Here is a 144,179-nt window from a genome sequence, read left to right as displayed (position 1 = left end):
CTGAACAGAAATCCTATAACTAAATATACAGAAGCAGCCATGTCGAGACTGATAAGAGAGGCAGAGGGAAAGAACAGGCAGGCCCCATACCCACAGTGTGTCAGTTAAGAAAGGGATATCTTGGCTGCAGAGGTGCTCCCCTGAGAAGCAAGAGACCCAGCATGCACAAGGCTCCCCAGCACAAGGTTCCAGTGCTGAGAAGAGACATGCCCATAACTTCTGGCTGTGGAAACCACTGAGGATAGTGCCTCACTGTGACAGAGGGCTGCTTGAGCCCCAGGCATTTCTCTTAAAGGGTGCATGCATGGATTTACTGGCTGATGGACTCATTCACTCTGAGCTCCAGGGCTGGGACAGCAGCTCGAAAAATGCCAGGGACATACAGGGAGGAACTGAATTGTCTGGATTTAGGACAGGGGCTGGAGAGGCAGCTCTCTCTGACATTTTGTTCCTTTGTTGAGCCCTCCCTCCTGCAAGCACAAGTAGGCACCAACATCAAATCTCCATCAACCTGGCTAACACGGTTTGACCTGCCCTGGTGTTTCCCAGCTCCACTGCCCCACCCAACTTGCAGGCCAACCCAAGCCATTTCCAGTGGCTTTTCCTTAATAACAACCTGTCTCAGCTTGTGTTATGGACTTTACTAAAATCTCTCAAAGGTTCACAAACCCCAACCAAGCTGCATCTGCCCTTGGCGTGTCTCATACCTCTTGCTAAGTGGCCCCCAATCCTGTACTATGGCCCTGGGCAGAGCACAGGTAGTGGCTGACCTTGGCCTGCACCAGAGCCCCTCCGAAGAGGCCCCAAAAACAACACATGCAGTAGCCGACTTCAGAGCACACTGCAGCACCACACAATCACTTCCACAAATGACACATCCAAAGGGCAGGCTTGGAAGACACCAAAGCCCCACTAAAGTGAATCCTGCTCCATGGAGTCAGCCCCTACACAACAGCTCTTCCACTGTAGTCACAGCTGTTCCTCATAGCCAGTCAGCCTTGGGGTCAGTTCCTCCCATTGACATACCAACAGCAATCAAGGATCAACTACAACAGGGCACACACAAACGATACGAGGGAAACACTTGGAGCACCCAGCTCAGGTGACCAGGGATACTACGTCACTGGTTCCCACAGGAGCATACTACATAAGGCCACTCTACCAAGACTGGGAGATGTAGCATATCTACCTAATACATAGAAACAAATAGAGAGGCAGCCGAAATGAAAAACAAAACATGTCCCAAATGAAAGAACAGAACAAAACTTCAGAAGAAGAACTAAACAAAATAGAGACAAGCTACCAGATGCAAAGTTCAAAACACTGGTTATAAGAATGCTCAATGAACTTAGGGGAAGAGTAGATGAACTCTGAGAAGTTTCATAAAGAGATAGGAAATATAAAAATAGAGATAGAAAACAAAAAGAACCAGTAATAAATGAAAATAAAATGAACACATTAGAGGGAATCAATAGTAGATTAGATGCTGCAAAGGATCCAATCAGAGGTTTGGAAGACAAGGTAGTGGAAAACACCTAATCCAAACAGCCAAAAGAAAAAAGAATGAAAACATTGAGGATAGTTTATGGGCCTCTGGGACAACATCAAGTGTACCAACATTCACATCATAGGGGTACCGGAAGGAGAAGAATGCAAGAGATGGTATTGAAAACCTATTTCATCAAATAATGACTGAAAACTTCCCTAACCTGGTAAAGGAAATAGACACACAAGTTCTGGAAGTACAGAGAGTCTCAAACAAGATGAACCCAAAGAGGCCCACACCAAGGCACATCATAATTAATTCCAAATGTTAAAGACAAAGAGAGAATCTTAACAACAGCAACAGCAAGACAAAAGAGGTTACCGACAAGGGAGCAAGGGAGCTCCCATAAGACTGTCAGAAACTTCATATTGGCATGAAATATTCAAAGTGATGAAAAGCAAGTGCCTACAAGCAAGTTTACTCCACCCAGCAAGGCTGTTACTTGGAATTGAAGGACAGCTAAAGAGCTTCCAGACAAGAAAAAGCTAAAGGAGTTCATCACCACCAAACAAGTATTACAAGAAATATTAAAGGGACTTCTTAAGAAAAAAGAAAAAATATGTAAAAAATATGAATAATAAAATGGAAATAAATACATATCTATCAACAATTACTTTAAATGTAAATGAATTAAATGCTCCAATCAAAAGACGTAGGGTGGCTGAATGGATAAGAAAAAAAGACGCATGCATAGCTGTCTACAAGAGACCCATTTCAGATTGAAAGACACATGCAGGTTACAAGTAAAGGGGTGGAGAAAGATATTTCATGCAAATGGAAATGAAAAAAGAGCTGGGGTAGCAATACTTATATCAGACAAAATAGACTGTAAAACAAAGGCTATAACCAGAGACAAAGAAGGACACTACGTAATGATAAAGGGATCAATTTATAATGACAAAGGGATCAAGGGTTATAAGAGGATATAACCCTTGTAAACATTTGTGTACCCAACATAGGAGCACCTAAATATATAAGGCAAATATTGACAGACATAAAGGGAGAGATTGGCAGTAATACAGTAATTGTAGAGTACTTTAACACCCCATTGACAACAATGGATAGACATTCCAGACAGAAATTTAACAAGGAAACAGTGGCCTTAAATGATGTTAGACAAGATGGGTTTAACTGATAATTTTAGAGCATTTCACCCAAAAGCAGCAGTATATACATTTCTTTTTTCTTTTTTTTTTTTAGGATTATTATTATTAGAATATATATACATTTCTTTTCAAGCATGTACAGAACATTTTCCAGGACAGACCACGTTAGGACACAAAACAAATCTCAATAAATTTAAGATTGAAATTATACCAAGCATCTTCTCTGTCCACAGTGGTATGAAACTAGAAGTCAATTACAAGAAGAAAACTGAAAAACACACAAACACAGGAAGGCTAAATAGCATTTTACTAAACAATGAATGGATTGACAATGAGGTCAAAGAAGAATCCAAAAGATCCTTTGAGACAAATGAAAATGAAAACAGAATGACCCAAAATCTATGAGACACAGCCAAAGCAATTTTAAGATGAAAATTCATAGCAATATATGCCTACTTCAAGAAACATCACTCAAGAAAAATCACAAATAAATAATCTAACCTTACACCTAATGGAACTAGAAAAAAAAAACAAAGTTCATGTGAGTAGAAGGAAGGAAATAATGAAGACCAGAGTGAAGTAAATGAACTAGAGTATAAAATGACAATACAAAAGATCAATGAAACCAAGAACTCATTCTTTGAAAGATAAACAACATTCATAAACCTTTAATCAGAATCATCAAGAAACAGAGACGTGTGGAAATTAGCCAAAGACTTGAAACAACCTGGGGAACATTTATTCAAGAATAAGTGTGGGCAGTGGACCTGCTGGCCATGATAGAAAGACACAGGGACAGTGGAGAATGTTTGCTGCCAATAATGTCCTGTGATACTGCAGCCGTGAAGTCAGTGCCCATTGGGTCGGGGCTTGCACTGTCTGGCAGAGGTGGCAGCGTTGTTTTCACCAGGACACTTCATTTATTCCTGCACAAGCATAGCTGCCCAGCCTTCCTGGAAATTCTGGAAGGTAACCAATATCTTTTTCTTTTCATTTTCTAGTATTTTCCTTCACTGTAAAGATTTATCAGTGCGATGTCTGTGCAGAGTTTTAAAATTAAATGGAAGTAAAACATTGATGAAGGAAAAAAAAAAGAATAAGTGTCGGGGTGGCTGGTTTGTTAGAGCATGGTGCTAATAATACCAAGGTTGCTGGTTCAATTCCAGCATGAGCCACTGTGCGCTGCACCCTCCTCAAAAAAAAAAAAAAAAAAAAGTAAGTGTGAATGTCAGTAAGAACAGTGAGGTTGGTGACATTTTAACTTTCCCTACAAAGCCTTCTGAGTTAACAACCTGCATTCCTGGTGTAGCATGAGAGCTACCAGAGGAAGAATATAGGTAATAGTCTTTCAAAGGTGCATTCCCAATTGATTGTCATTATTTAACCTGTCTGGTGGTTCCCTGAAAGACCTCAGTAGCAAGGCTGTTTATATTTCACCTAACTTGTAGCTCACCCAATGTGAAGCCTTCTCTAAAGGGACATTTAAAATACACACACACACACACACACACACACACACACACACACACACACACACTTACAGGCAAGTGTTTTAACTTTGTGACTGCTAGAGGCAGCAGATGAGAGTAGGGTCAAACAATAGACTCAGTAAAATACCTTAAAAGGAAAAGTTAGGGAATAGATGTCCATAGGGGCTTTGAAAGCTTTGATATATTCTAATAAATCTAGGTCATGCACATACAAAGGTCTGTGTGCCCAGGGATGTGCATGTGCTCAGGAGTGAAATGAAAAGGCCTTAGGATTTGTTCTTTGGTTGACCTTATAGCACTGCACGGCAGAAAGTAAAGGCTAAGGTGGAGTTGTAAACTGCCTGTCTTGCATTGAAAGGCATATCCTAACATACACTCAGATTCCCTTGGCAAAGACTGGAGATTTATTAGTTCCAGGTATTTAAGGAAATCTCTGTCCCATCATTAGCTAACCGCTAAGTTAACTGAGTAGAGACTTCAGTGGCTTCACATGACTAAGAACACAGACTTTACAGGATAGTCACTTAACAAATTACTACAACAAGCAGTAATGACAATTATCCTTGGGGAGGGAGAAAATCTGATTTCTAGAGTTGCACATTTGATTATGTAAAATGTCCAGTTTTCAACAACAACAAAAAATGAGAATATTTCCAAAGTCATTCTTTGAGGCCAGTATTGTCCTAACACCAAAACCAGACAAAGACATCACAAGGAAACTACAGACCAGTATCTGGTGTGATTGTAGTAGAAATTGTCAACAAAAATACTAGCAAACTGAATCGAGTATTATATAAAAAAGGATTATACACCATGAGCAACTGGAATTTATCCCAGGAATGTGAAGTTGGTTCAACATAAGGAAATAAATTAATGCAATATACCATATTAATAGAATAAAGTGGAAAAAAGTCATTCAAATTGTAAAGAAGAATACATGATGTTGCATATAGAAACTCCTAAGGAAAACACACACACACACACCAATTAGAGCTAATAAACAAACTTAGCAAGGTTGCAAGATACAAGGTAAATATACAAAAATATAGCTGTATAGCTATGCACTAGCAATGAAGAATATGACAATGAAATTAAGAAAAAAATTCCATTTATAATAGATGAAAGATGACAAAATATATAAGAATAAATTTAAAAGAAGTGCAAGATTTGTACAGTGGAATGTTCAAAACATTGTTGAAAGAAATTAAGAAGACTTAAATAAATGGGAAGACACCCTGTGTTCCTAGAATTGAAAAACATAATATTGTAAAGATGACAATCCTCTCCAAATTGATCTACAGATACAATGCAATCTGTGTCAAAATCCAACTCCCTTTTTCTTTCTTTCTTTCTTTCTTTCTTTCTTTCTTTCTTTCTTTCTTTCTTTCTTTCTTTCTTTCTTTCTCTCTCTCTCTCTCTCTCTCTCTCTCTCTCTCTCTCTTTCTTTCTTTCTTTCTTTCTTTCTTTCTTTCCTTTCCTTCCTTCCCCTTCCCCTTCCTTCCTTCCTTCCTTCCTTCCTTCCTTCCTTCCTTCCTTTTTCTTTTTTGCAAAATTTTACAAACTGATCCTAAAATTCATATGAAAATGAAAGGGGCCCAGAATAGCCAAAACAATCTTGAAAAAGAAGGACAAAGTTAGAGGACCTCTCACTTCCCAATTTAAAGACTTACTATAAAACAACAGTAATCAAGACAATGTAGTACTGGCCATCAGGATAGATATATATAGATCGATGGAATAGATTTCAGAGTCCAGAAATAAATAAATACATCTACAGTCAATTGATTTCAACAAGGGTGCCAATGCCATTTAATGGGGACAGAATAGTCTTATCAACAAATAGTACTGGGACAACTGCAAAAGAATGAAGTTGGATCTCTACCTCATACCATATACAAAATTATATATAAATTAAAAATGGATCAAAGACCTAAATGTAAGTACTAAAACTATAAAACTCTTAGAAGAAAATATAGATGCAAATCATGATGTTGGATAATACAATGATTTCTTAGATAATTACACCTAATCCATAAGCAGCTAAGGAAAAAATAAATTGGACTTCCTCAAAATTTAGAACTTTTGTGTGTCATGGAACACTGTCAAGAAAGTGTAATGACAACCCATAGAATGGAAGAAAATATTTGCAAATCATATGTCTGCTAAGGATGAATTACCCAGAATATATAAACACAAGTCAATAATAAAAAGACAACCCAATTTAAAAATGGACAAAGGATTTGAATAGACATTTCACCAAAGGAGGTATACAAAAGGCCAATAAGCACATGAAAAGATACTCAACTTCATTAATTATTAGGAAAATGGAAATCAAAACCACAGTGAGAAACCACTTCACACCCACTAGTAGTATTACAGTAAAAATAAACAAAAAAAGACAATAACAAGTGATGGCCAGGATGTCAAGAAATCAGAACTCCTCAAACATTGCTGGTGGGAATATAAAGTGAAGCAGCAGCTTTGGAAAATAGTTTGACAGTTCCTAAAAATTTAAATATAGTTACTATATGAACAGCTAGGTTTATACCCAAGATAATTGATAACATACATTCACAAAAAAACTTGTACATGAATGTTGAGAATAGCATGATTCATAATAGCCAAAAAGAAAAGCAATCCAAATGTCCATCAGCTGATAAATGGATAAATAACGTGGTATATCTATACAATGGAATATTTTTTGCCATAAAAAACGAATGAGTACTAATACATGCCACAACACGGATGCACCTTGCAAACATTGCTACGAAGCCAGAAACAAAAGACCACATAATGTATGCAATTCATATGTATACATATGCATTTATATGCAATATCCAGAGTAAGCAAATCTGTAGAGACAGAAAGTAGATTAATGGTTGCCAGGGCCTGGGGAATTAGGGAATAGTAAGTAACTGCTAATGGGCTCAGAGTTTCTTTATGGGGTGATGAAATGTTCTAGAGTAATTGATGATGTTTCCACAACCTTGTGAATACGAGTATACTAAAAACCAATGAATTATATACTTTAGAACTGGTGAATGGTAAATTTTGTGGTGTATGTATATTATATCTCAAATAAATTTTTTTAAAAATAGCTTACAAAGTAATGTTTTGTGTAAGTGGTGGATAGGCAGCCTCTAAAATGACCCAAATGATTTTCACCTACTGGCATTCACACCCTTGTCTTCCCCCTTGGTGTGGACCAGATTTAGTGACTCACTTGTAATAAACAATACAGCAGAAGAGGGGAAATGTCTCTTTTGATGTTAAGTTATAAAAAGAAACTTGTGGCTTCCATACTGGAGACTCGATCTCTCTTCCTCTCACTTGCATTCCTTGCTCTAGGGAAGCTGGCTGCCATGTTATGAGCAGTTCTAGAGAGATCCCACGTGGTGAGGAATTGATGTCTCCAGTGCAGACCTAAGGACTGACTGCCAACAGCCAAAAGAATGAGCTTCAAAGTGGATCCTTCCCCCAGTCAAGCCGTGAGATGACTATAGCTTCAGCCAACGCCTTGACTGCAGCCTTTTGCGAGAATCTGAGCCAGATATACCCAGCTAAGTTACTCCTGGATTTATGACCCACAGAAACCGTGATATCATAAATGCTTGTTGTTTTCAGCTGCTAAGTTTTGAGGTAATTTTGATATTTTCTAAAGTTAACTAATAGAGTGTGTTATATCAAACAGACAAAAAAACATAAATGATATATACCACATATTATATTATTGGTTATACTAGATGATGTGATTGTTGGTTCTTTATTTTTCTTTATTTTTCAGATTCCTGATTTTTCTATAATGTTCAGTAATGAACATATATTGTTTACATAGTTAGATGAGAAAATGAAAGGAATAGCTACTTTTAGGATGCTTAGGGGCTATTTGGTAACAAAATAAATAAATACATTTGATATAGTATTAGGTAAAATAAGCAATATAAAAATTGTATACTATTATTATTGCATAAAATTTTGTCTGCATTTGGAGAGGGCTTAGAAAGAAGAACTCAAAACAGTTAATTCTTTGGAATCTCCCTTTTGACTATCAAATTCACTATTGTCATGATGTTTAATTATTAAGTTCTACCTGGCTGGAACATTGAAAATAAAGAATCATTCGGGCAGACATTGGAGGGAGGCAGAGTGGAAGCCATGCCCTAGGAGGAGGATGGAATAGTGGTCCTGTATGGAATGCAAAGCTCGGGGGATGGAGTGGAAGGAAGTATGAACCCAGGAGAGGATGAGGAGGCCAGATAGGTAGATCCTGGTGGCTGGTTTAATGAAAGGGCAGAGAAAGATGACCAAAGTAACTGTCCCACACTTGAGAGAATACTGAAAAGGAAAATTGGGCTATTCTCTGACAGTGCCAACATTATTAATACTAGGTTATTTTGAAAGCTTTACATAGCTGTGTTCTATTTGCCTTATTTCCCCCAAGAATAGATTAAGGATCTGGCCTTTTAGGTTGCTCACCAATGCACACAATGAAAGAGAAATGTATGAACAGTGTGATAGTGGTCGTTAATATTTGAATAATGTTTATTAATATTCAAATTATCCTTTCAGGGACACAGTTAAGATCATGCCTCTTTGAAGTTAGGTGTGAACATATGACAGGCTTTGTGTAAGGAAACATGAATAGAAAATGTTGCATGTTTCACCTCTGAGTAGAAGCCTTTAAAAGCCAGAGCATGAGTTTCCATACTCACACCCTCTTGACACAGCAACATCAGATAATGCGAGGCTGGCTCCATCAGCCCAGGTTCCTGAATGAGGACAACTTGGAGCAAGACATACCATTAAAAAACACACAGATTCTGCGGTGGTGAATACAGAAATCTATATGGGATATCAAATTATATAGAACTTAGTACACGTACAAATTGTATAGAACTACGTACACACCAATGAGTACAAATAAAACTGAGGAACTCTGAATATGATCAATATCAATGTCCTTGCAGTGATACATTATAGCTTTGCAAAATGTCACCATTGGGGGAAATTGAGCAAATTGTAGAATCAATCTCTCTGTATTATTTCTTAAACTACATGTGAATCTACAGTAATCTCCCTTCCCCCAAAAAAGTGACAGAGTTATTCCTTTCTCAGTTATTTTCCAATCTTTCTGATTATCTCCAGGAAAAATTCTAAATGTGATAGCAGTGTATCTTTTACATTTCTCTGACATGTACAAATACCCCTTTTAACAAAGAAAGAGCAGGCTTCATTCTCAAAACCTTCAGCATACAATATCTAGTTGCAATTCAGTAATGATCATTTTCATTATGCTTATTTTTACAGTTATTTTCTATATATGTTGAGCGATTCCTTACTCCTTATAATGGTGATACAAAATTTTCTTTTTAAAAACTTTAAAAAAATCAACTCCCTTTCCATAAACAGTAGTATTGATGGTGTGGGTTGTGTCAAAAATAATGAAGGTGGTTTACAAACAGTGAAATCTGAGGAAACACAGACCCCCCCCCCCACCACACACACACCTGAAATGTAAAAATTGTATGAAAATTTAGTGTTAATTGGTTGAAGAATCTCATTGTCTTGTAATACAAATATGAAATACGGTCTGGGTAGTAGATTACTTAATGACATTAAATATTTTTGAAGTGCAGCATACATAAAGTATTCACATCATAAATGTATAACTTGATACAAATTTTCCCCAAATGGATGTATAAATGCAATGCAATTCAAGTAAATATTTTAGCAGAAATTTTTGTGAAAATTGACAAGTTGATTCTAAAATTCATATGGAAATGCAAAGGGCCAACAATAGCCAAGGTAATCCAGGAGAGAAAGGAGAAAGTTGGAGGACTTACATGACCAGATATCAGGACCTATAATATAAGTACAGTACTTAATACAGTGTGGTTTGGGCATAAAGATAAGCAAACAGATCAATGGAACAGGAACAGGACAAAATCTAGAAATAGAACCATAAACATACAGTCATGTGATTTATGAGTATGACAAAGTTCACACTGGAGAGCAGTGGGGAAAGGACGGTCTTTTTAATAGGTGGTACAGAATCATGGCTGCTCCTCTCGCTGTGCTCACTGATCACTGACATCCTCTGTGGGGCCTGTATTTCCTCACAGAGCATATGTAAATTATCCACAGAACCCCATCGGGGCTTCTTATAACTCAGAATCATAATAAGGGAGATCTGATTCATGCTTGAACTCTTCCTACCCCTTCAGCTCCTGCTAAGGGTGTACCACTAATCCCTCTTAAGGTCTCCCCCTTCCCTGCCAGCCTTCCTGGGTGAGGAGCCAGCAAGAGGAATGTGGTCTTCAGCCTCCATAGTGGCCCCAGTGATCCTCACCTCTTGGTATTCATATACTTCTGTAGTCTCCTCTCATATTCAATCAAAGCTGACCTGTATGACTAGTAGACTTCTGTAGAGGTGATGGTGGATGACTTCTGAGACTTGGTCACGTCAGACATTATAGCTTCTGCCTTCCTCCTTTGGATTGTTTTCTCAGGGGAAAGTCAGCTGCCATGTCAAGAGGACATTCAAACAGCCCTATGGAGAGGCTTCTATAAAGAGAAGCTAATTTCTCAGTACCAGTGTACCAGCCATGTGAGTAAGCCTCTTTGGAAGCAGATTCTCGAGCCCCAGTCAAGCCTTCAGATGATTCCAGCTCCCAGCCTTTCAGTCTTTCAGACATCATGGAGTAGAGATAATTCATGCACACTGCTCTGTCTGAACTCCTGCCCACAGAAATCATGAGATAGTAAATGACTGTTGGTTTATGGCACTAAGTTTTGGGGTGTTTTGTTTTGCAACAATAGATAGTTAAGACAGTGTGTCGAGCCTGATGCCCTTATGGACCCAGTCCTTCACTCTGGGCCACTCCTGCACATTCGTGTCACCTGAGTGGGTTTGCAGGCAGTTCCCCTGCAGCCTCCTCTTGTCCTGTGTTCCTCTCCTTTTCCTGTCCAGGGAGGCAGCGGGCAGGATCAGTACATCTGCTGCTAATTGGAGGATCCACTGAGAAATGAGATGCTCATCAGTCCTGCGTGTAGCCCCCACCTTGGCTTTAAGAGTGACTTTCACAACACTAGAATCCCCTCACGTTGGTGGTGGCCTGGAAGGGGTAACAACAATACTCCACAGAGGACCTACGACCACATGGAGTCCCTCTCTTACCTCTTCTCACACTTGCGCTCATATAGGGGTAGGGAGAGGAGAAAGTGATTGCGGCAGGGCCAATCCTGCCACTCTGTACACTCCTGAGGCAGGGGTGTTATTGCCCTAATCTTAGCAGATGTCCTTAATCGTCCTTAAATGTGAGGTCCTCAATGCTCTTTGTCCTCAATTTTGATCTCTATTGTCAACAACAGGAAAAGGCCCTGTCAACATTTGGATCTAAGGCATTCATGACCTATTATAACCTGGTCTTTCTGCTTGGGATTTCTTACTGCTCCTGATTCCTTTCCTCTATCTGTTCTCTAGGAACACTGAACCATCAGCAGTTTCTGGAATGAGTTATAACATGCTCTCTCTTTTCTCCAAACCTTTGCATATAGTCATCCTGCTGGCAGTAACCTTGCTCTTCCTTTGCCCAGCAGATTCTTACTCATTCTTCAGGAATCATCTTAGCACTGCCTCCTCTGGGAAGCCCTTCTTGACTACTCATCACCCTGGTTATATCAGGTGTCTCTCCTGGACCACCCTACCTCTTTTGTTTTCTTTAGCCTTTATCAGACTGTATTTATGGCAGAAGCAGAAAGCTGCTCACCGAAGTTTGTTCTCTCTCTTCCATAGCATACAGCTGTTACTGGAAGGCAGCTGGCTAACCTAGTCCTCTTGCATTTAGGTGTGTAATATGACTAGCACTTGTCAAAGTAATGTGAGGAGGAATGACATGAGACACATTCCACACCAAGGCATTTGAGAAATGGATGTGTTATCTCCACAAAGTTCTTCTACCACCAGTTATATTTAGACAATGACAAGACCTTTGGGAATAGTGATGCCACAAGGTGGAAAGAGTCTGGTAGTCCAAATTAATATTTGGAGGAAAATCACATGCTTCCATTTTGTTTGAGAGCTAATTCATTTGGAGGTCTATTTGTTATAGCAGATAGTGTTTCCCTGCCTAATACAGTATTATAATGGTGTGTTTACTCATGTTCTTGCTAGACTAGTCTTAGAGGAAAAGTGGGAGTTCTTTATGTGAAAGGAGAGGAGACAGGAGAGCAATGAATTTGCCAGTCATTCAAGAAATATTCACTAAATATGTATTTATTATGTCTCAGGCACTGTTCCAGGCATTGGAATTACAGCAGCAAACCACATAGACAAGGTCCCTGTTCTCATGAAGCTGAAATTCTAGGGTGAGAAACAATTAGCAAGTAAACAATCAATTACAGAGGATCACTTCTGAGAGAGGTGATATGGAAAAAATGTTACAATGTAACAAAGTTATAGGATAAAGAGTAACTGGGAAATAGTATTAGATAGGGTGATCCAAGAGGACCTCCCTGTAGTGTCATTTGAGTTAAGAGTCAAATGGTAAGAAGTATCTAGTCATGTAAAGATCATTGGAATGGCGGGGTGGGGTGGGGGGTGGGAATATCCAAGACACAGGAACTAAAAGAGCAAAGGCAGGAACAAGTTTGATGTATTTGAGAACAAGAAGAAGACCAGTGTGGCGGGAATGGATTGATCAGGGATAGAATAAGACTAGATGGGGGTAGGATCATTAGTCACTCCAATTCCCTGCTTTGTTTTTCTTCATCATACTTATTACCATCTAATATACTATATTTTTCACTTATTTACAAGGCTTACTTTCTGTGTCTGCCACTAGAATGTAAGTTCCATGATAGCAGGGAATTTTGTTTCGTTTACTGCTCTCTCTCTAGTGCTCAGAACAGTGCCTGCCACACAATAAATTCTCAAGCCAGGTTTATTAAATGAATAAATAAATAAATGAAAGATAGACAAAGCCAGATGATGTAAGGCCTTGAAGGCCATGGTAGGACCATTCTAGACAAAGAAGACCAGAGGCACACATAGGGAGGGGCATGTGTTGCTTAGGTAAAGGCAGGCTGAACCACCACGAAATTGTCGGGATGGAATCAGAAGAGGGCTTCAGTCAACACTGTAGAAAGAATGACTTGATGCAAGTAGGGTTCCCTGGTCCCCATGTGATTGTTAATTTGCAGTGCAAAGTCTGAAACAGTCAGGTACAGTGGTCTGATGAAATGGAGCCAGGGGAGAGAATATAGAAGGAATCCATGGCCTCTGAGGGGATAGCCACCTTGTGTATCAGTCCCATGAATTCAGTTGGCAGGGGCACCAGTGGGACTCAACCGCCTCTCTTCCAGGCGAGTACAGTGATCTGTTTGCTCAGTGTTACTACTTTGCCCTTCATAAGGTCATCTGACCTCTTTATCCATCCTAAGCTGTCAGTGGATGGGAATTATCATCCTCATTCCACAGAAAACGAAACAGGCTAAGTTTTCATCAGGACTCTACCATGAACTGCCTTGTCTTAGCTTGGATCTCTAGAAAACAGAGCCTGGGATGAAGCTTATCGTGTTGCCACTTTATTGTGGCGTTCAATCTGGGCAGCAAGGGTAAAGGACAGAGGGGAGAAGGGAAAACAAATACAAGATAATGGGTTATCATCCTGGCCACAGTCTCAACAAGCACAGCTGGTTGTTGGGTCTCATACAAGGCTGCCAGATCAACATAGGACACCCAATTCAATCTGAATTCCAGATGAACACAAAGAATATTTTAGTATGAATATTTTTACTTACTAATTCTGACAACTTTAGTCCCATGAGATATCTCCAGGGAGGCCATATGGAACAGTACACTAGGGAAAGGCAAAATGACAGACTTTACCTCTCAGCTCCTCCCCAAATCCTGAGTCCCATTGGTCAAAGTTTACTCCCCACATTTCTGGACTGTATTACCTGACTCTTATGGGCAGGCAGTAGGAGAGCCAAAGCCCCTGTGAGTCCACTCAGCTAGGACCTGGGCCATGAAGCTGTTGCAGCTCCTGCTGAGACCAGCCCGTGAGTGTGGCTGTGACTTTCCATTAAGCAAGTGTTAAAGTCTGGAGGGTGGAGTGGAGATAGGTAGGGTGAGGGAAATGCGGGGGAGGGAGGGCTGGTCGATTCAACCATTGCTGGATACAAGTGCCCCAAATTTTGTCACTAAGACATGTTCCTCACCATCTCTTTGTTTTACTCTATTTTGACTTTTGATTTACTTTCTGCTCTCAAGGTAACAAGCAGTCCTCTAGCAATTGCAGACATGTCTTATTCTTTCTCCATAGAGAAAAAATTTTCTTTTTTTCAACAGATCTGCCTCCTTTCACCTCAAAAAGACATAGACTTAAGAGTTAATTGGTCCTGATTTCCCTGGAGCTGATAAAGTGCACCTTCCTGAAAGGGTCACTGTGAGCGGAAGGCTACATTGCAGCTTTGTGTGCAGAAAGGGTCTGGAAAGCAGCCCTTGTCTAGAATTGTGGGAAGAGGAAGACGATCTAGGGTGATGTGTGGTTGTCTTTTTGTGGGTGCTCCCTCAGCCACATGTACACACACACACACACAAACTGGGACCTACTGTGGCTTGTTCTTCTCTGTGGCCCTAGGGTTGTCCTAGAAGCTGAGGACTGATTACTTACTTACTTACTTATGAATGAATAAATGAATGAACCTTTGTTTCCTTTACCACATCCAGCAGAAAAGTGCCTGAAGCCACAACCTGAGATTTATCTCTGCCAGCAACTAATGTGTAACTTCAGTCGTTCCCCTACATGTGATTGAACGCTTCTTAAATCAATTTCACATATTTTTATTTGAATAACTCAGAGAGTTGGGGTTATTAATACCATTTTAGAATAAGGAAATTGAGATCCAGAGAGCTCAAGTGAGTTGCTCATACACTGGGGCCCAGGCTGGGTGCTAGGGGTCAGGGCAAGTCCCAAGAAGGGAAGGAAGAGTAGAGCAGGTATGGAGGGACTGCCAGTCAGTGACTCCTGAATTAATAGAAACTATCAAGGGAGGAACCTTTGAGCAAAACTGGCCATGTTTAAATAGGAAACCCCATACAACTTATAAATCATGCAAAGCTGTGTTAGAGAGAGTAATTCAACATTTCCCACTACTCAGAATTGTTCCATCATGTGGTGAGGCTTGTCAATGCCCAGTGGGATGCTGGGGACATCAAGGGAGATCAGAGCAGGCTGATTCTTGAAGAGCTCCCCAGTCTAGACAAGGAGCAGATGAATAAACAGACATTAAGCAAGCAGTGTCATGGGACTGTGGCAGGAGTCTACCAGGGCTATGGGTTTTACCGTGGGAACAGGAGAAGAGAGGGTGGTGGGCAGGAAAGGTGCTGCACTGTAAGTGACCTGTGAAGGGAGACACACCTCATACATAGACACACATACTTTCTCTCACTGCTTAAAATGTTCCGGGGTTTCTTATCACATGTGGTATATATTTCAAAGGCTTTAGCATGACCTATGAGACCATATATGATCTGGTTCTGCCCATTTCTCTACCTCACCTCTTTGCACTTTCTCCCTCCCTCTCTCTGCTTCAACCATACTGGCCTCTTTGCTCTTGTTGAACAGGACACTTTGTTTACACAAGGTTTTGCCCTTGCTGTTCCCTCTACTTATAACATTTTTGCTCAGGTATTCTCAACACACTGGCTCCACCTTGTCAACAGGTCTCTATCAAATGTCAACTCCTCAGAGAGCCTTTCTTACCACCTGTGTCTAATATCACCTCTCCTCCAACTTCTCTCACTGTTCTATAACACCATCTTATCATCTGCATCCCATTTATTCCTTTATGGACTTTTTAATTTAAATATTTGACAGTTAATACCAACTCATGGTTAAAACTTAAAGATTATATAACAGATGTGCACTGAAAATCTAGCTCCCACCCCTGTATGATGGCTTTGTAGTGCATCAACTAAGCTATGACTACATTTCCTTCCCTTCTTTATATGGATCTGTATTCATGTTGGTCATAAGAGAACTTTACGTGAGATTTGCAAGGCAAAAGTAAAACAGCTGTCATATGATTTACACTCTGAAAATCATGCAGGGCAGCAGACACTGGGGCAGCTTGTGCATGGTATCACTGCTTGGATCTGCTGGTCTTGTTGGCTTGGGGCAGCACCCAGACCCACATCTCCTGCAACCCTGATCAGAACTCCCCCTTTAGCTTCTGTGAATCCTGGCCAAGCTCTGTGGTGAAGGGCACCGGATTCTGATGCAGGTCACCCATGCATGGCACCGAAGTGAGAAGTGAGAGACAGACATGAGTTTCAACTGGTCCATGTGAGTTCTACTTATGCTGATGAGGTCCACATCCAGCTTTTCTTCCTGATTGATGTTGGGCTCAACACTGGACACAGAAGCAACAGCCCGAATAGACTTTCTCCAACAAGTGTAAGGTCTAACCCCTACCATTAATTCCTTATTCAGACTTCTCTGATTAAGTCTTAATTGATATACCAGATAATCACGTTTTATTTGCTGAAGTATATTCTTATTCCACCCTCACTCTTTTTTTTCAAAGAAGGGGACATATGTTATATAGTTTTCTGTATCTTGCTTTATCACTTAATAATATCTCTTGGAGATATTTCCATATCGATATGTAGAGAATTCTCTCATTCTTTTTTTATGTTAATAAATTGAGTTAATTTTAATTTTGAAAATATTTCCAAGAAGGGGTAAAGGGTGTGAGGTAGGGTCAGCCAAATCATCTGTTATTGTTGATGGCTACTTGAAACGCTTCTTCCACTCTTTCCATTGCAGAATATTCAGGGAGGTAGAGGACACTAAAATATGTCTGTGCTCTTCAGGGATCTTTTTCATTCAGATTTTCAGGACAGCAAAATGTTATTTTCATGTAGTTTAAAACGTTTTCTTGAGAAATGTCTATTCAGGTTCTCTGCCCATTTTTTAATTGGATTGTTTGTTTTTTGTTGTTGTTGAGTTGTATGACTTTCTTATACATTTTGGGTATTAGCCCCTTATCAGAGGTGTTGTTTGCAAAAATCTTCTCCCATTTGGTTGGTTTCCTCTTTATTTCGTTGATGGTTTCTCTTGCTGTGCAGAAGCTTTTTAGTTTGACATAGTCTCATTCATTTATTTTAGCTATTACATCCCTTGCCTTTGAGGTCAAATTCATAAAATCCTCTTTGAATCCAAGGTCCATAAATTTAGTACTTATGTTTTCTTCTATGCAGTTTATTGTTTCAGGTCTTATGTTTAGGTCTTTGATCCATTTTGAGTTAATTTTGGTACATGGTGACAGATAGCAGTCCAGTTTCATTCTTTCACACATGGCTTTCCAGTTCTCCCAGCACCATTTATTGAAGAGGCTGTCTTTTCTCCATTGTATGTTTTTGGCTTCTTGGTCAAAAATTTTCTGTCCTTATTTAGGTGGATTTATTTCTGGGTTTTCAATTGTATTCCATTGGTCTATGGGTCTGTTTTTCTGCCAATACCATACTGTTTTGATTATTGTTGCTCTGTAGTACAAACTGAAGTCAGGGTGTGTGATACCTCCAGAATTATTCTTCTTTCTTAGGATTGCTTTGGCTGTTTGGGGTCTTTTGTGGTTCCATATAAATCTGATGATTTTTTGTTCTATTCCTTTAAAAAATGACACTGGGATTTTGATGGGGATTGCATTAAATCTGTATATTGCTTTGGGTAATATGGCCATTTTAACTATGTTAATTCTTCCAATCCATGAGCACGGAATGTCTTTCCATTTCTTTGTGTCTTCTTCAATTTCTTTTAAAAATGTCTTATAATTTTCAGTGTATAGGTCTTTCACATCCTTGGTTAAGTTCATTCCTAGGTATTTTATTCTTTTTGTTGCAATTGCAAAAGGAATTGTTTTTTAAATTTCTTTTTCTGAGATTTCATTATTGGTATATAGGAATGCAATGGATTTTTGTACATTGATTTTGTAGCCAGCAACTTTACTGTATTCATTTATGGTTTCTAATAGCTTTCTGGTGGAGTCTTTAGGGTTTTCTATACATAGCATCATGTCATCTGGCTAATATCCAAAATATATAAGGAACTCATACAACTCAACAAAAAAAAAAAAAACAACAGTCCCATTAAAAAATGGTCAGAGGACCTGAAGAGACATTTCTCCAAAGAGGACATACAGACAGCCAATGGACATATGAAAAAGATGCTCAACATCACTAATCATCAGAGAAATACAAATAAAAACCACAATGAGATATCACCTCACACAGGTTAGAATGGTTATCATCAATAAGACAAATAATAACCAGTGTTGGAAAGGCTGTGGAGAAAAAGGAACCCTCATACACCGTTGGTGGGAATGCAAATTGGTGCAGCTGCTATGGAAGGCAGTGTGGAGGTTCCTCAAAAAATTAAGAATAGAATTACCATATGACCCAACAATCCCTCTCCTGGGTATCTACCCCCAAAATCTGAAAACATTTATCCGTAAAGTTGTATGTGCTCCATTGTTCATTGCAGCTTTATTTACAATGGCCTAGACATGGAAACAACCAAAGTGTCCTTCAATAGATGACTGGGTAAAGAAGATGTGGTATATATACACAATACTGGAATACTGTTCAGCCATAAGAAAAGATGAAATAGTGTAACAACATGGATGTGTCTTGAGATTATTATGCTAAGCGAAATAAGTCAGACAGAAAAAGTCGAGAACCATATGATTTCACTGATATGTGGGATATAAAACTGAAAGCAACAAAGGAACAAGAAAAACAAAGAAACAAAAACTCATAGACATAGACAAGAGTTTAGTGTTTACCAGAGGGTAAGGCATGAGGGGTTTGCTAGATGAGGATAAACAGGATCAAATATATGGTGATGGAAGGAGAACTGACACTGGGTGGTGAACACACAATGTGATATATAGATGATGTATTACAGAACAGTACACTTGAAACCTATGTAACTTTACTAACCATTGTCACCCCAATAAACTTTAATTTAGAAAATTTTTTGAACTGTCAGTTCCCGTAAGAAACACAATTGAATTTCTTCTTTTCCTTCAAAGTCAATCTGTTGTAAAGCCTTCCAAAACATCACTATGGTGGGATGTGAATGATCATATCCTTGTTCGTGATGAGCATTATTTTCAAAAGTTTCCAGGTCATAATCTGTATTTCCAATAATCACATACTTTAGTTCTTCAGGATGGAACAACTGAATAATCTCCTTGTCACACACTTTGTAAAATCCTCTTTGAAATTCTTTGTAAGCTGCCTTTACAGAGACGTTCAAGATATAACTGACACACTTAGAAACACTGTTTGTTAGTCTGGTCAACGATTATGCAACTTCATTAGGAATTAAGTCTCCATCATTTTTGTTCCAGTGCACATTCAAAAGGATATAAAATACTTCTCCAAAGTCATCATTTTTATCATCCAGAAGTGTTGGCAAATTCTTTCCAAAAACAGGACTGAGTTCTTTCAAGTCTTCCAATGATGGTATTTGGTCTAAAAGTTTCTTAAACAGAGCCAGGGGGAAAGTGATGTTGGCAACATTGCAATTAAACAGGGAAAGTCCACATGGAACCCCAAAGAAGAAATACCTCTTCTTCTCAAATTTAGGTTTGACAGGAAACCAATTGTAGGAAGCCTTTTTAGGACACATGAACATCCCATATTCTGGCCGGGTCATCTCTTCAAACAGTGGAAAAACTCTGCTTTGAGTCCACCAAAGTCATGTTCAATTTCTTCACTAAATGAAAGCATTAACTCACTCCTCAGATCTTCACTCTCCAATTGATTTAGCTGACTCAAATCACCCTCAATCAAGTGACTCTTTCTGACTGTTAAAGGTGAGCGGCACAGCTAAACTGAACACTCTGTGTTCCACAATTCCAACCAACTGCATACAAGCTCTTTTTTCTCCTGTAGTTTTAAAAGTGAGTCTGCATATAGTAGTTAAATTTTTGACAGAATATCAAGATAAATGGAAAATGACTGAATATAAGAGGACATTGGATGTCTACTGAAATTTCTGAGTTCATTTTCCAAGAGGACCTTCTGTATACATCACCGTAAAAATCAAGCCAGTGTGTGAGTTAATTTACTTTGAAAATATTTTCAGGTAGTTGACATTTAGTTTGGTCTGTCCTGTGCAGCCTTTTCAGTATTTCTAAGAGAGCTTAATGTGACAGTTATTCTCAGTACTTTCAGTTTGATGATGCAGTTGAGCAGTGATGGCTTTTTCTAAACATCTGAACCAGTTTGGTGAAAGCAGATTCTTGCAGAGATGCCCAGTATTCCTCCAGAACCCCTGAAGATTTATCACTCATTTTACAAACAGCCTCTGCAAACGGAACCACCAGGCTCTCCCAGTTGGTTAAAATCATGCATCATGACATTCTAGGAGAAGGAAGAAAACTTCTAAAGTATTTTGGTGTGGGGAATTAAATAGACGATTTTTGAGCAGATTATCCCTGAGACATGTGGTTATCATATTAGTAATCCAGTCCTTTTGGGTTAACTCCTTAAAGGTGTTTCTTGTTTTATTTAAGTCCAAATGAATAGACATCACTTCTACAGCTCTTTCCCTTTCAAAACTTCCAGTCAGAGAAGCAGGAGATGAAAATATCTCTGATTTCCCTTTTTGTATTTTGCCACTGCTTAGTCCCCACATCAGCAGTTCACCTCTTTACAATCCATCCAATATGGGAATTTTCCTCCTCAGGTTAACATAGGCATTTTTTTTTTCATTCAGAGCAAAATGCTTTGATCCCTTTCAGCAATCATTATTGACTCCTTTTCTGAGATACGGATTTCAATTTGAGTTCTTCATCTCAGGGCAATTTCATGGGAACTGGTATCAGCTGATTATGTGTTCTACCGTTTCCCAGTTGTTGTTTTTCCAGGACCAAAAGAAAAGACCTTTCCCAAATCAGAAACATTGGCAAGTGTGTGCCACCTTCCACATGCTATCTAGGTGACTCTGTTCCCAAAGAGCTCAGTCACCAAATAGGGTCTTAACTCAGTCTGTGTTGAATTGTGACTGAATTGCCCATATCTTCTAGCATCAAAAGTAAACACTGGCCCATTGTGGGGACAGAGCCAGGAGTGCAGTTTCCAGGATCTCGGCCACAAGTGGAAAGGTGCTGGCTCAGGTAGTAAATGGCCATCAACTGTGACTGGATGGCCATCAGCTGTGGCTAGTTGGCCGTCAGCTGTAACCAGTGAGCCATCGGCCACTAATATAACTGCCGTGGCTGCACTAGCAGCGAATGGTGGCTGGCAAGCGTGGATTGCAGTTAGCACGGCGGATTGCAGTTAGCAAGGGTTTGGTTGGTTGGTTGTTGGTTGGCAGACAAGTGGCTGGCGGATTGCGGATCATGTGGCTCCTGCTTCCTGTGTCTCCAACCCAGCCGCCAGCGAGACTACAGTGGTAGGACTCCCCTATCCGTGGCTCTGTTGGGGTTCCTTTTTGGCCTCACCATGTCCTGCGTTCTTGCGCAGGGAGCGGGAGCTGAGACCCTGCATGACACCCATCCTTTGTGAGCAGGGTGGTGTGAGAGCCACCACAAGCAAGAAATTAAAATTTCCCATTGTCCAGTGGTCCATTAAGGGAAGGAAAATCTTTATGTCTGTGTGGCCCAGGCCTAGCTGTCCAAAATCATTTCTTCCCCAAGAGTAAATGTTTCTGGATATAGATAAAGCCATGCTGTGCGCTTTTCCCACAGAAATCTGAGAAAAGGGGACTCCTGAGAGATGCTCCACAATCTGGTGTCAGGGGTGAGGCAGTTATTTTTCCAACTCTGAGCTGGTGGTGTAAATTCTGTCCCCATGCAAAAAGCTCACCTTTTGAGAGTGCCAGAGAATGATAATCTCCACATGTGATCTGAATTTTTTTTTTCTTGTAAAGTGCTTTGAAACCTTGCGTGTTCCGTGTGACAGCTGTACTCAAATGGTTTTCCATCTGTGGATTGAATCAGCAAGTGCTCTGCTCCTTGGTCCATGGAATGTAACTTCATTTTTTCCCCCTAACTTAATGCTGTTTGCTTCACTGGCAGCTGGTGCACCTGGAAGCCAGGCACGTCGTGCTTCAGCACTGCCAGGTGCCCACGTGCAGCACGGCTGGCTCTCACCTCAACTCTCCCCAACAGCACACTGCAGAGGCCCACGATGCAGAGGGCCAGGACATGGCAGGGGGCCACAGCCTCTCTCATTCTTTTTGTTTTCCCCTCTTCTTCTGCCCTCCCACACTGGTTCAAGTCGTTTCTCAGTCTAGTTGTGTGGGACACAGCTCCCTGGCCCATGCTGGTGTTATGAGCCTTGCGCTCCCCCAGCTGAGGCAGTCAGTTGCCATTCGTCGGTCAGCCACTCACACAGTTGCTCACGATGGTTGCCGGCCACTCACGCTGGCCACCAGCCACTCATGGCAGCATACGGTAGCCCAGGGCAGCACACAGCAGTTCACGCTGTCTGCTGGCCACTCACACTGGCCACCAGCCGCTCATGGCGGCACACAGCAGCCCCCGGCAGCTCATGCCAACCTCTGGCTTCTCATGGCCGAGCTCCAGGGAGAGCTGTTGTTCACAATCTTAGCTATAGAGGGCGCAGCTCACTGGTCCATGTGGGAATCAAACCCGCGGCGGTGTTAGGCGCAGGGCGCTCCAACCGCCTGAGCCACTGGGCTGTCCCCTCATTCTTTTTTTTTTATAGTTACTACATATTATTCCATTGACTGGATGTACCATACTTTATTTAACCAGTTCCACCTTGATGGAAATTTGAGTTAAATTCTCGTGTGTGTGCGCGCACGCGCATGCTTACATATGTGTTATTTACCACAAAAATAGTAAGGCTCTTGAGACCAAAGGCCTTGTTTTTCTTATATCCTCAGCACCTAACAATGCCTAGCACATAATTTAGTCTCAGTAAATAGTGTATTGAAAGCATAAAGCACTTCTACACTTTTCCCATGGGTTATATTATTCACATCCATACCCATTGCTACTCTGAAATCTCTATTTTTAGCCTAGGCTACTTTGAGGGACCCATAGCCAACTACCCCATCTCTTCCTCAGCCTCCTCCACATCTCTCTTTGGATGTCCCATGTAGGTCTATGAGTCAGCATTTCCAGAACTGAACTCCTCACTCCTAACCTCCTCAACCTGCTCCTCCTTCTAGGCTCCAACCTCTAAGCTCATCCAAATAGCATCAAGTCCCATCCATGTTCCATATATGTGACAAGCTTTCTTAAGTGAGTTGTATGCATGGATCAATAAGTCACAATCCCTGTCATTCCCTCCCCTCCCAGCCTCACATACAGCCCCAGTTTAGGCTTCCTCCCCTCCATCCTCCAGCAGGACAGCAAGTTACTAGAGGACTCTTAAAACACTTGTGATCATGTCATTCTCTTAACTAAGTCTGTGAGCTCTATCCCCACCCATCCCCAAAGCTGTTCTAAATGTCTTTTATGTAACTGTTTCCTTCCCCTTCGTTTTGTATAGGCTCTAGCTATTGCTATGTAACAAATCAACCCAAAATGTAGTGGTTCTTTAGGTTAGCCTGGTTCAGTTGGATAGTTCTCACTGGGTGTCTCTGTATGATTGCCATTAGCTTTTAGTTGAATCTGCAGTTATTTGAATTTTAACATGGCTGGACATACCAAATGGCTCAGATAAATGGCTGGCAATTCATGCTAGCTGCCTACTGGGGGATCAGCTGGGGCTGATAAGAATGCATATGCATGGTTTGGACTTCTCACAGCATGGAGGCTGGTTTCTGAGGAGGAACTTCTACTGCCTGAACATTCAAGAGTTCTGGGCAAAAGCTGTAAGGCTTCTTATGATCTAGCAGTGGAAATCACAGGTTATTACTTATGCGACATTCTATTGGTCAAACAAATCAGTAAGTCCAACCCAAATTCAAAAGGAAGGGAAGTACATCTTGAAGGAGGAGCAAAGAATTTACTGCCCTCTTTAATTTACTATAGTCCGCCTTCTGGACATAAATATTTATGTTTCTCTCTTGTGCAAAATATACTCACCTCCTCCCAAGGATGCTAAAAGTCTCATCTCAGTACATCATTGAGTCATAATGGATCTTGTCATATAAATCAGGTTTAGGGGCAGATGAGGCTCCTCAGCTATGATTCCTCAAGGACAGCTTCTTGAGTACTGTTCCTCTTGATCTGAAGATCTGTGAGCTACAGACATGTTATCTACTCTCCACAGACTCAACAAACAGAGTTGACAAACATAAGATAACCAGAGCAGACACTTCTGTTCAAAAAGGGGAAAAACAGGAGTGACATAGTTACCACCGGGTCATAGCAATTCTGAAATCCAGTTAGGCACAGTTGCCAGTTCTTTGATGAGGGTCCAGTCCTGCTTCCTGGGAATGATTCTTTGCAGCTTTGGTTCATGGGTTTCTTCTAAGTCCTCCTTTCTTTTCCATAAGAAATAGCGTACATTTACATTTAAATCGTCATCTCAGTCTGCTTCTTGGAAGACTGAGAATTCACAAGTCTATTTTTCTCTTTTTATTTTTGTGCTCTGCTTTTTCTTGTGTTCTCTAGTTGCTATTTTATCTTCAAACAGCATTTTGAATGGCTGTAGAATGGGGTAGAATTATCATAATTCTTGGCCTTTGAGACTATTTCCAATTTCCATTCCCCTGAATACTATGTAATTGGTACTCGTTGAGCACATACTGTGTTCCAGCACTGTTCTAGGAATCAGGAATAGCAATGAATGAAACAGACAAAAATCCCTGCCCTTATGGAACTGCAATTCTAGTGAGAGAGGTGGATCATAAGCAAACAACTAAGCAATATAAAGAAACTAAGGAAGGGAGATGGCAATTGGATGTTTTATATCTAGTGGTGATAGAAGGGGGAACTTCACTTGTCTCACTAGGGAGACCACCTCAGGGATGATGTAGATGCCCGATCACTGCACTGTACACCTGAAACTGAAGCTGAGCAATAATGAATGTCAACTACAATTTTACATATATATATATATATATATATATATACACACACATATATATGGTTACAAGAAGCGGAGTACAGCATTAGGAATAGAGACAGTGGAAATGTAATGGCTGCATGCGATGTCAGAGGGGTAGTAGATGGGGGCAGGGGGATTATCACTGTGTAAGGGATATAAATGATAAATGTCTAACTATTACATTGTTTTGTACACCTGAAACTAATAAAAAAAGTTAAAAAGTTGAAAGACATAAAAATAAATAAGGAAGACCATTCTTTCTCACTGAGATGACATTTAAGTCAAGACCTGAGGAAAGTGAGGGAATGGCCATACAGATACCTGAGGGAAGAACCTTTCAGATAGAAAGAAATACAACTGCAAAGTTCTGAGTTAGATGTGTGTGTTCTCTTTTCTTAAACTAGTATAGTTTGAACAGACTAATTAGAGGGGACATTAGAAGGAGATGACGTCAAAATACTATTTGGGGTCAGGTGGGGTAGGACCTTTTGCTTGTATGAAGTGTGATCAAAAGATATGGTGAATGTTTAAATTTTTAAAAAATTATTATAGTAGAGGACACATTGCCATTAATCCCCCTCAAAATACTCCCCCTCGCTTCAAACACACTTATCCAGTCGTTCTTACCACTTTCTGAAGCAGTTCTGGAAGTCCTCTTTTGTGAATGTTTAGTTCATCCTCCATCACGACAATGCTCCGTGTCACAAGTCACTTCTGGTACGGCAATTTCTGTCAAATAAAAACATTACAGTGTGTCCTCATCCACCTTATTCACCAGATCTGGCACCATGCAACTTCTGACTCCTTCCCAAAGTCAAAATGACCATGAAAGGAAAACGTTTTGAATCAATTCAGGACATCAAGGTAGCCATGACAACGCAACTAAAGACAGTCATGAAAGAGGACTTCCAGAACTGCTTCAGAAAGTGGCAAGAATGATAGGATAAGTGTGTTCAAAGTGAGAGAGAGTATTTTGAGGGGGGGGTTAATGACAATGTGTCTTTTACTGTAATGAATTTTTTTTTTAATTTAAACATTCACCATATTGTTTGATCACACCTCAGAAAGCCTTTAGTTTTTGCTCTGACCGATGGGAAGAATTTGATTAGAAGAATGACATGGTTTGACATTTTTATAGAATTACTCTGGCAGCTACCGTACATTGAGAATTGGTAGAAGATGAGGTGGGAACAGGAAACCAAGGTTGTTGGAATAATCCAGCTGAGAAATGTTGGAGGTTCAGACAAGGCGGTGGAAGAGATAGGAAGAAGTCACATTCTGATTATCTTTTGGAGGCTTGGATGAAGGGTACCAAATATAGAAAGGGGAGTTGAATTAGTTTCCTAGGACTGCTGAAACAAATCATCACAAGCTTGGTGGCTTACAACAGCAGAAATGCATTTTTTCAAATACACCTCAAATATTAAAGTCCAAAATCAAAGTGTCCCCCTGCCTTTTTTAGTGCCTCTTTCAGCTTCTGGTGGCTGTTAGCATTCTTTGGCTTGTGGTTACTCATTCCAGTCTCTGACTCCATGTTCACATGGACTTCTCTTTGTGTTTGTATTCTGTGTGTCTCTTATAAGGACACTTGTCTCTGGATTTAGGGCTCGCCTGGATAATCCAGGATGATCTCATCTCAGTAGCCTTAATTGTATCTGCAAATACCCTTTTCAGGTTACATCCACAGGTTACATCCAGGATGTGGACATATTTCTTGGGGGGTCACTATTCAACAGGAGTCAAGAATGATTACAAAGTTTTGGACTGAGCAACTGAAGGAATAAAGTTTGCATGAACTAAGATAGGAAAAGACTATGAGAAGAACATATTGTTGAAGATGAAGTTCTGAGTTGATCTTAATATGTTCACATGGGGTAGGGTGCCCCGCCCTTCTAAAAGCTCTTGTAAACAAAAGTCCAGAGATACCTCTTTCAAAAGAAATTTAAAGAGGGTTTACTCAGTAATTTGCAAACCAGGAAAAGTAGCCCTCGCTATGAACAGAGAATACATTCCAAAATGGAAGGGATAGGACAGGGTTAATAAGGTCAACAGTTGCAAGGAGCTGTTGATCAAAGAGATGGGTTGTTAGGGGAAACCAGGCCATAAACGTACATCATTTGTTTTCTGATTGGGGGTGCAACTGGACGTTCAATGATTGGCTGACTCAGCGATCAAGTAAGTGGGGTTGTGAGGTAAGGACAATGGACAGTATATGATTAAGCATTTTATCAATGTCCTAGTTTCAGCCCAGGCCGTTAAACAAAAAGGCTGTCTCTGATCACACAATCATAGTACAAGGAGTATTATTCAACAACAACGTAAGGAGTGCAATTTATTAAACAATCAGTGCAGGGGGGCTTCTGGCTCTGCAGGCCGTTCTGGAGCCAAAAAGGGCAAAGTTGTGCTCTGTAAGCAGCTCAAACTATAAAAATCCAAATATTGGGTCACGAATTATGAAATTAAAGTTCTTATAAGTCCTCATTTCCCCCTTTTTATCAGACCTCGCAGAATGTGATGGTGCTGATGAATCCAGTGATTAATCCAGTTTCTCTGTTCTTGAGTCCCATTGTTGTTGCCAGAGTGGTATGGCTCCCTGCTCTGGGTCCCTCTTGTCCCACAGAGGAGAGAAATGATTCCAAAGTTTCATGAGTTTTAGCCCTGGTGGCCAAAGTCTATAAAGCCTGGATGACTAGGAAGTAAGAAGTTAGAGTGGCAGAACATGGCTTTAAGCAAAAGCAATAGTTAAAACATAAGAGACTATATACTTATTCAGGATTATAAAAGTTAAACAAATGTGATATCCCGATTAATCATTTCTAGTCTATGTGCTACCATGATTTTAGTCTCTGCAGTTGATTTCAAACAATAAGGAAAGTTGTAGACCACAAAATTAAATGCTATAAACAAGATCAGTAAACCTATTAATAACATGACAATAATTTGTAATATCGATCAGAACCAATTTCCTATTCTGGAAGGTAACCAGCTAAATAAGTCATGTAATGGGTCATATTTCTCTTTTTTGTCCCATATACATTTATGAAAAAATATAAATGTATTTATATATAAGTGTATTTATATATATAATACATATTATATATATGTATATAATATATATAAAATGAGGGGACCAAGGAGGGCTGGGTTTGAAGTTAAACTTAGATTTAAAGTTAGTTTTGGCAGGATTGACAAGAACATGTTAGTGATAATCAGGGAGTGGAGATTTTTCCTCCCGTAATGATATTTATTTGAAAGGTAAAGTTTGAAGAGAGCAAGTCTAGGTAAACAATAGGATCAGGAACAGTATCAAAATTGGTGACGGGGGCAGCTGGATGGCTCACTTGATTAGAGCGCAAGCTCTGAACAACAGGGAACCAACAGGGTTGCCAGTTCGATTCCCACATGGGCCAGTGAGCTGCGCCCTCCACAACTAGATTGAAGACAACAAGCTGCTGCTGAGCTGCCAGAGGGGCGGCCAGATTGGCTCAGTTGATTAGAACGTGAGCTCTCAACAACAAGGTTGCCTGTTTAATTCCCCCATGGGATGGTGGGCTGCGCCTCCTGCAACTAAAGATTGAAAATGGTGACTGGACTTGGAGCTGAGTTGCGCCCTCCACAACTACATTGAAGGACAACGACATGGAGCTGATGGGCACTGGAGAAACACACTGTTCCCCAATATTCCCCAATAAAATAAAATAAATTACTTAAAAAAAATGGTGACAGGAACTACTAATATTGGTTCTCTATTGATTTAGGGATTTGGTGACATATCCAACAATCAAAGAGTTTGCCTCCTTTAACTGTACTTTGGGATAGCTTTATCAAGACATTATCTTTCTAAGCATAAATGATTATGAAAAGGGATAAGAAGAAAAGGATGCTTGATTTAGTTGTCATTGTAACAGGTGAAAGCATAAATAGTAAAGAAAGTGGGAAAAGCAGGGTAAACTTTTAACAATTAATGGACAAAGAGGAGATCAGGAAGTAAAGAGCTAATGAAGATTATTAAGAGTTTATGAATTTATACCAGGGGTAAAAAAACAGAGATTCCAGGCTACTTCCAGTAGATCTTGAGGGTCTGGGAGCTGTCAGCTAGATAAAAGAGGGTAAAAATAGTAAGGAATAGAGTAAAAGCAGAATTGTTAAAGTTGGGCATTTCTGATAAAGGATTGGGCATTAGGTATCAGTTTCTTTACTCTCAGGATTGTCTAAGACAAAGTTCTTGTCTTAGAGACAACTTTGTCAGGTGTAATCTGGTTTCGGAGATAGGTTTTGAGGTCCAATGTTTGCCTGGAGTCTGAGCCTTCTTTAAATGAGATGAATCTAAGGTCAATGCCTTATAATTTGGCAGCACAAAGATTCGTTAAAAGTACCTGATAAGGTCCTTTCCAATGAGGTTGGAGGGAGTCTTTGTGTTGATGTCTTTTCTAATAGACAAACTCTCCTGGTTATAAATGGAGAAGCTGGTCTTCATCTCCAGGAGTGCACTGTGAAAGGAATCTTGAACAAGGTTGGAGTTATTTTGCAAGGTACTAACTAACTGTTGACAATAATATAAAAGGTCTCCTTTTATAAGAGGTTGTGGATAAAGTCCTTCAGTCAAATATATAGGTCTTCCTGTTACATTTCAAAATGAGAAAATTTATGTTTACCAAGTGGAGTGGAGCAAAGATGAAAAAGAACCAAAAGGTGAGAGCTATGGGTCATGAGAGTCCAAATGCCATGCAAATCTTGGCCAGTTGAGTTTTAATTGTGAGGTTGTGCATCTACCAAACGGGAAGATTAGGGGTGGTGTGCACAATGCAAGTGTTGGTAAATAGGCCAGATTTTGCAAATGACCTAGACAATCTGTGCCATGAAATGAGCTCCTTAATCACTGAATAGTTCTGGAGGGACTCAAGTTGGTATAATCTTTTCTAGCAAGATTTTAGCTTTGGTCATAGTTGTAGCCTGATGACAAGGGAACTTATACAGCAGTTTGTATTTTCAAAAGGCTACGTTTTTTGTTTTTTGTTTTTTAACTTTATGTGGGCAGTGTTTTGGTTAGTTACCGGCTGTTTACATTTCGCAGACATGATAAGAGTCACAACTTTCAGAGACAGAGAAAAACTAAGTATTTTAACATTTATATTATATTATTACATAAACAAATATAATCAAAGGTTCAGTATTATTTATTTGACAATGTTTCCCATGTAACTTACACATACCCAATAATCCTAATTAATTTAATTTCCTCCTTTTATAAAGAGAGGAAACAAATATTTGAGGTATTTCAAGGGTCCTTCTGAAAAACTCCAAAGTTCTTAAAAAATGTTAAGAAAAAGACTATTTTTTGAATCTTCGGAAGCTCATCAAACATATCAGAAGTTCTAAAACATTTGGTCAAATAAGATAATAGGTCATTGTGGAACAATACGTAAATTATCCATATCCATGATGACAAACAATAAAGACTTTGTGGACAAATACAGAAAGTTAAATAGCTGTAAGCAAAATTTAGTTCTTTTAATATTAAGATGACTCAGTTTACTTAACTAAAGACTTGATGATAAAGCGTACAGGAAATCATTTTATTAAAACATTTCTTGTGTTTTTCTTTTGTAATCTCTTATTAAAAGCATACTAATAGCACAGGAATATCTCATTCTTTCAGCAGAGAAATAACATAATGCTTTAGCTTTGCATAAACACATCATTGATACTAAAGCTTAATTAATTTTTTAGCCGTTATAATAATAATTTAAATTTATCCAGCTTATGTATGAGGTAAAATTATCTTTCTTTCCATTCTGAAATAACCAGAACAAAATTATTTCCATTTCCCTTAATGAAAACATATCTCCATATTTTATAGCATTTTTTTAACTGAAAACATGTATCAATTTCTTTCATATTAATTAGAATTCTTAACCCATAGAAATCTTAAGTTTTGTGACAACCAAAAGTAAGCAATCAGCATTCTTTAGATTGGCAAATTTATGAATGCATTTCATAACCTCTAGAAACATATGCTTTTTGGTAAATATATTTTATAATTTTTTAGAATCATGTATTTTCTTAATAGAGTATAAGGCATTTTTTACGAATAGACCCACACATTTTTATTTTTCTGTATTAAGAAGCCCAAAGTAGGTAAACTTAGATTCCCTTAACAATTAATGTTTCAGTGTTTCATCATACTTGGAAATAGATCTAGATATTCAATCATTTTTATCTTTTAATTTATTAATTCCCAAAAAAATATATTTACATTACTCATAAAAATTTTATGAGACATTAAACAGAGCCACTTGTTATAACTATCTTCCTGTTGACAAACCCTATAACAGAGATAATATGAACTTTTTTTATAAACCTAGATAAAAATAAAATATTAGATGTTAATAAATTTAAAGACATGTCTGTTTTCATTAAACTAAACAAGTTAGTTTCAATATTAAATATAGTTTCAGATCATGTGATCCTGAAAAATATGTGGGTTAGTTTCTGTTATGCTTCTTAATCTACATAAGTGCTTAATTTCTTTAAGCCATTTAAACAGAGCTCTTATATAAACTAATTTTAATAATTTCATCAGAGGTAGATATGAGTATACATACACATATATGAGGTCTGACAATTAAGTTTGCGAACTCATCCTAGAAAAAGTGCTACACACCTCATTGCTGAGTATCACTATGGTCACCTTCGAAGTACTCCCCTTGGGAAGCTATGCACTGATGCCAGCGCCTAGTCCACCCTTCAAAGCAATTTTGGAATTCCTTTTTCTGGAATGGCCATTAGAGCTGTCATTGTATTACCCTTGATGTCCTGAATATCATCAAAATATCTTCCTTTCAATATTTCCTTTATCTTCGGGTAAAGATAGAAGTCATTAGGGGCCAGATCAGGTGAGTAGGGAGGGTGTTCCAATACAGTTATTTGTTTACTGGCTGAAAACTCCCTCACAGACAGTGCCGTGTGAGCTGGTACATTGTCGTGATGCAAGAGCCATGAATTGTTGGCAAAAAGTTCAGGTTGTCTAACTTTTACATGCAGACGTTTCAGCACTTCCAAATAGTAAACTTGGTTAACTGTCCAGTTGGTACAAATTAGTAATGAATAATGCCTCTGATATCAAAAAAGTTAGCAACATCATCGCAACAAGTTCGCAAACTTAATTGTCAGACCTCCTGTAGACAGAGACATACAGAGACCTGATAGTTCAATCTAAAAAATTTAGCCATGAGACAGGTTTATAAGGCTAAAGAGAAAAAGCCATTAATTTATAACAGTAGGAATAAGTTAAGTTTATTGATCAGGTGGCTAAGGCTTTAAGATTTTCATCTCTCTTTGATAAACAAGTTTTAAGGAGACTGTGGGCAGGGCAGGGGTCTGCTTGGGAAAGGGAACCTTTCAGCAACTTGTATTTTTAAAAAGAGCTTTCTTTTCCAATTTTTTCTGTCTTTTTTGGGGTTAGTTGAGGCAGCTCAGGGTTGTGTTTACATTTTTGGTTATCTACTTCTACTTCCTATCAGACTTTTACTTAAAATTTCTAGGTATAGAGAGTAATCATCCATCAGGGGAAGTCATGTAGATCGGGCGATAAGGAGGGATATGTGGCAACAGCTGAAGGAGCATTTGATGGGCTTTGAAGAGAAGATGGTTTAAGGAATTTTGAAAGTAAGGGAGGGACGTTGCTTACACACGCCTTATCTTCTAATTTCTGGAGGTATTAAGTTTAGAATTATTTTCTTGGAGGGAGGCAATGGTTTTCTTCTGCTTTTGAGGCCTCAAAATACCAATTAAAGAAAGCCTCTCATTTTCTTTGGCGGTTTTGAAAACCTTGGCATTTGAATTGAGATCTCAAATAAGCTAATTTGGAAATTTCAAAGGTACCCCATTTTGGCCAAAAAATGTTTAAAATTGTCCCGTGTAATTGTTGTCCAGAGATTAAACCATTTCCAGCTATCAGGACGACAAATTTTTTTTAACATAAATCTTGTAGGGTTGCTGGATGGCGGCTAGCCAGCAGAGGTCATTTTAGAACTAGAATTATTTACTATGTGAAGGCGTCCCTACCAGCATAACTTGAGAAGATTTTTATCTAATATTTTACGGGTAACTCAGACTCTTGTGACCCCTATGGGGGCACCTCGTCCCTCTATGAAAAGCCTTATAAAGGGGTCCTTCCCTTAAGAATAAAACTGTCAGAATAAAACTCTCAGATCTCAACCAAAAGCATAGGGGGATGGAGGATTTGAGAGGACTCACCCATGCATGCTTCCCCACAGTGGGGGAAGGCAACTTGAGCTCAAAGAGCTTTGAAGGCAAGCGTAATGTAGTGAGTTCCACAACAAAGGGAGATTAGGGAGCTGCTTCAAATCCCATCTTCATCACCATTCATGTAAACAAAGTCCAGAGATACCTTTTTCCAAATAAATTTAGTTTATTCAGATAATGACTTGTAAACCAGGAAACATAGCTCTTGATGTGAACCAAGAATACATTCCAAAATGGAGGGGATAGGGCAGGGTTTATAAAGGCAAAAGTTGCAAGCTGTTGATCAAAGAAATGGGTTCTAGGGGAAACAAGACCATAAACTTACATATGTTTTCTGATTGATGGGGGCAACTGGACATTCATTCAATGGTTGGCTGACTCAGTGATCAAGTAAGTGGGGTTGTGAGGTGAGAACAATAGGTAATATGTGGTTAATCATTTATCGAGTCCTCGTTTCAGCCCAGGCCTGTAGAACAAAAAGGGTGTCTTTGATCACACATTGTATGGATGAAAAATGCGGTTCTATGAAAAGTAACCTCAAGGGTGATCTGATTATAAATTCCCTGTTGGGCAGGTCATGAGGGGTAGTCATACCCCAGGCCTATATGTTCTTTATTGAAAGGTTTTAAGCCAGCCCTGTCCATTGTTCTTGTGCATCTAGGTTAACACACCTTTTAATGCCAAAAGAATACCCCTTAAAGGGGGTATTAATTCTCAAGAGAGCTTGTAATCTTGTTAACTATCCTGCAATCCAATCCTCAATATGCTTTCTGCAGTCTTCCCTACGTCCCCTCCTTAATTTCAAATGCATAAAAGAAGTTGCAAAAATGTTATTTTCCAGAGCATTTTAGATCTTGCTCCCTGGCATATGTAGTTAGGCTCAAATAAACTTTCATAAAAATTCTCTACAGGTTTGGATATTCTTACGTTGACAATAGTACAGGGAGTATTATTCATCTGATAGCTACAGCAGTACAATCAATTGATACAGGAGTACAATCAAACAATACAATCAACACAAGGGGGCTGTTGGCTCTGCAGGCCCATCTGGAGCCCAGAAGGGCAACGTTATGCCCTGCAAGCAGCTTCAGAGCTCAAGCTGTAAAAATCCAAATATTGCGCCACAAATTATGAAATTAATATTCTTATATTCTTAAATCCTCGCTTTTCTGCAAGAGAAAGTGTTCTGTTAATGTGTAATTCTCCTGTGTCTCTACCACCTTGCTAGATCATTGGTGCAGTCATTTCCAGTTTACTAGAAAGATCAAACACATTGGTATCAGACATATTTGGTTCACATCCCTGCTTTACCGCTTAGTGTGAGCTAGGTCCAAGGTTACCTGTGCTGGGTCTCAGTTCTCTATTTCCAAAATGGTTAAAATAGAGACAATCCAAAGGTGTAGTATGGGTGCACAATAGGTGCTCAGTAAATATGGATGCCCTTCCTCTCCCTCTGTAAATTTGTGAAATAACTACTGCCTTGTCTCCCTGGGAAAACCCCCTTCCTAGAGCAAACTTTGTTGATGCTGAAATGTTCGGCACACAGGCCTACTTGGTTGACTGATCAGTGTCTCCTGGAAAGTGACACTAATGGAAGGTTCAATTTATCCTCTCTTTTCTTCCCCTAGCACTCTTATTCCAGGGGAAAGGGGGATGACTGAAACATCGGTTTTGGGGTTCAACATAGCGCCGTCCTGCTCCTTGCACGAGACTCAAAGATGGCGACAACCTTCCGGGGGCAGACATATTTGTAGCACGTGATCCAGGCTCAGGCCAAAGGAGGCCGAACGTGACGCGGGGTTAAGGCGGGGCTCCTCCCCCGCACCCTTGGCGTGTAGCGACTCGTGACAGGTACTTCCGCTCGGGGTCGCGGCGGTGGCGGAAGTGGGAGCGGAGTCAGATTCTTGGCCGTAAAGCCTGAGGCGGCGGCTGCGGCGGCGTTGGAGGTTTAGAGAGCGCCGAGCAGGCCTTTCAAACCGGAACTTGGACTTCTCTGCGCCTGTCCTCCCTTGCGTCTCCTCGGCGGGAGCCCTTGTGACGCGCCCAGCCCGGAGCCCCCAGCGGAGCGGCAGCGGTAAGCAGCGGGCCCAGCCTGGCGTGTGGCCCAGCCCCATCCCCCTCCTCAGCCCCTCGGTCGCCAGGGCTTCGCGTCATCCCTTTCTTGGGTAGGCTCTGGGCCCAGCCCCGACCTCGCGGGGAATGTCCTTGTTGCTAAGGGCCCAGGAGCAGGCCCGGACCGCTCCTGGCCGGGGAGAGGTCAGAGGTTGCCGAAACCGGCCACCCGGGAAGGTGTCCTGACTTGGGTGGCCGCTGGGCACTGCGGACCCTGTGCTGCGGCGAAAAGAGCTAGCCGGTTGAGTTCGTTCGAGCGGCGAAGTGGAGGATGTCAAAGCCGACCCCCCGGTGCCGTGTCTGGCGGTGGACGCGATCCAGGCGCCACCAACCGCGCGGGCATTGGTAAAAGGCGCCCAGGGCTGAGCCACGTTCCCATCTGTTTCTTCAGTTGAACAGCCTGACCCTGTTAGTGAGAGAGGTTTCCTGACAGCAACTAAATCAAGGCAGTGAGTCAGGTCACGTGCACTGGGCTCGCTTCAAACACTTGTATACATGTGATACGCCTTAGGCTCTGGGAGACGGGGAACTTTTTATCATAAACTTGTTAATGGCAAATGCTGAAAGAAATTTTAAAATTATATTGTGGGAAAGGTGGTGGTTGACTGTAGAGCTGTGTTTGAATTCCAACCGTCTCTTACTCCATACTGATTCCAAAAAGTGGGAAAATCGAGAACAATAATAGCAAACATTTGAGCCTTATTGTATGCTGGACAGCCTGGCAAGACCTTTGCACAAGTTGTTATGTTTAATTCTCAGAACAACCTTCATAAAACTTTAGTACATAGGTGTCCAGCCAGTTGGTTCTTTCCTGTTGAAAATACTGTATTTTCTCTTTAGATTTCAATAGAACAGGCTCTTGTCTCTTCCTTAAGCAACTGATTTAGTCAAATGACTTCTCATCCATGGATCAATAAAATCTATTAGTGTGTTTATCTTTTCAGACTTGGGAGAATTTGTTCAGGTTTAAGTCCAAGAACTGGAAAGTGAGATTGTGAGTACTTCTGAAGACACTGGCCAAAGAGTAAAGCTTAATACTCGCAGCCCTATTATATTCTACTTTTTGTTTTAACTTTGCCACCCAGCTTGTTATATTTAAGTGGGTGATAAGTATGGTAGCTTTAAATAATATTTGGTTTTAGGGGAGAGTAATGATGAGCACCTTTTCATTCATTCATCAAATGTTTTTAGAGTACTGTTCTTCCCCGAAAATAAGACCTAGCCAGACCATCAGCTCTAATGGGTCTTTTGGAGCAAAAATTAATATAAGACCCGGTCTTATTTTAATATAATAATTAATATTAAATTAATATTAATACTAAAATAAGATCGGGTATAATATGTAATACCGAGTCTTATATAATATAATATATAATGCTGGGTCTTGTATTAGTTTTTTTTTTTTTTTTTTTTTTTTGCGTGTTGATTTTTTTTTTTTTTAAATTTATTGGGGTGACAATTGTTATTAAAATTACATAGATTTCAGGTGTGCAATTCTATATCACATCATGTATAAATTACATTGTGTGTTCACCACCCAGTGTATTAGTTTTTACTCCAAAAGAAGCATAAGAGCTGATGGTCCGGCTAGGTCTTATTTTCGGGGAAACACGGTATCAGGCATTGCTGGATATTGACTCAGGGAGAAAGGCATTTTTCCTGTCCTCAAGGAATTTAAAGATGGTGAGTGATCATGGTCTGGAATTGTGTGGTGGAATGGTGGTAGAACTTGAGGCTTTTGGAAAGAGGAGTTGTTTCTCATTTCTCATCCCTGCAAGTGAATCTGCAGTTATCCAGACAGTCTGGTGTTCTGGCTAACTTGAAGGCTTTGTTACTTTTAACAACGTTTATATGGTTTGTTTTTGAAGAGAGTATGGAAAATAATATTACGTTTTGAACTATCATTCTTTTGAAGAGTAACCTTCGACACTAAACTTATTTCTCTTTTTGGTCTGGTGGCATTTTTTGTTCATGCAAGAGGGAGTTCATGTCACTGCCATTTTACACTGCAAATGTTAGCTGTTGCATGCTCTTTGTGCAAAGGTACATTTGGCATGCTGGATTTTTCTTCTTCAGCTGATGAAGAAAGTTTAACGTAGTGCCTATCAGTCATAGTACCAGTATCATCCTAGGTAAAACCTTATGCCATCTATGTGCCACAACTGTTATGGCTCCCTTTCTTTAAAAGGGGATGTGAGTTTGCATTTGTGGTAGAACTGCATGAGTAAACAAACAGAAGGGTGGAGTGTAGCAGAAGGCATTCAAAAAAACAGGTTTTTTAGTATATCCTTCCAGGTACTTGTTAGCAACCACTTGGTACAAATTTTTTTTTTTTTTTTGGGTGCCAACCGGGCATAAGTCCCAGCCTCATAATCAAAGGGCATTGCTTTATAGTCAAGTGTGGCATTGAATCCAGTTCCTGACCCCACAGTCAAGTGCATTAAAAAGGTTTTGGTTATTTGATTAGCTTTTAATAAATCTCCGAAGAGATCTGCACTAATAATATTTTCACCCTTACATTAGACGTTAGCCTTCTGATGCAAAGGTGTAGCAAACCCAGACCACACATCTATGACAGTCATCTTATGTACTGTTCCTCTCTGAAATTTGACATGTTTACCATTATTCCTGGGATAAATTGTCTTCACTCTCCGTCTATATAATTCAACACATATGGCTAAGAAGGATTTGACCAGATATTGGGCTGGGAGTTACAGATGCAAAGTCTTCCATGGAAGTAAAGAGAGGAGTCCTCCTGAGTAAAGCTAAACAGTGGTTCCCCTTGGCACTAACATCATTCTCTGAAGGAGACTGAAGTGCTAGAAATTAACTGCTGCCCCCCACCCCATTTTTGTGGCTGCTGGCTTTCTGTTGACTCTGACTTCCCATGTAAAGTTGGCCATTGTATTCTCAGACATACGTTCCTATGTGTTATCAAACACTTATCTGTTAATGCTATCTAATAGATCTCTATGCTTCTCTGTCTGCAGTTTGCTGCAGCAACATTTTGCAATGTGTCTGTCTCTTCAGTTATTTTCTCTCATATCTTCTATTTTCTGCTTTTTCCTTCCCACATATGGCATTAAACTCAGACAAATAGTTTGTATTTATGTTTTAAAACTTGTTAATGGTGATTGTGGTCAGTGAATCAAAGGTAAAAGTGATGTGGGTGAAATTAGAACAGGCTTTATAGCAGCGTTTCTGACTAGTTTCAATTTTAGTAGTCCAGGCTGTGATTTCAAAAACAAATTTAAGAATAACTACTTGCAAAATGTCTGTGGGGGAGGAAGAAAGCTTGGGTGTTGGTTCCAGTGGTGACATACAGTATTGGCTTTGTTCATTTGCCTGAAGATGCAGTACTTAATGCAGGAGACCTCAAGCCTCTGCCTGGGGCTCTCTGTTCTGTTGATGTCATCACTGCTGGAGAGATCCGTCTGACTGCTTCTGTTTTCCATTTTCTGGTCACCTAGGATTGCTTGCTGTCAGGACAGAGCAAATTTGAGGAAGCATACTATTAAGGGAGGCCTGGGCACCTGAGCAGTGTTAGGAATTCTGTAACCTTGCATGGCTCTCAGATGGGCTTGCTTGTGTGACTGCTGCTGATAAAGTGAAGGAGCATCTTTAGTTTTTCCCTACCCTTTCAAGTAAAGATGGCTTTCTTTTTACTACCGGCTTTCCTGTAGTTACCCAGCTCCGTTTGGGAATCCTTTAAAAATTGTGAAGTAAATAGTTAAAACATTGGTTTCCAATCTTTGTATGCAATTTTAATTAAAACGTTTTATTTCCATTTGACAAAACTTCTAGTTTGAGTTATTTGAGACTGTATGACAAAGTGGCTATGAATTAACTTCTAAAAAACTGAGTTGTAACAACACAGTTTATGAAAAATAGTGCCTTTTACATACGGTATTAAATCTGTCTACCAACAATTCTCTGTGCAGTTACAGATCTGGGAATTCCCTGAAACAACTCTGGGTCATCTGAGCAGCCCACAGGTTAAGAGCCACTCTTAAATCCTCTGACCTGTGCCATTCAGTTGATAGTTGTTAAGGAGCATTAATGTTTTGTAGAAATCTTCCTACACAGTATTTGTCTTTAAATGCTTTTCAGTATTTGTGTAGTGCTTACAGTTTGCGTAGGATTTCATTTGGTGCTCACAACAACTGTGTCGGCTTCAGAAGCGAGCCATTTCTGTATTTCTGCCTGCGATAGCTGAGGCTGAGGCTGGATGGATGCTCAGGGGGCCCAGCTAGGAGAATGCTAATCTAAGTCTGTGGAAACATTGCTCACTACTTTTTCGGATGCATCATCCTGTCTTTTTGATTACGTGTGATCACCATAAAGGCCTCAGCATTTGACTGCTTATAAAAATGTATCTTTCTTCCACTGTCTTTTATTTAAATGACATTTTTCTCTTGATGATTATTAAATTAGTCAGTTCATAGAAAAATAGCTAGGAAAATACAGAAGTAAAAAGAGGAAAAATTAGGGGCCGGCCTGGTGGCTCAGGCGGTTAGAGCTCCATGCTCCTAACTCTGAAGGCTGCCGATTCGATTCCCACATGGGCCAGTGGGCTCTCAACCACAAGGTTGCCAGTTCAATTCCTCGAGTCCCGCAAGGGATGGTCGGCTCCGCCCCCTGCAACTAAGATTGAACACGGCACCTTGAGCTGAGCTGCTGCTGAGCTCCCCAATGGCTCAGTTGGTTGGAGCACATCCTCTCAACCACAAGGTTGCCGGTTCGACTCCCACAAGGGATGGTTGGCTGTGCCCCCTGCAACTAGCAACGGGCAACTGGACCTGGAGCTGAGCTGTGCCCTCCACAACTAAGACTGAAAGGACAACAACTTGACTTGGAAAAAAAGTCCAGGAAGTACACACTGTTCCCCAATAAAGTCCTGTACCCCTTCCCCAATAAAAAAGTCTTTAAAAAAAAAAAAAGAGGAAAAATTACATTCACTACCCAGAGGTAGACCAAGGTGTTAACTGGTTATTTTCTTCCTATGAATGTATACCTTAATACTTTCCTTTAATGAAATTGAGTAAAAATATGGTGTAAGAATTTCACTGTGGAGAGCACTGGACACTCTTGGATCCTTTGACCTGTTGGATTTCTCCTAATAAAGACTCAGTGATGAGAAGTTGGAAATATCTCCTGGGGATCATGAGACTTGCTGTATTTTTCAAATGTTTAATGGCAGTAGGTAAAGAACCTGATGCATCCAGTTCCAGAATGAGGTTTGTTTGCCCTGGTGACACTGGATAAGTAAAGTGTTGCCCTTATTTTTAAGTGATTTGTCATTATTTTATTAAACTTTGAATTTGAAGTAGAACATACATACAGAAAAGTGCACAAATAAGTGAACTTGGAGAAGTTCCATAAACTCAGCCCCCTTGGGCCTCCTTCGGGTCATTATCATCCCCTCCTCCCAGGGTAATGAGTCTCCTGATTTTTAACACTAGTTTAATTTTGCCTGATTTGGACTTTGTATAAATGGAATCATACACCACGAGGTGTGATCAATCAATATGGTGAATGCTTAATTTAAAAAAATTATTACAGTAAAAGATACATTGCCATTAATCCCCTTCAAAGTACTCCTCCTCACTTCGAACACACTCATCCCATTGTTCTTACACTTTCTGAAGCAGTTCCGGAAGTCCTCTTTCGTGAGTGTCTTTAGTTGTGCTGTCATGGCTGCCTCAGTGTCCTGAATCATTTTACTTTGGGGAAGAGCCAGAAGTTGCATGATGCCAAATCCGGTGAATAAGGTCAATGAGGACACACCGTAATGTTTTTATTTGACAGAAATTGCTGTGTACTAGAAGCAATATGTGACACGGAGCGTTGTCTTGATAGAGGATGATTTATGACACACTTTAAAACACCTTCTCTCAATCATATTTCACACCGAACAAGTTGAACCTTGTCACCCACTGTTACTAAGGTTTGATGCACCACTTCCTGTATTGAAGATCCCTGCCTTTCTGTTGGATGGCACTCGACAGCAGCCATCCAACCATATTTTTTTATTCACCATATTTTTTTATCACAACAGAAAGACTTCATGTCACACATCATTTCTAGAACTGCAATTTCTGTCAGATAAAAACATTATAGTGTGTCCTCATGCACATTATTCACCAGATCTGGCACTGTGCAACTTCTGCCTCTTCCCCAAGTCAAATTGACCATGAAAAGTAAACAATTTGAATCGACTCAGGACTTCAAGGCAGCCACGACAGCGCAACTAAAGACACAAAAGAGGACTTCCAGAAGTGCTTCAGAAAGTGACAAGAACAATGGGGTAAGTATGTTTGAAGTGAGGGATAGTATTTTGAGGGGGATTAATGGCAATATATCTTTTACTGTAATATTTTTTTTTTACATATAGCTATTTACTGTATGTTTTGATCACATCTCATATGTACTCTTCTGTGTCTGGTTTCTTTGACTCAGTATTGTTTGTGAGACTTTGTGTTGAGTGTAGTTGTAACTTGATTTTCATTGCTCAGTAGTATTCCATTATGTGGTATACCATAATGTATTTATTAACTTACTGATGGGCAATTGGGTCGCTTGTAGCTTATAGCCATTACAAATAATGCTGTATGAATAGTCTTGCGTGTCTGTTTTCTGATTGAATACCATGTTTCCCTGAAAATAATACCGGGAAAACACAGTACATATACACGTTTCTATTAGGTTAATACTGAGGAATGGAAAGACTAAGTTTTAGGATATGTATCTGTATTCTTTTACTAGGGCTGCTGTAACAAATACCACAGACTGGGTGACTAACATACCAGAAATTTATTTTCTCATAATTCTGGAGGCTAAGAAGTCCAAAATCAAGGTGTCACCAGGATTGGTTTCTTTAGAAGCCTCTCCTTGGCTTGCAAATGGCCATCTTCTTCTACCTGTGTTTTCACTTGATCTTTTTTCTCTTCGTATGTCTGTCTTCTAATGTCCTCTTATCAAGACATCAGTCATATTGATTAGGTCTCATCCTTGTAACCTCATTTGACCTTAATCACCTCCTTAAATGCCCTATCTCCACATACAGTCACATTTTGAGGTATTGGTGATTAGGACTAAAACATGAATTTCGGGGGGAGACACAATGCAGGCCATAACAGTATCTTATTATACTTTGGCAGTTACTGCCAGTTTTCTAAAGTTGTACCAGTGGACACTCTCACCAGTAGTATATGAGAGTTCCACAAATTCCACATCTTTGCTAACACTTGTTATTTTTTTTGTCTCTTAATTTTGCCGCTCTGGTAGGAGCCTGTTTCTTTATGGCGCCATTTAGTACCAGCGTAGACAGTCCTTGAGGGGGTGAGGAAGTTATTTCTGGAGCAAAATGTGCCATCGTTTGAGACTACGTCTTGTAAATGCTTCTGAAATTCATTGGGGTTAGAAAAGCAGGATGGCTTCAGTCTAGTAAGCAAATAGCCCTAAATAGTTCCCATTGTGGATTAGTTTTTGCATTTATAATGTGGACACATTGCCAGTGGTAGAATTGGCCCCAAAATATCATTTATGGGGTATAAATCTAGCCAACCTAGTAAACTAAGTGCTTTCATTCAAACTCTTCTTTGGTCTGACACTTTAGTCCTTAAAATATGTATTCCCTCACACGCATGCTAGAAGTAGTTCTCTTTTACATATTCTGACTACTTAGATATTAGTTAGTGTTTGACAGTTTTTTGGCTGAGTGATTTTGAGCTTTGTACATCTACTGTAGAGCTTAGTTTTGTTGGAATAATATTACATGACTTTGTAATAACAGAATGAGAGGGCTCCCATTCTAAACTTGAGGGTAGGGATGAATGTTGAAATATTAGTCAACTTTAAAGATATTTTCCAGTTCTAACTTTGTACAATTAGTTACTGTTTGTAGCATGTCAGTTATGCTTCTGGGCCAGTGATTAATATGTATGGCTTTCCTAAATGATAAACTATGTGTTCTGTGTTCACTTGACAGATTTTTATTGTCTGCTATTAAGAAAACACTGCTGGCAGCTGTGGGGAGTATAAAATAAAGAACACTGGAGGTTTAGAAATTGTGAGAACAAGGCAGATGAGAGTCATAAAAATAGCTTAAAGAAAATGCTAGAGGTGTTCAGTGGCTGGATTAGGTAGGTGGGTGCTGAGTGGATTTTGGATAAATTGATATGGAGGATAGACTTTAGAAAGCAATTACAGTTAGAGGGAAGGCGGCATAAGCAAGTGAATGGACGTCAGGAGATGGATAGTAAGGCAGATGGAGGGACTGCATTATCACCAATTTAGGAATGATTGTATGTATGGGGGCCCAGATTGGGTTTAGGGGAAGATAAGCACTTCAATGCCGCGTTGAAGGGTTGGTGTTTAAAAGTATCACCCTCACTGGGTAATGCTAGGATAGGGTAGATTTTGGTATCCCAATTATGGATGAGGAATGGTTTTAGCGTTTGTTATAATTCACCTAAACAAACACATTTAGAGATTGATGGGGCTAGGCCTGAGGTACAAATGTTATGCTCAAACCTTCGAAGATGTGCTTCCTCTGCAGTACCTTTAATAACAGTTAAAAGTGTAGAAGCTGGTTTGGGTGATGGGGTAGAGGAAGACAGCAGTTTGGTTTTCCTCTAGCCAGCCAGCCCATTGTGGGCTCCTCTTAGCACTTTATAGACAATGTATTTTACTAGGTAAATGCCTGAGATGATCTAGGGTTGATATCAAAAGCTGTAAGCTACTGAAAATATTAATAGTTCTGTGTAACTGTTTTACTGTAGCTCTCTGCTTTCCAGTTTCCCATACCAAAACGAAGAGGGAAAGGGACACCATCTTCATGGCCTCTTACTAAAAGACTCTTAGCTCTTGGTTTGGTACCTGCCTTTAGAAAGTTTGAAGGCAGTGGGAGTGTCATGTTTAAGAATATACTCATCTGGACTTCAGAATCCTCTTAACAAGAATTACTTTCCAAGGAAGTTGCTTCTTTGTGAAAGTTGCCTTTGTTTTTTCCCTCCCTACATGAATGTGATGCCTGGAACAAAGTATATATACATAAACAATCTCTTTCTATTTTATAGAACTCACCTGTTACCTTCTTTAAACTTCACTTCAGAGTTCAAACTAAGCAGAATTTAAGTTGTCACCATCTTTTTTTCAGATGGGAAAATGGTCTGAAAGTACATGTTCACTGTCATGGAGTCCTGGAGTAGTGGGACTCAGTATTCCCAGTTAGCAGGTTTCCCTTTTCTTTTCTCTTCTCCCTCCCTCCCTCCTTCCCTCCCTTCTTCCCTCCCTACCTCCCTCTCTCCTTCCTTCCAGTTCATGTACAATGTTACATTAGTTTCAGGTGTACAACATAATGATTAGACATTTATATAACTTACATCATCACCCCAATAAATCTAGTACCCACTTGACACTATACGTAATTATCACAATATTATTGACTATATTCCTTATCCTATACTTTACATCCCCATGACTTTTGTAACTACCAATTTGTACTTCTTTATCCCTTCACCTTTTTCACCTAGTCCCGCAACCCTCCTCCCATCTGGCAAACACCAAAATGTTCTCTGTATCTACGAGTCTGTTTCTGTTTTGTTTGTTCATTTATTTTGTTCTTTAGATTCCACATGTAAGTGAAATCATGTGGCATTTGTCTTTCTCTGTCTGACATACTCCACTTAGCACAATACCCTGTAGGTCCATCCATGCTACCATGGATGGTAAGATTTCATTATTTTTTATGATGAAATAATATTCCATTGTATATATATATGCCATCTTTTCTGTCGATGGACACCCAGGTTGCCTCCATATCCTGGCTACTGTAAATGATGTTACAATGAACATATGGATGCACATGTCTTTTCGAAATAGTGTTTCGGGTTTCTTTGGGTAAATACTCAGAAATGAGATTACTGGGTCCTTCTTTATCTCTTGTTATATCCTTTGTTTTAAAGTCTATTTTGTATAGGATAAGTATTGCTACCCCAGCTTTTTTTTTTTTTTTTTTTTTTTTTGCATGAAATATCTTTTTGCATCCCTTTACTTTCAGTCTGTATGTGTCTTTCAATCTGAAGTGAGTCTTCTGTGCAATATGTGAAAGGTTTGTTTTCTCATCCATTCAGCCACCCTATGTTTTTTGATTGGAACATTTAATCCATTCACATTTAAAGTAATTGCTGATGAATATGTAGTTATTGCCATTTTATTATTCATGTTTTTTTCTTTTTTCTTTTTAAAGAAGCCCGTTTAACATTTCTTCTAATACTGGTTTTGTGGTTATAAACTCCTTTTTCTTGTCTGGGAAACTCTTTATCTGTCCTTCGATTCTAAATGATAGCTTTGCTGGGTAGAATAATCTTGGTTGTAGGTCCTTGCTTTTCATCACATTGAATATTTTGTGCCAGTCCCTTCTGGCCTTCTGGCCTTCAAAGTTTCTGTTGAGATATCATCTGACAGTCTTATGAGAGCTCCCATGTAGGTAAATAACTGCTTTTCTCTTCCTGCTTTTAAGATCCTGTTTGTCTTTAACCTTTGGCATTTTCATTATGTGTCTTGGTGTTGGCCTCTTTGGGTTCATCTTGTGTGGAATTCTTCCTGGGCCGGTATATCTATTTCCTTTTCCAGGTTAGGGAAGTTTTCTGTCATTATTTCTTCAAATAGGTTTCAGTTCCTTGCAGTTCTCTCTTCTTCTTTTGATAGCCCTATAAAGCAAATGTTGGTACACTTGAGGTTGTCTCAGAGTCACCTTAAACTCTCCCGAATTTTTTTGGATTCTTTTTTCTTTTTCTGTTCTGATTGGGTGTTTTCTGGTACCTTCTACATCGCTGGTTGGATCCTCTCCTTCATCTAATCTACTGTTGATGCCCTGTAAAATAGTCTTCATTTCCATTGTGGTATCCTTTATTTCAGACTGGCCGTTTTTTATGTTTTCTATCCATTTTTATGTTTCCTATGTCTTTGTTGGAGTGCTTCATGAGATCATTGAGCATCCTTATAAGCAGTGTTTGGAAATCTGTCTCTGTTAGTTTGCTTGTTTCCATTTTGTTTGGTTCTTTTTCTGGAGCTTTGTTCTGTTCTATCTGGGCATGTTTCTTTGTCTCTGAATTTTGGCTGCTTCCCTGTGTTTGTTTCTATGTATTAGATAGGGCTGCTATATCTCCTGGTCTTAGTAGACGGGGAGAGTGGCCTAATGTAGTAGGTGTGCTGTGGGGTTCAGTAGCACAGTCTTCCTGATCACTTGAGCCACGCACTCCAGTTGTGTCCATAGTGTGGGTTATGTGTGCTCTCCACTTGTAGTTGAGCCGTGGTTGCTATTTGCACTTCAGTGGCAGGGATCGACCCTCATGGTCATTGGTTGTGAGGACTGGAGGTGACTACAGAGGAGGAGTTGTGGTGCTGGGGCTGACCCTATAGAGCAGGATCTGCCTCAGCAGGGCTCTGGTGCTTGCCCAATCTGCCCCTTGTATGTTTTCTCCTTGGAGGCAGCTGGATGCTGCCCCACCTCATCAGAGGCTGGCTGCTGGAAGCGCCAGCCCCAGGGCCACCTGGGAGGGGACCCGCTGCAGGTCAAGTTCAGCCAGAGCCAGTGCCCCACCCTGTGTCACCCAGCTGGAGCCACAAAGAAATCCACAGATAGCCACAGCCTGTGCCGTGCTTGGAAGTGCCTCTAGAGGCCAAGCAGTGAACCAAGGCCGGGTGCCGCTAGTGCCAGGCTTAGGGCTGGTCAGCCAGAGGTACAGGATGTGCTTAAGCCAGATGCTGCTTGTCTGGGTTTCGTGAACCTTTGAGAGATCCTAGGGAAGTCTGCAGCATGAGCCAAGGCAGGCAGTTGGTACAAAAAAGCCACTGGAAACAGCTTGGCAGTGTCCAAAATTTGGGCGGGGCGGGGTCTTGAATCACCAGGGCGTGGCCGGTGAAGGGCATTAGCTAGCTTGATGGAGACTCAGATATGGCAGTCGCCTGCCCCTGTGTACCAGAAGGAAGAGGGCTAAACAAAGAAACAATGGCCTCCGCTACCTCCTCCGTCCAGGAGAAAGCTGCCTCTCCAGGCCCCGTCCTGAAGCCAGGCAACTCAGTTCCCCACCATATGTCCATGCCACCTCTCCACCTGCTGTGCTAGCATTGGAGCTCATGGCCAGTGATTTCCGTTGGTGACTCAGTCCTTGCTTGGTCCCTGTAAGAGGAGCACCAGGATCTCTAGCCGTCCTCTGTCTCATTCAGTCACAATCTCTGCTGGTTTTAACAGCCAGAATTTATGGGGACTTCTCTCCCCGCACTGGAACTCTTGGGCTGGGGAGGAGTTGGGACCCTTCGCTTCTCTGGGGGGACCGCCACAGCTTAGATATCTCTCCCACTTTTTAATGGTAACACATGGGTGTGGGAACAGCCTGTTCAGCGTCTCTGCTCCTCCTACAATCTTGAGGTGGTGGCTTCTGTGTGTCCTTAGTTGTAGGGCTTTGGTTCAGCAAGATTTTAGGTGACTCTCAATGATGATTGTTTTGTAGTTTAGTTGTAATTTTGATGTGATCATGAGAGGAGGTGAGCACAGCATTTATCTACTGTGTAATCTTGACCGGAAATCCCCAGTTGGCAGTATTCTTGAATTAATAGTGGTAAGAAAAAGAATAGCATCTTCTGTGTAAATTTTATTGTACAGTTTTATTTATTTATTTATCAATGCATTGACTGTCGTGTTTCTTTTGGAATGTAAATTTCCAGGTAATGAATTTTCAAGCATTGTCAGTTGAATAGACTAGATTATTCTGTAGTAACAAATAACTTCAAAAGGGCCCAAAACAACATAGGTTTATTTTCTGCTTATGCAGGATGTTCAGTATGGATTTTCCAGGGGCTCTACATCATTTTACTTCAGCTGAAGAAGCAGCCATGATATGGAATATTGCTCACTCTCTTGGCAAAGTGAAAAAGGATTTTGGAGGGTCTTGTTCCTGCAGTTAAATGTTCCAATCTAAAAATTACGCATCCCTTCTGTTTACAACTCACTGGCCAGAATGAGTCACATTGCACAAGAGATCAAGAACTGTGATTCCACCATGGACTTGGAAAGCAGAGTTAAAATATTTGGGGAAATGGTACTAGTTTTACATTGGTTTGTTTTAATAGCTAATAACTATTGGGGAAAAGAATGCTTCATTTGTAAATTCTTGTTTTAGTTGGCTGACAATTTAAATGGTAAAAATATAATATGCTGCCCACCATCATTACTCATAAATAGCCATCCAATCCTAAAAAATCTGTTTGTTTTAAATGATAGGTGTGATAACCTCAGTTCATGTGCCTTGAAAGGTTCTTTGTGTGAAGTAGATGTGAAAGAAGTGATTGACTCTGAGCCCTCCCTTGCCTTCCATATTTTCAGTGTTGAAATTATACGAGGTTTGACAAGTTAGTGAACTTATTGTAACAATATTGCTAACCTTTTTTGATATCAGAGGGATTATTTATTATTAATTTGTACCAACTGGACAAACAGATAACCAAGTTTACTATTTGGAAGTACTGAAAAGGCTGTGTGAAAGAGTTAGACAACCTAAACTTCTTGCCAACAATTCATGGCTCTTGCATCACGACAATGCACCAGCTCACACAGCACTTCTGTGAGGGAGTTTTTAGCCAGTAAACAAATAACTGTATTGGGACACCCTCCCTACTCACCTGGTCTGGCCCCCAGTGACTTCTTTCTTTACCCAAAGATAAGGGAAATATTGAAAGGAAGACATTTTGATGACATTCAGGAAATCAAGGGTAATATGACAACAGCTCTGATGGCCAAAGAGTTCCAGAATTGCTTTGAAGGGTGGACTAGGCACTATCATCGATGCATAGCTTCCCAAGGGGAGTACTTCGAATGTGACCATAGTGACATTCAGCAGTGAGGTATGTAGTACTTTTCTAGGAGGAGTTCAAGTACTTAGTTGTCCCACCTCATATAAGACTTCCTGGCTTTTTCCTGATTCCTCACCTCCTACCCCTGCTCTCCTTTTTGTAAAATGCTACCAGATAGTTTTAAAGTACTCTTTAGGTCCTATTTCTTCCCTGTTTTAAAAAAAAAAAATCAACTAAATAAATTTTTAAGGTTGTACTGGCTTTATTCAGCCTTTCATGAATCAGGCAGCATCTCATATAGCAAATAGGAAGAGCTGTACAAAATGAAAGATTTTTATAGGGAGAACTAGGCAGAACAAGGAACTTAACTAGCAAAGAGTGGATTGTTTGTGGCAAGGTCACCTTCCTTTAGGGGATGATGATGTCTTTCAAGCACTGTTCCTTACTACTGCTTACCAGGTAATTCCAGATTGGCTAGTTTAAGATTCCATTTCGGGGGAAGCTGAAACTAAGGTAGGCATTAAGTCTTGGTTTGCTGACGTGGAGCTTAGTTCAAGTGACTCCATTTGGGGCCTGTTGTCTTTTTTAAATACTTGTCCACAGAACTTAAATGTTTTCCCATTGCCCTTGGTTGTGGCCCTCCACACCTGTCTTTAATTTGTCTTTCTGTCTTTGTTCTTCTTTTGATGCATATCCCATATTGCCCCTAGTTGCTTTGCTTACTTTTTCCTTACTACATTTTATTCTCAGCTTCCTTCAGCTTGGTTCCGCTATTTTCCTTCATTTCTATGTTCTATCTCTTGGCTAACTCTGGTATTGCCGGTTCCATTTTAAAGCTTTTCCTGGCCACTTCAGTAGTATTTTCTGGCCCATACTACTTTCACTGTTCACTGGATCCCTGTGATCTGCATTTTATTTATGTGTGTTGCACACATTTTATATGTGTCTTACCATAAAAGAGGGTCCTCTGGGTAGATCCTAGAATTACCTGTTTCCCTCCAAAAGTTAGCTATTTGAAAGAAAGAGCTAAAAATATATTCTCCAAGTGACTTTTGATAGATGCATATACACATACATCTGTGTGTTCCCTAGCTGAAAAAAGAAATAACTGTAAATTCCTCACATTGTTTGAAATCAGTGGGCTTCCAGTTAAGATGGTGGAGTAGGTAAACGCTGTGCTTGCCTCCTCCCAGTGACCAAATCAAAATAACAACTAAATTACAGACCACACATGAGAACTACCTGAAGAATAGCTGACTAGAACCCCTATAACTAAGGATGTAAAAAAGCCACATGGAGACAGGAGGGGTGGAGACACGAAACAGTCTGGTGCCACACCCACATGTATTGGTTAAGAATCTGGAGGAAAAAAAAAAAGTACCCTATTAAAAAAAAAAAAAGAATCTGGAGGGATATCTCAGCTGTAGACGTTTCCTCTGAGGAGTGAGGGATCCCAGCACTACACTGGGTTCCCCAGCTAGAGTCACCAGTGGCAGAAAGAGGTGTTCCCACAACATCTGGTTATTAAAATCAGCAGGAATTCTGTCAGGGTGAGACAGAGGGCTGCTGTAGACCCAGGTGTCCCCTTAAAGGGCCCACACACAGACTCACTTGCTCACAAACAATGGCTCAAAGGTCCAGTGAATGGACAGCGGCTTTAAAAGTGCCAAGAACATACAAAAAGGAGCTGAGTAGTATGGCTGCAGTGCGAGGGCTGGAGGGGTGGCTCTCTTGGGGACTGCTGGCAGGCACCATTGTGTCCTTGTTGAGCTTTATCCCACACAGCCACAGCCGGCAGTCTAAAGTGAGCAGAACAAGGAGATAAATATCAGAGCGGGAATAAATGAAATAGAGTCTTAAAAACAATACAAAAGATCAGTGAAGCCAATAGCTGGTTGTTTGAAAAGATAAACAAAACAGACAAACCTTCAACCAGACTCATCAAGAAAAAGAGAGGACCCAAATAAATAAAATCAGAATTGAAACACAAGTGACAGCTGACACCACAGAATACAAAGGATTATAAGAAAATAATATGAACAATTACATGCCAACAAATTGGAAAAGCGAGAAGAACTAGACAAATTCCTAGAAACATACAATCTTCCAAGACTGAATCAAGACGAAACAGAAAACCTGAACAGAAAGATTAAAGATTACTAATAAAATTGAATCAGTAATCAAAAAACTCCCAACAAACAAAAGTATATAATTATATATTATATTATATCCAGTCTTATAGTAAAATAAGACTGGGGCTTATATTTTGCTGGGATCGAATGGCCTCACAGGTCAATTTTACGAAACATTCAAAAAATTCAAGAGAAGTGGAGGCTTCTACACTCATCGTAGAAGGCCATCATTGCCCTGATTTCAAAACCACACAAAGAAACTACCAAAAAAAAAAAAGTACATGTATATATGTATGTGAATATATATATAAATGTGTGTGTGTGTATATATATATTACATATATATATTATATGCATGCCAATATCCCTGATGAATAGATGCAAAACTCAACAAAATACCCTGTTTCCCCCAAAATAAGACCTAGCCAGAGCAATCTTGATGAAGAACAAAGTTGGAGGTATCATGCTCTCTGATATTAAACTATACTACAAGTTTATAATAATCAAAATAGCATAAAACTGGCATAAAAACTGATATATAGGTCAGTGGAACAGAATAGAGAGCTCAGCAATAATATTTGATCACTGAATCTGACAAAGGAAGCAAGAATATACACTGGGGTATAGTCAGTTTCTTCAATAAATGGTTTTCGGAAAACGGCAGGTGCAAAAAAAAAGAGAAAGAAAAAGAAATTTGATCACTTTCTCTCACCACGTATGAGAATAAAATCAAAGTGGATTAAAGACTTACATGTACATAAGACCTGAAACCATCAAACTCCTAGAAGAAAGCATACACAGTAAACTCTGACATTGCTGTTAGTAATGTCTCTTTGGATATGTCTCCTTTAGCAAGGGAAATGAAAGAAAAAATAAATAGGACTACATCAAACTAAAAAATTTTTGTACAGCAAAGCAAACCATCAACAAAACCAAAAGACGTCCTACTGAATGGGAGAAGTTGTTTGCCAGTGATACATCTGATAAAGGGTTAATACCCCCAAAATATAAAGAATTCATACAACTTAACACCAAAAAAATAAACAATCCGATTTAAAAATGGGCAGAGGACCGAATAGACATTTCTCCAAAGAAGACATACAGATGGCTGATAGACCTGAAAAGATACTCAGTGTCACTAATCATCAGAAAAATGCAAATTAAAACCACAATGAGATATCACCTCACACCTGTTAGAATGGCTCTCATCAGAAAAAAATCAATTGTTTGCAAGGATGTGGAGAAAAGATAACCCTCATGCATTTTTGGTGGGATTGCAAATTGGTGCAGCCACTATGCAAAACAGTTCTTCAAAAAATTAAAAATAGAACTACCATATGACCCAGCAGTTCCACTCCTGGGTATTGATCTGAAGAAACCCAAAACACTATGTTCATTGCAGCATTATTTACAATAGCCAAGATATGGAAGAAACATAAGTGTATATCTATAGATGAATGGATAAAGGTGGCACATATATACAATGGGACATTACTTGGCCATTAAAAAGGAATGAAATCTTACCATTTATGACAACATGGATGGACCTATAGGATATTATGCTAAGTGAAATGAGTCAGACAAAGACAAATACCATATGGTCTCACGTGCAATCTAAGAAAAACGAACAAAGAAAGAAAGAACTGATGGTTGCCAGATGGAGGAGGTTCGGGGGTGTGAAAAAGGTGAATGAATTAAAAAGTACAAATTGGCAGTTACAAAATAGTCATGGGGATGTAAAGTGAAGCCAATAACATAATGTAGTAATAACTATGTATGGTGTCAGGTGGATACTATACTTATGGGGGGAATCACCCTGTAAGTTACATAATTGACCACTTTGCTGTGTACCTGACATTCAGTATAATATTGAATGTCAGCTGTAAGTGAAAAATAAAAATTTTAAAATACAGAAATAAACATAAAACTTTTTAAAACGGGAAAAAAAGAAATCAATATACCAGATGCTACAGGATATAGAGGCTTCCTTAATTAGGGTCACAATGTGGCTCTCAAGTGAATTACTAAAGCAGTTTCCACTTCTGAAAAATGCGAGTAGATTAGCTATCATAAAGATCCTTTCATGTTTTGACTTTATTTGGCTCTTGGTCATACTGCAGTGGCTTTTGCAATAGCCAGACTGGCAAGATGATATCATCTAAAACTTAAAGGACCCTTTTGGCCATTTTAAAAGCTCTCACCTACATGGAGCCCTGCTCATTCACTTTTTTCTGAGGGGCAAGGGTGACCTCACTGCTAGGTGGTTAGATTTTTTCCTAAAATGGACGTGTTCCTAATTTACAGAAGCAATATAGAAGTCTTAATATTGAATAGTTCTCTGTGATCCTTCTGGATAGTTTATTAACTATACTTCCAAACTTACATTTTTATGTAAGTTTGCACACTTGTGTAACTTGCTTTTTAACAATTTCCCTGTATATACTAGACATCTTTCCTTGTCAGTACATACTGTTTTTAAAGGTTTTGTAATATTTACTATAGTTTCACCATCCTCTAAATGAACAATTCAGTTATTCTAACTTTTCTCTTTAACATAATGTTTGTCTTTGTCCGCTTATCATTTCCTTATGATACAGGGGTTATACATACTTAAAATTTGGTGTTTATTGCCATATTGCCCCTTGGAAGGTTGTGTTTTTAACATTTATAGTTTGAGAATTTTATATATGTAGTTGCCAATTGTCAATTTTTTTAATGGTTACCAGTTGAACTAGTGAAAAAAATTTAAATGATGCCTCATTGTTTAACATTTCCATTTCTTTGATAAATTAAGCCGTTAAAATATATTAGCCATTTATTTTTCTTTTGTGAGTTGACATTTGTTCTCTAATGCCCAGTGAAGGTGGGGTGTTTTTTTTTTTAACCTAAACTTTTTATATAGAAAGAATATTTACCCTTTTTCTTGTTGCAGACGTTTCTGGCTTATTTCTCTTGGGTTGGTTTGTTTATGTTTTTGTAGTATAGAAACTTTTCTTTAGTCCCACCGGTGAATTTATTTTCTTTTCTGGGTTTCATTTTATACTTAGGTTTTCCCCATCCTTAGGACAATAAAAACATTTTTTTCTAGTACTTAGCACTCTTGAAATTCTTCTGCCTGATGTAATGTCAGAATCTTTTTCCAAATGCATAATTGTCTCAGCATTTCATTGTGTTGTCATCCTTTCCTCACTGACTAAAAATTTATTAATATCACACACTAATTTCCCACCTATATGTATCTTTTTAAAAACTCTTTTGTTCCATTCTTTGTTTCTGGGACAGTATTACTGTCTTATTTGCTTCTGCTTCATAATACATTTTGATAATATAGGCAGTTTTTCATCTTTCACCAACTTTGTTGAAGTTAGGCTCAAATACGAGTTTGTGTTTGATGAAATGGTGCTCTTTCTACCTCTTCTCCTGGTCCAATTTGTCCAGCAGACTCATTCATCAAGAAATTTAGACGTAGGCTTGTCTAAGGTGGCCTTTCATAGGGAAGAAGCTAAATCTCCCCCTATCCCCACTCCCCATGTATCTGGGACACATACTGTGTAATTCCTCATTCACTCAGGTTTTATTGAGTACCTACCATGTCCCAAGCTTCATTCGAGGCAGAAGTGGTACAAACAATAGAAAACCTGGTTCCTGACCACCCCACCACTACCAAGGAGCCTTGGGTTTGGTGGGGCAGTGGTACATATCTTTTAATCCTTGTATCCTGCTTTGTGTAATGGGTTGGAAAAATAATTTGAAAATAAAGTATTAGGTTTTAAATTATGTTCATGAAGCTTTTAAGCATTTCATGTTTTGCCTTTTTTGGTCTTTTCTTGCAGTATTTGAACATACATAGTTACTTCGTAATCTGCACTCTAGATGGATTTTTACAGTTAATTGTTCTTGTTTAACTTTTGACAAATTAAGTTTGTCACTCCTGGTGGAAGGTTATTAATAGCAGATTACATAGGAATGTCCTAGGCTAGGCATTCATTAAAAATGTTTCTTTATTAACTAATTGTAACAGATAAAGAGGAGGTTAATCTTCACAGATAAAGAGGAGACTGTTGGGCCAGTCTTAATTTTCAGGGCTTTTAAAGGACGGTCAGCAGTTTGAATTGGGAAAAATGATGCTCTTTAGGCAGGAAAAAAATACACGAGGTCAGCCAATTCTTCCCTTTTTTAAAAATCTTGTTATCTTGTAAAGATGTAGCTAATCATTTTTGTATGTTATATGAAATCTTGTCTACATGTGACTGACCAGCTTCCCCTGCGAAATGGCAGTCTTCTGTGGCTTGCTGTTCTGTGAGCCCGTAACTTCACCTGGAGTTGTATAGCCTCCACAATCGGTGTGAAGGGTGGAACCTGTGGCCAGGTTCCATTTGGAGAGGTGAGGCAGAACTTAAAAGATTCCGCTTGGGAATGGGTGGAGGTGCTGAGGGGGGTAACGAGGAGCTAGGAGCTCATGTTGCACAGCCCTGTAATGTACCTTCTGCTTGGACAGATGGTGTACACAGTTAATGAGTAACTTCACCTGTGTTGTTCACAGGCCAAAATCAAACAATGCATGTCAGAATCAGAGAAGTCAGTCAGTTTTTATGCTTCCGACTGCAGTGGTAGAGAACACAAGTTCTGTCCCTGGTGGTACACGGAAAATGGAAGTGTAGTCAGTCAGACATGCAGGCACCCAAAGGATGCAATGTGCTGGGTACTAGTCTAGGAAATGCCAAAGGAGTAAAGAAAGTTCCTGTCCCGGAGGAATTCTGTTTGGCTATGTGACAGACACGTGAAGAGCCAGCTACAAAAGGGGGTTGATATAGTATGAAAAAAAATTTAATAATGGCTTTCTGGACAGGTGTTTATTTTTTGTGTTTGAATAGATAATGATATACTTGACAAACCCAGTTGTACAAAAGGAAACCTTAAAAACAAGGCTTTGTACAACCTCAGTCTGTCCCACCTAGAGATAACGATGAACTCCATAAAATTGCTTGGCTTTGATCTATAAAAATAATGTTTTCATAGGACTTAACCTAATAAACACAAATGAGAGCATAACTTGTTTCGTGCCTTACTTTAAAAAAATCAAACTACATTTTAGAATGTTCGGTAATATATGTAAGTCTGCCTGGTATGTGTTTTGAATATGTATTTTGAAGTAGGGGCAGTTTTTCCCTCACTTGGGTTTGGGTTTTCTTGGCTAAAAGAGATGCATCAAGGAGAGGAGAGAGAGAAGTGGACCTATTATCTTCCATATGTGTTAATGTGGCAGAACCTGGCAGAGGCTGTCTAGATTCTTGGCAGTGATTGATTTGAGATGGTGGTAGGCTTGAAAATGAGGAGGAGGAATTGAGACTCAGTATAATAAAAAAGCTAGTGTGGTATGTAATACCACTCCAGTGATTTCAAGTATGGTGGGCTTTGCATTTTTCAGGTATGTTATTCAAGTGCCCAGGTAGGAAGTACTGTGATGTGGTGAAAGCAGTTTTGTGGTGCTTTCATTTTTACATTAGCCACATTTTATCATGATCATCTGTCCATATTTACATATTTGAAGGAAATGACAGGAAAATACAAGGGAGATTCTTCTGGTTGAAACGATTTGCAACCAGAATAGCATGAAAATGACGTGTGCAAGCCTGGTCTAAGATGATGGCTGTGGCTATAAAAGCAAGGAAGCCTGTTTGACAGGCTTTGCACAGATAGGAGGTGCGCTTGGGCTTGGGCAAGTGCAGCAGAATCTGTGAAAGAGGAAGCAGGATTAATTCCTAAAAAACAGGATTAACCAAAGATACCTCAGCAGTTCTGGCATGATGTTTGTACCAATTTCTGGTGATACAGAAGGTCCAACCCTCTTGCTGCTCACCAATGATCACATCATAGTCATGGCCACTGGACCATGTAGTTGATACAGTTTGGCTGTTTTTGGAGGAAGAACTTGTTTGGTGGGAATTGCTGACCATTAGAATAATCAATTTCCCAAACATTGTAACTCCTCACTTATCCTACGAATACAAATTAATTGCCTCAAAAGAGGTATGTTTTAGAGAGAGAAGTTTTCAGGAGTGAGATTTAAGTACTTTCTCTGCATGAAGCATTGTTTGTATCCTTCCTTATGTATGCTTCCAGAAAGATGCTTCTATCAAGACAAAGGAAGCTGAGTATTTCAGGAAACATTCAAGTTCCAAATGTGTATTTGGCACAGAGAAGTATTAACTTCAGCTGCAATTTCAGAGCACTGGGCACTTGTTCCTAAAATGACTCTTGAGATATATTCTATGTCATGCTTCTTATCACCACTTCTTAATACAACATTTCACTTAATATAACAATGCTTAAACCCAGGAGCCACTAGTTTGATGTATTGAGTCTGTGCTATTATATATTAGGTTATCTTTGTCTTCCGCCACATGTTGAATCCTTTCTGTGGTAGTCTTCTGTGGTCACAGAGATTTAAGGAAGGAGTGACCTTTCCTGATTCTTTATGAAAACTAGAAAACAAATCATACCTTATGTCCTAAGAATATAATATGCACATACTTGGTGCTTTCTGTTGAGAGAATGAGCAGCGATTCAAGGGCTTGAATGAGTTTGGTCACCAGGTATTTTGGATACAGTGCTTCTGAAGGTTATGGAGATGGCTGGATCCCCCACTTGGTATGAATCCTGGGCAGATAACGCCGAGGCAGTTTGCACACCTCCAGCATCCAATGTACCAAGTCCTTTTGCCTGGGGTTCCTTCACACACAGTGTTTACGTGTTGCACTGCTCCCGCCCGCCTCTGACTGATGTCCTGTACCACATTGCTGGCCTCGCTGGACCTCAGCATCTTCTTGTTCTCCATTTAAAATTCAGGGAGTGTGTTGACCTCCCCAGAGTCTTTGATTGTAGCCCTGCCTTGGCCCTCGACAATTTTAAAAATTACATTGGCTTTGCTCTGGTCCATTTGCCATGATGCTTATTGCTGGATGCCCTACAGTACAGATGTCTTAAAATAAAGTTCAGATACCCCTAGCCAACCCCTGCCAGCCCTGACTGTGGCCAGAGGGAGAGGCTGGGGGGGTCACACCATCAGAATGCCCAGCGTGGAGGGAATTTTTGTTGTAGGACACACCCTAGGGGCATTTGGTTTCCTCTGGGGCTCCACTGCTGCTTTTGCTGTGGCTGATGCTGTGGGTGGAGGCGTGAGAGGCCCCAGGAGCATGCTAGTGGGGCTAGGCTTGGGGGGAGGGGGTCCTCTACTCTATGTTGTGTAGGGGACTGACAGGCTTTTTGGTCTTCTGCCCTGAATCTTGGTCCTCCTCAGGCTGCTGATTTTCTGCCTTCTACAAGGTGGGAAAAGCAGGCTCATTACAGCTGTGTTTCACTGGGTCTGCAAAGACCTTAGGTGAACCTCGTGGGTTGGGGAAGGACTGCAGCTGTTGGGGGTCAGGGGTCGGGGAGGATCTGACCATGATGGTGTGGCCCTGCACCTTGGGTTTCTTAGAGCTCAAGGTCAGGTACGTGGCCATCACTCTGTCATCGTATCTCCTACCTGTTAATGATATCTTGGATCTTGTCCCACTCAAAGTCCATGGTCATCATCACCTCTGTAACTTGGGGATCCCTGTTGTCACAGGGCAGCTCACTGTAACTTCCTCCTCCTGGCCCTTGTTTTAGCCACGGGTGTCTTATTATTTCTTCTGAAGTTTCTCTTTCACTGGAGTCCAGGGTCATCAATTTCTTTACAAGCTTTTCACACTCTAAAGACATGAAATAGGGGATGTGTTAATGCCCACTCAGTATTTGCCACCGCAGCTCCCAAAAGTCTTATCCCATAAAAGGCGGGTTCCCAGTAACCATCAAATACAGAACAACTCCCAGGTTCTACACATCCACTGGGGCCATCGAAGTTTTGGCCCAGGCAGAGTTCTGGGGCAGCATAAATGGGGCTGCCACAGAATGTGTTCAGCCTGTGACCAATAAACACATTGCTGAGGTCAAAGTCTGTAATTTTTATATTCGCCTCACCATCAAAAACACATTCTCAGGCTTCAGACCCCTATGTATGATTCCCCTCAGATGGCAGTACTGCACAGCTGATACTAGCTGCCAGAATTTGCTTCAGGCCTCATTCCTAGTCAAGCGGCCATGGTCCTATACCTAATCAAACATGTTTTCACCACATGAGGAATAATGTTTTCTCAGTGTCAGTCACCTCAAATAACTTACTTATTAGGGTGATTCAAGGTCTTCATGCAGTGGACTTCACACAAAACTCCCTGGAGGCTGGAGATCTACTGATTCTTAATGTTCTGTTGCATAAATTAAGATAAGGTACACTATTAACATCAGTAAAGGTGAGAGAGAGAGAGCTTTCATCATAGTTTTGCCAGTAAGTTTGTGAGCAGATTTATCATCAGAAACCTTGGAGGCCTGAAGGTTGATGCATTCAAAGTGTTGAAGGAAAAAAGCTGTCAACTAAGAATCCTGTATCTGGCAAAAATGTCCTTCAGAAATGAGGGAGACGTTAAGACATTGACAGATAAACCATAGCCAGAGAGTTCTTCACCACTAGACCTGTTCTGCATGAAGGGAGTCCTTCAGGTTCAAGTGAAAAGATGTTGGACGAAAACAAATCCCTATGAAGAAATAAGGATCTCTGCTAAAAGTCAATACACGGATGATTTTTATAAAAGCTAGTACTATTGTAACTGGTTTGTAGTTCCACTTTTTCTTTTCTACTTGATTTGAGAGACAAATGTATTAAAAAACCAAATGATTAGTCTGTTTTTGAACACACACACGTAAAGATTTAATTTTGTAAGAGCAGTTTTTATATGTTATTGAAATTAAGCTAATATAAATTCACATAAGAGTATTATAACTATAGGATGTTAAATGTAATCCCATGGTCACCAGAAATAAAAAATAGCTATAGAATATACTCAAAAGAAAATGAGAAGGGAATTAAAATGTTTCACTATTAAAAGTCAACTAAATGCAGAAGACATTCATGCAGAAAATGCGGGACAAAAAAGCTATAAAACATATAGAAAGCAAACAGCAAAATGACACAATCTTTCTTTATCAGTAGTTACTTTAAATGTAAAAGGACTAACTCCAATCAAGAGACAGATTGGCAGATTGGATAGACAGATGCAAACCAAGTATTTGCTATATGTAAGAGACTCACTTTAGATCCAGAGACACAAAAAAGTTGAACATGAAAGGAAAGAAAAAGATAGACTAGGCAAATAGTCACCAAAAGAGAGCAGGGGTGACAGTACTAATAGCAAAATTGACTTTAAATCAGAAAAGGTTATAAGACACAAAGAAAGACTATATATATATTAGTAAAAGGCTCAATACATCAAGAAGATAAAACTGATATTTGCATACCTAAGGACAGGCAATCAAAACATACATAGCAAAAATTAACAGAACCAAACGGAGAAATAGACAGTTTTACAGTAAGAGTTGAGAGTGTGTAGAACCAGACAGAAGATAAGTGAGGAAATAGAGGACTCAAGTAATACAAACCAGTTAGATCTAACAGACATACACAGGACCCTATGCAACAATAGAATACATATTTTTAAGTGGACATGGACATTCTCTAAGATAAGAGCATACGTTAGGCCACAATTTAAAAGTCTAAATAGATTTTTTAAAGGTAGATGTACAAACTGTCTTCTCCAATCACAGCAAGATGAAGTGAGAAATTAATAACAGGAGGAAAACTGGAAAACACTCAAATTTATGGATATTAAAGAACACACTCTTAAAGAACTAATGGGCCAAAGAAGAAATCATGGCAAATTTAAAAATACTTAGAGATGAATAAAATGAAAATACAGCATACTAAAACTTACAGGACACAGCAAAGCAGTAGTGCTAAGGGTTGGGGAGATTTATACTTATAAACGCCAACATAAGAAAAGAACAAAGATCTCAAATCACCAACCTTCCTTTACTTCTACTGAACTAGAAAAAGAAGAACAAACTAAACCCAAAGCTAGTAGAAGGAAAGGAAATAATAAAGATTAGAGCAGACAAAGCTTTAGCTAGATGGACTAAGGAACAAAAAGGCTCATATTGCTAAAATCTTGTAAGAAAGTGGTGGTGTTGCTACCCATTCTACACCAGTAAAATGGATGATAAGAGTTCTATGAAAACTTGAATGCCAACAAATTGGATAATGAATGGAATTGACAAATTCCTAGAAACAAATTACCCAAACTGCTTCACTATAAAACAGAAAATCCTACTTGTGAAGTAAGGAGATTAAATCAGTTAGGAAAAACCTGAAAAAAACCCTGGACCTGATGGCTTTACTGGTGAATTCTAACAAACATTTAAAGAACTAAGGCCAATCCTTCTTAAATTCTTCCTAAAAATAAAAGGGGGGGGGGACACTTCCTGACTCATTCTATCAGACAAACACTACAAAAAAAGAAAACTACACAGAAGTACACTTTGAGAACAATGATGCCAAAACCCAGAAAAAAATACCAACAAATCAAATCCAGCAGCATATTAAAAGGATTATATACCATTATATACCATGACCAAGTGGGATTTATTTCTGGTATGCTAGGATGGTTCCACATTCAAAATATTGTTATATTTTGTCACAACAGAATGAAGGGAAAAGATCACATGATTATTTCATTTGATGCAGAAAAAGCCTTTGACAAAATTCACCACATTTTCATGATGAAAACTCAAAACATTACGAATTGAAGGAAATTACCTCAACAGAATAAAAACCGTCTGTGAAAAACTCACAGTGGACATCATACTCAATGGTGAAAGACCGATAGCTTTCCCTCTTAAGATCCGGAACAAGGCAAGGATGCCCACTTTCATCACTTCTATTTAACATAGTACTGGATGTTCTAGCAAGAACAGTTCTGCATGAAAAAGAAATAAAAGGCATCCAGATTGTAAAAGAACAAGTAAAACTATCTCTGTTGAAGATTACATGATTTTATAGTATGTAGAGTACACTAAAGATTTCATACCATAAAAACAATAAAAACCTGTTACCGTGTTTCTCCGAAAATAAGACCTAGCCGGACAATCAGCTCTCATGCGTCTTTTGGAGCAAAAATTAATATAAGACCCAGTCAAATTTTACTATAATATAAACCTGATCTCATATAAGATCGGGTCTTATATTAATTTTTGCTCCAAAAGACGCATGAGAGCTGATTGTCCGGCTAGGTCTTATTTTCAGGGAAACACGGTAGTACTAATATACTAATTCATCAAAGTTACAGGATAGAAAATGAACACACAAAAACCATTTGCTATTTTTATATACTAATGAACAATCCAAATAGGAAGTTAAGAAAATGCCATTTATAATAGCATCAAAAAAGATAAACTATTTAGGAATAAATGTAACTTGGTAAGTGAAAGACTTGTGAACTGAAAACTAAAACATTGTTGAAAGAAATTAAGGAAGATACAAATAGTGGAAAGACATCCGGCCAATGTTCATGGATTAGAAAACATTATTTTTAGGATTACGTTACTACCCAAAGCCACCTACAGATGCAGTGCAATCCTTATCAAAAATCCCAATGACTTTTTTTTTTTGGCATCCAAACCTAGTCGTTATTATGTGTTTTAATAACACTGTAGAAGGCGGGAAGGATGATGGGATAGCTGAAATATCTACATTTTTGACAAGGTAATGGGTAGAAATTTAAGTGAAATTATTCTCAATAAAATACCCATAAATAAAAGTTTTTGTATTTTTATAATATAGCACCTGCATAAAGATGCATTTTTATTATGGGTTTCATTAAATGTCAATTTAAAGACAATCATTTACAGGTAATAATTTTACAATTTTTACCCAGAAGTACAACTAAAAACTATAAAGCTTATTTTATTGACTCTTAGTTTGAATTATAATATATCGTACTAATTTAATATCATGCCTGTCATTGTCTGACTAGATCCTGAATATTATTTATTTGGAAATGTTGAATACTAACTGCAAGGGTTTTTTTAAAAAACTTTTTTATTAGTTTCAGGTGCACAAAACAATGTAATAGTTAGACATTTATCATCTATAGCCCTCACACAGTGATAACCTCCCTCCCCCTATCCACTACCCCTCTGATATTGCACATAGCCATTACATTTCCACTGTCTATTCCTATTGCTGTACTCTGCTTCTTATAAATGTATGTGTATATGTGTGTATATAGCTGAAGTTGAACAATAATGAATGTGAACTATACTTTTATATATATATATACATATATGTCTATATATGTATATATATACATATATACGAATATATTTTTATATATATATAAAAGTGAATGTGAACTCTACTTTTATATATATGTATATATATAATATATATACGAACTATATTTTTATATATATATAAAAGTGAATGTGAACTATACTTTTATATATACACATATATAAAAGTATAGTTCACATTCATTATTGTTCAGCTTCAGCTTCAGGTGTACAATGCAGTGATCAGGCATCTACATCATCCCTGAGGTGGTCTCCCTAATGAGACAAGTGTCCATCGGATACCCTACAAAATCTTTACAACATTATTGATTACATTCCCCAAATTGACTTTCGTAACCGCGTGGCAATCTTGTGGTTACTGACTGTGATTTCTAATCCTCTCACCATCCCCCTTATCCCCACCTCCCTGCCCATCTAGCAACCCTCAGTTTTTCCTCTATGTCTCTGAGACGGTTTCTGATTAGTTCATTCATTCTTTTCTTTAGTTTCCACATATAAGTGAGATAATATGGTATTTATCTTTCTCTGACTTATTTCACTTAAGATATTGTTCTTTAGGTCCATCTACGTTGTTGCAAATGGTAAGATTTCTTTCTTCTTTATGGCTGTGTAATACTCCATTGTGTAAATGTACCACAGTTTCTTAATCCAGTCGTTTACTGATGGGCATTTCGGTTGTTTTCATGTCTTGGCTATTGTGTACAGTGCTGCAATAAACATAGGGGTGCATACATTTTTTTGAATTAGAGTTTTGTTTTTCTCCGGGTAGATACCTAGGAAGTGGAATTACTGGATCATAAGGTAATTCCATTTTCAGATTTTTGAGATACCTCCACACTGTTTTCCATAGTGGCTGCACCAATCTGCAATCCCACCAACACTGCATAAGGGTTCCCTTTTCTCCACATCCTTGCCAGCACTTGTTTGTTGATTTATTGAGGATAGCCATTTTGACTGGGGTGAGGTGGTATCTCATTGTGGTTTTTATTTGCATTTCTCTAATGATTAGTGAGGTTGAGTATTTTTTCATGTGTGTTTGCCATCTGTATGTCCTGTTTAGAAAAATGTCTCTTCATGTCCTCTGCCCATTTTTTAACTGGGTTGTTTGTGTTTTTGGAGTTGAGTTAATTTTTTTACAACTTTGGGATAATAACCCCTTATCAGATATATCATTGGCAAATATATTCTCCCATTTAGTAGGATCCCTTTTTGTTTTATTGATGGTTTCCTTTGCTGTGAAAAAAATTTTTAGTTTGATGTAATCCCACATATTTATTTTTTCTCTTACGTCCCTTGCCTGAGGGGATATATCAGTAAAAATCTTACTCCAGGTAATGTGTGTAAAGTTTCTTCCTATATTGTCTTCTAGGACTTTTATGGTTTCAGATCTTACATTTAAGTCTTTAATCCATTTTGAATTTATTCTTGTATATGGTGTAAGGAGGTGGTCCAGCTTCATTTTTCTGCGTGTGTCTGTCCAGGTTTCCCAGCACCATTTATTGAATAGACTGTCTTTACCCCGCGATAAATTATTGCTTCCATTTTCGTAGATTAAACGACTGTATAGGCCTGGATTTATTTCTGGGCTCTCTATTCTGTTCCATTGATCTATGTGTCTGTTTTTATGCCACTGCCATGCTGTTTTGATTACTGTAGCCTTGTAGTATAATTTGATGTCAGGTATTGTTATACCTCCCACTTTGTTCTTATTTCTCAAGATTGCCGAGGCTATCTGGGGTCTTTTTTGGTTCCATATAAATTTTAGGATTGTATGTTCTATTTCTGTGAAAAATGTCCTTGGTAGTTTGATAGGAATTGCGTTGAATCTGTATATTGCCCTAGGCAGTATGGACATTTTAACGATATTAATTCTTCCTATCCATGAGCATGGTATGTGTTTCCATCTATTTGTATCTTCTTTATTTTCTCTTTCAGTGTCTTACAATTTTCTGAGTACAGATCTTTTACTACTTTGGTTGAATTTACTCCCAGGTATTTTGTAGTCTTTGAGCAATTGTAAATGGAATTGTTTTCTTAATTTCCCCTTCTAATGTTTTATTGGTATATACAAATGCAGCTGATTTCTGAATATTAATTTTGTATCCTGCTACTTTACTAAATTCATTTATTAGTTCTAATAGGCTTTTGATGGAGTCTTTAGGGTTCTCTATATATAGTATCATATCATCTGCATATAGTAACAATTTTACTTCCTTCTTACCAATTTGGATGCCTTTTATATTTTCTTGTCTTATTGCTGTGGCTAGAGCTTACAGCACTATGTTGAATATAAGTGGAGAAAGTGGGCAACCTTGCCTCGTTCCTGATCTTAAGGGGAATGGTTTTAGCTTTTCCCCATTGAATATGATGTTAGTCGTGGGTTTACCATATATGGGCTTTATTATGTTGAGATATGGTTCCTCTGTTCCCACTTAAGAGTTTTTATCATAAATGGCTGCTAGATTTTGTCAAATGCTTTTTCTGCATCTATTGATGTGAGCATATGATTTTTATTTTTTATTTTGTTAATGTCGTGTATCATATTAATTGATTTGCGGATGTTGAACCACCCTTGCATTCCAGGAATGAATCCTACTTTATCATGTGTATTGCTGAATTCTCTTAGTTAATATTTTGTTGAGGATGTTTGCATGTATGTTCATTAGAGATATCGGCCTGTAGTTTTCTTTTTTTGTAGTGTCTGTCTGATGTTGGGATCGGGGTGATAGTGGCTTCATAAAAAGTGTTTGGGAGCCTTCCCTCCTTCTGGATGTTTTGGAATGGTTGTGAATAGGTGATAATTCTTTTTTGAATGTTTTGTAAAATTCACCTGTAAAGCCTTCTGGACCAGGGCTTTTGTTTGTTGGGAGCTTGTTGATTACTGATTCAATTTCCGTGGTGGTAATGAGTCTATTCATGTTTTCCGTTTCTTCTTGAGTTAGCCTTAGAAGGATGTATGCTTGTAGAAAATTGTCCATTTCTTCCAGATTTTCTAGTTTGTTGGCATATAATTGCTCACAGTAATGTCTTATAGTTTTTTGTATTTCTCTAGTGGTGTCACTTCTCTTTCATTTTTGATTTTATTAATTTGGGTCCTCTGTCTCTCTCTCTTTTTTTTTTATGAGTCTGGCTAAAGGTTTTTCGATTTTGTTTACCTTCTCTAAAAACCTAATCTTGGATTCATTGATCTTTTGTATTTTTCTGGTTTCTGTTACATTTATTTTGCTGTTCTTTTTCCAGATCCCTTAAGTGTGAAGATAAACTGTTGATAGTGGTATTTCTTGTTTCTTTAAGTAGGCCTGCATTGCTATGAATTTTCCTCTTAGGAATGCTTTTGCTGCATCCCGTAGATTTTGGGTCATCGTGTTTTCATTTTCGTTTGTTTCGAGATATCTTTTGATTTTTTTTCTTGATCTCATGGTTGACCCATTCATTATTTAGTAACATGTTATTCAGCCTCTATGAATTTGTGTGTCTTCCAGTTTTTTTCCTGTAGTTGATTTCTAACTTCATTCCACTGCGGTAGGAGAAGCCAATTGGTATGATTTCAGTTTTCTTAAATTTATCAAGACTTGTTTTGTGACCTAACATGTGGTCTGTCTTGGCAAATGTTCCATGTGCACGTTAAAGGAACGTGTATTCTGCAGCTTTGGGGTGAGATGCTCTGAAAATATCAATTCAATCCAACTGGACCAATGTATCTTTTTTTTTTTTTTTTTTTGATATAGAAGGAAGATTTATCAAAGTAAGAGGAGGGTTGGCTGGGCAGAGTCTGCTGGAAACTACTGCAAACTACTGCCCCAATGTGTCATTTAATGCCATTGTTTTCATATTGATTTTCTGTCTGGAAGACTTGTGTGTCCCTTGTTGTCAAGAGGTGTGTTGAAATCCCCTACTATGAAGGTGTTATTGTAGATCTCTGTCTTTATGTCAGTCAATATCTGTTACATATTTAGGTGCTCCTGTGTTGGGTGCATAAATGTTTCCTAGGGTCATGTTCTCTTGTCGGAAGGATCCCTTTATTATTATATAGTGCCTATCTTTGCCTTTTAATATAGTCTTCATTTTAAAGTCTATTTTGTCAGATGTAAGTATTGCAACTCCAGCTTTTTTCCAATTTCCATTTACATGAAATATCTTACTCCAATCATTCACTTTCATCCTGTGTTTGTTTTGATCTGAGGTGAGTCTCTTGTATACAGCATATACAAGGGTCTTGCTTTCTTATCCACTCAGCTACCCTATATCTTTTTATTGGAGCATTTAGCCGTTTACATTTAAAGTGATCATTGATAGGTACATAGTTATTGCCTATTTTTTTTATTTGCTGTTAGATTGTTTTCATTTTTTTTCTGTTTACAGGAGCCCTTTTAATATTTCCTGCAATGCTGGCTTGGTGGTAATAAATTCCTTTTAACTTATTCTTTTCTGGGAAGCTCTTTATCTCTCCTTCAATTGTAAATGATATCCTTGCTGGATAAAGCAATCTAGATTGTACACCTTTGTTTTCCATCACTTTGAGTACCTCCTGCCACTCCCTCCTGTTTCTGTAGAAAAGTCATGATAGTCTTAGAGGAGTTCCCTTGTATGTATCCCGCTGTCTTTCTCTTGCTGCTTTTAGTATTCTCGATTTGTCTGTAAACTTTTCCCTTTTAACTATAGGACCTGTTTGGGTTCATCCTGGTTGGAACTCTCTGCACTTCCTGGGCTTGTATGTCGGTTTCCTTCACCAGGTTAGGGAAGTTTCGGACATTATTACTTCAAATATGTTCTCAATCCCTTGCTCCCTTTCTTCACCTTCTGGTATTCCTATGATGCACATGTTGTTGCGCTTGATGTTATTCCAGAGATTTCTTAAACCATCTTCATTGTTTTTTTTTTTTCTCTTTTTGTTGTTCCATTTGGGTGATCTCTGCTAACTTCTAAGTCACTGATTCGATCCCTCTGCTTCATCTAACCTGCAGGTAATTCCTTCAAGTGTGTGCTTTATTTCAGTTATTGTATTCTTTAGTTCTACCTGTTGTTCATTATGATTTCTGTATCCTTTATGTTGTCACTAAATCCTTAAATATTCTTATCGTCAGTGTTCTGAACTCTGTCTCTGATAGGTTGGTTACCTCTATTTCATTTGGTTCCAATTCTGGAGGTTTCTCCTGTTCTTTTTTTTGGGACATGTTTCTTTGTTTCCCCATTCTGGCTAACTCTCTGTGTTTGCTTCGATGTACTAGGTAGGTCCCCTAGGGTTCTTGGTTTTTGCTGGGTAATATGTATGTAGTATATGTCCTTTATATTTGACTTGCACCACTTCCTCCTTCTCCTCTGCGTGTGCTCCAATGGTGACCCTTGTGTTGTGTATATTGTCCTGTTAAAGTTGATCTTTCATTGTTTTTGTCTTGTCAGTAGGTGGGATTGACTCCTAGGCTGACTAGTTGTGAGACTTGGCTATGCCCACAGTGGATGTTCTGCTGCGTGAGGGTTGACCGCTCAAATGAGGCTTGGCCCCTATGGGCTCTTGTGCCTGCAGAGAATTCCTTCTGGGTGTGTGACTTGTAGGTCAAACCGGGTAGTACTCTGGTTTGGTCTGGAGTTGGCCTCTGGGTGTGTTGAATCTTGTGCCTCCTGAGCTTGGCCTTGGGGTAGGGCAGTTTCAGAACAAAGCAAATCGGCAATCGCAACAACAACAACAACAAAGAAGAAACCAAATACATTCACATTTAAAAACAACCGATAACCCACACTCAACACATGCAAAAATATCAAAAATACAAAAACAAAACAAAAAAAGCAGCGCTAGTCTTGGCTTAAGCCCACCAAGTAATCTTCAGTTAGTCCTCTGCTGTATGAAAGAGTCCTCTGTGTCTTGTGCAAGCAGAGCTAGTCACCTGGTGCCCAGAGTGACCCTGGGACTGCAGTTCTAGATGAGTGGGACAATGGGGTCTGGATGGTAGTTTTTACAAAGTCAGTGCAGTTTCTGCTCTTGCCTACACATGCACACTGAGGGTGACACAACCAGCCCTGTGCCCAGGTCGCCTGAGTCTTAGGGCACTTCTTCCGTGTGTGTGTGTGTGTGTGTGTGTGTGTGTGTGTGTGTGTGTGTCGGGAGGTTTCTGAGTTACAAAGCCCAGAGCTGGGTCTGACGCCTGCTGCTGACCCCTGGGAGTGTCTCCGCTGTTGTAATTGCCCTGCCCTAGGCAGGCCAGAAAAGATGGGAGCTGGGATGGAGAAGTCTTCTCTCTCCCAGCCCAGCAGTGTCAACTCTTCCCAGCCTCTTCTCTGGGTCAGAGGTGCAAGCCAGGTCTTTCCAGATCCTGAGTGCTATGGCTCTTCTGTAATCTGACACTACTCCTCAGTTCAGGGGCCAGTTTGAGTCTCTGGAAGGTCGGGGGTAAGATTGGGAGAGTGTGGGGAGGGGCCCAGGTATGATGTTTACTTCGTTTGTCAACCTAACGCCCAGCTGGAGGTCTCAGCTGAGGTTACTGCCTCAAATGGTGGATATGCTGCTCTCTTGGCAGGAGAGATCAGCTGTGGGATGCAGGGAAAGAGCCCACCTCCTGGCTCTTGTGGTCTCTGTTCCGTCCTGGGACCCCCTGCGTCTCCGCAGCCACGCATGCTGGCCTGTCTCCACTCCGCTCCTTTCCCTCTTCCCCTGTTCGCCCAATTTGCCCACCTTCAAGTAATCCTCATACGAGTCTCTTAGCGGTTCTGTGTGATGAACAGAGTCCTTTGATGGGTTTTAGCTGTTCAATTTGTGGTAAGTTCCGGAGAACTCAAGAAGACCACATCGTTGCCGCCATTCCTATGACGTCACTCCCAATGACCTTTTTTATATAAATAGAACAACCTGTCCTAAAATCATGGGACCCTGAATAATCAGAACAGTCTTGGAAATTTAGAACAGAGTTCGCTCTCTCCCACTTTCTGATTTGAAAACTTAACTACAGAAATCAAAACAGTGTGGTACTGTCATAAGGATACATGTGTAGACCATTGGAATAGAACGTAGAGCTCCAAAGTTAACCGTGACATACATGGTCAATTGAATTTTCACAAAAGTGCCAAGTCAACTCACCGGTGAAAGGACAGTGTCTTCAACAAATGGTAATGGTGCTGGGAAAACATCCATGTGCATAAGAATGAGTAGGATCCTTAACATCACTGTACACAAAAAAAAATTAAAAAATCAAAACTAATGAAAGACCTAAATCTTTGACAGTTAAAACTACAAAACTCTTAGAAGAAAACATAGGGAAAATTTTCATGACATTGGATTTAGCAGCGATTTAGCAGGTATGAATCCAAAGGCACAGGCAACAATAGAAAAATATAAGTTGGACTTCATCACAATTAAAAATCTTCAAATGCTTCAAATGACAGTATCAGGGAAAGTAAAAAGTCCACAGAATGGAGGAAAATACCTGTAAGTCTTACATCTGATAAGGGATTAATATTCAGAATTTTTTAAACAACTGCAATTCAACCGCTACAAAGAAAGAGCCCTATTAAAAATGTGCCCAGGACCTGAATAGCCATTTCTCCAAAGAAGATACACAAATGGGTAATCCACATATGAAAAGTGCACATCATTAGTCATTAGGAAAATATTATACAAATCAACAATGAGGTGCCAACCACTTCACACCAACTGCGATGACTGTTAAGAAAACAAAAAAAAAAACATGTTGGTAAGGATGTGGAGAAATTGGAACTCTTGTATTGGTGGTGGGAATATAAAATGGTGCTGGTGCTGTGGAAAGCCGTTTGGTTGTTACTTGAAAGGTTATACATAGAACTACCATATGTCCTGGCAAATTCACTCTTAGGCATATATCCAAAAGCTTTGAAAACAACATCTCAAACAGGTACTCATATAATATTGTTCACAGTAGAATTATTCACAACAATCAAAAGGTAGAAACAACCCACATGTCCAACAGATAAATGGATAAACAAAATGCTATATACAAGCAATAGTATATTATTTGCCATATAAAAGAAAGAAGTTCTGATGTGTGCTACAATATAGAAGAACCTTGAAAACATGGTACGATAAGCTAGACAAAAAGGAACAAATATTGTGTGATTCCACTTACGTGAGCTATTTAGAAAAGGAAAGTTCATAGAGACAGAAAGTAAGATAGGACTGGAGGAGCAGGAAATAGAGAGTTACTGCTTAATCCATATAGAGTTTCTGTTTGCTGTTTAGAAAAAGTTCTGTAAATAGATAGTCGTGAAGGTTGCACCATAGTGTGATGTTCTTACAAATGAGGAAATTTAAGATCACTATCTTTTCAAAGTCTTCCAGGTGAAAGCCAGACTGCATCTTAACTGACAGATTTCTGACCTTGAAATGTGATTTCAGTTACATTGAAGTTGGTAAATACCAACAGGGAAACAGAACCTCTATTCTAAAGCAATTACAGTAACCAAGAGGAATAAAATTATCAACTGTGTAATATCACCTCATAGTGGTACTCATCAATGCATTGTGATACGGTAGAAAAGTACAAGAACCTAAGCTAGTAGTTAGGGAATGTTCGTCCCATTGCCTTTTTAACGTGGTAGTGGTACATTTTCATTTTTATAGTTAGTATGTAGTAGTAATACCCCTAAATGTTATCTGAAGCAGGCTGTGCATATATGATCTTGTGAGGCAGGCAGATCTTTATTTTTCCAAAATCTTGTAAGCAAACTTTGAGTCCCTGTAAACCTACTGTTTAATAAAGTCACCTTTGAAGTGGAAGTAATGTGTTTTGAAATTTTTGTTCAAAGACATTCTGTTCTTTAGCACTTCCTCCTCAGCCTGAAGAGCTGGACTTGTGCTTGAGCATGACAGCTCCCCATATTACCTGAAACCTCAAATGGGTGAGGACTGTTAGGTTTTCATATCTATATTAATTTTGTGTCAATTTGACTGGGCCTGGGATACCCAGATAATTATTCTGGGTGTCTCTATGAGGGTGTTTCTGGATTAGATTAACATTGGAATCTGTAGACTCAGCAAAGCAGATTGTCCTCATCCAGTCATTGGAAGCCTGAATAAAACAATCTGAATATTTTTGCCTTCAGACTCGGACTGACTCTTACGCCATCAGTTCTCCTTGTTCTCAGGCCTTTAGATTTTAGACTGTGGATACTGGGACTTCTCAACTTCTGTAATCACGTGAGTAAGTTCCTTATAATAAATCTCGTGTATATATTTATATACTGATACATTGTTATAATATAAATGTCATATATATGGCTTATTTTTAACAACAGATTTTAAATCTCACTGAGGCTTACAAAGTGACAATTAAGTTTGCGAACTTGCCACCATGCACTTACATTGGTAGCACTGTAGAAACAGCTCAGTAAAGTTTCATAACCTTGGTGTATCAGTGTCTCACTGCTGTGTTTGCGTCGATGTGTGGCAATGTCTTGTTGAGTGGCGTTCATTGTTGGGTGTTTTGTGTGCCATCGTAAGAATGTCTAAGCTTGAATTAGAGCAACGAACAAACATTAAGTTTCTTGTTAAACTTGGCAGGAGTGGAAGTGAAATCAGGGACATGTTAGTCCAAGTTTATGTGGATAATGCCATGAAGAAACGGCAGTGTACAAATGGATTAAACGTTTTCTGAGGGGAAAGAATTTGTCACTGATGAAGAGAGGTCAGGATAGCCAGTAACAAACAGAACTGACGAAAACATTACAAAAATTTGTTGAATTATGCGTCAAAATCGTTGGCTGACTATGAGAAGCATAGGAGACCAAGTAAACATCAATAAAGAAACAGGAAACTCTTCACTGAAAATCTTGGAATGAGAAAGGTGTGTGCAAAAGTGGTCTGGATAAAAGTAAAGGAGAGTCGAAGTTTGCCAAGACCTTTTGGAGAGGCAAGACGATGTTTTGGGCCATGTTATCACTGGTGATGAAACATGGGTGTACCAATATAACCCTGAAACAAAGCGTCAAAGTGCACAATGGAAGTCAGTCAAATCTCCGTGACCAAAAAAGTTCCGTCAGTCCAAATCAAGAGTCAAAACAATGTTCCTAACCTTTTTTGATATCGGAGGGATTATTCATTATGATTTTGTACCATCTGGACAGTTAACCAACTTAACTATTTGGAAGTGCTGAAAAGGCTGCGTGTAAAATTTAGACAACCTGAACTTTTTGCCAATAATTCTTGGCTCTTGCATCATGACAATGCACACGGCACTTCTGTGAGGGAGTTTTTAGCCTGTAAACAAATAACTGTATTGGAACACCCTCCCTAGTCACCTGATCTGTCCCCCAATGACTTCTTTCTTTACCTGAAGATAAGGGAAATATTAAAAGGAAGACATTTTGATGACATTCAGGACATCAAGGGTAATACGGCGACAGCTCTGATGACATTCCGGAAAGAGAGTTCCAAAATTGCTTTGAAGAAGGGTGGACTAGGCGCTGGCATTGGTGCATAGCTTTCCAAGGGGAGTACTTCAAAGGTAACTGTAGTGATATTCAGCAGTGAGGTAGATGGCACTTTTTCCAGGATGAGTTCACAAACTTAGTTGTCAGAACCAACAAAACCGTTAGGTGCTGTCCCTCCATTCTAATTGTTCTGTTGCTTCTGTTTATCTGGAGAACTCTTGACTAAAACTCCCAGCATTAATAATGTCAGTCTTTTCTAGAGATAGGTCCCAAAGCATTCTTATATTGATCTTTTCCATATCTCTGATTTGTAAATACCTGGATGTACTCTGACTGGCAAAAAGGTCAGTTCAGCGACCTAACCAACAGGCCTTTGATTGTTAGTCTTTGGGTAGAAGTGAGGGAGTTCATCCAGCAACCATAACAGAAGTGAGATGTAGAAGTGAAAGGTATGTAACTTTTTGGCTACTGAGAACTGTAAGAAAATACTCAAGTCTCTATGTTTACTGATTGATAAACATATGGGACTAGTGTTAACTTTGAAATCTTCTCTAGTCTAATCTTCTGTTTATGGGGAGCAAGGCAAAACTGTCATTTCTAACTGCCAGTTCCATAGCGACTTTAGGTAAGTTGCCTAGGGACCTATGTAAAGTGTTTTATTGTTACAAGGCTTCTTTACCTATTTACCTATGGAATCCTCCCTACAACCTTAAGAGGTGGGCAGGAAAGTCTTTCTTACAGATGTGGAAGGAAATTGAGGTGTAGATGAGAGAATTTATTTATAAAACTATAAGTAGAGAACCCAGGAGTCAGATTTTTCTAACCCCCAAATGCATTCCATAAGTATAAATAAGTAAATACAATTGTTCCTGCGATTATTAAACTTTATCATATGTATGTATATATAGGAAAAAACAGTATATATACCATCTATAGTTTCAAACATCCACTAGGTTTTTTGGAACCTTAGCCCCCTTGGATAAGGGGGGACTGCTATGCCAAAGCCTGTCCATCCATATTGGCATGACCTCTAAACTAGCCATCCTTTCTGTGTTTAGATCTTTAAGACGTACCGGGTTTCCCCGAAAATAAGACCTAGCCGGACAATCAGGTTTAATGTGTCTTTTGGAGTAAAAATTCACATAAGATCCAGTCTTATTTTACTATAAGACCCGGTCTTATATAATATAACGTAATATAATGTATGACCAGGTCTTATATGAATTTTTGCCCCAAAATCAGCATTAGAGCTGATTGTCCGGCTAGGTCTTAGTTTTGGGGAAACATGGTAGTTCTATACAATAGATTCCTCTTCTGGAAAAATGAGGCACATCTACTCTAGATTGATAGCTGTCAGCAGTAATCCTGTTTAAAAAAAAAATTTGATGGGGTAGCCGGGTGGCTCAGTTGGTTAGAGCATGAACTCTTAACAACAAGGTTGCTGGTTCAATCCGCATGGGATTGTGGGCTGTGCCCCCTGCAACTAAAGATTGAAAACAGCAATTGGACTTATAGCTGAGCTACACCTTCCACAACTAGATTGAAGGACAGTGACTTGGAGCTGATGGGCCCTGGAGAAACACACTGTCCTCCCATATTCCTCAATAAAATTTTAAAAAAATAAGTTTTGAGTTTTAGTCAAATTGCAGGGACAGAATCTGGTTATATTGAATTGAATTGAATTAGTATGTTGAAATAGTAATCTGAATAACTGACTATTTTAGGCATTACTGAAAAGAAATTGGACATTTAGTATTTTCATTTATGTTGATGTCTGTCAATCTGTGGCATCATCTCGTGAACAGACGTTTATTGTGCTCTTCCTGTACAGTAAGTATGTAGCCTTTGCCATACCATTTTCCTCTCCTGGACTTGGCACCATATATAAGCTCATGTTTTGCTAGTTACCTTCAAGTGAAATGTAAAATCTGTTGTTAAAAATAAACTTCATAAAAAGATAAATAAAAATAAACTTCATGGTACTTAATTGGACATTTAAAAATGGTTAAAATGGTAAGTTTTAAGTATATTTTACCACAGTAAACTATAATATATAAATTAAAACGAGTGCTTTCTATAACTTTATGCTAATAAAGTTGAAAACCTGGGTGAGGGATGGAAATACGCAATGTTGAGCTAAAAATTAAAAGTTATAGGTCAGTTTGTTCTAGGCTGTAGATAGGTTTTGTTGTGTGAGGATTAAAGATGAAAAAGGCTAAGGGTGAGGGACAAGGGATGGAAAAAAAGGAAAATTGAAGGGTTTCTGCTGTGTTCCCCACAAGTTCTAAAGAATGTTTACCAATGTTCGTTCCCTTACAAGCTCTTCTCTCCCATTCAGTAAACTTCACAAACCATGTTATTTACTCTATTACAGTATGCCCCCACACACACTTTTTTTTAACTTTGTGAAGTTTTATCACTCACCCTTCCAAAAAAAAACATCCACAAGAGGGATGACTTGAATCTGAATTATTCCTAACCTCTGTGATTAGGAAGTGAGTGCCTGCTTGTTTGTGGAGGTGGTAGGTGTTTACAGTTAAGCACACCTGAAGTACTTTGGAAAGTTTGGTTTGAGGTATTTCTACTCCTGTTGAAGTTTCTTTGTGTGTGAGGGGTGGGGGTAGGAGGGGTCTAACAGCCCATGGTGCTGGTGAGGGACCCTGGAGGCAAGTATCAGAAGCTCTGTTATGATGTGATCAGAGATGATGCCCTATCAGCACTGCTTCAGGAAGTCACTCTTCTAATGTGGAGTGGCCATCTCTTTTTAAAATGTTTTATTATGAAACATACACAAAGTAAATAGAGTCTTACAGTAAATGAACACACATACACTCCTACTAATTTCAGCAGTTAGCATTTTATCTATTTGCTTCATCTGCTCTTTTGGTTGAACCAACACAAAGTAAATTAGACATCATGATACTTCACCCATAAAGTCCGTTCATCTAGGTGTGTTTCCCCTCCCCATTTTTATGTCATTACCTTTAACTTTGAAAAAGTCAAGCCAGTTATTTTAACAGAATGTTCCACATTCTAGGTTTGGCTGATTGCATCCTTTGATGTTTAATGTATTCCTTTATCCCTGGTATTTCTTGTGAATTAGAAGTTAGATCTAAAAGCTTGAATAAGTTTAGGTTATACATAATGTCTGAATGTCCCAACATTAGTGAAGATAAGTTTAGTCACTACAGTCATGTGCTGCATAGTGACGTTTCTGTCTATGATGGGCCGCATATGATAGTGGTCCCATAAGATTATAATGGAGGTGAAAAATTCCTATCACCTAGTGGGGTGGTAGCTGTCATAACATTGTAGTGCAACACGTTAGTCACATGTGGTAATGCTAGTGTAAACAGACCTACTGCTCTGTTAGTTTTGTAAAAGTATAGCACATATAATTAACAGTAGTAGGCTATACCATCTAGGTCTGTGTAAGAATATAATGTTCGCTCAGTGATGAAATTGCTTGACAACTCATTTCTCAGGACATATCCCCATTGTTAAGCAGCACATGACTTGTATATTGAGATGGTCACCACCATATTACTGCTCTTTATTCCTAACCTCTGTGATTAGGAAGTGATCTATGCGGTGATATTTTGGAGCGATGCGGATCTCTAGTTCCCCACTCATCTTTCACCTGTGGTATTAACATCATTGATAATCTTTACCTGAATCTTTTGTTTTCATTAGGGTTGCAAAATGATTTTTTTTTTCTGTTTCAGTCATTGCTTCTATAGTTCTACTGGCATTCATCTGTTAAAATTTTTTTCCCTACTGTCAACTGGTACAATTCCTATTAAAAAGGTACCCTACATTAATTGTTTTCCCCTAATTGCAGATTTTTTGAGTAATTATTATATGAGATACTCATCTTTAATGAAATAATCTTGTTTGTTAGAATTTATGCTTTGTAACATTTTTGGTAGCTGATTATTATTAAATCATGAAGCCAGAAAGGAATAACGTGGTACATTTAGTCCAATCTTATACTCGCTGCCCTGATTAATGATCTATCTTATGCTTCCCATGACAGTGTTTACCCAGTACTTCTTGGTGTATCCTACTTTATTGTTGAGCAATTGGTAGTTACTCTTTGATTCAAAACTTGTTTGTTAAACAGCTGGTTCAGATTCTGTCCTCTGGAGCAATACAATTTGTCAAACATTAATTTATTATATACTGAGGCTGCCATGTTTGAGTCTCTGTATTCAGTAGAGCAACGTCAGAGTTAATGTTAATTTTTTGTATATATGCATGTATAGGTAGAGGGGCCAACCGAAGACAGAGGTTTCTTTATTTCAGGAGGTGTTATTTAATTGTGTTACTTGAGGTGGGGTTAGGGAGGGTAGGTAAGTAAGAGTGAAAACCAGGGATGATGAGGAGGGGCAAGTATGTCATTCAAGTTAAAAATACTGTCGCTGGCAGAGTCAGGTAGAAAAGTAGGGTACTGGAAAAGGACTGATTTTTGGCAAAGTGAGAACGTTGTAGCTAGAAGAGCTCTTTACGACGGGGGCAGGAACATGGTGTGCAGTCAAGACTCTTCAGTGCTCTACTTATCGCTCACATTGGGTCGCAAGAGTTCCCAGAAGGATACTGAGGAGAACCTTAAGGAATTCATTTCCAGCCCAGCTTAATGGAAGTGGGAAGGTTGTCATCTCTGTGGGACATCTCAGGGTTTCTCACGTCTTCTCTCTTTTTGACCTCTTTAGTTCAGATTATTTTGCTTACTCTTAGCTTGTTCTCTGTTCATCCATTGATACACATTTGGGTGGTTTCTTTTGTTTTTGGCGATTATGAACAATGCTGTTACGAATATTTGTGTACAAGTTATTGTGCAGATGTGTGTTTTATTTTACGTTTTTGGGGAGTGGAACATATCTAGGAGTGGTATTTGAATGGAATTGAGAACATATCTGGGAATGGTCATATGGTAAAACCATGTTTAATTTTTTGAGGAACTGCTAGACTTTTCCAGAATGGCTGCACCGTGTTACATTCCCACCAGCAGTGTATGAGGGTTCCAATTTCTCCACATTCCCATCAGCACTTGTTACTGCCTATCCTTTTGATTATCGTCATCCTGGTGGGTTCTTTTCTTTTGACTTACACCTGGATCTGACTTACCTGATACCATCTCTTGCTGCAGCCATGCTGCATGTTGGCATTCAAATAATACGTTGAGAATCTGAGTGGTTTTAGCCCCTACTATGGATGGAGTTTTCCATTCAGTTGGGTGTTTACCTCTAGTCCAATCAGGAGTTACTGGGTTTGAGTCACAGAGCGCAACAGGGATTCTCCTTCTAGGAACTGGGAACTGGCAAAATGTGGAGAGGCAGGTTAAGGTAGAAGGGGAAGTTGGATATGGTTGAGCAAATAGATCTGTGTGTGGTAGCCTCAAAAGGCAGCTGGTGTCACGCTCTGGGAGGCCCGGAAGAGTGAGCCCAAGCAGCTCTGTCTTTGGTAGCTAATATTACATACAGCAAAGCATGCCAGAGTAGAGTGGAGGGAGTCTGGGGATAAGGAAATAGAGTCAGGAAATAATGAGGGTTCAAACTGGGATTGTTCAAATGGAAAGAAGAGATTTGGGGGAGATTAATATGGGTAGGACTAGGTCAAGTGATGATTGGTGTAAAGGAACAGAGGAAATAGTTTTGAGTCTGAGAACAGGAGAGAATGTTCTCCTTGGGAAGGACAGATTTGGGTGGGTGGAAGATTTCTATATGTAATGTGACTTTAGGTGTTAACAGAACACATCACAGACATGTATGTGGTGGAAAAGCCTAAAGTGTAATCCAAACTTGGCATCCTGAGTGAGAACTGAAGCAACACAAGGTCACTGTTTCTTTCATGTCATCCCCTCATGTATCTTCAGATAGCTTCTGATTACCTTTTTAAAATATAGATCAGCTTAATTGAGGTATAATTGTCATATAATAAACTGTACATGTTCATACTATACAATTTGAGTTTTGATATATGCATATGCATATAGTATCTGAAATCAAGATAATGAACAAGATAATGAACAAATTACCCTCAAGTCTCTTAATACCTCTTTGTAATTCCACCCTCATGCCTGCCGCTCATTCCCTACCCATCCCCAGGCAACAACTGACCTGCTTTCTAGTTTGCATTTTCTAGCACTTTATATAAATGGAATCTGTGTATGTACTTTAAGTATATGTACATACTGTATATGTACTTTTGAAGGAGAGGTGTCTGGCTTCTTTCACTCAGCGTGATTATTTTTAGATTGATCCCATGTTGCATGTATCAATAGCTCATTCCCTCTTATTGCTGAATGGTATTCTATTATGTAGATGTTTCACAATTTGTGTACCCATTTTCCTGTTGATGAACATTTGTTTCCAGTTTTTGGCTATTACAAGTAAGGCTACTGTGAACATTTATGTACAAGTCTTTTCTGGACATATACTTTCATTTATCTTGGGCAAATGCTTAGAAGGGGATGGATGGGGCATATGGTAGCTGTACAATTTAACTTTTTTTTTTTAAGATTTTTTTTTTTTTTTTTAATTGGGGAAGGGGAACAGGACTTCATTGGGGAACAGAGTGTACTCCCAGGACTTTTTTCCAAGTCAAGTTGTTGTCCTTTCAACCTTAGTTGTGGAGGGTGCAGCTCAGTTCCAGGTCCAGTTGCCGTTGATAGTTGCAGGGGGCGCAGCCCACCATCCCTTGAGGGAGTTGAACTGGCAACCTTGTGGTTGAGAGGACGTGCTCCAACCAACTGAGCCATCCGGCAGCTCAGCGACAGCTCAGTGGCAGCTCAGCTCAAGGTGCTGTGTTCAATCTTAGTTGCAGGGGACGGAACCCACCATCCCTTGCAGCACTTGAGGAGTTGAACTGGCAGCCTTGTGGTTGAGAGCCCACTGGCCCATGTGGGAATCGAACCGGCAGCCTTCGGAGTTAGAAGCATGGAGCTCTAACCGCCTGAGCCACTGGGCCGGCCCCCAATTTAACTTTTTAAAATTGATATAATAATTCATTTACCATAAAATTCACCCTTAGAAAGGTACAGTTTAGTCCTTTTTAGTATATTCATGAGATTATACAACTATCACAACTATTTAACTCCTGAACATGGTTTCATCATCCCCAAATGTATGTTTAATTTGATTAATGGTTTACCATCTGAAATTCTTACCAGCAATACCGCTCCATATCCTTCAGGTGCTTTATATCCTCACCAACACTTCGTATGTTCATTTAAAAATTTTTAACCATTCAAACAGGTGAGTAGTGGTATCTCATGGTTTTAAGTTGTATTTCCCTATTGAGTAATAATGTTGATCATCTTTTCACATGCTTATTTGTCTCTGAAGTGTCTGTTTAATGTTTTGCCCATTTTACTGTTTTTCTTATTGAGTTTGAGAGTTCTTTATATATTCTAATTACAAGTCCTTTATCAGATGTGATTTGCAAATATTTTCTCAGTATTTGTTTTCCCATTTTATTAACAGTGTCTTTTGAAGAGCAAGATATTCTAATTTTGATGAAGTCCAATTTGTCAGTCTTTCTGTGGATTGTGGTTTTGGTGTGATATTTAGGAAATCTTTGCCTAACCCAAGGTTCGGACAACCTTTTGAAATAGGACTAGATTTTAAACTAAGCGAGGGTCTCAGGCACCCAGAAGGCATTCACATTTATGGTCTGTCTTCCTTAGTGATACACTGGAGAGTCAGAAATTGTTTTCAAAGAAGCCAGTTATCAAAGTAATCAGTTACCCAGTCACCTGTTAGTTGTGTGAGTATGCCTTTTCTTAGCCAGCTCTGAAATGATGCAAGGTTCCCTATTCTCCCCCAAAGTTCCCTGTCTTCATGTGTTTTAGCTTAGCTCTTTCTGCTGTCAAACAAATGTATAAAGATAAAGAATCAGTGTTAAGAAAAATAAAACTTAGAAGATGCCTTTCTCTTTCTAAAAAAAAAAAAAATCCAAGTCAAAATGACTTTTTTTTTACATAAATGAAGAAAATGATTATACTATTCTAGTCAATGAAGTACTTGAAAACTTGGTGATTTTAAAGAGTTTCTTAAGCTACTGCCGTTTTTTTCCCTTTTGGGCTTGAACTGTACATTTCTTCCATGTGTAAAAGGATTCTCTGTGTAAAAGGTGTTGTGACAGAGCCCATAGAACCTTTCAAGTATGATGATTTCTCTCCCTTCCTTCTCTTCTGGCTCCAGTTCCTTGCTTGCTAGAGAAGAAATCCTGTTGTGCTTGGGATAAGGAAACATTTGATCAATGCCTAGTATATACCCCTTCTTCTAGGTCTCTCATGTATTCTTGCTCCCGTCATCCAAATGTTCCCAATTTTCATGTTCTTGTCTGATTGCTGTCTTCTTCCTTCCATTTCTAACCCATATTTCCTTTCTCTTTTACCCCTAAATTCCTAAGGAGACTTAAATTTGTGTCACATGCTTGAGCACTAATCCGTACTCGTCAGCCCATTGTTTTAGAGTTAGACTCTGGCACAGGTATCCTGGTTGAGGCATGTTGGTATCCCTGAGGACTGTATTTATTGTAGATATTCATTTCTTGCTTGGACTCTTGCTGCTGTTTCTCCTGTTTTTAAATGTTAAAAAAGGATATGTTTTAATTTTAATTTATGTATTTAGTGGGAAAGTGCCTCAGTCATAGGGCTAATCTCAACAAGAAGAGTAAAGACTAAAATAGGTTCTGTAATTGCGTTGGTCAAAGGACGAGGAAGGAATCCCATAACACACTGAGATGGAGAATGCTGTACTGAGCTAATCAGGGGCTCACTCCATTTCACCAGGAACTTGTATTAGCTCCAGGAATTGGAGAGGTGGAAAGATAATTGAGCTTAGTAGTAAATAAGCTACTATAATACTTAATGGTAATGTACTAGACATTGTTCTCTGACTCCCTTATATCTTCATTCTCATAACTTTACAAAAGCACAAAAAGATAAAAGCATCCACCTTCTACAGATTTAGGAATTTAGTGTAAAGCCCAAGGAGGACAAATTATTTACCTCAACTTGCACAGCTAGTCTGTTTCAGAGCCCTGTTTGAACGATAATGTCTTACTTAGTCAAGCCCTTAAGTTGGTCTATTATCCTAAAATTTGTCTTAAATTCTTGGTAAGAAGCAGATCTGAGACCCTTTTGGGGAAGAGTATTGGGAATGTCTACGAAAGCCATTCTGGCCTTTGTGTGACTGGCTGTAGACTATTTGGAATCTCATCACGCTTTATATTCTCTGAGAGTATTGTATTTTGCCTCCGAAGATGGACCAAACATGGCTAAAACTTTGTTGGATGTGCTGGATCACATGATAGAGCTATTTTTTCTCGAGGAACCTCCATACTGTTTTCCATAGTAGCTGCACAAATTTGCAATACCACAAACAATGCACAAGGGTTCCTTCCCTTTTCTCCACACTCTAATACTATAGTTTGTTGATTTATTAGGGCCATTCTGACAGGTGTGAGGTGATAATATCTCAATGTGGTTTTAATTTGCATTTTTGTGATGACTAGTGACGTTGAGCTCTTTTCATATGTCTATAGGCCATCTGTATTTCCTCCTTGGAGAAAAATGTCTTATTCAGGTCCTCTGCCCACTTGTTAAGTGTATTGTTTGTTTTTTGGTGTTGAGTTATATGAGTTTTTTATAGATTTTGGATAATAACCCATTATCAGATATACGTGGTGAACATCTTCTCCCATTCAGTCGGATATCTTTTGGTTTTGTTGATGGTTTTCTTTGCTGTGAAAAAGCTTTTTAGTTTGATGTAGTCTCATTTGTTTATTTTTTCTTTTGTTTCCCTTAGTAAAAAAATATTACTAAGGATAATGTCTGAGACTTTACTGTTTATGTTTTCTTCTAGGAGTTTTAGTATTTCATATACCGCGTTTCCCCAAAAAATAAGACCTAGCCGGACAATCAGCTCCAATGCATCATTTGGAGCAAAAATTAACATAAGACCCAGTCTTATTTTACTATAAGATCGCATTAGAGCTGATTGTCCGGCTACGTCTTATTTTCGGGGAAACAGGGCATTATATTTAAGTTATTAATCCATTTTGAGTTTATTCTTGTAACATGGTGTAAGAAGATGGTACAGTTTGATTTTTTTGCATGTATCTGTCCAGTTTTCACAGCACCATTGATTGAATAAACCGTTTTTACCCCAGTGTATATTTTTGCTTCCTTTGTCTTAGATTAAATGTCCCATATACACATGGGTTTATTTCTGGGATCTCTTTTCTGTTCCTTTGATCTATATGTCTTTTTAATGCCAATATCATGCTCTTTTGATTACTGTGGCCTTGTAGTATAGTTTGATATCAGGTAGCGTGATACCTCCAGCTTTGTTCTTTCCCAAGATTGCCATGGCTATTTGGGGTCTTTTATGGTTCCATGTAAATTTTAGGATTATTTGTTCCGGTTCTGTGAAAAATCCGTAGGGATTGCGTTGAATCTATATATTGCTTTGGATAGTATGGACATTTTAACTATATTAAATTTTCCTATCCATGAGCATGGTATATGCTTCCATTTATTTCTATCTCCTTTAATTTCTCTCTTCAGTGTCTTATAATTTTCTGAGTACAGGTCTTTTACTTCTTGGTTAAATTTACTCCTGAGTATTTTATTTTTATTGATGCAGTTATGAATGGGATTGTTTTCTTAATTTTTCTTTCTGATAGTTCACTATTGGTGTATAAAACTGCAACTGATTTCTGAATATTAGTTTTGTATTCTGCTACTTTACTAAATTCATTTATCAGTTCTGTTTTTGGTGGAATCTTTGGGGCTTTCTCTAAATAGTATTGTGTCATCTGCAAATAATGATAGTTTTACTTTCTTTTCCTATTTGGATGCCTTTTATTTCTTTTTCTTGTCTGATTGCTGTGGCTAGGTCTTCCAGTACCATGTTGAATAAAAGTAGTGAAAGTGGACATCCTTACCTTTTAAGGGGATTGCTTTTAGCTTTTCCCCACGGAGTATGATATTATCTGTGGGTTAATAGAGCCTTTATTATGTTGAGATAAATTCTCTCTATTCCCACTTTGCTAAGAGTTTTTATCATAAATGGATGCTGGATTTTGTCAAACGCTTTTTCTGCATCTATTGATACTGACCATATGATTTTTATTTTTCATTTTGTTTATGTGGCGTGTCATGTTGATTGATTTGCAGATATCGAATCAACCTTGCATATCAGGCATAAATCATACTTGATCATGGTGTATGTTTTTTTTTTATTATTGTATTGCTGAATTAGGTCTGCTACTATTTTGTTGATGATTTTTGCATCTATGTTCATCAGGGATATGGGCCTATAATTTTCTTTTGTTATGTCTTTGTCTGGTTTTGGAATCAGGATAATGGTGGCCTCATAAAATGAACTTGGGAGACTCCCCGGCTCTTGAATTTTGTGGAATAATTTGAGAAGAATAGGTGTTCATTCTTCTGAATATTTGGTAAAATTCACCTGTGAAGCCATCTGGTACAAGACTTTTGTTTGTTGGAAGCTCGTTGATTACTGTTTGATTTCATTAGTAGTAATCGATCAGTTCAGGTTTTCTGTTTCTTCTTGGTTCAGCCTTGGAAGATTGTATGCTTCTAGGAATTTATCCATTTCTTTCAAATTGTGAAATTTGTTGGTGTATAATTGCATGTAGTATTTTCTCAAAATTTTTTGTATTTTTGTGGTGTCGCTTGTGACTTCTTTCATTTCTGATTTTATTTATTTGGGTCCTCTCTATTTTTTTCTTGATGAGTCTGGTTAAAGGTATATCAACTTTGTTTGTCTTTTTAAAGAACCAACTCTTTTTTTTTAAATAATTTATTGTGCAGTTTTTTTCCTAACTTTTTATTTAAGTGTTTTTCCAGGACCCATCAGCTCCAAGTCAAGTAGTTGTTTTAGTCTAGTTGTGGAGGGCGCAGCTCACAGTGGCCCATGTGAGGATTGAACCGGCAACCTTGTTAAGAGCACCGCACTCTAACCAACTGAGCTAACTGGCCGCCCCAGAACCAGACCTTAATTTCATTGATCTTTTGTTGTTTTGTTTTGTTTTTTAGCCTCTATTTTCTTCCTTGTACTCACTTTGGGCTTTGTTTGCTGTTCTTTTTCAAGTTCCCTTAGCTGTAAAGTTAGATTGTCTATTTGAGATTTTTCTTCTTCAACGCAGGTAGGCCTGCATTGCTCTGAATTTCTCTATGAGGACTGCTTTTGCTGTATCCCATATATTTGAGGTCATTCTGTTTTCATTTCATTTGTCTCAAAGTATCTTGATTTCTTCCTTGATTGCATCATTAACCCATTCATTTTTTAGTAGCATGTTATTTAGCCTCAATGTCTTTGTGTGCTTTTCTGTTTTCTTCTTGTAATTGTTCTCTAGTTTCATGCCATTGTGGTCAGAAAAGAAGCTTTGATATGATTTCAGTCTTCTTAAATTTATTGAGATTTGTTTTTTAGCCTAACATGTGGTCTGTCTTGGAAATTTTTCCATATGCACTTAAAAAGAATGTATGTTCTGCTGCTTTGGGGTGAAATACTCTACAAATATCAATTAAATCCACCTAGTCTAGTGTGTCATTTAAAGCTGCTGTTTCCTTTTTGATTTTCTGCCCAGAAATCTGTTCATTGGTGTCAATGGGGTGTAGGAGTCCTCTACAGTGATTGTGTTGGTGTTGATCTCTCCCTTTATTTCAGGCTATATTTGTTTTATATATTTAGGTGCTGTTATATTGTGTTCATAGATGTTTACTAGGGTTATGTCCTCTTGTTGGATTGATCCCTTATCATTATGTAATGTCTTTCTTTGTCTCTTATTACAATTTTTGTTTTAAAGTCTGTTTTGTCTGATTTTTCATTTCCATTTGCTTGAAATATCTTTCTCCATCCCTTTACTTTCAGTCTGTGTGTGTCTTTCGATCTGAGATGGGTCTCTTGTATACAACATATATATAGGTCTTGTTATGTAATCCATTCAGTTACTCCATGTCTTTTGATTGGAACATTTAATTCATTTACATTTAAAGTGATTATTGATAGGTACATAGTCATTGCCATTTTATTCGTATTTTTTAATCTTTTTTTGTTTGTTGTCCCCCTTATTCTTAAAGATGTCCCCTTAACATTTCTTGTAATACTGGCTTGGTGGTAATCAATTCCTTTAGCTTTTTCTTGTCTAGGAAGCTCTTTTTCTCTCCTATTTTAAATGATAGCCTTGCTGGGTATAGTAGTCTTGGTTGTATGTTCTTGCTTTTCATCACTCAGTATTTCCTGCTACTCCCTTCTGGCCTGCAAAGTTTCTGTTGAGAAATCAGCAGTCTCATGCGAGCTCCCTTGTAAGTAACTAATTGCTTTTTTCTTGCTGCTTTAAGATTCTCTCTTTGTCTTTAACCTTGGCATTTTCATTATGATGTGTCTTTTTGTGGGCCTCTTTGGGTTCATCCTGTTTGGGACTCTCTGAACTTCCCGGACTTGTCTATTTTCTTCACCAGGTTAGGGAAGTTTTCTGTCATTATGTCTTCAGATAGGTTCTTGATCCCATACTCTCTCTCTCCTTCTGGTACTGCTATTATGGGAATGTTGTTACACTTGATGTTGTCCCCCAGGTCTCTTAAGCTATCTTTATTGGGTTTTTCTGTTTTCCCCCTTTCTTCCGCCTCCCCCCGCCCCACTCCGGTTCAAGCTGTTGTTTCTCAGTGTAGTTGTGTAGGACACAGCTCCCTGGCCTAAGCTGTTATTATGAGCCTTGCACTCCCCGGCTGAGGCAGTCAGTCGCCAGTCGTCAGTAGACTGTTCACGGCAGCTCTTGCCGGCTGCTGGCCACTCGTGCTGGCCGCCGGCCACTCACGTTGGCCACCGGCCACTTATGGCAGCACACAGTAGCCCGTGGCAGCACACAGCAGCTCCTGGCAGCCTAGCTCCAGGGAGAGCCATTGTTCATAACCTTAGCTGTAGAGTGTGCAGCTCACTGGTCCATGTGGGAATCAAACCGGTGACCTCGGTGTTAAGAGCGAGGCGCTCCAACCACCTGAGCCACCTGGCTCGCCCCAATTTCTTTATTTTATGGCTGAACAATATTGCATTGTGTATATGGACCACCTCATCATTATCCACTCATCCATTGATGGACACCTAGGTTAACCCATATCTCGGCTATTGTAAATAATGCTTCAGTGAGCATATGGATGCACGTGTCCCTTTCAAGTAGTGTTTTGGATTTCTTCAGATAAATACCCTGAAATGAGATTACTGGGTCCTCTTTGTCTCTTATTATAGCATTTGTTTTAAAGTTTGTTTCGTCTGGTGTTAAGTGATGCTACCCCAGCTTTTTGTTTCATTTCCATTTTCATGAAATATCTTACTTCATCCACTTACCTTCAGTGTTTATCTTTCAATCTGAAGTGACTCTCTTGTAGGCAGCATATGTAAGGGTTTTTTGTTGTTGTTATCCATTCAGCCACCCTATTTTTGATTGGAGTATTTAACCCATTTACATTGAAAGTAATTGTTGATAGTCATTGCCATCTTATTGTTTATATTTTGGATTCCCCCCCCCCCCCTTAAATAAGTCTTCCTAACAATCCTTGTAGCACTGTTTTGGTGGTAATGAACTCCTTTACGTTTTTCACGTCTGGCGAGGTCTTTATCTGTCTTTTGATTCTAAATGTTGCCTTTGCTGGGTTGAGTAATCTTGATTGTAGGTCTTTGATTTCCATCACTTTGAATATTTCATGCCAATCCCTTCTGGTCTGCAAAGTTTCTGTTGAGAAATCAGCTGCCTCACACGAGCTCTTTTCTCTTGTTGCTTTTAAGATTCTCTCTGTCTTGAACCTTTGGCATTTCAATTACAATGTCTTTTTGTGGGCCTTTTTGGGTTCATCTTGTTTGGGACTCTCTGCAGTTCTTGGGCTTATATGTTTATTTCCTCCATCAGGGTAGGGAAGTTTTCAGTCATTCTTTTTTCAAATAGGTTTTCAATTCCTTGCTCTCTCTCGTTTCCTTCTGGTACCCCTGTTATGTGAATGTTGATACACTTGCTGTTGTCCCAAAGGTCCCTTAAAATATCTTTTTTTTCCCCTTGTTGTGATTGGGTGTTTTCTCTTTCCTTGTGTTCTAAATCGTTGATTTGATCCTCTGCCTTATCTAATCTAGTGTCGATTCCCTCTAATGTATTCTTAATTTCAGTTAACGTATTCTTTCTCACTGGTTCATTTTTATGTTTTGTTTTTTTTTTAATCTCCATTTTATGTTTTCTATCTCTTTGTTGAAGTTCTCATTGAGATCACTGAGCTTCCTTTTATCACCAGTGTTTTGAACCCTGGTAGATGGCTTGTCTCCATTTTGTTTAGTTCTTTTTCTGGAGTTTTGTGCTCTTCTTTTATTTGGGACATGTTTTTCTCCTCATTTTTACTTCTTTTTGTGTTTGTTTCTATATAACACATAGGACTGCTATGCCTCCCGGTCGTAGTAGAATGGCCTTACGTTGTAGGTGTCCTGGGGTGCCCAGTGGCATAGTCTTCCTGGTCACCTGATCTGGGTGCTCCAGGTGTATCTCTTGTGTGGATTTTACGTGCCTTTCTATTGTAGTTGAGACTTGGTTGCTGTTTGCATGTCAATGGAAGGGATTGTCCCTTGGTCTGATTGGTTGTGAGGACTGGCTGTGACTACAGTGGAGGAGCTCTTGTACAGGGCCTGACTGTATAGAGCAAGATTTGCTTCCACAGGGCTCTGGTGCCTGCTGAGTCTGCTCTTTGGGCGTTTCATCCTTGGAGGTGGCGGAGTAATACTTCTAATTTGTCCAAAGCTGGCTACCGCATGCTAGCCCCTGGCCTACCACAGGCCAAGTTTAGCCTTAGGTGTGCCCTGTCCAGTGCCACCTGCCATGAGCCACAAAGCAATCTGGAGATGGCCGCCACCTGTGCTGGGCTTGGAGGTGCCTCGGGAGGCCAAGCCACGAACTGAGACCGGCTGTTGCTAATGCCAAGCTCTCAGCAAGAGGTTTGGGACACATCAAAACCAGATTCTACTTGTTTGGATTATTTTAACCTTTGAGAGATTTTCAGAAAGTCTGCAGCATGAGCCTTTGGTTGTACTGTAGGAAAAGCCACAGGAAGCAACTTGGGCATGCCTAAAAGTTGAGTTTGGCAGGGTCTCAGGATCACGACCATGGAAGGTAGGGGGTGAATGAACCATGTTGCCAGGTTGATGGAGACTCAGATATGGTGGCCGCCTCTGTCTGCCTATTGGGAGTGAGGAGGGCTCAACAAAGCAACAATGACTTCCTCCAGCTCCTTTATCTGGGAGAAAGCTGCCCCTCCAGCTCTGGCCCTGAAGCCAGATAACTCAGTTTCTTTCTACCGGGGACATACAGCGTTTTCCTGTATGTCCCTGGTAACTTTCAAGCTGCTACCCCCATGATGGAGCTCAGAGTGCGTGACTCTGTCAGCTAATGTGATGTGTGGGCCCTTAGAGGAGTGCCCGGGAATCCAGCCATCCTTTTTCTCACTAAGCTACAATCTCCGCTGGTTTTCACAGCCAAAAGTTATGGGGACTGCTGCTCTCCACAGCAGTGGAATCCTGTGCTGGGGAATCCTCGCTCTTCAGGGAGGACCTTTGCATCCAAGATATTCCTCTATTTTTAATGGTCACACACAGGTGTGGGACCAGCTGTTTCATGTCTCCACCCTTGCTACCAGTCTCAAGGTGGCTTCTCTATATCCTTAGTTGTAGAGCTTCAGTTTCAGCTAGACTTCAGGCGATTCTCAATGATGGTTGTCCTGTAATTTAGTTGTAATTTTGATGTTGTAATGAGAGGAGGCAAGCACAGCGTTTACCTGTTCCACCATCTTGACCTGAAACTATTATTCCTTGATCTTATAATTTGAAGAGGTAGGGCAGTCGGGGTGGAGTGATGGTGCAGAAGTCTAAATTGCAGTTCACCTTTTCGAAGAAACAATTCAGTCTTACAGGTGGAACACCTTTGGGACTAAATGGCTCTTGGATACCCTGGAAACCTAGCAGGCATTGAAAGTCCTTTTATGCACTTCATTTAAAAGTTTGAGGGATAGGTGCCATGCAGGGAAAATCCTGGTTGGGGCCTGTTGATTAGAGATTATCAGGAGTGCTGGGGCTGAGAGGTGGCACTAATGCAGCCTTGACATTTATAGCCTGGCCTTTGGCCTCAGTTTGTGTTAAGATGGCAACTTGGTAGTCTGCCTGGCTTTAGTAAGGCTCTCCACTTTACCCTCATTTGAACCTTGTTTAACTTGCTCATCTCTTATTGAATCTGTCTTCCATTAGTCTTCACTGTTTCTACCCTAGGAGGGGAAAGGACACATTTGCTTTCCTACTGATGTACAAGGTGTGATCAGAAAATACGGTGAATGTTTAAATTTTTAAAAATTCATTACAGTAAAAGACACAATGCCATTAATTCCCCTCAAAATACTCTCCCTCACTTTGAACACACGTATCCCATCATTCTTGACACTTTCTGAAGCAGTTCTGGAAGTCCTCTTTCATGAGTGTCTTTAGTTGCACTGTTGTGGCTGCCTCAATGTCCTGAATCGATTCAAAATGTTTACCTTTCATGGTCATTTTGACTTTGGGGGAGAGCCAGAAGTTGCATGGTGCCAGATCCAGTGAATAAGGTGGATGAGGACACACTGTAATGTTTTTATTTGACAGAAATTGCCATATACCGGAAGTGATGTGTGACACAGAGCGTTGTCATGATGGAGGATGAAACCATTTGCCCATTTCATGTTAATGTGTTGTCCATGACCCAATGTTTTGTTAATGTGTAATTCACGGCACACTTTAAAACACACCTCAACCGTAGCTCACATCCAACTGACTGCACCAAACAAGTTGAAACTTGTCACACACTGTTACTAAGGTTCAACATGCCGCTTTGTGTATTGAAGATCCATGCCTTTCCATTGGATGGCACTTGGCAGCAGCATTCACCATATTTGTTGTTCACACCTCATAACTCATAACCCTTGCCTCTTTGACTTCTTTCCTTTTTTTTTAGCAGCAGTACTATACCACATTACCTGTACTTCCCTATTTGAGAACACTCTATTAATGTATTCCTTGAATGGTGTGAGTTAACTTTTTGGCATCTAACCTAGGCAGGCATGATACTATATTTTGTATTATTTGCTCTGCTTGTTTTGGAGCTTTAAAAGAATTCCAAGTATGGAGACATTATTATTTACCTGACTGGATTTCTTTTATTTTGACATCTTGTTTCAGGAAGTAATCAGGAAGAAATTGTTTTGGAGTATAAATGTAGCCGTATGAAACACCTCAGTGCACCATGGTTCTTATAAGAGTATTTGAGATAAAATTCATGAAACTGCCCTACAAAATTGCATACAATTCCTAAAGAGGACCTTCTCCAATCTGATGAAACCATCTAAACTATCACTAGCACCTAATCAGAGAAGAATTTTAATTTTAGTTAACTTTTCGTTACTGTACCTTACTGGGCAAGGAGTCTCTAAACACTGTCCCTGTTGATCATTGCCATCAGTTGCCATCAGTTTGTGCTCCTTAGTGTTCATTACATCGTTAACAATATTGCGTGCTTCAATTTAAACGTCCTTTGTTCCTGTGCTTACCTCATTCCTGTAAGCCAGTGATTTGTAAATAGTTAACTAAACCTCAGTCTCAGTGGGTTGCAAGAGACCTAGTGTAGTGTTTGGAGTCCTCTGGTCTGCTAAGGCAAATGGCTACAAATATTTTGAAATGATGGTGATATAATTATTACTCTGCTGTAGTATTCTAATGAAAAATTTAGATGTTACATAATACCTAACATTTGCCATTGAAGAACAAGTATCTTCACTGTGTTTTCAAGAATGAAACAAGATAGACTGGATAATGAGTGTTAGCCATAAATTGAGATTTGAGATGTTTGAGGACTATATTTTAATCCTAGTAAAATGCTTCAGAATTGTTTACACCAGCACTATACAATAAAAGTTTCTGTAAGGATGGAAATGTTGTATATCTGCACTATGCAGTATGGTAGGTGCTAGCCATAAGTGGCCACTGAACACTTAAAATGTGGCTAGTATGGCTGACGAACTGTATTTGATTTCATTTAATTGTATTTAAATAGCCATCTGTGACTAGTAACTACAGTATAGGTCAGCACAGGTCTAGACCAGCGTTTCTCAATCTTTTTTCATTACCACATCTCCCTTCCGCCCCGCTGGGCCTTTTTAGACATTTTCTCCTTAATTGTCTACCCTGCCCCAGTGAAACTGTAATACCACAAATATATTGTGTATATCCATTTATATACTGTACCTTCTAAAGGGCCCCTAACCATTGTTAATATCACCCCTTTGGGAGTGCGTGGTCTCAACCAGTTGAGGGTTGGCATTATGGTGAAGCTTAACCCAATGTCAGTACAGTACCTGGACAATTATAGTGACTGCTAAGGCTAATGGTACCTATACGTGCAAATAAGAACTTCAAAGCTGTGTAAGTTTTTAGAGGTTTGTGAAAAATCAGTCATCCTTTTTTGTCCTTGGGTGATATTCTTACGGCATCAACATGTTTTGGTAATAGATGATACTTGTACAAAGAGGCAGACATTTTAAGAGATATACTGAATTTAATCCAGTCAGAGGTAGGTAACCAGTAAATTGAGGGGTCTAGAAACCCTGTTGCATGGAGAGGAGTGGAGAAAAATCAAAGATGTTGGGGTTGGTGATGGAGAGACTGGGTGTCTCTAAGTCACTTTGCAGCTTCTGAAAATTGAATACTGCACAGAAGGTAGTTCATAATCACTGTTAGTGTTCAGGCAGAAGCTGGGTGATGTATCAGTGTTCTGGAAGAAGTATCTCTCCTAAAAATGTCGAGAGTAAGTGACTTCAAAGGACCTATTATGGTTGAATTTAAGGTTTTGTTCTGTAACTGGCCTCACTGTTTGTAGCATTATATAGAACCCCCTGTCCAGTAGGGAGTTGTAAAATAGCCAGCTTAATTTGGCCAGTGAGGTTTTCTAGTTTAATCTTTAAAAAGCTATAAAACAGAATGCTTTGTTTAGCTTATGGTGAATTATGATGATCTCCTTTGATGTAAAAAAGTATTTGCAGTTTTCTGTAGCTCAGCCCCGACATCCAGCCCAGTAACTTGACACTTAATGGACACTCAGTAAGTGTTTGAACTGAACTAGGTGTGCTTACCCCCTAGTTCATAGTTAGTGACCACTGTTCCTGAAAAAGTTGAGACACGTGATTGGACATGTTTAAAATTGATTAAGGCATAGAAAATGTCAAAACATAGGATATTTTTGTCTGAGGTGGTGGTCCAACCAACATGGGTTAGGATCATGTGAGCGGTAACCCATGCTCTTAGGACTCATGTGCCTGTACTGTCACTGCATAACAATAAAAGGGGAGGCAAGAGTTCAAATCGGTGTATGGGAGTAAGTCACGTAGTGATCCAACGCCCACTCTTCAGTTCTGCTTTCTCTGCTGTTGGCGTTGGCCGTGTATCTTCCTCAGTTGATAAGAGTCATATCCTAAATAGGATTCTCCACTGCGTTGTTTGCCAACACATGGCACAGTGCATCAGTGCTGATACACATTCTTATTGCAGGTAGTACATGATAAGTGAACGTGTGATATAAGAAATATAGCTGGGACCTCAGGTACATTGAAACGAGTTGACATATAGATATAGCAGATGTCATAAAGTTAATATAAGAGACTGCAGTAATGAGATTTGGAAGGTGAAATAATACTTGTTGACTAGGTACAAGTTTTTCATCACAGTTAGAAAAGCCCTCATGTAATATTAATCACTTACTGAATATATTTCATGTGCCAGATGGAATGTTAGGAGCTTTCTCTGCATTATCTCATTTGTAGAGGATCCTCATTTTTCACATGAAAGCACAGGCATGTTTAAGTTCACACAACTGAATGTGTTTGAGATGGGCTTTGAACCCATGGTTGTGACACCAAAATCTGTGGTCTTCCCACTGCTCTAGCAATTCCCCGTGAAGGGGAGTAGGCTTTAAATTGCCTTGTTTGGGCAATTTCTAGCCACCCTTCTCTTCCTGGTATTCAGTATACCGTTCAGCCACCTCTTTGAGAGTTTGGGAGTATCTGCTTCTGGTTATCATTTAGTGGGGGCTGTGATCTCAAGTTCCTTAAGCAAATTTGAATGAGACAGTCAAAGCAGAACTATAAAATAGAATGTGGCCTGGTACTTTGCACTTAGATACCCAGCGAACACTTGAATGTTGGAAAAGTAGCCAGTGATTCTTGTTGAAAGACAATTTAAGGGCAAGAACACTGGAGCTTGACTGCTTTATTCAAATCCTGGATCCACAGATGACTAGCCTTCCTGGCCTTAGACAAGTTACCTTACTTTTCTGTGTCTATCTGGAGTTATAAGAAAGAGAGGCTGCCATCTGAGCTGTAGCTGAATGGACAAACATTGCATTTGCCAGACAGTTCTTCCTTTGTGGCAGAAGCTGATGCCCAGATGGCTGGGGAAACTTGCCATCTGCTTCCTGCTCCCTTTCACCTGCCTTACAACCAGGCTAGACCTAAGCGACAGCAGTGCTTTAATGGCACTGAGTTGTGCTTATGGTAAAGAATAGCAAGCATAACTGCATTCTGATATCTAGCCACTCCTTGATGTGAACATGTACCAATTTCCCTTTTTGGCCATGGTAAACTCTAGTGAGATGCAGGGCTTTCCACAAAAATTATCTAAACTTCATGAGGAAAAGAGAGTACCAAAGGCATTTCTTGATGTCTTGCATAATCCTTCTAGATTTTTGCTTACTCCCTTTAACCTTTATTGCTAAAGGACCACAGATTACGGCACACAAAGAAGTAACGGCTCTACCTTTTTTTTTTTTTTTTTTAATTTTTATTGGGGAACAGTGTGTTTCCAGGACCCATCAGTTCCATGTCAGGTTGTTGTTTTCAATCTAGTTGTGGAGGGTGCAGGTCACTGACCCATGTGGGAATCAAATCGGCGACCTTGGTGTTATGAGCACTGCGTGTGCTCTGACCACCGAGCAAACTGGCTGCCTGGCTCTACCTTTTAAGTGAGAGCACAGGCAACACTGTGTCTGCTTCAGAGGCTTTGCCCTGGTCAGAATCTCAGCCAGCCTTTCCTACTAATTGACGTATATAAGGTGTCATGATGGGCAAGAGGCTCAATGTCTTCATTTGAATAAGAGCTAACTAGCCTTGTGCTAAGAGACTTAGAATCATCAGTCCTGGGTTGAGTCTGTAAGAAGACACTCAGCATCAGCACCCTGCAACTGTGTATTTAAACCAAGAAAGACCACTGTTCTCCAGGTCCCTTCCTTGGCCTCCAAGAGTGTACTACTATCTGAGCAGTAGTGTTTACCAAGCCGTGACATGTGACAGGCACTGCTGGAATTGGGACTTCAGGGATGGAGGAAAGACTGCCTTCAAGGAGAACTTGCCTCTTCCTCTTCCCCCAGCTGGGTGACAGGCAGATAAACAGGTAGTCATGATTCAGTATGTTAAAAGGGCACCCTAGCTCCCAGATGCTCTGGGGCTTGTGGGAGTGGTGTCCAGGAAGACAGGCTCTCAAGACTACCTACTCTTCACCCCCTCCCAGTTGAGCAGGCTTCTGGGTACAAAGGAGGAGGGATGGAAATGAGGAATATTATGGAGAAATGTTGCAAGGTTGGCTATATAACTCCCTCGCATGGTTGTCTGGAGTGCCCATGGCAGCCTGGGTTTTAGCTTTTGTGTGCCCTCTGAGGCCTCCGGTCTTGGTGAATTCATGCTTCTCCCACGTCCCCACTATCTTGGCCCCAGACCACTCTTTCTCGTCTGTCTGATGTCCACTGCTTCCCACACCTGACATTCCAGTCTTGCTTTTTCTCATTTCAGTTCCTAGGAACTCCTCTCAAGTTTGTAAGACATTGAAAACAAGTGAAACATCCTGAACAATTAGTTTTTTGGGGTTTTTTTTTAAAGGTTTTATTGGGGAAGGGGAACAGGACTTTATTGGGGAAGAGTGTGTACTTCCAGGACTTTTTTCCATGTCAAGTTGTTGTCCTTTCAGTCTTCGTTGTGGAGGGTGCAGCTCAGCTCCAGGTCCAGTTGCCGTTTTCTAGTTGCAGGGGGCGCAGCCCACCATCCCTTGTGGGAGTCGAACCGGCAACCTTGTGGTTGAGAAGACGTGCTCCAACCAACTGAGCCATCCGGGAGCTCAGCGGCAGCTCATCTCAAGGTGCAGTGTTCAATCTTAGTTGCAGGGGGTGGAGCCCACCATCCCTTGAGGGAGTCAAGGAGTCGAACTGGCAACCTTATGCTTGAGCCCACTGGCCCATGTGGGAATGGAACCGGCAGCCTTCAGAGCCTTCGGCGTTAGGAGCACGGAGCTCCTAACGGAGCCTGAGCCACTGGGCCGGCCCCCTGACCAATTTGTTTTGACACACTGAGTACTCTTTAGGCATTGCATATGTACAGGTGTTTAGTCTTACTTTTGAAAACTGTCAGTATTTCTGCTGATAGTGTTCTCTCTCTTGCTCTGTTACTCTTAAAGTACTCTGTATTTATATTGCCCTGTGCAGGGATTATGTCTTCTTGCCTACCAGACAGCAAACCTCTGGAAGGCAATGTCAGCCATCTGTTATTCTTTGTACTGTCCTCCATGTCTGGTGAGTGCTGACATTCCCGTTTTAGCACAGGCATCTAAACCTAAGTCATGAAATCCTAGCACAGACAAGCATTCCCTCAGTTAACAGTGAAACAAGATACAACTAAATACATCCGTATCTTTTAAAAATAGATTTGATTGCAAGATTACTCCAGGCCTTCGAGTATTGGAGGAAAGGGGAATATGATAAAACTTAACTGAGCTCATATTTTTTCTAGTGTTGGAAATCCCTGTAGACTATAAGATGGAAGTAGTTGAATGTGAATTTCAAAATACGTGTTCCATACCACATCCTTGAGTCTGTAAAAGCACTGGTTCTTGAACTTTCCAGAGTACAAACTGCTTCAGCAAGACAAGAAATTCCACAGGACTTGTTCTCTGTCTGCAGCCACCTATGTTCCAGGTAGGGCTCCCTGTTTTGGCAGGTTCCACTATGGGTTTGTCACAGCTTAGCCCCACCCAAAATATCTTGGCTTTTACTGGGTTTTTCCTACAGTGAAAGGTAACTATTACTCAGATCCTTTATCTGTGTTTTGGTCCATGTCTGTCCTCTACTCAGTTATACATTTACCATTCAAAGACATTTTGAACATTAACCAAAATAAAACACATATTTAATTGAGTAAAGACCATGACTTCTTTGTGTGTCAAGGTCACTTCAAATGTAATACCCTTCCAAAAATCTCCTGGCTCTTTTTCAGGATTCCCTAACCCAAAAGACCCTTTTGGTTGCATAAGACATATACCTAGGCAACTTCCTTGGCATTTTCCTCATTTCTTGCACCCTTACCAATCCAATCCATAACTTGATGCTGTCTATCTTGACTTCAAACCCTAAAATGCATCCATTTGCTCCCACTTTCACCACTACTCTGGAGTAGTCATCTTTGCCTGAAATTTACAGCAGCCTCCCCTTAGGTCCACCATAAGGTCTCCTTCTGTTCTAGCACCATCTCCCTACCCACGTCAGGCAGGGCTCACAGTACGGACACCACTGCATGAAAATCCTCTTTCTCTGGCCTACCCGTGTGATCAGTTCATAACCTCCAGATTTTTGTTTCCTCCTACAACAAGGTTTTTGCATGTGCTATTCTTTCTGCCAGGAAAACTCTTTTGCTCTCTTTCCTCCTTCAGATCCAGGTTCAGTCAGTTCTTCCTGGAAGAATCCTTCCATAACTCCCAGCTAAGGAGTTACCCTTAAAATAAATTTAACATGTCTTTATCACAGTCGTGTTTTACTTTTGCATTTTATGTGATTTCTGCTTATCGTTTAATGTCTGTTCTTGCCCTTGATATTTATTTAATGAATGAATATAATAAGATTAATCTGACACTAATTGGTAGGTAGTCCTGGGGCTTTAAGAGTTCTATTCATTTCATGATCAGAAAGGCCCCCTTTTTAGGTGTTTCTAACTAGGTATTTCTAATCTCAGATTTCTATGGGGGCAAGACTTAACTATCTTGCTTGCCTTCCCACCAGAGGCTGATTATTACAGATAACCAAAGGTGCTTATCAAGCCTTAGTCTGGAGTACATTTGCCATAAAAGTTTGTCATAGTAATTTTTTTTTTTCCAGTAAGGAAAAAAAATATGTATATATTTTAATTTATTGGGGTGACAATTGTTAGTAAAATTACATAGATTTCGGGTGTACAATTCTGTATTACATTATCTATAAATCCTGTTGTGTGTTCATCACCCGGAGTCAGTTCTCCTTTCATCAAATCACAATGTATTTGATCCTCCTTACCCTCATCTCCCACCCCCAACCCCCTTACCCTCTGATAACCATTTGTGACAACATGGATGGATCTTGAGAGTATAATGCTAAGCGAAATAAGTCAGACAGAAAAAGCAGAGAACCATATGATTTCACTGATATGTGGTATATAAACCAAAAACAAGAAAAGAACAAGACAAACAAATGAGAAACAAGAACTCATGGACACAGACAATAGTTTAGTGGTTACCAGAGTGTCATAGTATTTTTATTTTTATAAGTTTATGGAAATAAACTTATACATTCCTTTTTTTTCAAAGGAAGGCACAGCTCACAGTGGCCCATATGGGGATCAAACCGCCAACCTTGTTGTTATCAGCACCACGCTCTAACCAACTGAGCTAACCAGCCACCCCTAAATTTACACATTCTTGATTTTTCTTACAAATATTCCGAGTTTGTTAAAAGTATGAGTTGCATTTGCAATTTTTTAAAATCTCAAATATGTACAAATATGTACAATAGTGAGAATAGAATAGTGTTACGTACGCGTTGCTCAGCCTTAGTTATCAACTCATCTGCCAGTCTTGTTTTTTCTGTGCTCGTCATCTCACCATCTTTTATTTTGAAGCATGAAATGCCTTTTTTGATCTTGGTGGTTACCCAACATAGTGGCTGAGATGAGGGTCTTTGTAATCAGTCCAGGGCTCCAGTCTCACATCTGAATATTTTTAGAAACCCAGTGACCACTTATGAGCTTCTGTTTTCTTGTCTGTTAAATGAGAATTTGATCTTCTGGGCTTGTTGTGGGGATTAAATGAATGACCTCAGTAAAATCTGTAGTGCATTACCTAGCACAGAGCGTGTTCAGTTAAGTGGTGTTTATTTCTTGCTGTTTAATAGGCTGTGCTCGTCCACTGTTTGGCCCCTAATCTGATTCCTCAGTTTGGAAAATTAAAAAAAGATCTGCCGGGTGGCCGGATGGCACAGTTGGTTAGAGTGTGAGCTCTCAACAAGGTTGCCATTGAAGGACAACATCTTGTAGCTGATGAGCCCTGGGGAAATCACACTGTTCCCCAATAGTCCCCAATAAAAATTTTATTAAAAAAAAAAAAAAGATCTGCCTACAACAGACACTACTGTTCAGCTTGACAACCACCATAGTAGTAGTAGTAGTAGTAGTGTGTGTGTGTGTGTGTGTGTGTGTGTGTGACTTCAAATGCCTGCCTGGTCTCTCCCCGTAACATCCAAAACTTCATCAGCCAGTGTTGCTTGCCGACCTCAGTCTGAGCCCTGAGGTTCATCAGTTTTGAAGGCAAGATGACTGCTGGGTCTTCTGTAATGTTCAGGTACAGAGCACAGAATCTTGGAAGAAAAAGGCTTGGAGATGTTTCATACTAGTTAAAAGTTTAGAATGGTGCATTTGAATCTGCTCAGAAGCCTGCTACCTCTGAAATCTGTGTCTCTATGATGCTTCCTTCCCAATGCTATAGTTAGGATGTGCAGTAAATCACATTCTGGTAGATAAAACAGGCAAGACCATTAGACAACAGAAAGATACATGTTTAAAATGTTTCTTGACTACTTATCTTAAGAAGTGCAAATGGAACCAGTCAACCCTCATTTCTAGCTACAGGCATACTTCATTTTATTGTGCCTCACAGATGTGTTTTTTACAAATTGAAGGCCAGATCCTCAACCAGCAAAAAGATTATTACTCACTATTGAGATACTTGCTTTATTGCAGTGGTCTGGAGCCGAACTTGCAATGTCTTTGAGATACGTCTGTATATGATTAACAATGATTTGTGCTAATGATAGCTGGAGTATGGTGAAATGGAAAATACGAGTTGATTGCTGATAGGGGTGGAAACTATTCTGGAAAATAATTTGTCAGTATATTTCAAGAACCTCTAAAATATCTGTACTATTTAGCTGAGTAATAACACATTCGTGAATCTGATCAGATTATGCTAACAGATGATATACATAGGTTCATCTCATAATTAAAAACAACTGTGTGCTTAAATAACAAGGAAAGGAGTGGAATTAACCATATGCTGAAATATCATGCAACCTCAGTGTTAATAACATGGAAAGATATTCAGTGTAGAAAAAACAATGCAAAATGTAAACACTGTAATCTCAGTCATTTGCAGGAAAACTAGAAAGACTTACACCTGGTGCTAACAGTGATCGCTTCTTAGGAGATGAAATTGTGAGTGGCTTTTTGTCTTTGCTTCATTCCTTAGTACTTACCTGAACTTTCTTCAATTCAGTACTTTAATTGGAGGTGGTGGATGGGGGGCATGGCAACAGAAAAGTCAATGTTTTGGTTAAGATCTAGGTGTTCATAGGTAGGCAACTTGGAAACACCAAGCAAGTGAAAAATGTTAATGGACTATAGAAAGGCAGTTGGCTTAACTGTCCCAGCCTGTTGAACCATTAGCATTTATTCAGATATTTAGTACCATCGTTACATATGCGTATTAGACACACATATAAATCAGAACCGCAGTTGTTGATCTCTCTTAGTGGTTTCCAAGTCTGGTGCATGCGCCTCAATTGCCAGAGGGAACTTTTAAAAATGCCTAATGGAGTTCTGCTCCCCACACCTGGTGAATCAGAATCCACTTTGTGGTGAGAGCTGGTATTGCAGAATGGCATGGTTAACTGTTGGGGCCTGGACTGACACCTGGTAATTCCAGCTCTGCCACTTAATTGCTGTGTGACCTTGGACGTGATAAACACCTGGTTCAGTTTAATTCCCTGCATTTTACACTGTTATCTTGATGACTTTGCAAAAACTTTGCTTTCAACTCCTTGATACTGCAACTCCCTCTAGAACCTGACCTCTAGTTGAGCATAGTCATTGTGCATTTTTGATTACCATGCAAAATTGTTCTGCTCCAAGAATTCAGACTTTGAAATGGCCCCAGTGGCCCCAAACTTCGAACTTCCTACCCCTTCCCGACTCTTGTCATTTTTCCTACATCAGTACTTTGTTTTCATTGCCCCATTTGCATTCTCTGTCAGGTCCTTTCTGCCCTCACTAACCATGGCCAGCCTAGACCCTTGAACAGCACTTTCCCTGGCCTTTTTACCTGCTTGATGTTTCCTTATTAGTCTGCCTATGTGGTCATTTGGCATCTCTGCTTCAGAAATAAAGAAAGTGATAACTCCAGGCTAATGGAGGGAAATTCTAGATTTTGATTTATTACACAAGAAACATCCTTGAGGGAAAAAATCAATTCAGCATACAATACTGTTAGTGTTTGCTCCAAAAAGTACTTGTTCTTCCAAGGAACTCAATCTAGAGCGCACTGATGAGGTTTGATTTGACAGCAGAAAGAAGTGATAGGTCAGCTGGTCAAGGAATGCGCATGGTCCGGCAAGCTAAGAAAGTTTTTATTGTAGGAGAGAAAAGTATATCGGACTGAGCAAAGACCACTACATTCGTCTGCACACCTAAAGGAGACTTGCAGCCCTGAAGGAGGGAATGAGGAGGATTTTTATAGGGGCTGTGCTGACAGAAAATGCTGACTGCCTGCAAGCCAGTAGCTGTTTTGTGGCTTTCTGTTATCGCAAGTTTGTGGTTTTCTGTTATCGCAAGTTTGGCTCTGTCTGCAGGTGCAGGCCAACAGACTCTGTAAATCAAGGTCTCTGAGACCTAACATTCAGACCTAACATTAAGTCAAGGTCTCTAACATTGAGAGATCTAACAGGAAGGAAATTTGTTATGACTATACCTTATTCTAGGAAGGTTTTAGGAGATACTCATATGTAACCAGATTAATGGATGTTATCTGAAATGTTCATTTCCAAGGAACAGGTCAGGGGCCTTGTATACAACAACTCTTTTCTTTATTTCTGCTCTGCCTGCTTCGTTTTCTCCTGTAAAAAGAAGTGGTTTGTGCATTAGAGAACTGTTTTCCAGTTAGAAATTTCTAACTTTGTAGAATTTAAAGAGGTAATTTCAGTCTTCAGAAATCCATGAAAATGGTGATGAAAGTGGGTAACAGAAAGCAGCAGCTGCCAGTGGAGATTTTAAGAGCTCTGCTGCTTGGGCAGCTTCTTGTGACAAAAGTTCTGTACAAGGTTTGCTTTTTTCTAGAAACAAGTGTCCCATTCTTGATCCTGGACAACATTTAGTACCAAAAACCCCCAAAAACAAACAAACCGAAAAAAACGTAGCTCTTAACTTTTGCCAGTTTAAAGCCATCAACGTCCTGGTGAGACCTGATGTGGGATTTCTTCAGATCAGCTGTTGAGTACCATTTGCAGCAACCCCTGACTGTTTAGCAAGCCCTAAGTGAAGATGAAAATCTACATTGATGTGTAGTTTGTCTTTCATGATGAGCAAGGAATATTTTTGTAATCATGAAACTTATTTGCAATATCAACAGGATACCATATTTCTCAAAAATGGAAATAGCCTTTTGAGTTTAAAGGTAATGTGTCCCTCTAAAGATCATAATAAGTGAGTATAAAGAACACAAAACTATTTGTAATCCCACTGTTACGGGAGTCACGGTTCTTCTTGCCAAAGCAGTGAAGAATCAAAGGTTAGCATTGCTGATTAATATGCAAGCAGGGATTATTAGTGATGCATTCTCAGGGAAGAGAATGGGCCTAGAGCCAAGATGGGAGAGGCAGAGAGAGAGAAGCCTAGACCCCTGGTGTTAGTGATACGTGCTCGGGGAAGAGAAAGGGCCTAGCCGAGGTCGGGGGGAGGGGGAGAGAGAGACAGAAAGAGAGAGAGAGAGAGAGACAGAGACAGAGAGAGACAGAGAGAGAGAGAGAAGGGGAAGAGAGAGTGAAACAGAAAGACAGAGAGAGTGAGGGCCAGAGAGAGAGAATGAGAGAGAGCACGAGAGCGAGAGCTCTCTTGTCCTGAGGACTTAAGGACAGTTTGCTGGGGGAGGTGAGGGAGTTACATATTGATTTAGTGGAAAACATGGTGCATACTCTTCCACATGAGGTCTGTTGACTCAAATCCTTATCTTGCTGCAGACCACCTCTTGTCATCTATTGTTATAAAAAACAGATGCGTGGCTGGAGGCAGTTAAAGCTAGTTTTGAGCTTTTTCTGTGGGCACTATGGACTCCCTCCCACCCCTCAGATTTTCTTTGTCTCAGTAAAATTGTCATCTTTCTCATTTAGGCCTTATACTGCTGTTTAGGCCTTACACCGCCTACTTCTCCTACCTACATTTTCTATTAGGTTGGTGCAAAAGTAATTGCTGTTTAAAATGTTAAAAATAATTGCAAAAACCGCAATTACTTTTGCACCAACCTAATAACTTTTACTTAACACCACCACCCAGGAAAAACCTGCTAATATTATGTATCCCTTTCAACTTCATGCATAGCCTTTATGTTTAAGTTTTTACTCCTTTGGAATCTGTTGTGGAAGATGAGGTGTAGGGATCTTAATTCTCACCAAAGTTTTTCTGGCTTCCACCACTTAGGAATTGTTCATTTTTTTGCCACTGAATGTTATATGCTATATTTGTCCAGATTGTTCATTTACGAAGTCTCTGTTTAGTCCTATTCCAGCCCCACACTGTTAAGGCAAATCCCCTGTCATTACTCTTCTTTGGGAGGAACTATTATGTGTTTATTTTTATGAATAAAGTTAGAATTATTTCATCAAATTGCCCCCAAAATTTTGGAATTGCTTAAATAGGGAAGAATTCATACCTTTACATACCTCTTCCTACTGGAAATATGTCTTCATTCAGGTTTTCTTTGTCTCAGTAAAATTGTTATCTTTCTCATTTAGGCCTTATACTGCTGTTAATCACTGCAGTATAAATTTGGAATGTCCTTTAGGAAGATGAATTAGCAAAAGTTATGAAAATGTTAATACTTTCGACCTAGTAATCCCATTCCTAAACAATATCTGTGAGTTAAGATTAACAAAACACTTTTTCCCCTGTATGAGAATTTGACTTTTGGTTAACTTTCTAGCTGTTTCCCTGGGACCCCGATAAAGGCAGACTGTCATCTCTGTTGCTGGGCAGCATGGCTTGTGGCAAACTCACTCCTAGTTGGTAATTGTATCTGGATACGGAGGGCTGTGAGTACCTGATGATCCCCATACTTGGGCTTCATGGAACACAGTGGCTTTTGTGCTAGATGTGTCCCTCATGGGGAGCCAAAGGAGCTATCAAAATATTGGCTCCCCTTAGGAATGAGGGCTCTTAAGTCAGGGTGTTAAGCCCACGTTATCTCCTATGTGGACTGTTGCAAGTACAACCAGCAAGTTTTGTTCTGGTTCTAGTCCTCAGTAAATGGGTACAAGGTGTGGCCTGTGACATACTTGTGGGTCTGAGTCTGAGAAGGCCTCCCCCCCACCCCATGGGCTTTGCCCTGTCCCAAGGAAATGAGCCCACAAATGGAAGTTCAAAGATGTTTCTTGAGGCATTGCTTTTCCATAATTTTTGATATATTTAAAAAAAGGCAGGAATGGCTATTTAAACACTTAATTCACTCGAAGGAATATTGGACATTAAGACTATAATAGAAATAAGGATAAATGATAACGTGGAAGGAACAAAATACCAGATTGTATGCTGAGGCTGTGGGACTGCTCTCATAGGGACGTGGGGGACTCTGGACCGCATCCTTAGCTGCTTTCGGGGATTATTATGACTGGGTTTGCAGATGAGGAAGGACACTTAGGCGTTGTTCTCTGCTTTCCAAGAGGATCAGCCTGACAAGACAGCCCCACAGGCACACCTGCAGCCTGTGTAAGCAGAAATGGGGAGGAAACAAACATGAAATCTGTCATGTGGGACCAGGGAGCTTGTGTATTTCTTGTTTTTTTGTGTTTTTTTTTTTTCTTTCTAATATTAAATAATAGTAATATAGTGGTGAAACTCACTAAGCCAAATTATGGAAATCCCATTTCCTATTCTCAAATTTTTAAAATATTCTTCAGTAATTTCTTAAGAGAAGGTACCATGAGAGCTTCTCCATTCCTTGATCAAAGAATAAAGTTTCTGCTCTAAAAAAAAAAATGTGCAGAGCTTCTCATCTTTACATCCATTTCGTTAATTTGCTCTTCTTTGGATTTGAAATTTGTCTCAACTGTGATAATCTGATCTCTAGTCCAAAATGTGGTACCAGACCTTGGGATGAGACTCTTAAACCTTGGTCAAAGCAGTCCCGGGGAGGAAGATGGGGCCGTAGGACTCTACAAATAAGGGGTGATTTGGGATATACAGGCATACCTAGCTTTACTTTGCTTTACAGATACTGTGTTTTTACAAATGGAAGGTTTGTGGTAACCCTACTTCCAGGAAGTCTATCAGCACTATTTTTCCAATAGCATTTGCTCACTTTGTATCTCTGTCGCATTTTGGTAATTCTTCCAATATTTCAAACTTTTTCATTAGTATTATAATTGTTGTGGTGACTCGGGGCCTCCCTATTCCCTAAGACACAACAATATTGAAATTAGGCCAATTAATAACCCTACACTGGCCTTTAAGTATTCAAGTGAAAGGAAGAGTCACATGTTCTCTAATTTTAAATCAAAATCTAGAAATAATTAAGCTTTTATTTAATTATTAAAATAAAATAATTAACATGTATTTCCTCAACATGTATTGAGGAAGGCATGTTGAAAGCCGAGATAGGTCGAAAGCTAGGCCTCTTGTGCTCAATAGTTAGCTAAGTTGTGAATGCAAAGGAAAAGTTCTTGAAGGAAATTAAAAGTGCTATTGCAGTGAACACATGAATGATAAAGCAAAACAGCCTTATTGCTGATGTGGAGAAAATTTTAGTGGTCTAGATGGAAGATCGAACCATCCACAACATTCCCTTAAGCCAACGCCTAATCCAGAGCGAGGCCCTAACTCTCTTCAATTCTATGAAGGCTGAGAGAGGTGAGGAAGCTGTAAAAGAAAAGTTTGAAGCAAGCAGAGGTTGGTTGATGAGATTTAAGGAAAGAAGCCATCTCCACAACGTAAAAGTACAAAGTGAAGCAGCTTTCATAGCTACCGTGTTTCTCGGAAATAAGACCTAGCCAGACAATCAGCTCTAATGCATGTTTTGGAGCAAAAATTAATATAAGACCTGGTCTTATATTACATTATATTATATAAGACCTGGTCTTATATAAGACCCGGTATTGTATTGTATTATATTATATTTATTATATTATTATGCCCAGTCCTATATTAATTTTTGCTCCAAAAGACATACTAGAGCTGATTATCCAACTAGGTCTTATTTTCGGGGAAACACAGTAGAGAGAAGTCAATGCCAGGCTTCAAAGGACAGGCTGACTCTGTTATTAGGAGTTAATGCAGCTGGTGATGTTAATTTGAAGCCAGTGCTCATTTACCATTCCAAAAATCCTGGGGTTCCTTAAGAATTATGCTAAATCTACTCTGCCTGTGTTCTGTAAATGGAATGCAGCTTGGGTGACAGCACATCTGTTTACAACATGGTTAACTGAATATTTTAGGGCCACTTTTGAGACCTACTGTTCATAAAAAAAGGATTCCTTTCGAAATATTACTGCTCACTGACAGTGCACCTGGTCACCCAAAAGCTCTGACGGAGATGGACAGTGACGTGAATGTTGTTTTCATGCCTGCTAACACAGCATCCGTTCTGCAGCACACAGATCAAGGAGTGATTTCAACTTGCAAGTCTTATTATTTAAGAAATACATTTTATAAGGCTGTGGCTGCCATAGATAGTGATTTATCTGATCGATCTGGGCAAAGTAAATTGAAAACCTGGAAAGGAGTCACCATTCTAGATACCATTAAGAATGTTTGTGATTCAGAAAGAGGTCAAAATAGCAACAATAATAGGAGTTTGGAAGAAGTTGATTCCAACCCTCATGGATGACTTTGAGGGGTTCAAGACTCCAGTGGAGAAAGTACAGATGTGGTGGAAACACCAAGAGCACTAGAATTATAAGTGGAACCTGAAGATGTGACTGAATTGTTGCATCTCAAGATAAAATTGAATGGATGAGGGGGTGCTTCTTAACGATCAGCAAAAGAAGTGTTTTCTTAAGATGGAATGTACTCCCGATAAAGATGCAGTGAAGATTTTTGAAATGACAACAAAGGATTTAGAGTATTACATAAACTTAGTTGATAAAGCAGCGGCAGGGCTTGAGAGAACCGACTTCAATTTTGAAAGAAGTTCTGCTGTGGCTAAAATGCTATCCAGTAGCATCACATGCGACAGAGAAATTGTTTATGAAAGGAAGAGTCAACCGATGCAGCAAACTTCATTGTTTTTCTCTTTTAAGAAATTGCTACAGCCACCCCAACCTTTAGCAGTTACCACTCTGATCAGTCATTAGCCATCAACATCGAAGCAAGACCTTCTATCAGCAAAATGATCATGAAGATGGTTAGCATTTTTTAGCTATAAAATATTTTTAATTAAGATATGTACACACTGTTGTTTTTTTGGATATAGTGCCATTGCACACTTAATAGACTACAGTATAGTGAAAACATAACTTTAATATGCTCTGGGAAACCAAAAAATTCATGTGACTCCCTTTATTGCAATATTCACTTTATTGTGGATATTGCGGGCACATAATATCTCTGAGGTATGCCTGTTATCTCTCACTGCTTATAGGAAAACAAAAAAACCTAGATCTGATGGAAGATAAAGGAAATGGGCTTTGCACAACTCCCCCTCATCTTATACTGCTTTCTATCCAGCACCAGTGGGAGCTTTATAGACAAATACTGGGAAGCTGAGATACGGTGTCTTCATAGAACACCCATGGGCACAAGGCTTTGGGCACTGAGACACCTCATGGTATGTAATGGGGCCTAGTAAATTACCTGTAGCCTGGGCCTGTTCAACACTGTTTCTGAAGCCATGGAAAATACCACTTTTAGTAGCATAGGACTCATTATCTAATCCTGCCTTATGGGGCAGTAGTTAGGTCTAATATTTCCTTTCAGTATGTGGTTTTTGGTGCAGTACTACTTTGAAAGATAACAGTTGGCAGCCAAGCATCTGGAAACAGCAGAGTGTAGCTTAATTACCTTGCCTGTGCTCTGTATCCTACTGGTTCTCTCACTGTCTTCTGGACTCTGTGTTCTGTTATTTATTCATCTCTGTATTTGGCACACCTTATGATAGCAGCCAACATTTACTAACCACTATATTCTAATCACTGTCCTGAACATTTTGCTCATTCAGGTTTCACATCATCCTTAGGACTTAAGAACTATTATCGCTGTATCCCTATCCCAATAGAGGTTAAATGAGTTGCCCAAGATCACACAGCTAATAATAAGTAGCAAAGCCAGAAAAAAATCTAGGCTTTCTGGAATTAGAATGTGCATGATTAAGCCACTCCCACTATAGGCAGTACTATCAGCCTCATCTTCCAGGAAGCTAGGTGCTTAAAGATGAAACTAAAAAGTACCTTTTCTGAGACCCATTCTTGACTGTTCTGTTTTCCCATACTAGAGAAGAATAACACCAGGCTGTACAGAACCCATTTCCTTCCCGTTTGTTTATGTAGAAACACTTTTCCCCCAGTTCTACTGAAGCCAGGAGTTGGAGGTTACCTTATTACTCATAGTCTCCTATCCTGCCTATTTCAGTGTCTTGAGGATAATGGGCCAAAGTTAGGGGTTCTCGGAAGGCATAGGTGCCATTTTTGAGGGCACTCACCTTCAATCTTGAAATCTGGATTCTAGAGAACCAAAGCTTCCCAGTGGGGATTCCAACATCTGAGGAGGAGTGCTTCTCCAGCAGTCTTTAGATAAAGTCGCATATTGGGATCCAGAATTTAGGACTCCTACTTTTCTGAAAGCAGCTCATTTTTTGAAAGTCACTGAGTCAGGCTCTGGGACTGATTCTTAAGACAGGAGCACTGTCTTGATAAATAAACAGACCATGCTGTGGCCAGTTGTAGAAGAGAGTTAAGCAAAGATTAGGCATCTTGCATATTGTCTGGTCAAGGGTAGGGAAGGCTGCCTGAAAGGTTTTCTGATAAAAGGTGGTCCCGAGAGCTTCAAAGTCAAGTATTATTCATGCACTAACCCAATATTTGATAATTCTCTACTTGGCACTGGAGATACAGTGGGGAATAAAACTGTCTTCATGGAGATTATTATTAGAAAAGGAAGAAAACAGACAAATACAATATGTAAAAAATGTCGAGTAGTGGTAAGTTTTCTTACTTTGCTCTGAAGAAAAATAAGACAGAGTAAAGGAATAGAAAGCCAGTAGAGAACAGTGTGCTACTTTAGATAAAGTGATCACCTCTCTGAAAAAAGTGATATTTGAGCAGAGACCTGAAAAAAGCAGGTTTGAGCTGAGTAAGTTGGAACATTAACCCAAATTGATCCTGTATCCAAGCGGGAGAATCCGTTCTCTCAGACTGCTCCCAGGGGCAGGATGGTCTTGCCATTCTGTTTTGCCTAACTTTGGAATCCAGAGTTGTAATGACTGGTACTGCTCTCTGTCACAGCCCCTAGATGGTAGCGAAATAGCCAGCGGGAAGGCTCAGGGTACTTTGATGTTTGTGCCAAGGGAGATGCTTCACCTTGGTGTCTCCATCCACTCACAGTGCTTTCTCCTTTCTTTTTTCAGTTTGAAGAATGACCTCTAGGAAGAAAGTATTGCTGAAGGTTATCATCCTGGGAGATTCTGGGTAAGTGTTTCTCATAAATTTGAGCTAACAAATTGGTTTGGATTCAAACTTCAACTCCTTGGAACCCATGCCTTCTGTACTGACATTTGTCACTTCCTTCTCGTAATGGCGGTGGCATTAGGGCCCTAGGTCTCCCTGTTGTTTTGGAATGCAGCAGAAGTTTGAATTATTCCTTATTATGTAACCCTTTTGTTCCCTATTTTTTGGCATGATTTTGGAGAAAAGGTGGCTATTTGAACTCAGCTAAGAGTAGTTTTGTGAAATCTCTTTTTTTCCAAGCTGGTTAGATCTGGGAAGTCCTGTGTATGTAGATTGTTGCCGCTGGCATTGTGCCTCCCAGCTGTGGCTCTGGAGTACACTGCAGGACCCTCCTCTTGCTATGCCTGATTTGGGTCTGTATTTGAAAGAGCCTGGTACTGGAGAACTGGATTCTGATCTGCGATCTGCGACAGACCAAATAGCTCACTCTTTAGTAGCTGTTAAGATTCTGTGGGAGGCTCTTTTAGACTTGGCTTCTGAAGTGACCTGTGAAAGCTTAGACCTACTGGAGGCTACATATTTAAAACAATCATAATAAAATAAGGGTTTTTTAAAATAAAAAATCTTATTCCAAAGTTCCCTGCCCGTCCTTTAAAAAAGGCAGCAATTTTCCTACCCTGCTGGGTTTTTTTAATCACCTAAGGAGCCTTTTAAAGTTAGCATTTGCCCAGACTACTGGGGTAATACTTAAATCTCCTCTCTCTCCCTCTCTCTCCCTCCCTCCCTCCCCCCTCCCCGTGTGTGTGTGTGTGTGTGTGTCTCTCTCTCTCTCTCTCTCTCTCTCTCTCTCTCTCTCTCTCGCTCTCTCTCTCATTCACCCACACATCCACTCTCCTGGTGATTCCGGTATGCTGTCAGGGTTGAAAGGTGCTTACTGCTTCAGGCCTGTGTTACCCACACTTGCCTTAAAAGAACAGTAACTTGTTCGGTTATTGATCATAGATTTCCCAGTCTCCCCTGGAAGTTCTGGTTCAGGTGACCTGGATTGGAGAACACGGCCTTAGGCTGTATCTGTACTTTCAGGTCTTCTGCGTATGAATATGTTCTTTTGTGGGAAAGGAATGTGATATTACTGACCACGAGGAAGCCTTTTGCATTATCTTCAGCCTGTCCCAAGAACCTCATCACCAGAAAAACCACACATTGTCTCTTTTTTTTTTTTTAAAGATTTTATTGGGGAAGGGGAACAGGACTTTATTGGGGGAACAGTGTGTATTTCAGGACTTTTCTTTTTCCCAAGTCAAGTTGTCCTTTCAATCTTAGTTGTGGAGGGTGCAGCTCAGCTCCAGGTCCAGTTGCCGTTGTTAGTTGCAGGGCGCACAGCCCACCATCCCTTGTGGGAGTCGAACCGGCAACCTTGTGGTTGAGAGGATGCGCTCCAACCAACTGAGCCATCCTGGAGGCTGCTCAGCTCAAGGTGCCGTGTTCAATCTTAGTTGCAGGGGGCGGAGCCCACCATCCCTTGCGGGACTCGAGGAGTTGAACAGGCAACCTTGTGGTTGAGAGCCTACTGGCCCATGTGGGAATCATACCGGCAGCCTTCGGAGTTAGAGCTCTAACCTCCTGAGCCACCGGGCCGGCCCCCACACATTGTCTCTTGCTGAATTTTCTTACTGAGGGAGCATACTTTGAGGTAGATTCTGGTTTGGTGGCATATTGGTGCCTTTTCTGCTTCTGATTTGAAACTGAAGGAGCAGGTTGGCTGACTGGCATATTTGTCTCTCGAAGCCAATGGCTTTCTCTTGCTATTAGTTTCTTGGACTAAATAGCAACCACTAAATGGAGAGATACCCAAGGCAGCCGATATATTTTTGGAGTAGTGGAACAGTCTTATTGCTGAAGCTTCTTTCAGAAGGTGAGTATTTGCTGGCGTCCTTCTGGATGGAAAAAAAAAAAGTTCTACCATCTTAGTTTCCTGTACCAAAACTTACAAGCAGTTTTTAACATCTGGCCCACATCTGTACCCTGTATTTTTATCCCAGCAGAAAGTACAATCTCAAATGCGTAATGCTGGTAAGTTTGCTGGCTGCCCTCTGTTGTGAGGGCAGCTCCTTGTTCTTCACAACAGGCAGGTTCCTTCAGAGCTGCAAATGTCAGAATCAGTTTTCACTTCCTTCCTATTTGATTTATATTCATGGTTTTTCTTCAATTTCAGAGTCGGTAAGACATCACTTATGAACCAGTATGTGAACAAGAAATTCAGTAATCAGTACAAAGCTACAATAGGAGCAGACTTTCTGACAAAAGAGGTGATGGTGGATGACAGACTAGTAACAATGCAGGTAAGCACATGTTTGAACTTGGCCAGTCAAGCCTTGCTGGTTCATTCAGTCGTAAACCTCTTTGCATTCCCATGCATTTTCCCTTCCTGTTCTTCAAATCCCACTGTTATATTCATGGATAATTGGCTGCAGGTAGAACTGCTAGATAAAGTGCAAGACAGCAAGTATGTCCCAAATATAGCATGAGACATACTGAAAATTTAACTGGACCTTCTGTTTTTTGTTGTTTGTTTTGTTTTGTTTTTTTGTTTTTTGCTAAATGTGTCAACCTACAGATCCCTGTCTTATGTCTCCAAAATGTCTAATTCATCCCTTAATATCTTTGCCTAGTGCTTTAGGCCAGAAAAAAAACCTGTGTCTCTTCTAGGTTCTTACAGCAGACATTAAAATAGTTTCCCTGTTTTTCTGGCTCCTTTTAATCTATCCTATCTGTAGCCATCAAAGGTGTGTTTCTGTTAAGCCAATCTGGTTTTTTCATGTGTCAGTGTTTAATCTTCCATGGTCTTCCCTTTCAACAGTTAGGATAAAATGTGCATTCCTCTGTATGGCTTTTTGAAAGTTGTCACATTCTAGCTACAAAATATTTTTCATTCTTGCCAGTTCTTCCAAATCATGTGCTGTTCTTACAAACCTGTCTTTGCGCGTGACTCTGCTTCTCGTGAGGCCCCTTTATCTCATATGCACTTATCCTGAAGTCTCCAACTTTTTTTTTGTTGTTTTTTGTTTTTTTTTAAAGCTTTTTTTTTTTTTTTTTTAATTTATTGGGGTGACAATTGTTAGTAAAATTACATAGATTTCAGGTGTACAATTCTGTATCACATCATCTATAAATTACATTGTGTGTTCACCACCCGGAGTCAGTTCTCCTTCCATCACCATATATTTGATCCCCCTTACCCTCATCTCCCACCCCCCACCCCCCTTACCCTCTGGTAACCACTAAACTATTGTCTGTGTCTATGAGGTTTTTTTTTGTTTTTTTTTTTTACTTAGACATTTATCATTTATATCCCTCACACTGTGGACCCCCCTCCCCCCGTCCACTATCTCTCTGACATCGCACCGAGCCATCCCATTTCCACTGTCTCCACTCCCAATGCTGTACTCTGCCTATTGTAAATGTATACATACCTATATATACATATATATATAATATTATAGTTGGCATTCATTATTGTTCTGCTTCAGGTGTACAGTGCAGTGATCAGGCATCTACATCTTCCCTGAGATGGTCTCCCAAATGGGACATGTGTCTATCGGATACCCTACAAAATCTTTACAACATTATTGATCTGAAGTCTCCAACTTTTAATCCAAATGTTGTCTTTTGAAACACCTACCTCTATAGCAGTTGTTTGTGTTTATATTAAAATGACGTCCCTGGATGACTAAGCCTCTAGAGACAAATAAAATTTTTATCCCATTATAGTACTAGCAAGCACCAGACTCACTGAAATGTTTGAATACTACAGGTTACAGATAGAAGTTTTCACATGTGTTGATCTTGAGCTGAGACAACCTCCTGGAGGATGACTCTTCATACTTCCTTGACTCACACATCCAGGACACAACTAATACGGATCTCCCTTCCTCACCTCCCCGCCACATGCACATAGAGACATTCAAAAAATTACTAATGAGGCCAAGCTTGAGAAATTTCCAGATTACAGGAAAGAAGAGGGAACTGAAAGCTAGCAAAAAGCTCAGGGGCTCCTGCCGTGTGATTTGCACATTTATAACCGGGACTGTAGAGTTTTATCAATCATCAGAGAGAAGATATGTGCCTGCACAAGGTGGAGGAGCTAGAACTGAGCATCCCCTTAGACACACATGCACACACATACTTGTCTAGGGCCTTGGAAAGATGTGAAGACGGATCAAATACCTCACCCAAAGGAAGTGGCAAAGCTCGTGTGTGAAGTATAGGCTTGGGGCTTTGCCTCCTAGTTAGAGAATCCCACTATGCCCATGTGTGGATTCTGAGTGTATACTCTGCACATGAGTCTTTGTCTGGAAGAATTTAACATAAATCCCTGTCACTCCTGGCAAAAACAAAGATTAAGACTACTTTATAGGGACACTTACGGGACACTTACAACCCCTGGACAGAATATGAGCTCATAGCCACATGAGGAAATAGTGTACCACAAAAAATGTTCACAATGACCAGAGATTTTTGAAAAAGGAATAGAAACCATAATGAAAAGGGATACTATAAAAATGAGGATATGGAAAACTTAGAACTTTAAGAAGTGAAAAAATAGTCATTGAAATAAACTAAATGAACAGTTGCACTGCAGGTTAAACACAGCTGAAGAAAACAGTAAACTGTAAGAGCTGAACAAATTACCTCAAAGAAAACTCAAAATTGCAGAACACCAAAAAGCAAAATCACAAAAGCAACTAGAGAGAAAAGACAGATTGTTTATACAGGAACAATAGTTAGACGGATGAGTTCTCAGCAGCAACAGAAGGCAGAAGGGAATGGAATACCTTCTGGGTGCTGAGGTAAAGCACCACCTGAAGATTTTACATGTGTACCAACCAGATTAAAAGTTGCTTCCTGTACAAGGAGAAACAGACCTGGGAACCAAGCTCCTGATTTGGAAGTCAGAGCCTAGCCCCTCCTGGGTTGGGGGCATTATACTAAAGCCCCCCACACACACACTACTAAGCTGGGACCCTGGAGTGTTGCACTTCTGGAGTGAGCACCGTCTGAAGAACCACAGGGCACTGAGTGGAGTCTGGAAAGAGTGGGAATGAGCATAGGTTCCTGAGAGGTTGAAGCAAAAGGCTGGCCTTGTGCTTTTGCAGCCAATGTAAAAGACTAGAAATAAATGAAAACCCATCATCTCTGGACAAAGGCACTGTCATCCTAGATCTTGAGGAATCTTCACATATTTTTCAAGGACTTTTAGCAGCTTACGATAAAAGATAATCCAAATAAGAAAACAAGACGAGAACCAGTGGAAATGGTAATTTTAGAATATTTTTTTTATATTTAAAAAAGTAAGACAATCATATATCTTCAGAAAATGAACTAGGTTAATAGAACTTGTATAAATGAAATACAATAACCAGTATTTTTAGCAGCAGGTAAGATACATGAGAAAATGGCTGAAAGGAAGAAAAATAATGGGAAATATTAAAGAGAGGTAAACACAGGATTCAGTGAGAAGGTTGGACCTATTTTTAATCAATCTCAGAAGACAGAATAGATGAAAGATATTTGCCGAGAATTTTCCAGAACTGCTGTGGCACCACTGCACCGATTCAGGAAGCCCAAATTCCGTGAAGGATAAATTAAAAAATCTACCTGAATCATAATGAAATTGAAAAAAGAAAAGACAAATTTGAAAGCAGCCAGAGGAATTTGAAGCCATTGAATGGAGCAATAATGAGGTTTACTCTCAATGGTAACAATGAAAATCAATAGGCAATGTAATGTATTTTCAAACTGTCAGCATAGTATTGTGTCCCTACTGAAAATAATCCTGCAAGAATGAAAGCATACATCCTTAAGTTCAAGTGGCAAAAATTCTAAAGTATGTACTTTAGGCAAAAGGAAAGTGATTTCGTTTGGAAAGGTCTGACATAAGCGAAACTGAGATAAACTGTTTTTTTCTGGCCCCCCCCCCCCCCCACACACACACACACAGACTCTGGTTCAAACCGTTGTTTCTCAGTCTAGTTGTGTATGACACAGCTAGCTCCCTGGCCCATGCTGGTATTATGAGACTTGCGCGAGTGCACACACACACACACCCACACCCACCCCACCCCACCCCACCCCCTGCTGAGGCAGTTGGTTGGCAGTTAGCAGGTCACGCTGGCCGCCAGCTGCTCCAGCTACAGGGAGAGCCGTTGTTCACAATCTTAGCTGTAGAGGATGCAGCTCTCTGACCCATGTGGGAATCGAACCAGCGACCTCCGTGTTAGGAGCATGGTGCTCCAACCACCTGAGCCACCGGGCCGGCCCGAGATTATTATGCATGTATCAATTTTTAGAATTATAATCCTAATATAATCCAAATTAGTATAAGGAAATGAGGATTGGAACTGTGTAATTTAATGTGTAGGGGAGGATTAGTGACTGTTGTGGGTGTATAAAAATTTCTTACATTGTTCTGGAAGAAGCTAGAAATCGATCAATATTAAACATTAGATGGAGTCAAGTATGCATGAAAAATTTAAAGATAACATTATGAAGCCATAGTAATTTAAATGGTGTGATATTGTCACAGACATAAACAGATCGGGGAATAGGACACAGAAACAGGGCACACCAAGGTAGACACTGGATAGAGAGCTGACTTGGAAGAAGACTAGGGGATGGAGGAGTTAACAGTAAACAAGGCTGGACCAGTGGCTTTCCATGTAGGTGAGGAGTAGCCAGAGGGTTCAAGATCTGAATGGCAAAAGTACAAAATGAAAACTTTAAAAATGAAAATAGAGAGTTTTTTTTACCTTCAGCTTTTAAAGTAGAGAAAGTAAAAATCATAAAAAGTTAAAGATTGATAGTAAACCACATTAAATTAAACATCTGAACAACAAGATTCCCAAATAACAAAAACCATAGAACAAGAAAAAAATGTTGATAATGCATAATAGTATCCAGTCAACAGACAACTGGGCAAAGAGTTCAACAGGCAACTCTCAGAAGAAACCTTACCGTCCAGTGACTTGACTTCAGGCAGTAACAAATTCAAAAGGCTGATTGGACAGGCTAGTGCCACCTTAGGCACAGGGGACCCTTGCTCGATCCCTCCCTTTCTCTTTCCCTCCCTCTCCCCTTATGATGCTGTTTGGAAAAATTTTCCAGCGGTTGTGTGACTTAAAGAAACTCCCATGACCATATGACTCCAGATACTTCTGGGGCTGATTAAATCGTGTTTAATAAAATGGATTATGAAAAAATGGATTATGAACACATCAGCGTTGTTACCCTCAACAGGGCAGCATCTGAGTGGCTGCTGTACTGTGGGGCCATGGTGCGCTGCCATGGCCAGGAGAGATAGCAGAAGGACTACAGCAACCCCCCAACTGGCCCTCTGGAAAAATACAAGATTAAGGCGGTTGATGCCACCGACTCTTGTCATGAGCATTAGATTTGGTCACATGGAGGGCCTACAGCATGTTGAAAAGCTAAAGCTATGCAAGTATCATTATATCAAGGATGACTATTTAGAGAGACTTGGCAAAATTGAAACTTGACCAAAAAGCCTGTTGGAAATAATGTCTGTGGGAATATCACAGACAAAGGCATCATCTGCATCACTTAAGAAACCTTAAGTATTTGTTAAGTGATCTTCCTGGAATAAGAGAAAATGAACTTTGTCCGAGCCTTTAAGATAGCACTCTCGTCTCTGGAACTAAAACTAGACTTAAAAAGTAAAATAAAATTCAGTAAGTATCTTATTTCAGTATATCTTATCATTTGAATTGTTGATCCTAAATAGCAACAAATATTATTTATCATTGATGATTAAATATCATTTTAGAGTCATGTAGAAAATAAAGATGCAGATATGGCTCACTAAAGTTACTGAAATGTACAACACAGATATTCTTTATTGTATTTTAACAGTAATTTGTTATATTTTAAAGTTATTGAAGCATGTTACTACTATAAATGTACAATTATGGGGGTAAAAAGGCTGACTAAATCAAGTTTTGGCTAGAATATAGGGAGTAGAATATTCTCAAGCTGGTGGTGGGAATGCATTAGTGTAGCCTTTTTAGAGAGACTACCATTTTGCTCTCCATTGTTAAGCATGTGCAGTCTAGCAATTCTGTGTACAGGTATATAGCCTAGAGAAACAGGTATGTAGCCTAGGGAAACTTACCGCTGGGCACAAGAAGAGAAGTGTACTAAGAATGCTCATTGCAGCCTTGTGTATAATAACAAAAAACTGCAAAATAAGTCCGATGACCAGGGATTAAAGTGCAGTATATTAAGGCAATGGAATACTATATAGTGGTTAACTTTGGGAAAAGAAAAAAGCAAGTTGCAAAAAGATGTACAGGATCATACTATTTATGTAAGACAAATCTTCAGGAACTATTTACTTCTGGGGAGGAAGGAAAGGGAATGCTATGAAGAAGGATTAACAGTTTCTTTTTTTTAAATGACGTTAAAATGGCAGTGTTAGCATTTGTTACTTTAGAGTACTAGGTGTATTTTGAATGTAGAAAATAAAATATTTTAATTAAAATATTTAAAATTTTAAAAGATCACAGTCAGCCATAGAACTGTTCTTTCCTAAGTTTGAAGTTAAATTAATTTTGGAAACTTGATAATAATAACCCCCAAGTATATGATTGTTCTTTTTAATTCCTTACTTTGCCTTCCGTCTCTGTGTATCTGAGACCTAGTTACCCATTTTGTTCCACCCAAGAATTCTTACATAGGTCTCCTCATGGGATTCTATCCTAAAAAAGCAATCGGATACAGGAAAGGCTCTGGATGTTAATGTTTATTATTGAGTTATTTACAATTATGGAAAATTGGCGGCAATATTTTTGTAAAAAACAGGAATGAAGTTGTTCACTGAGTTTATTTTCTGAGTTTGTTGAGCAACAATAAAGATACAAGCTATTGCTGGGATGTATGTTGCGGTGTTTTGAAGGGCAGAGAGGAGTGATAGGAGAGAGCGTGGAGTGATGTGTGGCACAAGATTTCAGCTACATTAAACCCTACAATGTGAGGACCTAGAATAAGACATGAGCTAGTGAAGATGGTCTCTGGGAAGATGTCAAGTATTTGAGTTTTGCTTGTTTTGTTTGCTTTTGCTTATCCAAATTACATAGTAACAATGTTATTTCTCTAATGAAAGATATTTTCTTAAATTTGTCCAAGCCCAGATTTAAATTTTTCTTTTCTACTTTTTCTTTATAGGAGTAATTGTCTCTTTCTACTTTACTTATTGTATGACCACGTTCTTTATTTCCCCTCCACCTCGGTCCCCCTTTATGGGAAAAGGCTCACTTTTTCCATTCCAAGAGATACACATTCAGTGTGGAACAATGAAAAACCAGAAAACCACAAAGGCAAACATCACCAGCAGTCCCTCTACTGGTTATCTACTATCAATAGAGATCCTATTTTGCCAAATAGATGTACTTTGCTTATTATATTTGGAGTAGGCAGCATTTATTTCCCTATTCTGCTGAGAGGCAGGTAGAATAATTCGATTTGAGTTTGCCTTTATTGCCCTTTATCCTTATTATCAAAGCCATCATCATGTTCTTCTCATTCTGTTTGAGTGGCTACTTCCTTTGCCCAGTGGTTTGAGCACTCGTATGCCACGTGCAGACATTCATGACAGCCTCCTAACTCCATTCCTGCAATCAGGGCCAACCTCCACAGCCGATAGGACATGTCCTATTTTAGAAAAGGTCTTCCTAGAGTGAGTCGTGTGTGTATGAGTTGGAGTTGCCTGAGAATGGAGTGGGCTGCCAAGATCAGGCTCCCTGCTACCAGAGGTGTGGCCGAGAGTCCAGTCGACCACATTGTCATGTACTACTGATTGTGGAGGGCCGCATGCATCAGAAGAAAAGGCTGATGTGTGCTTCTCAGAGCTGCCCTCATAGGAGCAACCCTTGGGCTCCTGGGAATTACTATTAGACCAGAAAGCTGAGGTGTGCTGTCTGCCCAGGACTAATACTGCTTGCCCCGCTAGCCCCTTCCAACATGCCATCCATTCACCTGGGATATTTTTTGGCTGATCTGTGAGTGAGAGCTCAGCCTGTGTTGTCATGTTTTTTTATTGAAGCATCTCTAAGGGGTTTTAGTGCTGCCATTTCCAGCCTTCTAGATAGTATTTAAGTACTGGCTCTGCTCCTGTTTTGCCACTGTGTCATTTGAGCCTGTTCCCAAGAATAAACCAGCTGTCTGGAATTGGATATTTTGTTTTAGGACTCCTTCTGAAGAACATATTGGGAGGTATTGTGTTTAGAATATCATAAACTTTGTTTACCTTGGAAAGATCCCGTAATACTGTCCTGTCCTACTTTTTTGCCTTTGTGCATATTTACTTATTCTAACCAAGCATCATACCCTCATTTTATGTAATGAAGCTCATCCTACCTGAACTGGGAGCTTAGTCTGTGGCCTGGGTGCAGTTGACATGTGCCCCAAGTGTTTTGAATAACAGGGAGACAGGACTGATTACCTGAGAGGCCTTCACAGAAGAACTTGACTGTCCTGCAAAATCTGGTTCTGGATATAAAACTCTAGTGACCCAGTCCATACTCCATTTTGGTCCGAACCCTGGGCTTCTGGGAGAATTGGCTGGTGTTTTGGACATAAAGTTGGAATTTATTTAGGTGATGAGAATGGTCCAAGTTCTCATATTCTGAAGCTAAGTGGTTTTCCTGAACACAGACAGTAGATCCATCAGTTGCAGACTCCTGTCAGCTGGAAATACCTGCATGCTCTTTCAGGCTCTCTCTTAACCCAGGTGCCTTGCTTGGGGCTGTGTGACATTCCTCAGAACACTAGTCATCTCTCCAGGCTGCCCAGGGTGGCTTTGTTAGGGACCTGGAGCAGTGAGGAAATGCAACCTAGCATGGCAATGACTGGTGTGAAGTGCTTTGAGCTGGTCACTAGTATCTGTGTTCTTTTGATTAAAAGCTGACTTTCATCTATGCTCTACAATGTTCTCTGTCTTTTCCTGTCTCTCTCTGTCAGGACTTTTTCTTTTGTTTTTTAATTGAGGTATACTATAAATAAAACACTGATTTTTTTTTTTTATGTAAACTGAAAAATTTTCAGGTGAAATGCATAGGTTTATATATACAATTCAGTGAGTAATCACCCCCAGAAAGTTCCCAGAGTACATAAATGTTAAGTTTATAGTGTAAATTTTACATAAATATCTACCATTGTGACCACCACATGGGTCAAATTAAAAAATTTTTCTAGCACCCCCAAGTTCAAACTCAATGTCACTCCTCATAGACACTCACACTCACTTGTGCGTTATTGTCAGGGCTGTTTTGTATATGGTGGTGTTGAAATCTGTTTCCTGAATTCTGAATTCGCTTGTCTCTGGTAGCCCTGTAATCATCCCTTTTCCTCCGGCATCCTGCCACTCCTGGTCCTTTGACCCCAAGGAATAAATGTTTTGTCTCTCACAGATCTGGGACACTGCAGGACAGGAACGATTCCAGTCTCTTGGTGTAGCCTTCTACAGAGGCGCAGACTGCTGCGTTCTGGTATTTGACGTGACTGCCCCCAACACGTTCAAAACCCTTGATAGTTGGAGAGATGAGTTTCTCATCCAGGCCAGTCCTCGGGATCCTGAAAACTTTCCCTTCGTGGTGTTAGGAAACAAGATTGACCTTGAAAACAGACAAGTAAGTGCTAAAGGACGGTGGGAATCATAAATGTGGAGGCTTATGAACCTAACCTCGTGTAGGTTATGGCTATTGAATCATAGTAATGGCCTTGTTTTAAAAGTGACAGCTAAGTTTGGGGTCACAAGTGCTGTTTTTAGCTTTGATTGGTATAAAGCCACATGCCTCAAGGACCAATATCCAGTATGTCTTGTGAGCCCATGGTGGGGGAAGGAGAAGGGATAACTAACAAGTTACCTGCCCGGCCCTTGGAGTGGGGCTTTGCTCTCTAACCTGGTAAAGGCATACCATCGTGGCTTCCCCTGTGGCAAAACAAGGACAGTGAAGTCTGCAGTGGTGTTCCCTTTGAAGTCATGCCAGCAAAGCAACAAGTCTGCTCCGTGGAGCTGCCTGTACTGGTCACTCCTCTTGGTCCATCCCAGTGAAATAATTTGACTTGAGGATATGTGGTATTCTGCATTTGATCTTTTGGATTTAAAGGCAGAATTGAATTCAAAACTTGGCTCATGCACTCTTAATTTGGGAATATTGTTTAGAATCTGAGTCTTCACTCATATAACAAGAACACTCTGGGATCAGATAACAATGCACGTGAAAGCTTTGGCATCCGGGAGGAGCTTGGGAAATGGTGACTTTCTAGTGGTCCCATTGCTATTTTTTTTGTCCTACTAGAGACACCTGTTTCTAAGGTGCCACGTAAATTTGAAGGGTTCTGTGCTGAACCCGGAATAGCTCTAGAAGGTGCATGTGGGAGTGTGAACGACCTTCAGGCCAGCTGCCTTTGAGGACCAGTGCCCAGAAGATTTGGTTTAAATCCCCATGCTGCCCCCAGCTGGATGTCACTTTGGGCCATTGCCTTTGCCCTCTGATCTTGAGTTGCCTTTCTACACTTGAAAAGAAGGAATTAGATTTTGTTGTTCTCAAGTACTCTCCCAGTGCCTCAAGGACCTGCCTGGATCTTCATGGGTGTAGAAGATTGCTTTGAGCTTTGAGTAAAATTGTTCTGGTTTACTCTCAAAAAGCATTCCTCTTGGGAACACAGACTCTCTTTTTCTCCAGTTCCTAAAGGACTGAAAATGGGCTGGGGTGGGGGAAGGAATTAGGATATGAGAGGCAAGAGTGGTGTGGAGAGCTGCAGAATTCTGTGGCACTTGGGTGTGTGGCACAGGTGATGTAAAATGAGCAGTAGTGGGGGAGGAACTGCAATCCTTAAGATCAAGCTGTCAAGCATTTCCTGTGCTGGGACCTCTGAAGTCTCAGCAGAGACGATTCATTTCTTCCTGGGTGGGCTTCTTATTCCCTTCACAAGTTGCTTTTATGTATTAGCTGAGTCTAAAGCTGTGGGATGTAGACAGAGAATGGGCTTTGGGTTTGATTCCTAGCTATATTATACGTAACTAGCAGGGTGACCTTGGACAGGTCTGTAGGTCTCTCTCCCTCCCCACCCACCTTCATTCCTGAAATCTGCTAACTCAACTGTAGACTAGGGACAATGATCCTTTCTGGGAAGTGTTGAGTCAGTGCTAACTGCTTCTATTATAAGCACACATGCACCCTGCTTCCTCTTCCAGGTGGCCACGAAGCGAGCACAGGCCTGGTGCTACAGCAAAAACAACATTCCCTACTTCGAGACCAGTGCCAAGGAGGCCATCAATGTGGAGCAGGCGTTCCAGACGATTGCACGGAATGCACTTAAACAGGTGGGTCTCTAGCAGCTGTCTGGCTCCCTCTGGTGATTGACCATTGACCCAGCCTCTGCCTGGCTTACTTGTTCTTAATCTTGTTTCTTAGCTGACTCTTTTCTGTGTAGCCAGAAAATCTTGTATGTTTGTCTGGGAAGGTAATTACATATTTTGCTAAAGCTTCTAAAAATTCTACTTGTTTGCGAATAACCTACATGAAGCAGGGGCAGTGACGAATTTAGCTGAGGCTACCCTTGTTTGACTGGGCATATTCTTACTCTCTTGGCATGCTATTAGGAAATCAGGAAACTAGTAGGAGGCCCCTGGTCACATTGCTCCTGTTTATGGAGGGGATAAACTCAAATTCGAATCCTACTTCTGCTAGCCATCATTAGATCTAGTTTTTTTAATCATATATGAGCTTCCATCCCCTTATCTGTAAAATGAGAATACTGACTTTGCACGGTGGTTGTGCAGATTAAATGAGACACTTGTTTTCATAAGTGGCTATATTTGACCACCAGAAATGTTAACTAGCTCAGGAATTACATTCCTTGAATAAAATTTTCCTGTATTTTCTTTCTTGTGTTGTTTACTTAACTGTTCACAGAAAAAAAGGTACTTGTTGGCATGTGGGAGTTGGAGGTATTTTTGATTTAGCAGTTCTGTTAGGGCCAGTTAGTTAAGGCAAGTCATGAGACATTATCAGTGGTCTGTGGTAGTCAGATACGGGAATGGGTGTCAGAGGTGAAATGCACGTCAGGGATGCAGATGCAGAGGACATTTGTGGGGGCACATAGAGGTTGTAAAGGGCCAGGTGGGTTCTGTTCGCTCCAGATGGCAGTGTCTATATAGAAGGCAGCAGTTCTCAGCAGGGCAGGGCATCTGGACCTGTGGGCAGGGAAATATTTGGAATGGGTTGTTCCAAGGACTGGGGGCTGCACTGAGTGTTCCATAATGAAAAGTGACAGCCCTACCCAGTGAAGAATTGGTCCACCCAAAATGCCAGGAGAGCCCCCACTGAGAAACACTGATACAGTGGGAAGGAACTGACAAGGATGCAGATATAAGGCCTTTTGTCTCCCTCTTTCCCCCTACCTTTAACCCACCCTCTCGCCTAGATTAATAACCTAGTGTGTTTTTCCTAATGTTCACATAATTGCATGCAAATCTAAATACATATGGGAAGTTGTTTTCCACCAATTCCCTGCCATCACTGTTGGAGTTTTTCTTTCCAAATGTAGCTGTCCCTATAGCCTTATAATGCTTTTATTTCTACAAGCTAGCCTCCCAGGAGTAAGATTGTTAGATTGAAAGATATGTGTATTTTTTTCCCAAAGAAGGAATTTTTTTTTTTTAAAGGTTTTGAAAGGTATGTGTATTTTTAAGAGATAGTGCCAGATCGTTTTCCGCAAGGGCAGTAACACTTCAGTTCCCACCAGCAATGCAGGTCTTTTTTTCTCTTACCTCCCTAACAGTAAATGGTAGGCATCATCTGTAACTCTGCTGACACTGTCAATCTTTGGGTTTTCCCTACTGCAGATAACTAGTATATAAGCACTTGCCTGGGCACCTGTCAGTTCTCATGAGCTTTTTGTGAATGGAAATTAACTTCACCTGTATTGCAAGTGATTTTTCCAACTCTGCTATCTGGATGGATGGATGGATGGATGGATGGCTGGATGGATGGATGGATGGATAGATAGATTAGATTAGATGGATTAGATTAGATAGATTAGATTAGATAGATAGATATTCTTTGGCTGTAGGAAAAAAGTAATTTTTTAGTCGGGTATGTCATTTTCAATTTCTGGGTTTCCTGTGTCTAGATTACATGTTGTCTAATTCAGTTGGAATTTATTTTGGCTTACGGCCGGAAATAGGGATTCACCTTTTTTGTTCAAAAGGATAACCAGTTGTTTGAGATATTAGCTATTTGTTAAATAAACCATTTACCCCACTGGGTTGAAACAGTACCTTTGTTATATTACATGTTTGTGTGTGTTGGGATCTATGTCTGGTCTCCCTTATTTGTTCTGGCGACTCACGAATGCCCTGCCTGGGTCATCTTGATTTTACTGCCTTTATCATATGATCTGACTTCTGATAAGTCAAATCTCCCTCTCCCCTCACTAGTCCTGTTCATATAAATATATATATTGTTTTTTATTTTTCCTTATTCTTTTTTTTCAATTGGCTATTTTTTAATTGGTGTGTTTTCCATTTAGACTTAAGACCTAGAGATTTTATTTTAGTCCCACCTTATTTCTTGCTCACCCTCCCCTAAAATAAAACCTTGAGATTCTGATTGGAATTGCATTATAGTTATTGTATTACTATCCTCTGGGTGCCATAAAAGACCACAGACGGGGGTGGCTTAAACACAGAAGTTTATTTTCTCTCTGTTCTGGAGGCCAGAAGTCCATAATCAGGGTGCCAGCAAATTCATTTTTCCTTCCTCACTTGTATACTGCTGCCTTCTTCCTGTGCCCTCACGTGGCCTTTCCTCTGTGGGAACGTGCAGATGTGGGGAAAGAGGAAAGAAAGAGAAAACCTGCTAGCTCTCTAGTCTTAAAAGGACATACTAAAGCTATCAGATCAGGGCCCAACTCTTATGACCTCATTTTAACCTTAATTACTTTCTTAATCCAAATATCAATCACACTGGCAGTTGGAATTTCAACATACAAATTTTGGAGGGATACAAACATTCAGTCCATAATAGCTATTATTTTAGGCCTTCTGTTACATCCTTCAGTAAGATTTTATAATTTTTCAGATTCTTTGCCTTTCGTATTAAATGTATTCCTAGGTGCGGGTGGGAATGTAAAATGGTGCAGCCACTTTGGAAAACAGGCAGTTCCTCATAAAGTTAAACATAAGAATTACCGTAAGACCCAACAATTTTTCTGAGTATATACCCAAGAGAAATGAAAATATGTTTACACAGAACTTTTATATGAATGAATAGCCAAGAAGTAGAAACAACCCAAACAAACATCCATCAAATGAAATGTCCAAAATAGGCAAATCTATTAAAATAGGCAAATGTCCAAAATAGGCAAAACAGAGAATAGATAAGTGTTTACTAAGGACTGGGGGAAGCTAATTTTTTTAAGTATGTATTCCTAGAGGTTTTTACCCTTTTAAAAGAATAATTTTTTTTCAATTACAGTTGACTTTCAGTATTATTTTATATTAGTTTAAGGTATGCAGCATACTGGTTGGACATTTATATAATTTATGTATCCCCCCAATTAGTCAGGTACCCACATGGCACTATACATAGTTGCAGCATTATTAACTATAGTCCCTATGCTATACTTTACATCCCCATGACTATTTTATAACTACCAATTTGTATTTCTTAATCCCTCCACCTTTTTCACCCAGCTCCCCAACCCCTCTCCCCTCTGGCAACCATTACAGTGTTTCTGTATCTGTATGAGTCAGTTTCTGTTTTGTTCTTTTATTTTGTTTTTTAGATTCTACATATTAGTGAGATCACATGCATTTGTCTGATTTATTTCACTTAGCATAATACCCTCTTAAGTCCATCCATGTTTTCACAGAGGTCTTCACTTTTATATATAGCTATTGTGGATGGAATAATTTCTCCTAGAGAACTTTTTTTTTTAGTTTCATGTGTACAAAACACTGTAATAGTTAGACAGTTATCATTTATACCCCTCACAAAGTGATAACCCCTCTCCCCCAATCTTCTACCCCTCTGACATCGCACACAGCCATGACATTTCTACTGTCTCTATTCCTTATGCTGTACTACACTTCTTGTGAATATATATATGTATATATATATATATATACACACACATACATATGCATATACATATATATACACACATATATCTGTGTGTGTGTGTGTGTGTGTATAATTATAGTTGACATTCATTATTATTCAGCTTCAGGTGTACAGTGCAATGATCAGGCATCTGCAGCATCCCTGAGCTGTTCTCCCTAATTCCTAGAGAACTTTTAATGAATAGAAACATTCCCTGCTTTATCTCCAAATCTTAGAACAGTTCCTGGCACATGGGTACTCAGTGTTTAAATGACAAATTATTTTCCTACACCAGGAAGTAGAAACCTCCTCACTGGGAAAATGTTAATTCAACAAAAGTCCCACTAAACTGACCACAGTCCATCTCCTGTGATCTCTCACCACAGATGATGATAAAATTCATCCACAACTGGTTTCTAAGCATGCAGCATTTGGAGACAAAACTCTCCTAAACCTTTGGATGAAAAAGAAAATAGACCCTAAATCCAGAAAAATTAGTGGCATATAGGGAAATTGAGGACTGTTTTGGGACTGAGAGACAGCTAGCACTCCTTTTCATCACTGTTTGCCTTGTGGAAATGCTAAGAGTTTCCAAAAATCTAGGTCATGTAAAGTATAACTTCTTTTTAAGTGTTGGTGACTATATGGACCATACTGAAAGCATCTGTGAGGTAGCTATGGTCCTCAGGCCACCAGATTGTGGTCTGATTTATTTATTTACTTATTTCTTATTGATTGGTTGGTTGATTGGAGAATATTGGGGAACAGTGTATCAGCTCCAAGTCAAGTTGTTGTTTTTAGTCTAGTTGTGGAGGGCACAGCTCAGCTCCAAGTCAAGCCGTTGTTTTCCATCTAGTTGCGGAGGACGCAGCCCACTGGCCCATGTGGGAATCGAACCGGCAACCTTGGTGTTGAGCACTGAGCTCTAACCAACTGAGCCAACCGGCCGCCCCTGTGATCTGATCTAGAGAATGAGTCAGCTTCTGTCCTGACTGCTCAGTGTCAGTTGCTACTATTCCTGCTTAACTTCTCTCTGCACACTGTCCTGGAATTATTACAAAACCTGTCCTCTTCTTGCTTGGTCATTGAGGGTTGAGTGCCTTCTGCAAGAGCCCTTCCTTCACTACTAGGTCTGTCCCTGCTCCCTACCCATTGTGCCCAGGTGGAAGTGTGCTACTAAGGGACAGACCTGAACACAGGAATTCCCCTGTGCCCTGAGTGACAAACCTTTCTCTCTCTCTCCCTGCCCAGGAAACGGAGGTGGAGCTGTACAATGAATTTCCTGAACCCATCAAACTGGATAAGAATGACCGGGCCAAGGCCTCAGCAGAAAGCTGCAGTTGCTGAATGAGCAGTGAGAGCAGAGCACAGAGTCCTTCACAAACCAAGAATACACTTAGGCCTTCCAACACAAACCCCCTCTCCTCTTCTAAAAAAACATAATGTGATTTCTCTGGATCCAGTTGCCAAAAGAAATCCCACCAAATACACTCACCCCCCCCCCCATACCACATACACACACACACACACACCTACACACCTACACACCTGACACAAGCCCAGGCAGACTCCAGCCCAAGCCTGGGATGGCCCCATCAGGGTCTCCCCACCCACCACATCAGCCGTTGTATGGCCGCAGGATGGGCCAGCTGTAGACATCATTCTGGCATAGAGTTGGCATCCGAAGCTTATTCTTTTTATCCACCAGGGAGAGAGAACTGTTTACAGTTAATCTGTGTCTAATTAGTTATCTGATTTTTTTTTTAACGGTCTTGTGGTCTTTTTACCCCATCCCCACCCCCCCTCCTGTGAAGGCTACCACTTGGGAAGGCTGGTGCCCCATGCTTCATTACAGGCTCACACCCAGTCTGATCAAGCTGAGTTTTGTATGTATCTGTTAATGCTTGTTACTTTTAACTAATCAGATCTTTTTACAGTATCCATTTATTATGTAATGCTTCTTAGAAAAGAATCTTATAGTACATGTTAATATATGCAACCAATTAAAAATGTATAAATTAGTGTAAGAAATTCTTGGATTATGTGTTTAAGTCCTGTAATGCAGGAGTGTAAGATGGAGGGTTGAACCCTGTCTGGATTGCAGAGTGTTAGCAACTCAGAATTCAGAAATCCAGCTAGAGGCAGTATTCTGTACAGTAGACACAAGAATTATGTACGCCTTTTATCAAAGACTTAAGAGCCAAAAAGCCTTTCATCTCTCCAGGGGGAAAACTGTCTAGTTTCCTTCTGTATCTAAATTTTCCAAAAGGTTGATTTGCATAATGCAGTGGCGTGTGCAGTAGATAAATGGCTGTTAAAAATTCTCATTCTCCACCCCCTTTTTTTTCCTGCTCCACACTTTGAAACTCCCCTATTAGATCAGCATCCTACTTATAAGAGGAAAAGGAATATCCTAACAGATCTGTCCTAGTGATTTTACCTTTGTTCTAGAAGGCACTCCTTTCAGGGTTGTGGTATCCTTAGGTTAGCAAACCTTCTCCTTTTCTCCACTGACTCCCCAATATTGCCCATTATTAATTAACCTGTTTCTTTGGGGTGGAATCCTGGAAGTTCTGCCCCCTCTCTAGGATCTTCTCCTGCATTATAGCTTGCTTAACAGAGCACTTCCCCCTTTTCCAAAGGTCTACATTCTAGGGTGTAGGCCAAGTTCTTCTGTAAAGAATGAACGTGATGCCAATAAAATGTAACGAGAGCAAAGATCATCTGCCTTTGCCCTGTCGTTTTTCCTTCTTCCATACCACTGGCTCAGTAGACACCATGTTAGCTAATCATAACCATGCTTTATCAAGCAAAACAGCCCTCCATAACTGAGCATGTGGTGGTGCTTTGAGGCAGAAAGCCTCAAATCCAGCCCTGCGTTACCTATTCCTAGTTTGTTTTGTTTTTTGTTTTTAATTACAGTATTGAAGGGATGGGGACCCTGAGTGGAGAACACATCGGCCCTTTAGAGGAGCAACCACAAATTGCTGGTGACCTATGGACCACCCACAGCCTATGAGTGTAACTTAGCCTTTGTGTTGTTTTTTTGTTTGTTTGTTTTTTTATTGGCCTAGTTGCTGGTACTCAGATATTACATAATTCTGGATTTCTGATTTTCACAGGAGAGGAAGATTTGGCAGCAGGGGCCCTTTATTCCAGCATATTTAACCCACCAACTGGAACTGAATAGATGCCACCTAGAACCAATTTTATAAAATAGTAGTGTTTCAGTCAGTGTGTTGGGTATGGGTTTTGCAGAAGTGCCCTGTTGACTTAGTTCTTCGATTCTACTTTGCCATGCTTTCCTGCATTTCCACTTGTAAGGCTCCTCAGTTGGTTTCTTTTCTTGTGCCTGCTCTTGGCTCATACTTCATGCATTAAAAAATAGCATTCTTAGACACTCATCACTACAGTTCTACCATGGCTAGTGGTGTATGGCTTTAATCTTCTCTGGTCCCACTTCCTGAGCTGGGTCTAATTGGTGTTGTGTTTGGCTTCTAGAGAGGCAGAGTCCTCAGTGACTGAGCCCAGTGACTGAGGGGCCCAGTGACTGAGCCATGGTTTATGGACCCTGTGTGATGCTCACCTCTACAAACCTGGCTACTGTTCCTCTCTGATCATGTTTCTCTTGTCTTAGTCTTGACCACGACATGGAAATGGACCTTCACCTCTTGATTTCAACCATCATCCTAAAACTTAGGATCTTCCTGACGTTAACCTGTATCTTGAGATAAGCTTGAATGTAACCTTATAAGTGGCCCTGATCCCAGTCATAGCTCACCCTAATTTTAAACTTGATCTTAAACTGACCTTGACTCTGATCCTAAACATAGCCCCTTTGAAATGACCTTAAATCTGATCTTAACCATAATTCTGACTTTCAAGTTAACATTGAACCCTACTTTGACAAACTTACTCTCCAACCTGAGACTAACCAGTCTAATATCCCATCAGCCCAGGGTCTGGCTGATCTTGATTTCATTGTGTATATGTAAATTGTATACATACACACTATGTTCATCTAAATTTGGTTTATCCACAGTAAGAAAGAATGGCTCGGACTGAACTCTGCACTAATACAGTATCTTTTTCCATATTCTTCTTAGTTTCAACATAAGCATGAGCTTTTGAGAGAAACAAGTCCATTTGCTTCAACAAGCAGTAAGGATTTTTTTTCAGTAATGCTCCTTAGGTTAATTTGAATTTGCCTTACCTCCCAGTAAGAATGTGAATTGAGATGAATGTGTGTTGCTGTGTTAACATTCATCTCAGTTTGCTCTAACAATAAGTTACTTTTGAGAAGAATGAAAATGGCTTTGTTGCACTAATCCAAATTCATTTCAGTAGTACTCCTTAGTTTCATCCCTACTCTGTCTCACACTATGAATGTGAAATACAATACTGTGCTTACTTTCATCTCACATTACTCTAACAAGCTATGAGGAATCCAGGACAGAGTTTGTTGCACTAACAGGAAGAGTTCTTAATCCAAACTCCTATTCAGATTGATCCTAATTTTTCTTACCTCAGTAAGAATATGTCTTTGAGATTAATGTGTTGTGTTACTCATGTTTATGTTACTTAACACTAACCAGCTGTAAGATTTTACCTTTGAGAAGAATGTCTGAGACTGAGCTTGTTTGCATTAATACTGAAGCTTTCCAATAGCACTAATTAGATTCATGCCGATTTACCCTACTCACAGTAAGAATGCTATAGAGATGAATGTATGTAGCACTGTTTATGGCCATTTCAGTGTACACTAACATGCAATTAGGAATTACATTAATTGAATGATTGAGACTGAGCTTAACACTAATTAGACTCATCTTAATTGCTTCAAACTCGAAATAAGATCTTACTGTTGAGGTGAGTGTATCTTGCTGAGTTTATGTTTCTCTCATTTCACTAATCGTAACCCAGACCTTGATGCTCAGCCAGATACACTCTAAAGACCCATGATTTTGCCCCCAGTCTGACCTTGAACATGGAACTTTACTTTGATGATCAGCTTCTTAACTTCATCATGATCCTTCTTCCTGGACTTCACATTGACTTTGACACTTCCTGGCCTTGAAATGACCTTAAAACTCATTCTGACCTTGTCTGACTTTGAACTTGACCCTGAAATGACCTTCTTCCTGATTCTGACCATGTCTCACCCTAATTTTAAGTTGACCTTGTACTTTACCTCAAACTGGACCTTTACCATGAACCTGATCTCAACCCACCGTGGCTTTGAAATGACCTTGACCTTACCCTGATCTGGTTACTCTGTGAATATCATGTTCCTCATGAATTACCCTATTTTGAGTTTGAACTTGCCTCTAAATGACACACTAACGTTCATCACATCCTTGAAATAAACTTGGACTTCACCTTAAAATTGACCTTCAACCTGATGCTGACATGTTAACCACGGTGAATGCTGAACTTACCCTTGTATTTGATTAGCTTGAAGTTGGCCTTAAAATAGACCCTTATCCTGTCCCTGATCATCTTGCCAATGTCTCACACTGTGTCACTAATTTTAACCTTGAATTACTTGACCCCAATCTTGTCCTTCAAACACTGGTTATCCTGATGATTATCCCCTTGAAGTGACCTTAGATTAACTTTGAAATTGAGCTGGAAGCTGACTTTGATCACTAATGTTCTGACCATGTCTCACTCTTTTTTTAAAACTTGATTGTGAATATGATTTCACATTGATCATGAACCTCGCATACTGACAAGCACCCTGACCTTAACCATCTCTGAACTTGAAATGACCATGAACTTAACCTCAAATTTGAAAGTGATCTCAATCAGCATCCTGAGTCAGGCCCTAATTCTGATCCTTGTTCTTACCCTATCCATTATTCTTACCATATTTTGCCCTCATTTTTAAGTCCTTGAAACTGATGTTGACTGTGATACTGAACTCAGACACTGACATTGATGTTTTTCATGACCTTGAACCTCAATCTGAAACATCCTGATCATTGTCCTGGCCATGTTATGCCCTAAGTTTATACTTGATCTTGAATCTCTCATCCTGTCACTGATGATGGTTTTGATTTTTGAGCTACCTTGAACTTAAAATGACTTTGACCCTGGACTTAATCCTTAGCCTTGTTCAGATGTTTCACTTTATCCTCACCCTGACGCCAAGCAGCAGCCTGACTGTATCTTTTTCTAAGTTTTTTTTTTTTTCAGTTTTCAGGTGTACAAAGCAGTGTAATAGTTAGACGTTCAAAACCCTCATAAAGTGATCACCCACCACCCAAAGCTACTACCCCTCCGACATCATATAGCTGTTACAATACCATCGACTATCTTCCCTATGTTGTACTCCACATCCTGTGACTATATATGTCTATATATTTAGTTATAGTTGACATTCAATATTATTCTACTTCAGCTTTTTAAGTGTATAGTGCATTGGTCAGGAATCTACACAGTCTGTGACGTAATCCCCCTGATGGGCATCTGGTACCTTACATGATCTTTACACAACATTGTTGATTATATTCCCCATACTGTTATTAACTATCAATTTACGTTTCTTAACACCTTCACCTTTTTCACCCTGCCCCCAACCCCATTCCCATCTATCACCCTGATAGACCTAGTACCTATCTGGCACCATACCTAGTTATTACAATGTTGTTGACTATATTCCTTATGCTATAACCTACATCCTCATGACTACGGTATAACACCCAATTTGTTCTTAATCCCTTCCCCTTTCACCCGTCCTTAAACCCCCTCACATCTTAAAAGAAGTCCCTCTAAGAGTCCTTGTAATACTGGTTTGGTGGTGATGAACTCCTTCAGCTTTTTCTTTTCTGGGAACCTCCTTATCTGTCCTTCTATTCTAAATGACACCTTGCCGGGTAGAGCAGCCTTGGTAGAGTATGTCATTGCTTTTCATTACTTGGAATACTTCCTGCCACTCCCTTCTTGCCTGCAAAGTTTCTGCTGAGAATACAGCTGACAGTCTTATGGGGGCTCCCTTGTAGGTAACTAACTGCTTTTCTCTTGCTGCTTTTAATTTTCTCTTTGTATTTAACCTTTGGCATTTTAATTATGATGTATCTTGGTGTTGGCCTCTGGGTTTATCTTGTTTGGGACTTTCTGTGCTACGTGGGTTTGTATGTCCATTTCCTTCACCAGGTTAGGGAAGTTTTCTGTCATTATTTCTTCAAACAGGTTTTCAATTCCTTGCTCTATCTCTTCTCCTTCTGGAACCCATATAATGCGAATGTTGGTACACTTGATACTGTCTCAGAGGCCCCTTAAACTCTCCTCGATTTTTTGGATTCTTTTTTCTTTTTGTTCTAGTTGGGTGTTTTCTGCTACCTTCTATGTCGCTGGTTGGATCCTCTGCTTCGTCTAGTCTGTTGATTCCCTGTAATACAGTCTTCATTTCCATTATTGTATCCTTTTTTTTTTTTAAAGACTTTATTGAGGAATATTGGAGAACAGTGTGTTTCTCCAGGGCCCGTCAGCTCCAAGTCCAGGAGCTGTTTTAAATCTTTAGTTGCAGGGAGCACAGCCCACCATCCCATGTCGGAATTGAACCGGCAAACTTGTTAAGAGCTCGCACTCTAACCAACTGAGCCATCCAGACGCCCCTTGTATCCTTTATTTCCGACAGGTTCAGAACCATTTTTCATATGAGATAATTGAGCATTCTTACAACCAGTGTTTGGAATTCTGTGTCTGATAGATTGCTTATCTCCATTTTGCTTAGTTCTTTTTCTGGAGCTTTGTTCTGTTCTTTCATTTGGGACACGTTTCTTTGTCTCCCCATTTTGACTGCCTCCCTGTGTTTGTTTCTATGTATTATGTAGGGCTGCTATGTCTTCCAGTCTTAGTAGAGTGACCTTACGTAGTAGGTGTGCTGTGGGGTTCATTGGCGCAGTCTTCCTGGTCATCTGAGCCACGTATTCCAGGTGTGTCCCTTGTGTGGGTTGTGTATGCCCCTCTCTTGTAGTTGAGCCTTGGTTGATAATTGCACATCAATGTGAGGGACTGACCCTTGGGCTCATGGGTTGTGAGGACTGGCCTAGACTATAGTGGAAGTTATTGTGCAGGGGCTGATCCTACAGAGCAGGATCTGCCTCAGCAGGACTCTGGTGCCTGCCCAATGTACCCCTTGGGTGTGTCATACTTGGAGACCACTACATAAAGCTCTAGCTTGTTTTAAAGCTGGCCACTGGGGACATCAGCCCCCGAACCACCTTGGAGGGTTCCGCCGTAGATCTACTTCAATCACAGCCTGTGCCCCACCTGGGGCCACCTAACAGGAGCTAGAAAGATACCCATAGATGTCTGCCACCCGTATTGTGCTTGGAAGCACCTTGAGAAGCCAAGTCACAAGCCAAGGCCGGCTGCCAGCTTAGGACTGCTCAGCTAGAGGTACAGGACAAGCTCAAGCCAGATGTTGCTTATCTGGGTTCCGTGAACCTTTGAGAGACTCTAGGAAAGTGCAGCTTGAGCCAAGGTCAACAGTCTGCATGAAAAAGCCACAGAAAGCAGCCTGTGTGTGCCTGAAAGTTGGGCAGGACCACGCCAGGGTGGGGCGAACAAACAGCGGAGACTCAGAAATGGCGGCTGCCTGTGTTCATACTCCAGGAGAGGAGGGCTCAACAAAGAAACAGTGTCTTTCGCCAGTTCCTTCATCCAAGATAAAGCCACCTCTCCAGCCCCCATCCCAAGCCAGACAACTCAATTCCCCACCATTTTCCCCTGCCACCTCTCCAGCTACTGCCCCATTGCTGGAGCTCAAAGCGAGTGATTCCGTTGGTAGGTAAGTCCGCACGCAGTTCCTTTAAGAGGAACGCCTGTGAGTGCAGCTGCACTGTCACAGTCACAATCTCTGCTGTTTTTCACAACCAAAAATTATGGGGATTTCTCTCCCTGGCACTAGAACCCTGGGCTGAGGTGGGGCTGGTATCTCTCCTTTAGGGGGTGGGAGGACCCCCACAGCTGAAATAGCCCTCCCGATCTTTAATGGTCACATGCGGTGTCTCTGACATTCCTACCAGTATGGAGATGGCTGCTTTTGCAAGTCCTTAGTTGAAAGGTTTCAGCTCAGCTTGATTTTAGGCGATTCTCAATAATGGTTGTTTTGTAGATTAGTTGTAATTTTGATGTGGTTGTGAGAGAAGGTAAACACAGTGTTTACCTAGTGCACCATCTTGGTTGTCTCCTCTAAGTTTTGACTTGACCTTGAACCTGACCTTATTTCTTAGCATGACCCTCTTCCTCACACTAACAATCTTCCTTACTTTGGCCACGCTGACCTTGAAGTGAATTTGAATTTGATTTTTTTCTTGAATCTGACTCTTATCCTGACCCTGACCTATCATTTTGACTGTCTTGCTTTCATTTAAACCTGACCTTCACCCTGCTCTACTCACCTTGACACTGACAATCTTCCTGACTTTTCTCAGCTTGACTTTGAAGTAATATTACCTTCATACTGATCCTGCCGCTGTATTGAAAATGACCCATTCTGACCTTGAACTTATACTGACCCTGATCCTAGTCCTTTGGTTACAGACCATTACTCATTCTTCGATCCAGACCAACAATGAAATGATCTTATCCTTAAAATTGACCTTAATACTCTTAACCTTTATCATGAATCTAATGATAATTGACCAGAACTGCCACATGTTTAATTTATCGAGATGCCAACTCTGATCCTGACCATGATGTGCTCTTCTAGAGGCCTTTTCCTGATCCTACTATCTCTATCATCTGTGATCTATCATATCCAGATCCCACTTAGTTTTTTTTCATTGATTCTTCTCTTACATAAGTCCTTACATAAGCTAATATTAGTAGCTAGGACTGCTAATGGGTGGCTTAAACAACAGAATTTTATTCTCTCACAATTTTTGGAGGATAGAAGTCCGAGATCAAGGTATCGGCAAATTGATTCCTTCTGAGGGCCTCTCCTTGTCTTTGTAGATGGGCATCTTCCTGTGTCCTACCTCTGTGCGTTTCTGTGCCCTAATCTTTTTTTATGTATAGTTGTTTTCAATTACAATTGACACAATATTAGTTTCAGGTATATCCAATCTTCTCATCTTACGAGGACACCAGTCATATTGGGCCCATCTGTATGACCGCATTTTAACTTAATTACACCTGTAAAGAGTCTACCATGTTTCCCCGAAAATAAGACCTAGCCGGACAATCAGCCCTGATGCGTCTTTTATAAGACCGGGTCTTATATTAATTTTTGCTCCAAAAGACGCATCAGGGCTGATTGTCCGGCTAGGTCTTATTTTCGGGGAAACACAGTATCTCCAAATACAGTCACATTCTGAGGCACTGGGGGTTAGGGCTTCAACGTAGGAATTTGGGAGGGGACACAATTCAGCTCTGAACATATCCTATCTACATATTAGCTCCAATGTCTGTCATTAACTTTACCTTTTCTTTATTTCTTAAAGCTGGCTTCATGCTAGTTTTACTGCCTTGTTTTAATCCTTGTAAGGTACAAACTACCCTCTGTAAATAGGAGAAAACAAGGTGAGAAGGTCCAAGATGGTGGATTACGTAAATGCTATGCCTACTGTCTCCCAGGATCACACCAAAATTATAAATAAATCAGAATAATCAACCTAAAGAATCACCTGAAGACTAGTTGAACAGAGCCCTGTAAGGATATAAAGAAGAGGCCACATTGAGACTGGTAGGAGGGGTAGAGATGTAAAACTGGCTGACCCCAAACACAGATAGTGGTTAAGTATTGGGAGAAACACCTCAGTGACAGGAGTTACTCCAGAAGATGGAGGAGGAGTCCCACCCAGCCTGGAGGTCCTGTGCTGGAAAGAGGAGTTCCCAGTAAAAATCAGTGAGAACTCTGTGAGTCCTACCGAGAATGGGTCTCTGGAAACACACATGCCCTCCTAAAAGGTCCCACACCCAGACTCACTTGTTTACAAACACTCACCTGGTCTCCAGTGGAAGGGTGGCAACTCGAGAGGCACCAGAGACATACAGGGAAAGACTTGAGTTGTGTGGCTTCTCAGAGCAAGGGCTGGAGGGACAGGAGCCATTGTCCCTGTATGGAGACTGCCTCACGTGTAGCCTACAGGAGGGTGCCATCTTTTCTATGTTGAACCCTCGCCCAACGGACCAAATCTGAGACCAAATTGGTCTGGTAAAATCCATGCATGAGCACCACCTTTGTGATGCCCCACCTCACACTGCTAGTACAGCATCGCTGGGGGCACTCCTGGCTCCTGGGCGCCAGCTGCACACCACAAACTGTGGAAGCCTTTTATAGCAGCAGACAGCCCACAGTGGTCCAGGGAACTTTTGGGGGTGGGCAGTGAGCTACTAACAATGTCACAGCCTTTCTTGGGCAGCTTTCAGGGACCTGTGGGCCTGATGCTAGCAGTGCTTGACCAGTGTTCTCAAGGTGTTTTTGCAAAGTGGGCACAGGCCCAGGACTGATGCAAGAACCAAAACTGCATTAACTGTAAAAACTACTGCCCGCCCCCTGTAGCTCCTTGGAACCATGCTGTGCCCACCTAGAGCTGCATTGCCAGGAGCACTCTTGGTGCCCAGGTGGCCAGCCCTGTCCCACAAGCTATGGAAGCCTTCTATAGCAGCAGAGGGCCCACTGTGGCCGAGGGAACTTTCAGGGGTCAGCAGTGAGCCACAATTTGCACCGCAACCTCTCTTGGTTGCGGGAATCTCGCGGAAATCTGTGGGCTTGAGGCACACAGTGGCTAGCCACAGTGTTCTTAGGGTGTTTTCCAAAGTAGTCAGGCACTGGCACAAAAACTGAATCTGCATTAACCTGGTAAAAACCACTGTCCATTCCTTGTGACTCTCTCGGACCCCACCCTGACGAGTGATGCATCACCAAAGGCAAACTCAACACCAGGTTAACCAGACTAGCCCATGCCTTATGGGTAGCCAGCAGGTGGCAACAGGCCTAGGGGAACCCTGAAACTTTTGCTAAGCTGCCCTAGGCACAATACTGGTGTCAGCTGGCCTCGGATTATAGTGAGGCCACACGCATATACCTCCAGGTCCAGCAGAGGCAGCAATCAACCACATACAGCTTTGTAGGTCATACCAGGTAGCCCCGGGTTGGTCACAGACAAGGCTGAAATTGGCCTGCTTCGGAGCCCCTCCCAAGAGACACCAGAAATAACACTCAGAGGTCGCCCTCAGACCACACCAGAGTACTCCCCACACCCAATGGGGAGTCTCAACAGCCACATGAGCCCGTGGAGATGAATACTCCTCTGAGGGGTCACATACACACACATATAGCAGCTCATACACACTGGGCTTAGGCAATAGTCAGCCTGGGAGTCAGTCAATCCCACCCGCAGACACATCAAAAGCAATAAAGGCTCAACTACAACAGGAGAATACACACAACCGACAAAAAGGACACTCTTGAAACACACGCCCAAGTGAGCAGGGAGACTGCCACTGAACCACACAAGACATTTACTACATAAGGCTACTCAACAACGATTGAGAGATATAGGAGACACTACATACGGCTACGCAACAAAGACAGAGACACACATAGAAGCAAACACAGGCAGCTAGAATGAGGAAACAAAGAAACATCCCCAAATTAAAAAAAAAAAAATCTCCAGAAATAGAACTAAATGAAATGGAGGCAATGAACCTACCAGAGACAGAGTTTAAAACACTGGTTATAAGAATGCTTAAGGAACTTGGTGAGAATTTCAACAGAGATAGTAAGCATAAAAAAGGACAGAAAACAACCGTCAGAAGTAAAGACTACAATAACTGAAATGAAAAATACACTACAAGGGGACGTCATAGGAATGGCGGCAGCCGTGCGCACTTTTGAGTTCTCCGAATCTTATCACAAACGGGACATCTATAACCCATCAAAGGACTCTGCTCATCATGCAGAACAGCTAAGAGACTCGTGCAAGGATTACTTGAAGGTGGGCAAATTGGGCGAGCAGGGGAAGAGGGAAGGGAGTGGAGTAGAGACGCGGCCCTCATCTGCGGCTGTAGAAACGTGGTCCGCACCTTCAGTGGTAGAAACGCAGCCAGCATCCGCAGCTGCAGAGACACACGGGATCCCAGGACGGAATAGAGAACACTAAAGCCAGGAGGTGGGCTCTTTCCCTGCGTCCCACAGCTGATCTCTCCCGCCGAGGGGGCAGAATATCCAGCATTTGATGCAATAACCTCAGCTGAGACCTCCAGCGGGGCACTAGGCCGGACAAAGGACACAAACTCCATACCTGGGACCCTCCCCCCGCTCTTCCAATCCCACCTCCGCCCTTCCAGAGACTTAAACTGGCCCCTGAACTGAGGAGTAGTGTCAGATTACAGAGGAGCCTTAGTGCTCAGGCTCTGGGTAGACAGGCGTACAGCTCTGACCCAGGGAAGAGGCTGGGAAGAGTGTGATTTTTGCTGGGCTGGGAGAGAACAGACTCCTCCACCTCCAGCCACCACCTATTCTGGCCTGCCTAGGGCAGGGCAATTACAACTGCAGAGGCACTCCCAGGGGTCAGCAGTAAGCGGCAGACGCAGCTCTGGGCTCTCAGCAGCTCAGAAATCTCCCACCCACCACACACACACACACACACACGGAAGAAGTGCCCTAAGACTCAGGAGAACTGGGCACAGGGCTGGTGGTGCTACTCTCAGTGCACGTATGTGCAGGCAAGGGCAGAAAATGCACTGACTTTGTAGAAACTACCATCCAGACCCCTCAGACCCACGCATCTAAATCTGCAGTCCCAACGTCACTCTGGGCACCAGGTGACCGACTCTGCCTGCACAATACGCAGGGGAATCTTTGGTACAGCAGAGGAAACCTGGAGATTACATGGTGGGCTTAAGCCAAGACTGGCGCTGCTTTTTGTTTTGTTTGTCTTTATATCTTTGATGTCTTTGCCTGTGTTGAGTGGGGGTTGTTGGTAGTTTTTACATGTGAGTGTATTTGATTTTTTCTTTGTTGTTGTTGTGCTTGGTGATTTGCTTTGTTCTGAAACTGCCCTATCAGGGCCCGCCTTAAGAGGCACAAGGTTCAACATACCCAGACGCCAACTCCAGATCAAACCAGAGAACTACCAGTTTTGACATACAAGTGACACACCCAGAGGGAATTCTCTATTGGCACAAGAGCCCATAGAGGCCAAACCACATTTAAGTGGTCAACCCTCATGCAGCAGAACACCCTGCGGTGGGCAGAGCCAGTCTCACAACTAGTCAGCCTAGGAGTAAACCCCAGCCTAGGAGTTAACCTCACAAATGAAAAGCAATTAAAGATCTTCTTTAACAGGACAATATACACAACACAAGAATAACCTTTGGAGCACACGCAGAGGAGAAGAATGAAGTAGTGCAAGTCAAATATAAAGTACACATACTACATAAGATAACCCAGCAAGAACTAAGAACTCTAGGGGATCTACCTAATACATTGAAGCAAACACAGTGAGTCAGCCAGAATGGGGAAACAAAGAAACATGTCCCAAATAAAAGAACAGAAGAAACCTCCAGAAATGAAACCAAATGAAACAGAGGTAACCAACATATCAGAGACAGAGTTCAGAACACTGATGATAAGAATGTTTAAGGAACTTAGAGACGACATAAAGAAGGATGTAGAAATCATAACAAACAACCAGTTAGAACTAAAGAACACAATTACCGAAATAAACAACTCACTTGAATGAATAAACAGCAGGTTAGATGAAACAGAGAATTGAATCAGCGACTTAGAAGACAAGGTAGCAGAGATCACTCAAACAGCACAACAGAAAGAAGAAAGAATAAAAAACAATGAAGATGGTTTAATAGACCTCTGGGATAACATCAAGCGCAACAACATGCGCATCATAGGAATACCAGAAGGTGAAGAGACGAAGCAACGGATTGAGAATATATTTTAAGTAATAATGTCCAAAAACTTCCTAACCTGATGAAGGAAACCAACATACAAGTCCAGGAAGTGCAGAGAGTTCCAACCAGGATAAACCCAAACCACTCCACACCAAGACACGTTATAGTTAAAAGGGCAAAGGTTAAAGATAAAGAGAGAATCCTAAAAGCAGCAAGAGAAAGACAGAGGGTTACATACAAGGGAACTCCGATAAGACTATCGAATGACTTCCACAGAAACATTGAAGGCCAGGAGGGAGTGGCAGGAGATACTCAAAGTGATGGAAAACAAAGGCCTACAACATAGATTGCTCTACCCAGCAAGGCTATCATTTAAAGTTGATGGAGAGATAAAGAGCTTCCCAGAAAAGAATAAGCTAAAGGAATTTATTACCACCAAGCCAGCATTGCAAGAAATAACTAAAAGGACTTCTGTAAATAGAAGAAAGATCAAAACAACCTAACTACAAATTTAAAAATGGCAATAACTATGTACCTATCAATAATCACTTCAAATGTAAATGGATTAAATGCTCCAATCAAGAGACATAGGGTGGCTGAGTGGATAAGAAAGCAAGACCCTTGTATATGCTGTATACAAGAGACTCACCTCAGATCAAAAGACACACACAGGCTGAAAGTGAAGGGTTGGAGTAAGATATTTCATGCAAATGGAAATGAGAAAAAAGCTGGAGTTGCAATACTTGTATCAGACAAAATAGACTTTAAAATGAATAACATATTAAAAGACAAAGATGGGCACTATATAATAATAAAGGGATCGATCCGTCAAGAGGACATAACCCTAGTAAACATC

The 144,179-nt window shown here is 40.1% G+C and overlaps 1 protein-coding gene and 2 pseudogenes across 1 annotated transcript; 2 read left to right on the top strand and 1 right to left on the bottom strand.

Moving 5' to 3' along the window:
- Positions 1-16,910: 16,910 nt before the first annotated feature.
- On the bottom strand, positions 16,911-22,394 carry LOC117038662 (E3 ISG15--protein ligase HERC5-like; annotated as a pseudogene).
- A 12,911-nt stretch (positions 22,395-35,305) lies between these two features.
- Positions 35,306-131,178, top strand: RAB7A (RAB7A, member RAS oncogene family). The gene is made up of 6 exons (XM_033087114.1): positions 35,306-35,530; positions 111,230-111,290; positions 113,485-113,611; positions 122,753-122,971; positions 124,543-124,671; positions 129,707-131,178. Exons 2-6 carry the CDS (start codon positions 111,238-111,240, stop codon positions 129,800-129,802), a joined length of 624 nt encoding a protein of 207 aa, XP_032943005.1. The 5' UTR covers positions 35,306-35,530; positions 111,230-111,237; the 3' UTR covers positions 129,803-131,178.
- LOC117038646 (ATP synthase subunit s, mitochondrial-like) lies at positions 117,449-122,678 on the top strand (annotated as a pseudogene).
- Positions 131,179-144,179: the final 13,001 nt, after the last annotated feature.

The sequence above is a fragment of the Rhinolophus ferrumequinum genome, chromosome 19 (assembly GCF_004115265.2).
Source record: "Rhinolophus ferrumequinum isolate MPI-CBG mRhiFer1 chromosome 19, mRhiFer1_v1.p, whole genome shotgun sequence".
Taxonomy (NCBI): domain Eukaryota; kingdom Metazoa; phylum Chordata; class Mammalia; order Chiroptera; family Rhinolophidae; genus Rhinolophus; species Rhinolophus ferrumequinum.
This window is presented reverse-complemented; position numbering and strand designations above follow the sequence as displayed.

Coding starts and splice junctions, on each gene's coding strand:
- RAB7A (XM_033087114.1), top strand. CDS start 111,238: ATGACCTCTAGGAAGAAAGTATTGCTGAAGGTTATCATCCTGGGAGAT. Junction 111,291..113,484: donor ATCATCCTGGGAGATTCTGG/GTAAGTGTTTCT, acceptor CTTCAATTTCAG/AGTCGGTAAGACATCACTTA. Junction 122,972..124,542: donor TTGACCTTGAAAACAGACAA/GTAAGTGCTAAA, acceptor TTCCTCTTCCAG/GTGGCCACGAAGCGAGCACA.